This window comes from Haliotis cracherodii, unplaced genomic scaffold, assembly GCF_022045235.1.
Source record: "Haliotis cracherodii isolate W230 unplaced genomic scaffold, xgHalCrac1.p SCAF_19, whole genome shotgun sequence".
In the NCBI taxonomy this organism is placed as follows: domain Eukaryota; kingdom Metazoa; phylum Mollusca; class Gastropoda; order Lepetellida; family Haliotidae; genus Haliotis; species Haliotis cracherodii.
In genome coordinates this window covers 9,339,524-9,477,322 of record NW_027266274.1, presented here as the reverse complement: position 1 = coordinate 9,477,322, position 137,799 = coordinate 9,339,524, and the positions used below count along the sequence as shown (strand labels likewise).

The 137,799-nt window shown below is 41.6% G+C and overlaps 6 protein-coding genes across 9 annotated transcripts; 3 read left to right on the top strand and 3 right to left on the bottom strand.

The window, feature by feature from the left end:
• Positions 1–4,968: 4,968 nt before the first annotated feature.
• Positions 4,969–9,175, bottom strand: LOC139466584 (uncharacterized). The gene is made up of 2 exons (XM_071248177.1): positions 9,065–9,175; positions 4,969–5,987 (listed from the first exon to the last, which is right to left on the bottom strand). The coding sequence occupies exons 1-2, from the start codon at positions 9,173–9,175 to the stop codon at positions 5,079–5,081; spliced, it is 1,020 nt and encodes a 339-aa protein (XP_071104278.1). The 3' UTR covers positions 4,969–5,078.
• An 8,280-nt stretch (positions 9,176–17,455) lies between these two features.
• LOC139467091 (uncharacterized) lies at positions 17,456–44,013 on the bottom strand. Its single transcript, XM_071248809.1, has 12 exons — positions 43,964–44,013; positions 39,608–39,768; positions 35,252–35,435; positions 32,301–32,390; positions 31,204–31,290; positions 29,841–30,025; positions 28,135–28,237; positions 27,110–27,193; positions 25,910–26,043; positions 24,899–24,960; positions 22,004–22,135; positions 17,456–21,186 (listed from the first exon to the last, which is right to left on the bottom strand). Exons 2-12 carry the CDS (start codon positions 39,766–39,768, stop codon positions 17,483–17,485), a joined length of 4,926 nt encoding a protein of 1,641 aa, XP_071104910.1. The 5' UTR covers positions 43,964–44,013; the 3' UTR covers positions 17,456–17,482.
• Positions 44,014–44,188: 175 nt separating this feature from the next.
• On the top strand, positions 44,189–81,399 carry LOC139466738 (tyrosine-protein kinase BAZ1B-like). Its single transcript, XM_071248398.1, has 32 exons — positions 44,189–44,373; positions 45,107–45,282; positions 47,590–47,692; positions 49,540–49,591; positions 50,504–50,602; positions 52,256–52,332; positions 53,534–53,699; positions 54,357–54,935; positions 55,183–55,295; positions 55,494–55,658; positions 57,632–57,728; positions 58,503–58,671; positions 60,035–60,285; positions 61,406–61,563; positions 61,907–62,022; positions 63,744–63,924; positions 64,614–64,680; positions 65,179–65,293; positions 66,289–66,445; positions 67,730–67,894; positions 68,399–68,462; positions 69,521–69,628; positions 70,611–70,731; positions 70,976–71,127; positions 71,866–72,006; positions 73,331–73,396; positions 74,448–74,602; positions 74,858–74,940; positions 75,632–75,876; positions 76,371–76,448; positions 77,016–77,159; positions 77,619–81,399. The coding sequence occupies exons 1-32, from the start codon at positions 44,261–44,263 to the stop codon at positions 77,772–77,774; spliced, it is 4,632 nt and encodes a 1,543-aa protein (XP_071104499.1). The 5' UTR covers positions 44,189–44,260; the 3' UTR covers positions 77,775–81,399.
• A 2,797-nt stretch (positions 81,400–84,196) lies between these two features.
• On the bottom strand, positions 84,197–105,974 carry LOC139467165 (uncharacterized). Its single transcript, XM_071248887.1, has 7 exons — positions 105,107–105,974; positions 102,938–103,050; positions 89,028–89,133; positions 87,787–87,881; positions 86,585–86,695; positions 85,451–85,574; positions 84,197–84,381 (listed from the first exon to the last, which is right to left on the bottom strand). Exons 1-7 carry the CDS (start codon positions 105,972–105,974, stop codon positions 84,197–84,199), a joined length of 1,602 nt encoding a protein of 533 aa, XP_071104988.1.
• Positions 91,239–93,490, top strand: LOC139466737 (heat shock protein 70 B2-like). The gene has a single exon (XM_071248397.1). It carries the CDS (start codon positions 91,401–91,403, stop codon positions 93,306–93,308), a length of 1,908 nt encoding a protein of 635 aa, XP_071104498.1. The 5' UTR covers positions 91,239–91,400; the 3' UTR covers positions 93,309–93,490.
• Positions 105,975–109,385: 3,411 nt separating the features above from the next.
• On the top strand, positions 109,386–136,459 carry LOC139466735 (cleavage and polyadenylation specificity factor subunit 6-like). Of its 4 annotated transcripts, none has more exons than XM_071248395.1 (16): positions 109,386–109,493; positions 118,653–118,730; positions 119,204–119,296; positions 119,817–119,920; positions 120,134–120,303; positions 121,280–121,444; positions 122,096–122,202; positions 123,702–123,813; positions 127,549–127,587; positions 129,971–130,042; positions 130,727–130,863; positions 131,464–131,543; positions 132,340–132,455; positions 132,859–133,006; positions 134,274–134,502; positions 136,113–136,459. In XM_071248395.1, the coding sequence occupies exons 1-15, from the start codon at positions 109,437–109,439 to the stop codon at positions 134,482–134,484; spliced, it is 1,689 nt and encodes a 562-aa protein (XP_071104496.1). In that variant the 5' UTR covers positions 109,386–109,436; the 3' UTR covers positions 134,485–134,502; positions 136,113–136,459. The 4 variants fall into 4 exon arrangements, with proteins under 4 accessions (XP_071104496.1, XP_071104495.1, XP_071104494.1 ...); XM_071248394.1 differs by having other exon boundaries at positions 122,096–122,208; positions 134,274–134,487; XM_071248393.1 differs by having other exon boundaries at positions 122,096–122,208.
• The last annotated feature ends 1,340 nt before the right edge of the window (positions 136,460–137,799 follow it).

Below are 137,799 nucleotides of genomic sequence, written 5' to 3'. Positions count from 1 at the left end.
ACTAACGGGATCTGGTGGTCGGGCTCGCTGACTTGGTTGATGCATGTCATCATCCCAATTGCGTGGACCGATGCTCATGATATTAATTACTGGATTGTCTGGTCCAGACTCGATTATTTACAGACCGCTGTCATGTAGCTGGAATATTGCTGAGTGCGGCGGTAAACAACCAACCAACCAATCTTGTTAACCGGTCCTTACGGAAGTCATTGGTTACTCGGCACCTCAGCATGTTATGTCTGGGCCTATTTGTATGATCATATTATTGGTTAATGGGTGGCAATATTCTAGTGGTGGCCTCTTTATCGAATCTTGGATCAGGCACACGCTGTCAGGGTTCGGTGACCTGCTAGAATCCAGGTCACGGTGACCTGCTAGAATCCAGGTCACGGTGACCTGCAATAAGCCAGGATAGAAGAACTGCGACAGTTAGACCGAGGGCGAGGTCTAGCCGTCCTACCTACACCCACGCGGTCTTTCTACTCACATCAAGACCGAGTCCGAGTTCTTTAACCGCATTATAAACCGAGGAAATGAATAATTATTAACGCTAAGATGAACTAAAAAGCAAGGTTTGAAAACATCTAGCCCCTCAGTAGAAATGAACTCGGTTCACAATGATGATGCGTTTCGATAAAGATATTACAGATAAAGAGTTACATCGCTGCAGGAGAAAAAAAAACAGGTGCAACATAGACAAAACTAAGTCATGACATCTAAAATTGAACAACCATTCATCACCCGCCCCGATAGCCCAGTGGGAAAACAGTAGGTTATAACACAGGTTCTTTTCTTGTCTTCGACTTTAGGACAATGGACGTTTGAAACACAAAGTCCAAATTTCATCTTCCCAACCCATCCGCATCCGGCCTTTCTTCTGAAAGGTAAAATACCCGGGCGTAGCAAGTGTATTTGATTGGTTGAAATGCAGATGGGACAGGTCTTTCTGTAACTCCAAATGACCTCATATGAGGTCTCGAAGTCTCAGAAAGACTAACGTACAGGTAATGGTATTGTGTTTAACAATGGGATGACGTCATCAGAGGTTTATTTTTCCGCAGAATCCCCTCGGAGAGACAGTGAACATGTAAAAGTGATGCAAGCGCACGTAAAATATTGGTAACACCCAAGCGCCCCACTGGTCGAGTTAACGCATCATCTAGTTTCTGAAATAAACTATTTTACACCTATTTATATATATATAGGTAGTTGGATATATTTGTTTCAGGGACTGCGTGTCAGCTGGTTGTGGAAGATAAGGCCAAGTGATAGAGGTGATGCAATTGGAATATTTCTTAACATCGGCGTTTGATAGTATTCTCTCACTCGTGTCAATGTGTGTCCATCATTTCAAATGTAGTAAGGTGAAATGGAGTTTAACGTCGCGTCCGACATTATTGCACTCATATGTGTTTGTGTGTGGCTGATTGTACTAGTACGGACTGGTGCCGATTATATAGTGCTAGCCCACTGTGATACCATGCCACAGTTGAACATGAATATCCCTCTCAGACACAGTCTACTGTCTCCGAGCCGACCAGTCCGTGTTTTAGCCCATTGATGCCGCGTGTCAGGCAGGATAACAACAAGTACCATCTTTTAACGTCTTTTGGTATGACGCGACCGGGGATAAAACCCCGCACCTTCCGCTCTCCTGGCAGACGCTCTACCAGTAGACCATGGAGGCTGTCTCAAATGTAGTTGTACGACGCATAAATAACGTATAATTATGTATGCCTATTGACGTTAATATTTTACTTTTATTAACCGTTTACCTTATCACATAACCCTGCTTAAACTTGGGGGCGTTAGTCAAAGGCTTCTTGAGTAAGCAAACAATGCTTCGATGGGTTAGAGCCTAACAGTAGTTCCTGCTTGATGAACTCCATCTTCCCGAGGCAAGGGAGTTAACTGATATTAAAGTCCAGTTTCCACCCTTACCGAACTAGACTGGAATTATGGAGTTGAGGTTTTGCTGATCTAACGAGTCTGTGCATAGTCCAATCAAAACGGCGTAACGAAAACAACATCCGATTCGTAAAATGCCAGGCTTATTTCGACCGGTTGCAGGATTTGCAGAGCATGTGTGCCGTCGTCAGCTGGGCGTCAACAGATATTTTCCAAATCTTTTTATGTTTTTAATAAAGGTGCTCACGTGTTTTAATGCACTTCGCGAGGTAAGACCCATTTAAATACAATATAGATCTTGATTATCGATCAGATCCTCTCACTGGCGCCGCCATTTTGTTTGGAGCAAATGCAAGTGATATGAGCGGTGGAATCTGATCGGTCAATAAGAGGGACATAGAAGGGACATAACTCGTAATAGCCACGGGTGGTGCTACGATCGAACCCATAAATTACGGCCTAGTTCGGCAAGGGTGGAAACTGGACTTTTAGAGTCAGTTAACTCCCTTGCCTCGGGAAGATGGATGACCTCATTTGCATATTTATCGGTGAACAAAAATGGCATCTCAATTGTGACCCGGTAAATTCACCCGTGAAAACTTAGCCAGGTCACTCGACGAGATAATTAAGTTATTTGTGAAGACAATATAAATATCCTCTATGAATTAAATGTTGCTTTGACTGAACGAGCACACGAATGGAATAATGTCTTCATTATCCCTATTCCTGTCACTTTCACGTTGACAAAAATGTGGGAGACTGGCTTTCACGGGAGATATCGCTTGTGTGAGACATTCGCTACTATGACGTCACAATCAAATGACATCACTCATCTCTCTGCCTCTGAAGCTGGTTAGCTAAGCTTTTACTCTCAAGACACAGGTTATTATAATTGAAGCAGTATAACGAGGGGTATATGTGGTATTATGCGTCCCTCGTTGGGTTTTACAAGAGATTTTCTGTCCCCGCTCAGAAATCCACGTGCAGTATGTTTTCTTCATTGCGGGGTAAAAGGGATTTATTCTCCCGCTCAGAAATGTATTTACCTCCCAGGCGGATACGTAGTATTTTATCAAAACCAATCAGATCTCAACATTGTGACATGGAGGTAAGATAATAATGTTTACAAAATAAAATAGTTAGAGTAATGATTTAGGATGGTAAATACAATCTCACCGTTGTGTCTTTTGATATTAAATATATCAACACATTTTAAGCTTGTGTTGACCCGTGTTGATATAGCTGATATCAAAACACACTGAGATTATCTATGTTAATTGATGGGCAAAGAAACGCAATCCCTGTTGATTTTGTCAAATGTTTGATTTTCAATTGAATTCCATATTCTTAGATCTCAGTAAATTGAAATGATTAAACCTGCCATAGAAGGTGTTTGCAGTCTTTCAAATGGGTGTATTCCTAGGTCCGTTGACACTATTTTTATGATATGGAAATATTTCTTGCCTTGACAAAATCAAAGGCAGTCATCTGAGAGTCGCAGCAATTAATCGAGCTTCATTACCACCCACCAGTAAGGCCTATTACAGAACACAATATATCCTGCCAGTCAGTGTTAGTTATTGAGGGGTGGTGGGGTAGCCTGACGTAAAAAAAATGCACTGGTTCTTAGTCAGCCCTCAAAGATTATTTCTTTATGGTTTTATTCATAAAAAATATTATTTGATTTAACGCTTTTAAGATTTTTCAGCATAATACACAACTGCTGATGGGTATCTTAGACATCTTATATTTGAAAAAGATAAATATGCTTTTTTCGGGACAAATTTACAGCAGGTAGGAGTTATGTGGTTGCAAATTCATATCTTACCCTAGTCTCTATATCTCAACGAGGTAAGTGAGTTGACCGACTATAAAAATCCAGTTTCAACCCTTGCCAAATTGGGCTGGTTATGGAGTCATATTTTGCGAAGTAAGACCCGTTTTATCATAATATAGATTTTGATTATCAATCAGATCGTCTTGACTGGGCGCCGCCATTTTGTTTGAAGCAAATGCAAGTGATAATCGATGGGGAATCTGATTGGTCAATAGAAGGGACATAGAAGGGACATAACTCATAATAACCACTGGCGGCGCTACGCTATACCCCGGAAATTCCAGTTTAGTTCGGCAAGGGAGGAAACTGGACTTTTATAGCCAGTTAACTCCCTTGCCTCGGGAAGATGCAGTCTCTGTTGAACCACATATTTTTACACAAATTACCCAGCCACAGATTACTTTTTTACAAACTGGTGCGGGAATAAGTGGTGGATAAATAGACCTAATCAAATTTTACTACAATTCTTTCCATTTTCAATTACAAAAATAACAAAGCCGGTATATTTTCTTTTGCCCCTCCGTTTATTACACATAGATTAAATGTAGAAAAAATCACAGGGGCTTGTAACACAGAAAACAGCAGCCACAAAATACAAGTATATGGTCACATGGTCAACAACGTCCACTGTAAATACCCCTGTAAAACTATACACTCATTTCGGGGGTCATTTCAAGATGGGCATGAGCAAAGTGTTTTGTCCGATAATATTTTGACAACAGGACACATTGCTATTGACATAAACTAGCCAATCAGCACGACGTCATGATGCTCAATGGGAATTACTCACTGAAATTATTTTAAGTGTTAAATAACTTTATTTCACGTTCACTCAGCAATATATTATAATATCATGACCAATGAATGGAATCAATTCTAACCCGGAATTCTCACTGAAAGTAATTTCGTCTATTGCTGTGTTACATTATAACTAGTCTATTGAGTTGCATTGACACTCCTTCCCATATTTTGTTGGCTTAATTTACATGCAAGCCTTGTCACTCGTCATTTATTCAAAAAGAGTGAGCGAGTTTAACATAATGTTCAGTCCGATAGTGACGCTGGTCTCAGGATGAATACGGATATATGGTGACAGACCAAGGTTCACAATCAGGTGGGAATCGGTATTCGGACTCATGATCAGCGGATCCTGATACAACTAAGGCACGTAACTGCGCGAGAAATGAAGGTACAAAGTAACATACAAAAAGTGTTGTGTAAATTAACATTATTCATCTGCACGATCCTGACACAACTAAGGGGCGCAACTCTGCAAATAGAATTTTGGTGTACTATACCACTGTCTTAAACCCGAGTAAAATAAAAACTAAACTTATTTTATTTTTCGGTATGACAAATATCCCAACCTATACCAGTTATTGTTTGCCGGATAAAACTGTAATTGTGTCACAGGTTTGAAAACGTCCCTTCCGTTTTTGGAAAATAACACGTACATCACTTGTTGATCAGTATTCATCAGATTTTGATCCAGTAAATAGTGCACCGCGGTCTTATAATCCTTCTCAAGCTGGAGCAATACGTCCGGAGTTCCAACATACATCCCTCCGCCAATCCACACTTTATTATTGTAGACTATGTTGATAAAGTCGAGGTTCATTTCTGGTTCCGCTATCTCTGTGACGGCAACGAGGCTCGAGTTCAAATCAGGCGGCGCAATGAGCACAAATGGATCCTTCCGGGTGAAGACGTCACGGAAATACCCGATGTCTAACCAGCAGTAGAATTCGGTCTTAAAGAATTTGTGTTTCAAGGTATCTGCAAGGAGCTCGAATTTGGCATGCTGAGCTGAGGAGTACGCAGGCTTCACGGTGTTTGGATAATGTCGTGGGTAATTTTTTTGCTTGTATATTTGGTTTATCCTTTTCATGATGTCAAAGCTCCATAAATTATTCCTATTGACGAGAAATAACTTCGTCAGTCTGAATGTGGTTTTGCGAACATTTTTCATGTGGTTGTAAAACCGTCTGGAATCCGTGTAAATTACCATAGGATTAAACATTTGACCGTAGAAATTGGCCCACTGTTCGTAAAGCTGGCGTCGCAAGAGTCGCCTCCCCTTGACGAAGTCTCCGATGTCGAAGTAGGCAGTGACGACGGTCATATTGGCGGTGATGTTGCCGGCTTGGTAGACTCTATGGCCAGCTTTGGAGTAGATGGCGAGAGAGAGGTTTCGTGTGATCTGAATCCCGCCTCTCTGGGTGTCCTCGTCGGGGTACTGATCCTTTAAACAAACACAAAACATATTTTATTAGTGTTTGTTGTTTAGCGCCGCACTCAGCATATCCCAGCTGTATGACGGCGGTCTGGAAATACTCCGTCGGGGTACGATGACACGTTGGATGCTCATGATAACAATCACTGGATTGTCTGGTCCATACTCGATTATTTACACACCGCCGCCATATAGCATTTTAATATTGCTGAGAGCGGCGTTAAACAACAAACAAACAAACAAACAGCACAAGTCCTCGTGAGCGCTCTACTGTGTCAACTTGTGGTACAATTCAGCGGCTTGTTGACTAAATTGTTCACTTTGAGTTAAAAACACGAAATTTGGCACACAGGTTCTTCATCCCAGTGCAATCATTTATGGCTATAGGGCCATCCAAAATGGCCGCCATAAGTATCCTTTAGTGGTTCCGATATCTTTATCATATTTGGTATTATGGTACTTCTCTCTCATTTGATCCTTTTTGGATACTTGGTCACCTTAATGATTCCAATATGGACAATTTAGTTAGTTATGGCCTTGAAAAAACCAAACACGTCTTGCCATTTGTCGACTTTTACTATTGCATTTACAATGCCTAACTAAAAGTACTCACGGAAATGAAAAAAAAACTGTTTTTTCGATCTCAGATTTTAAATAAATGCAGTTAATATTCAAAATATATAAACATTCAAACAACTCAATTAGTACTAATTGGGCCTTGGCACAAATACAGCGTATCAAAGGTTTTTATGTCTTTTTACAGGTAAAAGTGTGTACAAATATGAACAAAACAGACTATTGTGAAACTGAGCATAACCAGGTGTTAGTAGATCAAGGTGAATGTCCATGACCTATGACACCTTGACGACAGGTGAAAACAGGTGCTTGAAACCCACGTGCATGTGATTTCTCAGTGGTTAGTGATTTGTGAGTGGCATTGTGGGATAGTGAATCATCGTCAAAATTACAGAACGTAAAAGTAACATATTCCCTTCTCAAACAACAACTTACATGTCATTAATATTATGTACATAAACATAGCTGTTATTTTTATTGTTATTTTGATAACTTTTTTCCAGGCTAATTTGCATAATGCCTATAGCCTGTTTCTGCCATGTCAATTTGGACTTAGTTTTATTTTTGAATGTTGAAAGTGCCTACAAATTACCTCCTGTAAAGTACATTTTGTATTGAGCACTGAGATAAAACTAGCAAATCCAGACTAGTACTTTTCCAGTTGTTTTGTTATTTCGTATTTACATGTACGTAATGCTTTGTATCGATTAATAAATCCAGCAAAACAGTTGTTTTTTTCATTTCCTTGAGTACTTTTTAGATTTGTGCAATTAACAGACATAGGGATATATTGGTGTGACAGCAAAGGTTTGTTGGTATCATCTGGAAGCTGAGACAATCCTTCTCAGTCAATAAATCAATCATTCTTTATACGGTACTGAAGTGGCCACGTGACCTATCGTACATACGATATACAATCCTTTTCTTAGCCTCGAGGTAAAAGTATGGTTATTCTGATCGGTGTTTCATGTAAATATTACATGAAGAGGCTAATCGATATGTTGGTTGTCTTCACTACGGCATGGCTGTACGATACAACATAACTTGTCTTCAAAATGTGTAGTATCTATTATTTATGTCCTTGTAAATTACAAAAGGTGAGGGTAGGGGTGCATTTACGTTCAAAACTGAGTGAATATGAATTTATTACATCAGTCTTATCAAACAAAATCACTGCGGGGACACCAATGAGGTGTCAAACTTTGACCTTGAGTGATAAACGAATCTCTTGACCACTAAGATACCCAATCCCATGACATTGATAGCGAGTAAGATCTGATGTCCCAGTCAGTGAAACTGAAATAAATTATACCATCTGAGTTGCGTTTCACGCCGCTTACCGTATTCGAAGTAATAAGCGCCCCGCTCTAATAAGCGCCCACGGCGATATTTGCTAATATATTGGCAAGTGAACAGTCCCAATTAGCATTCCTTCCGATTGATCAATATACACAAGACTTATTTATTCGTGTATAATACGCACTCGTGTGTTATATTCACCCTTAATTATGGGCAATTAAATTCTGGAAAAATATATCTCTCGTATATAAACAGTTCAGGCCGTCAGCATAAACCACACAATGTATCTTTCAACTCTGTTTTTTTCCACCAAACTAATCTTCCAATAAGAGTCCCCTATTTCTAATTTTGAGAGCGCCCTGGGCGCTAATAACGTCGAATACGGTAAGTGATATTTAAGACATATAACGATGTAGGTGGGTGCACAAGTAATGGGCTTCACGTGCACAATGTGGGAAATCTCAAGCTGACGCTTCTTGCCCTAACGCTCCCCGTGAAAATCAGGGTTAGAATTGGTCTTCAGCAACCCATGCTTGTCGTGTCAGACGACTAACGGGATGGGGCGGACAGGCTCGCTGACTTGGTTGATGCATGTTATCGTATCCCAATTGCGTGGATCGATGCTAATGATGCCAATCACTGAATTGTCTGGACCTCGTCGAGTGCGGCGTTAAACAACGAACCGGTGATTTGGTGAATCGTATTTCCAGATGTACCAGTGAAAATGTGATTATGTGTTTGTACAAGTGTCCATATTACATCTCTGTCACGTGGAAGGTCAATAATCGAGTCTGTGCCAGGCAAACCGGTGATTGATAACATGAACAACGACCCAAGCCGTCGGAGCACATCAGCAGACAATCATCCAGGTCCTCATAAGTCGGATTCTGCAAGCCTGTCGTGTTTGGATGAGTGAGTGAGTGAGTGAGTATGGTTTACAGCCGCTTTTAACAATATTCCAGCAATATCACGGCGGGGAACACCAGAAATGGGCTTCACACATTGTACCCATGTCGGGAATCGAACCCGGTTCTTCGGCGTGACGAGCGAACGCTTTAACCACTAGGCTACCCGACCGCCCCTGTCGTGTTTGCGACCTGTTTTGCCTGGAATCATGTGGGTAAATACAAAATCCGTTTTAAGGATGTTCATAGTGCATGTTATAATTGTTTGTGAAAGTTTCTTTGTCGAATATATTTATCAATATTTACCTTGAATAAGAAAAGAGGTGTGTTCATCTGGATCACGAACAACACGCACATATTTAGACATCCCATAATTCCTAGAAGCCATAGCAACCACAACTTCCGTTTCCGGGACATCAGCGTAGATGGATGTCTGCAGAGGAAGGCTCTGCCTCTCTGAGCTTGGTACTGCAGTAAACAACGAGGGTATATATATAATTGGCATCCATTAAAAAAAATTTAAAAAATGAACTCTTGATAGATTTTCCAGAAACGTTATAGATTAGCAATGGCACAAGTATGTCTTGGCTTCCTGTCGGGGGAAACTTTTATCGATCCAATGTTCTCTTTCTAATCGGCCTTTTAAAAATTGATTCGGTCAGGTGTAAGATGTTTATTTTTATTATCATATTGACAAATTTGTATCTCTGTCATGAAATTGCTTTTTCTGCATGCAACGCATTGTTTTCAAAATCAAAATGTATTTGAGTGAGTGAGTATGGTTTTACGCCGCTTTTAGCAATATTCCAGCAATATCCCGACTGGGGGTCACCAGAAATGGGCTTTACACATTGTACCCAATATTCAAGCTATGTGCAACTGTAAATAATCGAGTCTAAGCTTGTCGTTAGAGGCGACTAACGGGATCATATCGTCAAGCTCGCTGACTTGGTTGATCCATGTCATGGTATCCAAATGCGTAGATCGATGCTTATGATTTCAATCAGTGGATTATCTGGTCCAAACTCGATTATTTACAGACCGCCGTCATAAAGCTGGAATATTGCTGAGTGCGGCGTTAAACAACAAACAAACAAACAAACAAGACATCATTTTGATATCATCCATTGACAGTGACAGCATTTATTCCTCGGTGTAGTGAAGGTGTTCCACGTTTGATTGTTGTTTAATTTGGAATTATTCAATTCATTTATGAAATAGAGGAGTGGGTTACAACAAATACCCCGAGCCTCACGAGTTTTTTTCTTTGTTTTAACAAAGGTAGCTCAGTTCTTGTAAACACTGCATCGCTCGGCAGAGCCTGTTTCGTACATGCATAGTCATGCACGACGATCCATATGTCATAAAAACAGCTGATTGGTAACATACGTAAAGACCATTCTTTGTGTGCCTCTACATATTATTCAGGACAAAAGCTAAACGGCGTAACAAACTCACTTATTCAAAGACAAATGCGTCTTACCTCAGAATACGGTTACCGGAACAATAGACAACATGGAACCGCGCTGCTGACGGTCGGCTTGTGCTACTGAGCTTCCTCGACGTGAAACAGAAGCACCGAAGAGCCGTTTAGCCAGAACAATCTTCATCAATATTTACACTCGATAGTAGCTGTCAATGATCCCTTCATAACTACAAGTTTACGAATCTTCCTGAGATATGTGCTTTTGGTTTGTCCCAAAGGGCCCGACCCTTTTGAGGACTGTCCCTTTCACAAGAAACCAATACTTGAGATAGACCTACTTTAAATAGCGTTAAGACGTAAGACAAAACCAGTGTGTCTGTGTCTGTGTGTCGTTGAAGTGTTTGTTCGTGTTCGTCGATCGATTTTGCCTACAGGTATTCTTGAGCAAGCTAAACAAAGTGTATAAATGTATATTGAATAGGGATTATTGGTAAATATAGAAAAGCAAAACATCGGCCTTGACCCCGATCAATATGCAGCACTGTGCCATTACGTTGAATGAGTGGGTTTGGTTTAACGCCGCTTTTAACAGTATTCCAGTTATATTCCGCGTGTAAGCTTAATGTGGGAGGAAAGCCCGAAGTGATGCAGGTCTCAGAGGTTTACCACCTCGGTGAAACCCACGAGCACGGGTATGGTGCTGACAAACCTAGAAACATAATCGGGGCGAACCGGGATTCGAACCCACAATCATAGGTTTCTGGCGTGCTCAAGGGACGCAACTCTGCACAGTGAATCACGGCGCCTTTGACGACTGGGTCACCCGTGTCCCCGCCATTACGTTGAAGGGATGAAGAGTATAGGTGAGCACATCAAAGTTAGACCTTTTGCCAAAGCGTGACCACTTCTGTGAAATGGACTTCCGAGGCACATTCAAAGTATCTGGAACATCTAAAACAGTCCACTTTGGCAGAGCCTTTGTCCAAACTGTTGGAGACACGTGAAGATCCAGGGTAGAATAGGTCTTCAGCAACCCATGCTTGCCGTAAAAGGGGAATATGCTTGTCGTAAAAAGCGACTAATGACATCGGGTGGTCAGGCTCGCTGACTTGGTTGATGTATGTCATCGATCCCAATTGCGTGGATCGATGCTCATGATATCAATCAGACTCGATTATTTACAGACCGCCGTCATATAGCTGGAATATTGCCGAGTGCGGCGTTAAACAACAAACCAACCAACCAAATTGTTGATTATAAATATGAATTTTGTTGTTGTTACCGAAAATTGATTTCGAGGATCACAGCAACCGACACGAAAAGACGAAGGCCCTAATGTGTATGAGGGGACCAGTCCAATATTTTCACAGGGGTCATAGGTTTGGTGTATACCAGATCAAAAGGCACGTGACAAAAAAATTCAAGAAGGGGATGTATTGTAGGTACAGTATGGGTGATCTGGAATATCAATGGCATTCGTTAGTTCGACTTATTCGCTAGCGACGCAAGTGACGTTGTGGACGGTAGCATGTTGCAACAACCACGTGTGTTTACTGTGCAGGTGCGACACATGCACTTTCACATCGACCTGAGAAACTAAATGAACTTTTCCAAGTAACGGGGAACTCCTTGATGTAAAAAAGGGCGACTTCTGCGCTGGATAAACACTTTCCTGTCCATCAGCAGCAAGGATGTAGATGAGCTCAGTATATATTACTCAAAACAAGTTCAAGAAGACGGAGACAGACTTACTGTAGTCAGAAAAAATCGAATGTTCTTTAACTTTTACGTGCACAGGAGATAGGAACTCATGCACTGGAGGGCGTCGATGATGATACGCAATCATGATCATCTCGTGCTCTGCGTGCATTTCTCTGTTAACTCGAGCATGGTACGTATTGCTTCGTGTTTGAAGGTCGACATTCACCGAGATTTCAGTGTTTGCCATGAAAGCACTGAATACTTGGAATATAATACGTCAATGCCAGAGAATAACCAGTCTTTCAGGTGAGGTGAGGTGAAATGGGGTTTAACGTCGCGTCCAAGATTATTGCACTTATATAGCGACGTGCATGTACGTGTGTGTGTGTGTGTGTGTGTGTGGCTGCTTGTACTTGTCCAGACTGATGTCGATTTATAGTGCTAGCTCACTGAGATACCATGCCGCGGTTTAACATGAATACCCCACTCAGACACAGTATACTGACTCCGAGCCGATCAGTCCTTGTTTTTGCCCCTTAATGCCGAGCGCCAGACAGGGTAAAAACAAGTACCATCTTTTAACCTTTTTTGGTATGACGCGGGCGGAGAACGAAACCCCGAGTGGAGGCTCTACAACTAGACCACGGAGGCGGTCTACCAGTCATTGAAAGAGATTCCACTGGGCGTTAAAGGCAAAATAGCGGTGACAATTATATGAATAGATCAGTGAAAATCAGTGCTGACAAAACATGTCCTGCGCTACCGGTATCACCTGCCACACACGAGTTCCATAGAGAGTACACTTTTCTTGCCCGACAGCGTACAGCAGTACTGCTGTCATTCAATGGCGGCATGTAAACAAACCAGAAAGAAACTGAAAAATAAACTCACCATTTACCTAAATCCTTGTGGAGTTCCGAAAATCGTTGTGTGTCTTATTTCAGTGGGATTGCCAGTGTTGTTACAACATCCAAGACCTGACGATCATGGAAAGGCATAACCTTAACAATATGCAGATCATCTTACACTGAAGCTCAATAATTCATAGCTCATTCTGATCTTAGCGACATTTACTCTTCTTGGGATGACGAATCTTTCATAAAGGAAGATGATATCCTGTATATAGAGCTCTGCTGAAATTTCAGTGGTATCACAATAGGATGTTTATATTATCTATGGTTCTGGGGCACGGGCTGCCCAGTTGTCTAAGGCGCCGCTATTCGCTATGCAGGGTTGCGTCCCTTTGGCACGCCAGAAACCTATGATTGTGGGTTCGAATCCCGATTCGCCCCGATTATGTTTCAAGGTTTGTCTGCTCGTGGGTTTCACAGAAGTGGTTAACGTCTGAGACATGCATCACATCGCTTTCCTCCCACATTAAGCTGACACGCCGTGATATAACTGGAATACTGTTAAAAGCTGCGTTAAACCAAACTCACTATGGTTCAATTGTTGCTGGGTTCTCGGGTGTCCCGGGTGTCCAAGGTGACCCAGGACCGGCGTTTGTTGTGCAGAATTGCGTCTCTTGTGCACGCTAGAAACCTATGATCGTTGGATCGAATCTCGATTATGTTTCTAGCTTTTATCAGCACCATACCTGTGCTCGTGGGCCATGAAGCTGACAGACTCTGATATAACTGAAACAGCCACGTTAACCTGTTAATATTTTTTTTTGTCTGCCATAAAAACTACATTGTTGCACTGGGCTTTTATAAAACAAACATTTAGGCTCCTAGTTTTAAGCAGATAATATAACTGGTTTTGTCGTTGTAGCTGTGAAAATAATCTAGTCTCCATGTAAAATCCCATTCATGCATCTTCGCACACCCATATAAGAATTAACACAACACAAGGTTTGATACTCACATAAACCTTATTGCAGGGCAGGCTCGACTCAAGCAAACAAGCGACCAAGCTATCTCAAGACGCAAATCCCGCTCTACAGGCGAGAAATAAGAAGGGTTGTTTGTTTGCTTGTATGTTTTTTAACGCCGCACTCAGCAATATTCAAGATATATGACGGAGATCTGTAAATAATCGAGTCTGGACCAGACAATTCAGTGATTGACATCATAAGCATCGATCCAGTTGGGATCGGTGACAAGCATCAACCAAGTCAGCGAGTCTGACCACCCGATCCCGTTAGTCGCCTCTTACGACAAGCATAGTCGCCTTTTACGGCAAGACCTATTCTAATCCGGATCTTCACGAGGTTTTTGGAGGTGACCCCATTTCTTTTTGTCGTGAACGGATGAATCAGGGCCGGTCAGTGGGGTCATCGTGTAGACTTATCTCTTAATTTCGTGACTTTCTGTCTCCAAATCCCGCAACACTTTACAGTAGCGAGAAGCTAGACACCACTTTGGACTACTACTTCGTATGAATTTACGATCTCTTCAAATGCAATTTGACCTTATAACACTAGGCCAAAGAAAGTGTCTCTGGGGCGGTTATCAACGGGTTGTGCGTGAGATTCGAAATCACAGGAAGTGTCTCTCAACAACAAAACTCAGATATATTGACACGTAATGCATCTGAAAAATGGCAGAAAGGTGGCACGGGTGTAATGGCCACTGGTTTCAGCGGGGCAGATAGCAATGCATCCGGAAGCCGTTCCAAGGTTTAAGAATTCCATACTTGATCTGATTATTATCACCAAAAGACCTGCCTCACTGTAGCCTGTAAATAATCTGGACCAGGGAATCCAGTGATTGATATTATGAGCAGCGATCCACGTCATAGGTATACGGTGACCAAGTGCTTTCAACGGTTTTCTTTGTTTATTTGTTGTTTAACGCCACACTCAGCAATATTCCTGGTATATGACGGCGATCTGTTTGTATCACGGGATGTCAGCTTAACGTGGGAGGAAGGCCGAAGTGACCACTTGGGAAAACCCACGAGCACAGTATGGTGCTGACCAATCTAAAACATAATCGGGGCGAACCAGGTCTCGAACATACAAACATAGGTTTCTGGCATGCCCGCGGGACGAAACTCTTCACATCGGACGCCCTAGACAATTGGTGCATAAGTGAGTATGGTTTTACGCCGCATTTAGCAATATTCCAGCAATATCGCGGCGGGGGACACCAGAAAGGGGTTTCACACTTTGTACCCATGTCTGGAATTGAACCTGGGTCTTCGGCGTGACGAGCGAACGCTTTTACCACTAGGCTATCCGACCCCTCTCTGGTGCATAAAAACAGGACCAATTCTAAGCAGGAATCCCCAGGAGATCAACGCTCTAAAAGTATGTGGACTGTTAACGTGGATGCAAGGTCCGATTGCCCATCTACCAGGTGAGCTGGAGACTCATGGTGGCCTTACCAAAACATTTTCCTCATAGCTTGAACTGTCCACGGCTTTTTGCGTCATCCAGGATTGATTGGTTGGTTGGTTTGTTGTTTAAAAACCTGCCTCACTGTAGCCTGTAAATAATCTGGACCAGGGAATCCAGTGATTTATATTATGAGCAGCGATCCACGTCATAGGTAAACGGTGACCAAGTGCTTTCAACGGTTTTCTTTGTTTATTTGTTTAACGCCGCACTCAGCAATATTCCAGATATATGACGGCGGTCTGTAAATAATCGAGTCTGGACCAGACAATCTAGTGATTAATGGCATGAGCATCGATCCACGCAATTGGGATCGATGACATGCATCAACCAAGTCAGCGAGCCTGACCACCCGATCCCGTAAGTCGCCTTTTACGGCAAGCATGGGTTGCTGAAGACCTATTCTACCCCGGAATCTTCACGGGTCCATCATCCAGGAACTGATCACAATAAACCCTAACTCCACGACCTCATTTATTTCATTCTCATTACAAGCACAGAATAAAGATGTATTCTCCCCAACTGGTAAAATGGTAGGGTATAAACTACTCAAAAGAAGTTCAAAAACATCAGATTGTTTTCCTATGACTATAGTTCATCTGTCAGGGATGGTGGGCGAGAGACAACCTTCCAATTGTTGGTGTTCTGGAACTCGTTTTGAGTAGCATATATTTGACATTGGTGGGTTGGTTGGTTCGTTGTTTAACGCCGCACTCAGCAATATTCCAGCTATATGACGGCGGTCTGTAAATAATCGAGCCTGGACCAGACAATCCAGTGATTGACATCATGAGCATCAATCCACGCAATTGGGATTGATGACGTGCATCAACCAAGTCAGCGAGCCTGACCACCCGATCCCGTTAGTCGCTTTTTACGACAAGCATAGTCACCTTTTACGGCAAGCATGGGTTGCTGAAGACCTATTCTACCCCGGAATCTTCACGGGTCTATTTGACATTGAATGATTACAGATGACAATATGAGACATGCATGCGCAATCGGGTTAAAAAGTCTCACAACTTTGTTTTCTCTCGGATAAATTTAGGATTTAATATCTTTTGGACATTGTGCAGATTTCAGTTATTGTGACCATAAACTAGTTTCATTGTGTGTGCCGAGAGCCGTCTAACTTAAGAACTCCCTCACCGCCGAACTCATGGCATCCGTACGGTCATCTTGGCCAATCTTCAAAACGAACTTCGATGACCGACAAGCGTGAGACAGGGCAAGCTGATAACCATCTTAGGGAGGTGAGGTGAAATGGGGTTTAACGTGGCGTCCAAGATTATATAGCGACGTGCATGCACGTGTGTGTGGCTGCTTGTACTTGTCCGGACTGATGCCGATTTATAGTGCTAGCACACTGAGATACCATGCCAAAGTTTAACATGAATACCCCAATCAGTATACTGACTCCGAGCCGACCGGTTCTTGTTCCAGCCCCTAAATGCAGAGCGCCAGACAGGGTAATAAAGTACCATCTTTTAACGTCTTTTGGTATGACGCGGCTGGGGATTGAACCCATGTTGGTTGGTTTGTTGTTTTATTGTTTAACGCCGCACTCAGCAATATTCCAGGTATACGACAGCGGTCTGTAAATAATCGAGTCTGGACCAAACAATCCAGTGATTAATATCATGAGCATCGACCCACGCAATTGGGATTGGTGACGAGCATCAACCAAGTAAGCGAGCCTGACCACCCGATCCCGTTAGTCGCCTCTTGACAAGCATAGTCACCTTTTACAGCAAGCATTGGTTGCTGAAGGCCTATTCTACCCTGGATCTTCACGGCAAGCATGGGTTGCTGAAGACCTATTCTACCCCGGACTTAGTTTTAAGTCTCATGTTGTCATCTGATGATACCTGGTGCCAAAGGAGAATTCAAAAATTAAACCAGATTTACCTGTAATTCTCCGAGGGACCAGGGAACATCGAGATCACATGCCAGAGACTCTCCCTTAGCTGTATACATTCTTGGTCAGTCCACATTACAAATTCTTTAAAGACTGAAGCCAGATTGCACAGTCACAGTCTCATGTGATTTCACTTCTTCCCTGGTACATCGGGGAATTACAATCAAACTTCACCTTACAAGTGAGTATTGTTTAATTCAAATTGCTGTATGGCTAACATTACCGATGCAACCAATTTTTAACACCCGTAAACATTAAAAATGATAATGGCAATGACAGATCAACGATAGTCTTTGGAAAATTGGATGTTCTTTTAACTTCTTTTGAGTAGTATTTGCTTCACGTTCTCCTTAAAGGCTTTACGTTCACATCAAGTCCGAAGTTCCTTCGTGAAGACAAAGCTTTCAGGGCACTTTGAGCATCGTTGGAAAGTCTGAGTTTGAGCCTGTCAGACAGAGACACGGGACTCTCCATCATGGTTGTCTCAGCAGCTCCAGACACATCACGACTCCCAGAACACCCATTGTCTGTCTCTGTCACAAAGCTGTCCCTTTTGATCAACCCATCTACACACAAATCTCGCTGGACCATGGAACTTCCCACAGGTGAATTGACCTTACTGCTGTAGGATGATGCACCACTCAAATCGTAACCCTCAGAGCAACTCTTACTGAAACTGTCTCTGTCGTTACGGTTGTTTTCCTCTCCTGACTGAGGATGGAGCGTTGTTGAAGTTCCCACACCGCTGAAGCAATCTTTGCTAGCAAGGGACTTACCTCTGGATGGATGGCCATTATTTAATGCTGTAAACAATGGAGTTTTATCACATGGGGTTTCAGTTTCCCATTCAGGCACTGTATCACTGTCTGAGTCCTCATAGAAATTTGGGAAAGGCTGCTTTGCCGAGACTTTGACACAGCCTGATGGCTCATGCAGCATCTGTAGAAATGTTCGATCACCTTCTAGTGCCTTCGGGAACACTTTGTCAGTCGGCACGAAACACTTTGTTGGGACACACATGGGTCTACAGTCCCCCACTTCACTATCAGAATCTTCACACAAGTCAATCACAGAATCCTCTGTCGAAGATTTGACAGAGTCTGGCCATGTAGATTGTTCATCTGTATCTGACTTTCTGGACCTGTCAGTAGTAGCCATTGGTTGTTTTTGACGCTCCTCTCCTAAGTTCGGGTAAGAGTCACATGCAGAGTCACCTGGCAAAACCTCATGTTGAACCACTGGGAGACAGGACCTACTGCCCTTTCTTCTCAATGACAGCTTGGACTTGTTAGGAAGTGTTCTTTGGGAACAGGATGGGACTTGGCTTTGGAATGAAAGCGTGTCCACATTCATGATCTGTTCATCAGTCTCAATACTGGCTGTGAACTTTATGTCAGATGAAGTATCTGGTCCTGTGTCAGTGTCAGTTTTTCCCCCACACTTTTCAGAACTGTTTCCTTGGGCAACAATGTTATGTTTCTCAGAACAGTTAGTGCGTACATCGTGATCCAGAATGTCCTGATTAATGGTGTTCTTTCCTATTTCAGGCGGTGTACTGGATTCTGAACTCCCTCTTATCAGCTGGCGTCTAGATGCCACACCCTCAATTGTACTGACGTCAACTTTTGTACTAGAAGACTTGGAATCAAGTGACAACATTTGGAAGCTTGAGTCTATATCATCACTCCCATCGCATGTCGTGGACTCAACACCTCCACAGGATGGGAGACAATTTTCATTTCCCTCTATATTGAGATTGATGGGACTACCAATGGAAGGTCGTCCTTCAGGCTGGGAATCACAAACTGGAGTTCTATAACTGACAAAAGAAGATTTGATAGATGTGGAACTGGCTGTCATATTGGCCAAAGTGTCATTCAACAGCGATGCCTGCATGCTGAAGTTGCCAAACTGTAACGTTGAGTCGACAGCGGAGGTGAAGGCTGGCGATGGAGTCTGATTGAGAATAGTTTTGTTTGTGTGTGCAGGTATGTAAGTGTCAGAGATACAAGGTCTTACGAACAACGCAGGAGAGGGAGTCTGATACAAAAGAACCTTATTCTGCATGTGACCAGACGCAGGACCTGTTTCAGGGGTTAGTGGATGGAGTGGAGGTCTCTTTGCTCTTGTTAAAGGTGATGGTGTTAGGTTGAATAGACGGCTCTTAATACAGAAAGGTTTCATAGGTTTAGGGCTTACATTGGAAGGATGGGGTGACCCATTTAGTATTTGTGTACTACTGGAGGAGTTAATTTGAAAAGAGGAATGATCATGACAAGGGAAGGTATTCGTATTACTATTGTGTAGGGTGTTGTTACTTGTATAATGCAATGCTCTACCATTTAAATAGGGATGATTCATTCCAACTTTCTCAGCACTTGGCAAATCTAAGGAGTCGGGAGATGCACCACTGCTGACAGAAGCTGGTGTGCTCGGTCTGACGGTGATATCAGGAGTGTGAACTACAGTCATGCAAGCAACATGGCTGAAGTCATGCTCACCACAATATGTACCAGAAGTGAAGTCTGAAACTGCTTGAGGACCAACTGGTGATCCTTCACATGTTTCTATTTTAAATGGTGGATCTGTACCTGCTAGTGACTCTCTAAGTGGTGGAACAACTGCTGGTGGACCATCTGGTTGACGACAGGATGATCTCTTATTTGATCCCTCTAATGTTTTAACACCTGATCCGTCGTCCCGAGACAGATCAGTTAATGGTGGCCCTGTACCTGCCAGTGAATCACCATCTTGTCCTTTAACATCTGCATGTGAGTACTTACCCCTGAGTCTGCAATCTGTTGGATCAACAGATAATGGAACACACTTTGAACTATCACACATTTTGGAGATAGGACTGAAGTTGTGACGGTCACATCTGCTCTCACATAACCTACTTTCAGAAGGGGTCTGGTTTGATTTGGGATTGGTGACATAACCTGACTCCCGAGATATATGAGACAATACAGTCACATGGGAAGCCAGATCACGTGTGATGCCATTGATAGGCTGATCTTTGACACACCTGCTCAGAACAGGTTTGGACAAATCTGCGAAATCCTTCTTTTCCCTCCCCCGAAGCTGGTTCATCACTGGTTTCTTATCTGTTTCACAAGACAAAAACGGTTTCTTGAAGCAGCGGACTTCAAGAGATGCACCCTTTGAGCTCGGTTCTGTCACAACAGGTTTTTCTTGTTCACTTTTCCTTGTCCTCACAGGCCTTACTCTCTGCATTGTGTCAACACCACTCTCTGATATACACTTGGTCATGGTATGCTGTTTGAGGGCCAGACACTGTTCAAATCCCCCGGACACAGACTGACCTTTGGTGGACTGGCCAAGCTTCATCTGAAGCCTCTGAGACAAGGAGAGGAACACCTCGTCATTCTCCTCATCCGAATCTGAATGTGAATCAGAATCGGTTTTTTCTGAATTCTCATTTGATTTATACTTCTCGGAAATCTCGGAAGCATCTCGATAAATGACATATGGCACATCTCCAGCAGTACTATGTTTCGTGTTCGTGTATGGAGTACCTTTTACCTCAGATTGAATTCTAAGTGAATCCGTTTTGGATCTGCCTTTATGTAATGCAGTATTATTTCTTCTTCTTTTTGCACTTTCATCTTGTGCACCCAGTTCAGTCACATACTGAGTCTTTGAATACAACACATCTTCGTCAGGACAATCTGACACGGTATGACCTTTACGGCTCGTCTTTCGGGATGTCTTCTTTTCCTGTTTTACCCTGACATCCAGCCCATCAACACCTTTGATGTCGATAGGTTTACTTCGACTCTTTGCACTCAGACCAGGATCTCCTACAGGTCCTTGTGCTGGAGGTGCCTTCTTTAGGTGATTCCCATCTCTCCAACTGTCTGCAAGTGCAATGTGACAGGAAGCCCGCTGTGTACAGTGAGTGCTGTCCATCTGAGCGTCGTGACGAGCGTCCCCGTCACCTTGTAGCTCCAGCAGCAGCATCTGGCTGGACAGGTCGCCCAGCTCATCCTCTAGAGGTTCCTTCTTCTTGGATTTCTTTGTGCCTAAAAGATATGAAAGCGTATATATATTACCAGCAGGTTTCAAGGCCAGTTGGAGGCCGTTTGAAGGTCAAAGGTCTCTGAACAGGCAGAAGCCAATGCTCCAAATATTCATGGCTGATTACGCTGAAATACTTCCACTTTGGAAGAGAACTCTAAGGGGCCATAAATTCGCTATTAGGATGGGTCTTGTTATGTTTGTTGAAAAACATAATATGTTCCCTAAAATACTGGAAAAAATAACAAAATCATTCACTATCTATGCCTGAGTGAGTGAGTATGGTTTTGACTCCGCTTTTAGCAATATTCCAGCAATATCACAGCGGGGGACACCAGAAATGGGCTTAACACATTGTACCCATGTCAGGATTTGAACCCGGGTCTTCGGCGAGACGATCGAACACTTTTAACCTCTTTGTTACCCAACCAGCCACAACCATGCCTGCATATTCTGTTAAAACTGAAGAGATTGTGACTATCCCAAATAATACATAATCAGCAATTCTTTGCACAAAAGTTTGTGTGTCTTGAGTTAAATATTGGAAATTGTTTCTTAAAAAAAGGTTAAGGGCATTAAAAGCTCCTAAAGTCTTCATACAAGCTTCTGAAGATATCTTCACATTGAGGTCTTTTCAAAGGGGCTGTGGGGTAACCTAGTGTTTGCTCGTCATACCAAAGGCCTGGGTTCGATTCAAAATGTGGGTATAACGTGTGAGGCTCACTCATGGTTTCCTGGCCATGACATGGCTTGAAAAAAAGTTAAAAGTGGCTTCAGAAATATAGGTGATGGGGGATGCTGTAAATTAGGTGGCTGAAATACCTTTCTTTTTCTTCACCTTCTTAGCAGCCAACTCCTCTTCAAGATCGTGGACGAGGTCAGGGAAGGCTCGAGCAAAGAGGCCCTGTTCCTCCATTGTTGTGTAAAATTCACTGCTGGTGTTCACATCATCCGCTACCAAAGAGAAAATTGTGAGTTTGAGTTAACAGTGTTCCAGTAACATCACAGCATACTGGGTACCCATCCCGCTATTACCCGACCCTACCCAGGTACCCACTGTAGGTCTTAAGAGTTGGGTACAAAATGTCTGATTGGGAATAGTTTGAGTGTATCCCTGGCAAAATGTGTTTAGGTAGACATATAAAACGATCATCATGCATACACTGAAGTTGACTGAAGTTTGATTTTTATTCAAACATATAAAAGTCAGAAGGAATGGGTACATGGTCAGAAAGAAATGCTAACATTAATGACTTGTAGTGTGACCACAGAATTTTAGATGTTTTTGGTCATAAAACAATATATCACAGCTAAACACGAGTACAGGAGTGAGTGAGTGAGTGAGTATGGTTTTACGCCGCTTTTAGCAATATTCCAGCAATATCACGGCGGGGGACACCAGAAATGGGCTTCACACATTGTACCCATGTCGGGAATCGAACCCGGGTCTTTGGCGTGACGAGCTAAAGCTTTAACCACAAGGCTACCCGACCGCCCCACGAGTACAGGACGTCCTGTGGGTACCGGGTCCTGCTCAGTACCCAAACCGAGTACCCAAGTTACCCATCCCACCCCTAGTGGAAGGCAAGCCCCAAGTGATGCAGGTCTCAGACATTTACAACATTAGTGAAACCCACAGCACGGGTATGGTGCTGACAAACCTAGAAACATAGTCGTGGTGAACTGGGATTCGAACCCATGCAACTCTTCACAGCAAATAGTCCTGTCTCATAGTAGTGTATTAAAGATTGAAAACCTGTTTTCTCTCACTTACACCAGTAGGTCATTACATTTATCACTGGACAATTTAATAGTGGTACACTATTGTACCATATTTTAACAGTCTTTCATTAAGATGAAATAGTCATTTGTTTGACATGTGGAAGAAACAATGCCAAAGCAATGTTAAATAGTAACTCATTGATTTTTGCTGTAATACAGCACCAGTAACATGAGCTAGGATGTATTTCATGACTTATTAATATTACACCTGGTATCAAAATGTCACAGTTTATTCAACTGATGGCCTTGTCATGAGTAGCAGCACACCTTCTTCATCTTTATAAAAGTCCAGTTTCCACCCTTGCCGATCTAGGCTGGTATTGAGGAGTTAATTTTGGCTGGACTAACAAGTCTAAGTATATTCCAATCAAAATCGCTCACCGAAATTGAAATCCAGTTCGTAAACTGTCGTGCAGATTTCGGTCAATTGCAGGATTTGCAAAGCATGTGCACTACCAACTCGTCAGCAGATATTTTCCAAATCTTTTTATGTTTTTAATCAAGGTGCTAATGTGATTTGGTGCATTTCGCGATGTAAGACCCGTTTTTTCACTATATAGATATTGATTATCGATCAGATCGTCCTGACCGGGCGCAACCATATTGTGTGAAGCAAACGCAAGTGATACGAGAGGTGGAATCTGATCGGTCCTCAGGAGAGAAGGGACATAACTGGTAATAGCCACTGGTGGTGCTACGATCAACCCCAGAAAATACCAGCCTTGTTCGGCAAGTGTGGAAACTGGACTTTTAAAGTCAGTTAACGCTCTTGCCTCGGGAAGATGCACCTACTTATGCAGAATCAAGAAATAGTCACTGTGACTATTCCCTAACTGTGCCTGGATGTATATATGCGTCATTATAAATTAAACATGTGAAGACAATCCCAACTGCGTGGATCGAACCTCATGATGTCAATCACTGAATTGTCCAGACTTGATTATTTACATACGGATGCCATATAGCTGGAATATTGCTGAATTTTAAAAAAAATGTTTTGGCTTGATGAAATTGGTATGTAACCAAAACAGTTGTGTACCATCAACCGTGGAAAGGGAGGAAAGCCCGAAGTGATGCAGGCCAAGACGTTTACCACTTCGGTGAAACCCACGAGCACAGATATGGTGCTAACAAACCTAGAAACATAATCGGGGCGAAACAGGATTTGAACCCACAATCATAGGTTTCTGGCATGCCCAAGGGACGCAACTCTGCACAGCGAATTGCAGCGCCTTGGATGACTGGGACACCCGTGCCCCTGTACCATAAGAGAGACATGAGGGACATTTGAGGCGATAGTGACACATTTCTTGACACTTGTGAGTGCAGATACATTATTATAGGGCTGGTACACACACTGCTGCTGCTACTTTAGTCTTTTGGGATTGTAAAACTAAAACTGTGTGTTTCAATATAATTTGTTGATTATTTACTGATTTCTTTAGCTGGTTCTGTGCAAACCAATTACTGGGTTAACCTTCGTGTTTCAATTTAAAAAATCACTGTGTAACAGTAGGAGAGAAGGAGTGAGTGAGTGAGTGAGTGAGTTGGGTTTAACGCCGCTTTTAACAGTATTCCAGTTATATCAAGGCGAGTCAGCTTAATGTGGGAGGAAAGCCCGAAGTGATGCAGGTCTCGGACGTTTACCACTTCGGTGAAACCCACAAGCACAGGTATGGTGCTGACAAACCTAGAAACATAATTGGGGCCAACCGGGATTCGAACCCACAATCATAGGTTTCTGGCGTGCCCAAGGGCCGCAATTCTGCACAGCGAATCGCGGCGCCTTAGACGACTGGGCCACCCCTGCCCGAAGGAAAGAAGGAAGGACACTGGACAGAAAAAGACCTTAAAGTTCTTTACCAAATGACAGTAAAACAATTTTTGAATTTTGAGCCTACAGAAGGTGAGTGATGTAAGAGTGTTAATTCTCACCTGACTTGAACCACTCCACTTCATAGACAGGTACTCCATGTCGGACACGTGGCTTCACAACCCTGTGTGAAGAAACGCGATCATGGCACTGTGTGAGTTTAATTTAGGCTTTGAAAAGTATTACAGTTAAATAATCTCCAAAATCATGCAGGTGTTTGATTTGTTTGTCCAGCTCGCTGACTTGGTTGATGCATGTCATTGTATCCCAATTACGTAGATCGATGCTCATGATGTCAATCACTGGTTTATCTGGTCCAGACTTGATTTTTTACAGACTGCCGTCATAGAGCTGGAATATTGTTCAGTGCAGCGTTAAAAAACAAACAAACAAAAGAGTAGATCTAGATAAGCCCATCATATATCACTCCATCATCCCAAGTCATGCTTTGGAAAAACTTTATCCTCCTTTTTTTTCAAACATGCAAGGAATTAACAAACAAATGAAATATTCCAATTGTACCAGGAAGAAAACCTAACCATTGTGATTTTATGAATACTTCAAACACTTTGAGAAGATTCTGTCCTGGAAAAGGTGAGGTGAAATTGTGTTTATTATTGCACTTATATAGCAACGTGCATGCGAGTGAGTGAGTGAGTGAGTGAGTGAGTGAGTGAGAGTGAGAGTGTGTGTGTGAGAGTGTGTGTGTGAGAGTGTGTGTGAGTGTGTGAGTGTGAGAGTGTGTGTGAGAGTGTGTGTGTGAGAGTGTGAGTGTGAGTGTGTGTGTGAGTGAGTGGCTGCTTGTACTAGTCCAGACCGATGCCGATTCATAGTGCTAGCTCACTGAGATACCATGCTGCAGTTTAACATGAATACCCCACTCAGACACAGCATACTGACTCCGAGGCGACCATTCCTTGTTTTCGCCCCTTAATCCGAGCACCAGACAGGGTAACAACAAGTACCATCTTTTAATGTCTTTTGGTATGACTTTCCGGGCGGACGCTCTACCACTAGACCACGAAGGCGGTCTCTGTCCTGGAATAGAATTCACTTGCCACATATTTCCATACCTATTAGGTTTAAGGTAGGGCAAGTTTTTCAACGTGGTGTCCGCCATGTGCACAAGGTCCCACAGAGTCACCAGGGGCAGGACCTTCTCGGTGGTGTAGTCGGGCGGCCATTCCATCTTCGTCTCCGCATACTCCTGGGACGTTGAACAAAGGATTATCTTTAACTGGTGAGTGAATGTTGTTTAATTCATAAAGAATGTTAACACTAAGTTTCAGTGTGGTTTTACACACAAGTCTCATTGGAAAGGGACAGATGTGAGATCAATGGGTAGTACTGTCACAAGCATAGCAGTGTTTGAAATAATTTTCAACCCAACAAGACAGTCAGGTAGGTGATAGGGCTGCAACGATACACCTAGGTCACGATACCATACGTATCTCGATACTTACATCACGATTCCTTATGTATTGCTATACGCTACGATACAGAGTGACAAGAGAAGACAAGTGATAAATGAATTAAACTTGATTTATTAAAATGAAAAATTAAATTAAATAAAATAAATATATATTGTAATGAGTTTTTTAACTTAATGAATCATCTGCCATTTCCATGTAATGGTTAGCAAACACAAAAGTAACAGTCCTCCAGTAAGTACCCAATGGTTTCTCTAGCAAAGGACGAGCGTCTGCTTTTTCCGACATGTTAGAGACCACTCAGCCAATCAGAAAGCTTGAACTGCTACTGATATATACAAAGCTAGCATAGCCACTATATTTTCGAAGACGTACATGTGTGTTGCGAAAATTATATTGTCCCAACGTTTTTATCACTCAGTTCGAATTTAAAATTCATTTAAAACAATTTAATAAAACTTTGTTAAAAAAAACACTTATGAAAAATCGAGATACAGCACCTCACAAATCGCGCACCGTATCATATGGAGTGAATCGCGAAGCATCGATATCGTTTCAGCCCTACAAGGTGACCCGGAAATGTTGCCCGCCCATCTTCAAAGTTACCTGCCCGCATTCAGACATTATAAATAATGAAAATCTAAAAAAATAAGACACAAATTGTGTCTTGATTCAGTTGAATTAATGTGAACAATCATTTGAGAATCTACAAGGAGTAATAATAAAACTGAATATCTTAAAATGACCTGCCAGACAGTCAGACACGGGCAGGCAGTTATTTCTCCCACTGGCGTATTGCCAAATATTCGAGTCCCACAACTAGCTGACACATCCAAAACTGACCTGTGTTTTAGCGATGTGAGGACGTCTCCATGTAAATGCCTTCTTTGGAGTGGTTTCTTGTTTGCTTAGAAACTCTTCAATAACCTGGAACAGAGATGTTGTTGAGGTTAATGTGATTAGATATCTCTGATTGACCAATCAGAAAATCCAGTGATTGATATTATGAGTAAATATCTATGCTGTCGGACTACGATGACAGGCAATGACCCAAGTCACCGAGACGTATCATTATATCTTCTTACAACCAGCCTAGTTGAATGACCGCACTCAGCAGTAATCCAGCTGTATCATGTAGACCATAAATCTGTATAATTGAGTCTGGAGCAGGAAAATTAGTGTTTGTTTGTTTGTTGTTTTACACCACACTCAGCAATATTCCAGCTATATGACAGCGGTCTGTAAATAATCGAGTCTGGACCAGACAGTCCAGTGATTGATATCATGAGCATCGATCCACGCAATTGAGATACGATGACATGCACCAACCAAGTCAACGAACCTGACCACCCGATCCCGTTAGTCATCTCTTACGACAAGCATATTCGCCATTTACGGCAAGCATGGGTTGCTGAAGACCTATTCTTCCCGGTATCTTCCCGGGTCGGAAATTAGTGCTATAAATCATAGCAACAATCCACATATTATCTTCTAAAAGTCCAGTTTCCACCCTTTCCGAACTAGGATTGAATTTCTGGGCTCGATCGTAGCGACACTTGTGGATAGTACGATTAATGTCCCTTCCTTGCCCTTCCTATTGATCAATGAGATGCCGCCTCTCATATCACTTGCATTTGCATGTTGATTTCGTTAAGCGATTTTGATTGGACTAAGCATGGACTCATTAGTCCAGTCAAAATATAATTCCAGCCTAATATCGGCAAGGGTGGAAACTGTACTTTTAGTCAGTAACTCCCTTGCATGGGGAAGATGTCCACAATTTGATAGATATTTCCCTGCACCTGTACATTGTTTGCAATGAACAAACACACTGTTTACTGATGAAGATGATTGATCTTCAAGCTGACCTGTGCTTGGGGGAAGTCTGGTGTTGCCAGAGACTTCTGTCGAATGAAAATCTCAATCTTGCTGACACACTGACTAGCCGTCATCTGTTCCCACTGCCGAAACCTGAGTGGACACAAAATAGCATCACGCATTAGCAGTGCTCTGCCGAGACTCTGAACAAGCAGGGACAAGGACCCATTCAGCATACAAACATGGGGTCATTTTCAAAACTTATGGGGCTACACAATAATGTAAGTTGTGGTCAGCGATTCTGTGATACCGAGTTCATTCGAGGCAATAACATCTTTAGCATTATCAGAACTATGACTACTATATTTGCAAAAATTTGTAAGCTTGATTCTGATTGGACAATTTGTTACTTTTAGCCAATGAATGGCACTGATAGTAAATTGAGACGACTGAGGCGATGATGATGTTTACATTCAATCATAGAAGCAGCTGTCGACATGAATGCGCCCCATATTTCGAGAATCAGGCAAGACTGCTGCCTCGGTAGAACACTGCACAATAGTAACAGGTATCTGTCTGACTTTTGTATTGCAACAAGTTCCAACAATAATTCATGTGTTCGATACATAAAATATACTGCATGCGTTCTTTCATCTCTAATTTCTTACGAAGCTGAATATATATAAATCAAATGACTTGTCCTTAAACAGACTTTTCCTCCATAATGTAGTTGTCCACCATTTTGTTGGATGTGCTGAGGCATGCGTAACAGGCACATAAAATACAGCAAGCTGGTCGTGAATAGTTTCGCTTTTTCAATCACAGGAATCAGTTGCTAATTTCTGAATTCATTATTTACATTCCACTTGTCACTTATGTAAACTTTGCTAACAAGAACTACTGTATTCGACGTAATAAGCACCCTGGGCGCTCTCAAAATTAGAAATAGTGGGCTCTTATTAGAACATTATTTTGGTGAAAGATAAATTTTTTGGTTTATGCTGACAGCCTGAAATGTTTATGTACGACAGATATATTTTCCATAATTTAATTCCACATAATTAAACACATGACTGCGTATTATATGTGAATAAATAAGTCTTGTGTACATTTATCAATCGGAAGGGGTGCTAATTGGGATTGTTCACTTGCGAATATATTAGCAAATATCGCTGTGGGCGCTTATTACGTCGAATACGGTATATATGCGTACTATGCATATTATGACACAAATTCATTATTTCAAATTGTGGTTTGTTTGTTTGTTTTCTTTTTGTTTAACACCACACTCAGCAATATTCCAGCTATATGACAGCGGTCTGTGAATAATCGAGTCTGGACCTGAAATTCCAGTGATTCATATCACAAGCAATTATCCACGCAAAATTCATGCATCAACTAAGTCAGCAAGCCTGACCATCCGATCCTGTTAGTCAGCTCTTACGACCAGCATAGTCGCCTTATGACAAGCATAGTCGCTGTTTACGCCATCATGGGTTGCTGAAGACCTATTCTACCCCAGATCTTCACGAGTATCAAATCATGGTATACCAGTAATACGGTGCACCTCTATTACACACAATCCTTCAAGGCCGATTAGGCCTCATATATAGTCTGGCGATTCTGAATACATTTAATTTTAAAATAGGATAGAAAGGGTAGGGTATATATTTGATATCAAATGAGACTCAGGTGAGATTCTCTGTTTGCTGTAATTGCACTCCCAGATAAATATTGATGCCTGACACAATCTAACCTTTTGAGTATATCCACACCTTTGAGGGACTGGAGATACTTGACGACTCGGTCAACCCCTACCCCCGGGACCCCCCCTGGCAGGTAGTCACACCCCAGGAGTAGTGCCACGCCCACCAGCGACTCCCGGGATACCCCCAGGTCCTGCTCAATGGCTGCCATGCTGAAACTCTCAACATGAGGGTCCTGAACAAAGCAGATCAGAAAGGAGTGAAAACATGTCTTTAACATTCATCAGAAAATACAAAAAATATATAAAAATGACCTAGTGAGAGAGAGTGAGTGAGTGAGTGAGTGAGTGAGTGAGTGAGTATAGTTTTACGCCGCTTTTAGCAATATTCCAGCAATATCACGGCGGGGGACACCAGAAATGGGCTTCACACACTATACCCATGTCGGGAATCGAACCCGCATCTTCGGCTTGACGAGCGAACATTTTAACCACTGGGCTACCTGACCACCCCTCGAGTGAGTGAGTGGGGTGAGTGAATGAGTGAGTGAGTTAGGTTTTAGCCGCTTTTAGCAATATTTCAGCAATATCACGGCGGGGGACAGCAGAAATGGGCTTCACACATTATACCCATGTCGGAAATTGAACCCGGGTCTTCGGCGTGACGAGCCGAGCGAACACTTTGAACCACTGGGCTACTTGACCGCCCCTCTAGTGAGTGAGTGAGTGATCGATCGATCGAGTAGCAATATTCCAGCAATATCATGGCTGGAGACACCAGAAATGAGCTTCACACATTGTACCCATTTAGAACACATACTGCAAGAAGTCTTGAACAAACCATTAACTAAAGATCATCTAATTAAAGTATGTTTCTTTGTTGTTTAACTCTGAAGCATTATGTAAATAATCAAATCTGGACCAGACAATCCAGTGATTGATATCAGGGGCATCAATGTTCGCAATTGGGATCAACCGAGTAACTGAGCCTGACCGCCCGATCCCAATAATTTCTTTTTACAACAAGCAAATGATGCTGAAATCATTTCTAACCCGGATTTTCTTGGGTCTTGAATCAAAATGGTGATTTTAATGCAAAATAGCAAGTTCAGCACAAAGCCATCTTTTCTTATGATACCTTAACTTTTGGATAGCTTGGAAAGGCTTCAGTATTCAGAATACTTTACTTCATTTTCAGAATGGCACCATTTGTATATCAAAAAATATTATAAAACAAGGTTTTCACACCAGTGTTTCAATATCATTTATAAACGGAGATGCAGGATGCATCATAAAAAAAAAAAATATTTGGACATATTTATCTAACAGTGGAGATAACAATGGTTGCCAAATTCAAAGCCGTTTGTAAAAAAAGATGCGAACACTTTAATAAAACCATTCTACCACACTTCACCTTGTTGTTCATGGTGAAGTTCTTGTAGACGGTGCGAGCTCCGTACAGGAACACGTCCCCATCGTCCGTGATGCACGCATCCACAAGCTGAAACAGAACGGGATATCAGAGGGCTTCACACATTGTACTCAGGTGCGAATCGAGTGAGTGAGTTTTGTTTTACGCTGCTTTTAGCAATAGTCTAGTAATATCACGGCGGGGGACACCAGAAATGGGCTTCACACATTGTACCCATGTGGGGATTCGAACCCAGGTCTTCAGCGTGACGAGCGAATGCTTTAACCACTAGGCTACCCGACCACCCCTTGTGGGAATCGAGCCCTGGTCTTCAGCTTGAGACGTGGATGTTTTAACCACAAGCTTCCCGACTGCCCAGGACTCTTTATCATAAAGGTGGAAAATCATATGGTTACGATTGTTTTATTTCATATTATTTGAGACCGACTCCGTAGTCTAGTGGTAGAGCGTTCGCCCGGAGAGCTGAAGGTCCGGGGTTCGATCCCCGACCTCGTCATACAAAATGACATTAAAAGAGGGTACTTGTTGTTACCCTGTCTGGCGCTCGGCATTATGGGTCTAAAACAAGGACTGGTCGGCTCAGAGTCAGTATACTGTGTCTGAGTGGGGTATTCATGTTAAACTGCGGCATGGTATCTCAGTGAGCTAGCACTATAAATCGGCATCAGTCTGGACTAGTACAAGCAGCCACACAAACACACACACGTACATGCACGTCGATATATAAGTGCAATAATCTTGGACGCGACGTTTAACCCCATTTCACCTCACCTCATATCATTCAAACTGTATCACATACTAGAAATATGTTATCAAGGGGAGGTAAGGCATAAGAAAGATATTCATTAAAGGAAAAACAAGAAAAAGTCCCCCTTTGACGGTTAGGAGCACCTGCGCCTACCCCACCCCACCCCTACCCTGCAGCATCAAGGGCAGCACACATGGCCTCGGCCCCTCTGTAAGGAGCACCTGCCCCTGAGCCCTATTTGACTCACCCCTGCAGCATCAAGGGCAGCACACATGGCCTCTGCCCCTCTGTAAGGAGCACCTACCCCTTCCCCAACCCCTATCCGACTCACCCCTGCAGCATCAAGGGCAGCACACATGGCCTCGGCCTCCCCGCGACTGTGAATATAAGGGATTCCAAGCAGGTCCAGAAGCTGGCAGCACTGAAATATGAATTATAAATGACTGAATCTCAAATAACTTATCAATATAACCTCACAAACCATAACTTGTTTTATTAACTGACGACCCTTTTTCTGCCAGTTAATAACAGTCATCCTCTGTATTGCCTTCAAAGACTAATTTGTCCCTTTTCACACATTCTGGGTCAGAATAGGGCCACAGTTCTTGTGCTTGTCAAAAGAGCAGATTAAAATAAGGATCCAGAAATAAGGCTTTGACATTGCTGACTGTCATCATTACCGGATAGCATGTTCGTTTTTTGTTCTTTAACGCCACACTTAGCAAAAGTACAGTTTATACGACAGCAGTCTGTAAATAATTGAGTCTGGACCAGACAATCCAGTGATTGACGTTATGAGCATCGATCCACGCAATTGGGATACGATGACAACCAAGTCAGCAAGCCTGTGATCGGTACTTGTATCATGAAGTGAGAAATCAGGATCCACCAAAGCATCAGTGTATCATCCCACCAGCAGTGTATATACAACTAGCAATCTCATTAAAATCAGACCTCAGTTCTCGCTACTGCTAACAAAGATCTGAGGACATCCCATTAGGGGTCACGTCAGAACGACCTTTCATCCGACCAATCAGAGCATCGCTTACCAGATTATGAAAGTGACAGTCGGAATGTGATTTCTGATCATGCAGCCTCAAAAACTTTAACTCGGAACGATAGTTATAGGTTTAACGACTGTATCCATACAATCTAGACCATCTATTAGCCATTCCAGAATGTTCTTTTGTTCAGGTTTCAAATTTGTAATCAAGAATTTGTCAAAATATGTTTCGAAGCATAGTCGCCAATTTGAATTTGGTGCCGTAAAGCACAAGAAAGCTGCCTTCTTATTGGTCATTCATTGGTCGGTCAAAGTTCGCACAAGGTCGGTCTGACTAAGATCTGATTTTAATGAGATTGATGCAATAAGTTCCCTGTCTGCACCTGCACAGATGATCGATAAATGACTTGTTATAATATCAGGAATCAGAGTATTCCCCTCATTTATATACTTTTCCTGACAACAGTATGCTGGATCTCAAACAAACCCCGAGAGCCTAAAGGTGTAGTTTACAAAATGGACTGCAACTGTGGCCAATCTTACATAGGTGAAACATCCCGCCCCACAGCGGTAGAAACTAACTGTTTTAGTCCACTAGTCCTTGTAATGATAACATATAGCAAAGTCCTTATGAATGGCAAGTTTCTACTAGTCCTTACGATACCTTAATATTGGGCAGTTTGGCAAGGACTATGGTGAGGTGAGGTGAGGTGAGGTGAGGTGAGGTGAGGTGAGGTGAGGTGAAATGGGGTTTAATGTCGCGATTAATTTAATGTAAAGATTATTGCACTTATATAGCGACGTGCATGTACGTGTGTGTGTTTGTGTGGCTGCTTGTACTAGTCCGGACTGATGCCGATTTATAGTGCTAGCTCACGGAGATATCATGCCGCAGTTTAACATGAATATGCCACTCAGACACAGTATACTAACTCCGAGCCGACCAGTCCTTGTTTTAGCCCCTTAATGCCGAGCCCCAGACAGGGTAACAACAAGTGCCATCTTTAAACGTCTTTAGGTATGACGCGGCTGGGGAGCGAACCCCGGACCTTCCGCTCTCCGGGAAGACGCTCTACCACTAGACCACGGAGGCGGTCATGCAAGGACTATAGGACTAGTGCCAATTTCTAATGCTGCCCATCAACACCAGAATCAAAGAGCACAAAACCTCCATCATCAAATCAGACAGTAAATCAGCCATCTTGGACCACATCAGCAACTGTCCTAATCACAACATCAACTGGGACAACATTCAAATCCTCTCCAACAACCTCCATGACTTCACGAAAAGAAAACTAACAGCAGCAGTCCACATTCTCCGCCACAAGCCATCAATCAACAGAGATCAAGGCTATTTCATCCCATCCTCCTACTATGAACTAAATAATCACTTGTTTAATTGGCTTCATGTCCCATTGGCTTCCATCTATGTGTTCTCTGTCCATCGTGTTGTGACGGTATTATCCCACTCATGTATACAATGATTGTTACTGTTAATCCTCCACCTACTACATATGTTCTGTACAATGTCCCTCATTCAGTCTTGCTTGACAACGGTATAAGGATCTATACCGAAACATGGCTTTTTACAGTATCATAGAAGTTGTAATCCATAAAATTGTGTCTACCTTGTGAACAGTATGCCAGAGCTCCAGATAACTTTTTGAGCCATTAAGTTTTTACTCTGCGGTTTCTATTTTAATTGGGTTATTACATTTTCCATTGGGTAACCAATATTTTTTCACTCATACATTCATCACTCTATTGGGTTTTTCCAAAAATTAATGAATGTTTTAAGATTTACAAAAGACGGAACAATGTTTTTGATGTATATAACTGTTCTAAATGTATAGGCTTGACTCGGAAAGTAAATTATCTCGTAATTGTGTTTCAGAAATTAGCGCCATTGTACACATGCTGAAAAAGCTTCATTGAGTATTTACGCATGCTGTTTTTATACATTTGAGTTTTTCATTTAATGCATGTGTTTCTGTACGCAAGTTAATTGAAAGTAATTGTTTAAATATTTTTGGGGTACTTTACGCACATATGGTGCGTATCTGTAGCTCTGGTATGCTACATTCCTTCTTGCTTTGATCATGTAACAGTGTAGAACAATGATGTTGTGGAAGGATAAGTTCATCAGAGACATTGTATGACAAATCGATATTTTAAGACAATGAGAAATTAATGTATGGCTCTCATTGGTCAGAGTAGTCTCGCTGTAAAATGATTTGTGGTTACTTCCCAGATACATGAAAGCTGAGATGTATAGCTACCTCTCGGAGTCTGGCGTTGAAGTTGGAGCGTCCCCCTCCACCTGCACGCCCCCCCCTGCCCCGCCCGAGAGCCTGCTGGCGCCTCCTCATCTCCTGCCACTTGAGCTGTGGTGCCGCGCCCTCGATCACAAACACCAGTTTCACCCCCAGCTGGGTCAGGTAGCTGACTCGGAAAAACAGGTTCCTGAGGAAAAACGAGTGTGAGTGAGTGAGTGAGTGAGTGAGTTGGGTTTAACATCAATTTGCACAATATTCCAGTTATTTCACAATATTCCAGTGTCCCCATTTATGCTGTAGTATATGTCGCATAAAAGTCAGTAAGGAGCATTTAATGCCGCCTTGGTTGTTTGTTGTTTAATGCCTCACTCAGCAATATTCCAGCTATATGACGGTGGTCTGTAAATAATCGAGTCTGGACCAGACAATCCAGTGATTGACATCATGAGCATCCATGCAATTGGGACCGATGACATGCATCAACCAAGTCAGCGAGTCTGACAACTCGATCCCGTTAGTTGCCTTTTACGACAAGCATGGGTTGCTGAAGACCTATTCTCTCCCGGATCTTCACGGGCCCGAAATGTATTCCATTTATATCACAGCGTATATTGACCAGTATGGTGAAAACCACAAGCACAGTAAGGATGCTGACAAACCTAGAAACATACACTGGGATTCAAATCCATGATCATTGGATTCTGGTGAGCCCAAGGGACGCAACTCTGCACAGCAATTAGGGGAGAGTTAGACGCCCTTCTCGTAAGGCCTTGTTTCTGTATCTGACCTGAGGTCAGGGCCACCTTATCAAAGTATGTCACTGGGTCATATCAGGGCAAGTGGGTCACGGTGACCATATCTTAAACAGTTAAACACTCATGCTTTATCAGAAACATAGGTGTCTGCTGTAAATATAATAGTTTCGTTGAGCTACAGATAAGCAGCATATTTGCATAAAATACCCCCACAAAATATTCAAAACCCAATTACCTTCAATTAACTTGCGTACAGAAACGCATGCATTAAATGAAAAGCTCAAATGTATAAAAACAGCTCACATAAATACCCAAAGAAGCTTTTTCAGCATGCGTACAAAGGACCTAATTTCCAAAACACAATTACGAGATAATTTACTTTCCGAGTTAAGCCTATATATTAAGAACAGTTATATACATCTTTAACATTATTTCATTTTTTGAAAATCTTAAAATGTTCAATAATTTTGAGAAAAAAGCAATTATAGAGTGATGAATAGATGAGTGAAAAAATATTGGTTACCCAATGAAAAATGTAATAACCCAATTAAAATAGAAACCCTAGAGTTTAAAACTCATTGCTCGAAATTATCTGGAGCTCTGGTTTAGATAACAAAAAGGACATACCTAGAACAGTGTTCACCAGTAAGCATAAAAATACAGGGGTCTCATAATCCTAATGTTGAATGTTAAAGATTTAACAGAGCTCCAGATAAGCTTTTGGTGTTGTGGGTATTTTACCCATGCATTTTAAAATCAGTAATTCTATCTGGGTATTCAAATTTCTGTTACCCACTAGTTTTTACACATGTGGGTATTTAAGTTAAATATTTAAAAACACTATTCATCTAGTCCCTGCAAACTGGTGTTGTGTGGGTTCGAGAGCTTTACAGGACTCAAAAATACCACGATACTTCCACAAGAAAGTGTGATGGCAAATGATCATGATGTAACTGTCATCGTGGAGTTTGGCAAGGTTGACGGAATGCCTGTTTATAATTTCAAAATAAGTTGCTGATTTGCTAAACAAATACGCAGGGTTACTTAACAATATTTTGATGATACGCACAAGTTTTATTTTTGTAGCGTAGCTGTAATGTTCGTTGCGTATTTGATACGCTTGGATTTTATTTTACTGCATATTTGTGCATTTCTGATGCGTATTTTACGCAGATACGCAGCTTATCTGGAGCTCTGTTTAAGGGATCCCAGATTCAAATAAAAAACAAGCAGATATCGAGGGCCTTAGGACCACCATTAAAACTTACTAACATATCCTTGAACCTGACCAGGTTCCCCATTTTAGTTGACTCTGATGAATAGACTGAGGTACTGCGGACCTCTTCAATCTCAGTGCTATACTTATGACTTAACATATGAACCCTTGATTTGTCTGTTTGTTTGTTTAATTCTGCACTCAGCAATATTCCCGCTATATGACGGCGGTCTGTAAATAATCAAGTCTGGACCAAACAATCCAGTGGTTGATGTGTCATGAGCATCGATCCACACAATTGGGATACAATGAATTGTCCAATCAGAGCGTCGCTTACCAGATCATGAAAGTGACAGTCGGAATCTGTTTTCTAATCATGCAACCACGAAATATTTAACACGGGGTATTCCGAACGACAGTTACAGGTTTTATGATTATATCCATACAATCTAGGCCATCTATAAGCCATTCCAGAGTGTTCTTCTTATCAGTTTTAATTTTTTTAATCGAGAATACGTCAAAATATGTTTCGAAGCGTAGTCGCCAGTTTGAAACTCGTGTCGTACAGCTCAAGAAAACTGCCTTCTGATTGGCTCATGTAGATTTCTTGTCAGTCATTTCATTGGTCAGTCAAAATACGAGAAAGGTCGCTCAGACGTGACCCGTAATGGGATGTCCTCAGATCTTTGTTTAGCGGTAGCAAGAAATAAGATCTGATTTTAATGAGATTTAAGTTTTCTATATTTACATTTTCTGTCAGTTTTTTTCTTTTATAATTTGTAGAAAAATTTAAGCAATGGGAGTTGGTTAAGAAATATAGCCCTCAAATGCTGCCATAATGACAACCATCATTGGATTGTTACTTGTCCTCAGCAAAATTTAGTTGTCTCGGGCTAATGGACTACCATGAATTTCGAAGGCTTCAAGATGACAGGCAGGCCTGAGGTTAGGGTTGAAAGGATACAGCAAGGTCACGCTACAATACATATCTCGATACATAGGTCAGGATACAATATATATCTTGATACATAGGTCACGATACATATATCACGATACAATACATATCTCGATACAGACATCTGCATAATGCTACCCCTGCGTCACAGGGCCATATGACACAGTTGAACCAAATTTGCATGACAGTTTACGAACCGGATTTCAATTTCAGAGCGCGATTTTGATTGGACTATGACTATGACTAAGTCTAGTTAGTCCAGCCAAAATGTAACTCCATAATACCAGCCTAGTTCGGCAAGGGTGGAAACTGGACTTTCGTAGTCGGTTACCTCCCTTGCCTCGGGAAGATGGTTCTAGTGGCCACGAAAAACGAATTCAATTCAAGAATGGATACGGTTCAATTCACCAAATACGCAAATGAATTGTTACAGCCCTACTGTAAACACATGTTCATAGCAGCTATTGTCAGTACTTAGTAGGGAACATGGAATGGTAATTACAACACACTTTGCAATATCGGACTGACAAAATTGCTGGGCAGGGCAAATTTCTACTAGTCCTTATAATACCTTAACTATTGGGCAGTTTGGCAAGGACTTCGTGACAAGTGCTAATTTCTACTGCTTGGCAAGGGTGGAAACTGGACTTCTACAGTCAGTAAACACCCCTGCCTCAGGAAGATGGTGAAACTCACACGCACAAACTCTGTATATAGTTGTCTGGATGATGTACCAAACTCAGCGGCCTTATTGGCTGCCTACACGACAAACCTCTGGTCTGTTTGACCTCAATAATTTGCATAGTATACAACCATGTTTGATGACGGCTAAAGTGAAACAAACAAGAGTGAGTGAGTTGAGTTTAACGCTGCTTGTAACATTATTCCAGTTATATCACAGCGTGTCAGCTTAATGTGGGAGGAAAACCTGAAGTGATGCAGGTCTCGGACGTTTACCACCTCGGTGAAACCTACGAGCACGGGTATGGTGCTGACAAACCTAGAACCATAATCAGGGCGAACTGGGATTCGAACCATGATCTTTGGTTTCTGGTGTGCCCAAGGGACAAAACTCTACACAGCGAACTGCGGCACCTTAGATGACTGGGCCCCCGGGTCCCTGATGTATATCTACCCCCTTGGTGAAACCCACTTGTTCTGGCATCGTGCTTAAAAGCAAAGATAATCAAATACAAGAACAAAGAATTATCCCCCTTGAAGACCTGGATCCGAATTGGTCTTCTGCACGACGTTTGTCGTAAGGTATTCATCAAAAAAGACGAGGAATAAGTAGCAAGAGTATTATCTTGTATCGATACCGAAAAAAACATATTGTGTATCGCATCGTCGCATGAAAGCTTGCAATGCACCGGTGCACCAATATATATCGTTTTACCCCTACCCAAGGTTCTGGGGTCACAAGCACTGCCCACCTGAGATACGGCCTGGCTACAACTCCCTGCATGGACTTGACACACTGGTTCTCACACACCCAGATGCTGAGGTCCACGGCGATGGTCTGACCTCGGAGTGAGGCCAGCGGCGTGTGCTGCTTGACCGGAGCCAGAATAGTCCACAGGTTCGTCACCCCCATCTGAAAATACCGTCGCAATCGGCATTAGGCCTCGAGTTTACTCCACATTGATCACAATTACAGGTATAACGTTATATCAGTTTGTTGGCATAACGATGGATGAATGCTAAAGGTGATGTAGATCTAATTGAGTGAATTACCGTATTCGACGTAATAAGCGTCCCGCTCTAATCAGCGCCAACAGCGATATTTGCAAATATATTGGCTTGTGAACAATACCAACTAGAAAGTGTTTTTACTAGTAAAAACATATGTCTCCCCCCACTCCACTAACCCCCATTCATTCGTTTACTTCACGTTAAACCCCATCTCTTCATTCCCACCCTCCATTACTAAATAACAGAGACAAAAATAGAACTCCTAGCAATTTCAAACAACTAAAGGGCACCACTTCAGTGCTGGGTTAATGTGTATACAAAGTTTCGCCAAAAAATATTAAACGGTTTCCGAGTTATGGTCAGGAAACAAAGCTTACCCCCATTCAGAGCCTATGTTCAACTTATCTCCATGGAAACAAGAAAAAATAAAAATGTCAAAAATCTCTTAATAGCAAAAGGCACCACTTCAGTGCTGGGTTAATGTGTATACAAAGTTTCACGAAAAAATATTAAACGGTTTCTGAGTTATGGTCAGGAAACAAAGCTTACCCCCATTCAGAGCCTATGTTCAACTTATCTCCATGGAAACAAGAAAAAATAAAAATGTCAAAAATCTCGAAATAGCAAAAGGCACCACTTCAGTGCTGGGTTAATGTGTATACAAAGTTTCGCGAAAAAATATTAAACGGTTTCCGAGTTATGGTCCGGAAACGGTGGGAACGCCGACGCCGACGCCGACGGGAACCGTGCCAAAAACAATATGTCTCCCTCCATTCTGCGGGAGACATAATAAGCACCCCTTCCGATTGATCAATGTACACAACACTTATCTATTCGCGTTTAATACGTACTCGTGGGAAAAATGGAAAAATGTACCTCTCGTATATAAAAATTTCATGCTGTCAGCATAAACCACAAAATTCATCTTTCAACTCTGTCTTTTTCACGAATATAATATTCTAATAAGTGCCCCCTATTTCTAATTTTGAAAGCGCTCTGGGTGCTTATTACGTCAAATACAGTACTTTCAACAGTATTCCAGTTATATCACAGCGTGTCAGTTTAATATGGGAGGAAAGACCGAAGTGATGCAGGTCTCAGACGCTTACCACTACGGTGAAACTCACAAGCACAGGCATGGTGCTGACAAACCTAGAAACATAATCGGGGCGAACCAATAATCATTGGTTTCTTGTATGTGAAAGGGACGCAACTCTGCCCTGCACGGCAAATTGCGGCGCCTTAGACAACTGGGCCACCCATGACTCCGATGTAGATGAGTGACATCTACCACCTTAGTGAAACCCACTGGTACTGGCACGGTGCTTGAAAGCAAGGATAATCAAATCCAAGAACGAACAATTATCCCCAGTGAAGATCTGGATGAGAACTGGTCTTCAGCAAGAAATTTGTCGTAAGTGGAGACTAAAGGGACTGAGTAGTCTTTCTCTCCAACTTGGATGATTTATTACATTATGTCCTAATTGTGTAGATCGATGCTCATGATGTCAATCACTGGATTGTCTGGGCCAGAATTGATTATTTACAGACCGCCGTCGTATAGCTGGAATATTGCTGAGTGCGGCGTTAAACAACAAACAAAGAAATAAGGGAAGCAACCCTGCACAACTAACTTACTACACCTTAGACAACTAGAGTACCTGTGACCTCAAATCTGATATTGAAGACATGGTAAAACAATTCTCATCAGAAGCATATTTCTTATTTGACCAGGTCACTAGGCTTCTTTTCTCAAGTAGAAGGGGCACAGGTGGCCCAGTCGTCTAAGGCGCCACGATTCGCTGGGCAGAGTTGCGTCCCTTGGGCACGCCAGAAACCTATGACTGTGGGTTCGAATCCCTGTTCGCCCCAGTTATGTTTCTAGGTTTGTCAGCACCATACCCATGCTCGTGGGTTTCACCGAAGTCGTAAATGTCTGAGACCTGCATCACTTCGGGCTGTCCTCCCACATTAAGCTGACACGCCGCGATATAACTGGAATACTGTTAAAAGCGCCGTAAAACCCAACTCACTCACTCACTCTCAAGTAGAAAGAAACTCATCAGAAAAGCATGGCAGGACAGCTTAGGCAGGTTCCAGTAATGTTTCGAGCCATTGAGTATTTACTCTCATCTTATCATTCACATTGGGTATTTATACTTTTCTTTGGGTATTCAATATGTTTTTATTTTCTTGGGACCAGGCCATTATGTTAAGTAAACCGATAAGTCAACATTTTTTTTAACTAGTTCAACTTCTATGCTGTTTCAGGTAACGTCTAATAAGCATATGTTCATTAGCGGTGCGCAGTTTTACGAGTATTACCTGTAACAATTGTTCATGCAGTGTGATTTAAATGACAAGCAGGGTCAAGTGAACAATGTTTCTTTTCTGTTCCCTGCCTTGAGAATGAGAAATGTTTGAAACTAATTTTGTTTTGATTTTGGTTGTTGTTTACACAACTGGCGCCTATAAACAATTGAATCTGATTGACATTATGAGCATCAATCCACACAACTGGTATACCTCTAATAAGAGCCCCCTATTTCTAATTTTGAGAGTGCCCTAGGCGCTTATTACGTCGAATACGGTACTCAGAATACCCCCAGGTTGTTTCAAAGTAAAGAGGTTCAACATGTTCAAGAAGGGGGGGGGGGGGGGGGGGGGGTGTTTCAATCACAGTGTCAGTAAACATGGTATATAACTGACAGCTCTTCAGCACCAACCAATATGGCGTTTATAGTGCTGACATTGATTTTTCCAGGATTCCACGCATAGTTCCCTTGGCAATCTTGGTAAACAAATTGTTATTTTGCTTGAATTGGTCAGTGCCTCTACAAAGTCATAACATTAATTATTGAGGTTGGAAATATGGAATTCCACTGTGGATTTTTTTTACTTTTACTGACATTTGCTGCAGACTACGGCTCAAATATTGGCCACGGAGCAGATCTGGATAAATCCCTAAACTATTACCGCAACTCTCCTTTATTCATTAATACACTAACACTAAAATCTACTGAAAATAAGGAAAAGATACGAGTGAAAGAGAGGAAAGTCAAAGACTGCGGACGTACAAGGGAACGACACGGCATGTACAGATTCAACAACAAACAAACTTGTTGATCTAATGCAATTAAACATTTAGATCTGTTAACACTGCTTCTTTCAGTGGCATTTAGAAGTTGGAGTGATGAAGTAAGACGAGTTCTATGGATGAACAACTTCTTTATTACAATTAGTGAGACGTTTCGGTGTAGATCCTAACACCTTTATCAAGCAATATCAGCAATTGTTCATCCATAGAACTCGTCTTACTGTTAACACTGGTTCAGTATGAATTATCGATGCAGGGGAGAATGACAACGATTGGGCATGGGTGTGCAGATAGGGATGTTGCTAGTTAGACGGAGTGACCCCACATGATACAGTGGACAGTGAGTGAGGTTTTACGCCCGCTTTTAGCAATATTCAAGCAATATCACGGTGGGGGAGACCAGAAATGGCCTTCACACATTGTACCCATGTCGGAAATCGAACTGGGGTCTTGGGCGTGACGAGCTAACGCTTTTACCACTAGCTATAGGGTACCCAACCGCCCCTACAGTGGACAGTCTGAAGGACATTTCCCCTTGGTATATAAGAGAAGTACCTTGATCCAGAACGACTCTACAAGCAGAATTGCCGAGTCTTATCAACTATAGACCTCACTTCATATACAAGGCCTAAAACAGATTGAAATGGCTTAAAACCTCATCAACTCATCAACTCGGTGGGTAGGAATTAACTGGAGATGTCCTTTTAATATTCGCGCAGTATCAAGGAACAACCAAGAATGTGCTTCACACAGCGTATCCAAGTAAGTGATAGCACTTTGTTGTTGAGCGTGACAATCAAACGCTTTAACAACAAGGCTACCCTATTTTGACAGCTGATAGATTTGCTATAATTTGGGCAAAAGTTTCTAAAAGAGGACTGTGTAAAACTGCTTGTATGAAATATGAAAACAATAAGCCATATTCTTGTTGGCATTATGTTTAAAGAAATGATGCATCAAATGTGATAGCTGAGCATGTGGCTACCGCCTTCTCCTTTACCTCTTTGTCCCACCCAGCTGATTGTTTCACCTGTCCTCTTCAAATTCCCGCCATATTTATCACTCTCGTTAGCACGATATTGATTAATACCACCATATTTTTTTAATGGTGTGATTATTTTGAAAATCACGATTCAATACATTACAAAAAATGTTGTTGTATTATAAAAACATTTCAAAATAATCAATATTTTGTCACGTGACTTTACATTGGAGTGCGGGAAAGAGTACTCTGCCGGTGCGCGCCAGATTTTAAACACCTGTGAAATATAGAAGAATTTCATGGATTTTACTAATTATGCCTCTCCTAGGTAAAAAGGTTTTTAACTGTCTGAAGCCCTTAAATGACATTAAGGCTGAGGAGGCCGTTTTTACCATCCCACACACCAAGGAACAGTTCCGATCTAAAGCGTATCCTTTTGTCAAGTGACCATCTGCAGCATCCAATATGGCGGCGCGCATGGATTTCATTGTAGAAATAGTAAATTTATCATATTTTCTACATTAGTGTTGCGATCTTCATGAAAGTTTGCATGCAGGCTGGAATTCAGGACCCAGAACGGTGAGTCAAATTTCGTTACAATCGGGCAGCATTTGACCAAAATATCTCAAATAATAATTTCTGCCGAAAACAGCGTGGAGTGATTGTTTACATCTCTATGGTGATCACGTGGTATTAAAATATTAAATTTTAACCATTTAACTGTTATTTGGTCATATTTATATGTGAGCATTGTTATCAGATTGACCACAATAACGCGCAGTTCTAAAACACCCTTCCGCGATCCGCCATTTTGTGTTTGCACGATTCTGCAAAAATCGCGTCGTCTGCTGCTGTCAAAACACGATTCTGATTTATTCACCACTGTTACATTCAATAAATACTTAATACTGAAGCTTGACTTTACACTTACGATGAAACAAACTTATATTGTGTTGATGTTTGGCCTTAATTTGTTATAAACTCATTTAAGTTTTGAAAATTCATCGAAGCAAAATGAAGGAAATGAGTGTAAACACGATATACTTCGACATTTTGCCGATTTCGTATGTACTTTACTGAATACGTGTAAACATGACAAAAATTGTCAATAACTTTTAGAATAGATGTACTTAATTACTGATTGTTCCTTAACCAAGTGAGTGAATTTGAAAAACGGAAAGATCTATATGGGGAAAGGATATGGACCTGTCAGTGTACTGGACACATTAACCTGACGCATGAAGAAGCATGGAATTCAGAGAAGGCTGTGCAGAAAACTCTGAAAAATCAGTTTGCTGCATGTTATGAGAAATCTGTTCTTGAAATTGTTCACCACAGTAAGTATTTGTTGATACTTGTCATTTTATTACACATTTCAACCTTTTTTCTCATAGAGCATGAAGAGTAGATCGTTTTCAAACTAGTGCCAAGTTTTCCCACCAGGGGGAGTTGTTTGCATGGTTGGTTTTCCTTGTGCAACAACATTTTTTTGTTTCCCTTCTTCAACCTTACTTTGAATATGCTCATAGAGTTATTATTTTGAATGCTGTGACATGTGTAATGTGTCCAGGTGATAACTAAGGTATGAACATGATGAAGAAAAAGGTCTTGTATATATTTTAGGAATAATTATTATATTACTGTGGATGTTAGCTGGCTTCACATTCCTCTTTGAAGTCAAGCATGATATAAATTTATGTACATTGTCAGATACATCAGCACATTTTTTACTGTGCATGTTTAATCAATGCAAAACTTTTAATGTAATATTGAAGATAAAATTTATTTTACTGTTTTCTTGGAGACAAATGTTTAGAAAATGATTAACTACATAAGGAAAATAATTTATTACAATTTTCTATTTGCTTGAAGTTGAATATACACTTTTCTAGAAACATGAGTTATTGACCATTTGAAAATGTTCACTTTAGTTGCTATTATTATTTAGATTACGAGTAAACAAGGTTATTTTTCCTCCATCACAATAAGCCAATAGTTACACAACATTACTATTAATTTCTATTATTTCAGGTTTGACAATGTTGATATAATAACATGGCTAAGCTCTGAAATTAAGATCATCATTCAGATATTTCTGTCTTTGCAAGTTTTAATCTGTACTTTTCAATTATGTAAGACGTAATGAGAAAACACATGTTGATTAGTTATCATTGGTCATTGTTTGGGGTCAACAGTCACATGACTACTGTCATGACTATTGCTGCACTATATAATGCATCATTTTTTTTCAAAATGAAACAATGTCAGTCATGTGCCATGCAGTCTGGTTTCTCTGATTCTTCGTAAGTCTTTGCATGGCGCTAATATCGATACAATAATGGTGGATCCATCTTATCAGAAAAGGCACAAGGAAACGCAAGGTTATTTTGATCTTCATGGCTAGCATGAAGGACTTGACCCATGAAGATCCGGGGTAGAATAGGTCTTCAGCAACCCATGCTTGTCGCAAGAGGCTACTAACGGATCGGGTGGTCAGGCTCGCTGACTTGGTTGATACATGTCATCGTATCTCAATTGCGTGGATCAATGCGCATGATGTCAATCACTGGATTGTCTGTTCCAGACTCGATTATTTACAGACCGCCGTCATACGGCTTGAATATTGCTGAGTGCAGCGTTAAACAACAAACATTAAGGACTTTGTAACATGGTCGTTTGTGAAGCTGCTTTGTGGCAACCTATTATATACATATTTGTGGCACTTTTTGGCGGTTAACCTTAAATTGGATACAGACTAATGTAAAAAACGAGATACCTCCAAACAATACATTGATATTTAAATATGGAAAACTGGAAAACATGAAGTATGTTCATGAAGTGATGTTTATTTTGTGGTACAAGATATTTATAGACATGCCCAGGGGCCAATATTCAGCCCCAAATCTGCAAGAAATGTCAGTAAAAGTTCCCAAATTGGATGAAGAATTTCCCAATTTATGTTATACAGTCATATAACTTACTCTATTGCTTTGTAGTGGTGACTTCTATTTCACTGATCAATAAGGGCAAGAGGCTTTAATGCGTAATGTTTCATTGTTGTAATGTTAAAATACCATATTCGACGTATAAGCACCCAGGGAGCTCTCAAAATTAGAAAGAGGGGGCTCTTATTAGGATAGTATTTTGGTGAAAAAAAAACAGAGTTGAAAGATAAATTCCGTGGTTTATGCTGACAGCCTGAAATGTTTATATAGACAGATATATTTTTCAAGAATTTAATTGCCCATAATTATGGGTGCATATAACACAAGAGTGTGTATTGTACGCGAATAATTAAGTCTTGTGTACATTGATCAATCAGAAAGGGTGCTAATTGGGATTGTTCACAACAAAAAATCCCAAATTTGAACCAAATAACGTTTTCCCCATATTTCCTGCATTTAGTTTGGAATCATTGATAAATCCCTCTGATTACTGTCAAATGCTTTTAGAATTATTTGTGTTATGTAATGTTTTCAAACAGAGTTGTCTCCCCTTAACTAACTGCAGTCAAAACATTAATATCAGATATTTGCCGGAGGCAGGTACACTGATTGTATTTAAATGATTTGATTTTTATTACAGTAGGACTAAAATTTCCAATCAATGACATCTCTATGTAAACTTAAACTCTTATGTTCCAGGTACCCTCTCATTGGACACGTTAGTGGACCAAGCATGGCTGAAGCTGCAGCAGGTGCTCTGTGTGACCGAAAAGATCAACCTGCGCATCAAGAGTACAGGAAAGTAAGTAGAGCAACACTTTACAGCATTCACATCTTAGCATATCAGACAGCATCTTCCCAAGGCAAGGGAGTTAACTGACTAAAAAAAGTCTAGTTTCCACCCTTGCCGAACGAGGCTGGTATTATGGAGTTACATTTTGGCTGGACTAACGAGTCTATGCATAGTCCAATCAAAATCGTGCATCGAAATCGAAATCCGGTTCATAAACTTTCCTGAAGATTTCGGTCGATTGCAGGTTTTGCAAAGCATGTGCACCGCCATCTAGTTGTCAACAGATATTTTCCAAATGTTTTCATGTTTTTAATCAAGGTGCTCACATATTGCATGATGTAAGACCTGTTTTATCACAACATAAACCTGGATTATCGATCAGATCGTCTTGACTGGGCGCCACTGTTTTGTTTCAAGCAAATGCAAGTGATACGAGAGGTGGAATCTGATAGGTCTAAAGGAGAGGCTCAGAAGGGACATAACTTGTAATAGCCACTGGTGGCACTACGATAGAGCCTAGGAATACCAACCTAGTTAGGCAAGGGTGGAAACTGGACTTTTAAAGTCAGTTAACTCTCTTGCCTTGGGAAGATGATCAGACAGTTAATACCTGTGGAGAGGTCTTCAGCAACCATGGCTTGCCGGAAAAGGCAACTAACAGGATGAGTGTTTCTTCTTGGTATTTATTGTTAGATTCACCATGGTTTGTTTAAAATTGACAGGTCATAGTATTCGGTTCCGAGTTAATCTCAAAGCCAGGGTTCGTTGAATATTTCTACTTTATGGGGGCTTTGATTTCATTGTCAGGAACATTCTGTGTATCGTTACTCCTGGTCGTCCATTTTGCCGCTTGTCCGAATCTGGAGTCTAGTAGAATTCTGTTCACTCGAATGAGCTCAGAAACATTAGTCGATATAATAACAATAAAATGGATTGAGAATTGTGCCAAGAGTCAAGTTCGGACTTGTAGCCTAAAAAGTTTTTGACACAGATTGTTTTGGTGACAAAAAAAAAATTAAAACAGTTATTTCTCCAAACTTTTCTGTCTGTCAGTGTCTGTTCCCGGATTTTCCTTTTTCACCATGGCTTATTAGTTGCAGTAAAGAACCAATAAATAAAGTCCATGTGACTATTTTTGTTTTTGCATAAATTTTATAGCTGAATTTTGATTGGACCATTTGGGACTTTCATCCAATGAAAATCCCTGATAGTAAAGTAGGCGAGGTGAGGCAATGAAACATAAGGACTTTACATTCTATAATAGAAATAACTGTGCGAGTGATATGAAATATTTTTGAGATGGTAAGTGACCCCATAATTATATATAAAAAAATCTAGCTACAAATTTTGAATGCGCCCAATGACCAACTGACAATAGGTTTTATACGTCAATCAATAATTTATTGTGGGCAGGCCGTTCCCGCAGCAGAACACTGCGACTTCTTTCATTCAGAATTTGTTTTAACATTTTTCGGCCAGCCCATATCAGATTTTCTTCTCGCTCTTTCAGTAAGCTGTCTTTTATAACGTTATGGTTTCAATGACCTTTTAACTTTAATTCTTTGTTTTGAACACTATTTCATTTAGTAAATGGTAATCCAGTCATCAATACAGCAAGTATTTGTTCCATGTAAATGTGACCAGAACACAAATACTCCAGGTTTGACAACTCACAGTTACCTACGATTCGTATTAAAACTTCTCGTTATTACATACGTTGCACTCTATACTGTTTGCACCTGAATTGTAATTGTACAACCAGGCCTGTAGCCTAGAAATGCTGAATAAATTTTGTTGATTTGAAATTGCGGCTAGTGAACAAATTAATCTTAAATTTTTTATTATTATTTTTTCAGTGCAAAGGGGTTTTCTGGAACTGTTGTCAGCATTGACACAAGTGGTGTTCAGGTGAGTTTGCACTGGTCAAGTGAAATCTAAAACATTGGTGCTTTTTGGAGAAACATCTCCCGTGAAACAGCTATGATGTTTCAAGTTTTATCCATATTGTTTTGCCGTCCATCATTTTGAGGTGAGGTGAAGATGATCCAGCTGAACAAGTCTTGGCTGTCACTATTGGCCAAGCATCATGTCGTTTGTTCCAAGGAAGTGGCTGTCTTTGTTTCTTTCATTTAAGGGGGGTTCGGGTAGCCTTGTGGTTAAAGTGTTTGCTCGTCATGCTGAAAATTGGGTTCGATTCCCGACATGGGTACAATGTGTGAAGCCCTTTTCTGGTGCCCCCTGCCGTGATATTGCTGGAATATTGCTAAAAGCGGCGTTAAACCATACTCACTCACTCACTCACTCACTCACTCACTCACTCACTCACTCACTCACTCACTCACTCACTCACTCACTCACTCACTCTTAAAAAATGACCCCACTTTTTTGTCACAGGAAGGCCCAAGGGTCCTTTTGCCATTTTTTCATTTAAAATTTGACCCTACGTACTTGTCAAAGGAAGGACCAAGGATCCTTTTGCCATTTCAGCGACGAAAATAACTCTTAAATGTTGCTGCAATGTAAACATAGTATTGCTATGATTTTACTGAGGTGTTATTATGGTGTTCAGGGTTCATTGTAGGTATTTTCTAACATGGGGCCCCATATCTGAAAATTTCAAATATTTCAGAGGTAACCCACACTTGCCCATACAGCACAATGTTAAAATGCTCCATTGCGTTTGAAAATGTGGGCCTTTTTACAAATTTAGAGGCTAAAAGCGCAAGGCCCATCCATACCTTGAATTATCCCTGGCTGTTGCTATGTTACTATTGTGTTGCTATGGTGTTAGTGTTACCATGACAATACTCTGTCCTGCAGGCCAACCCCACCAGCAACTGTAGCTCACCTTCCAGTGATAAAGAAAACAGTTCCGGAGAAGGGAAGGAGTCCTCACCTAAGAAGTGGGTGCCCCCAAAGGTAGGGAGTGAACATTATTGTGGTATATCCCTATGGAATGGGTTCTCGGACACTTATGAAACGTTCATAGTTTTCTCCCTAATCACATGAACAACTGGGGGCGGTCGGGTAGTCTAGTGGTTAAAGCGTTCGCTCATCACGCCGAACACCCGGGTTCGATTCCCAACATGGGTACAATGTGTGAAGCCCATTTCTGGTTTACCCCGCTGTGATATTGCTGGAATATTGCTAAAACTGGCGTAAAATCAAACTCACTCACTCACTCACTCACTCACTCATGAACAACTGTAAAACATCCCATTCACTTATAAAATACAACTTTCTCTTAAAAACAGGCCATCATCTGAGTATTCACAATGTCTGTGTGATGCTACATTCTCGGTTAAAGCATGCATAATCACAATAAATGTGGCCGTCTGAAAATAAATGATCCCTTAAAACCTATGATCCTTTATTGTGGTATACAACATATTTCAAAATGGTTAGTCCGACAGGAATAAAAGTCCACAGGGGAAAGTTTTCTCTGAAAATCAAGTTATTTTTCAAAAAATTAATTTGTACTAGCCCGCTGGATTTTGTACAAGCCCCGGGCTAGCAGGCTAGTATCAAGTTCTAATCTACTACAAATTATCTCTGGACTAGTTTGATGACCAATGGAGTCCCTTCTGCCAAGGGTGTGGAAGTAGTTAAATACATTGTTGACCTGCCTTGTAGTGGTGTAGTGATACAGTATTGTATTCTGATACAAGGCCTACTTTACCATACAATATATCATTAACAACCCTGGTTCGAAATACATACAATACATTATATTACAAATAATATTGGTGTAAAAACCTGAATAATAACAGACATGACAGATTAACTATAGTAATATGAAAGAATCAGGTGTTCTTTAACATCTTTTGAGTAGTATATATTCTTTCAATGATGTCCCACTTGTATGTTAGTTGTAAAAACAATTGCTTGAATACTTTGCCAGTAAGCTTGATAAGTCCGATATTGATACTCTGCAACCCATGCTTGTTGTAAGAGGTGACTAACAGGATCAAGTGGTCAAGTTCGCTGACTTGTTGATGCATGTCAATAAGAGTCAATTATTTACCATCTTCCCGAGGCAAGGGAGATAACTGACTATAAAAGTCCAGTTTTCATCCTTGACAAACTAGGCTGGAATTTCTGGGCTCGATCGTAGCGCTACTAGTGGCTATTACGAGTTATGTCCCTTCTATGTTCCTCCTATTGACCAATCAGATTCCATCTCACATATCACAAACGGGATACTAGTCAAGAGTATCTGATCTATATTGTAATAAAACAGGTCTTACCCCGTGAAGTGCGTCAAATCATGTGCACTCCTTGATTAAAACTAAAAGCATGAAAGAATTTACAAAATACAAGGATGTCTGGTTCGTTATACGATTTTGATTGGACTATGCATTGACACGTTAGTCCAGCTAAAATGTAACTCAATAATACCAGCCTAGTTCGGCAAGGGTGGAAACTGGACTTTATTGTCAGTTAACTCCCTTGCCTCGGGAAGATGATTATTTACAGTCAGCCATCATATAGCTGGAATGTTGCTAATGGAGGCGTTAAACAAGAACAACAAACACAAGTGTTTGTGTTATCTTCCATTGATCATTGTTTCAGCTGCTGCCTTACAAGTATAGCATCAAGCTTGATGGGGAAGACAAAATCATCAGTGGTATTCCTGCCTGCGACCTTGTGTAAGACATTCACATTCACAATTTCAACCTTTGATGTTTACCAGGGCTCCAGATAATATCTTGAGCCGTTGTGTATTTACTCAAAAATTATTGCTGTTGTGAGTATGTGTTACACACTTGTGAGAGCACACAAACAGATACAAATTCGAAGTCACTAGAAACAGCATTTTAAGTGGAATTATTCTTTAAAAAAGTCCACTGATTGTTTTTTCTGCTTGAAAATCAAGATCTATATTGTAATAATTAAATTTTTGTTGTGTTCATTGAAATTCCTGCATTCTGATTAGCTGAATTGGTCACGTGTTATTGCATTCTTTTTCCGTGGCGGACTACTTTTATTACTGCGGAATGTCGGGGAAACCCAATATTACAGTCAAGGGAATTCCCTTTCTTCTCACGTGTATCGTCATGCACTGGGCATTTAGCGGCTATCATGCATATTCATTGTCCAAACTACCCTTTGAAATCGAAGGCCGAGAATGAATGAAAGCAAACGTGCAGGCTCGCTCGCCTGTTTTTTTCGGTTGAACCTTCATGTTTTGGGTTTCATATATAACTAGCATTATTCCAATTGTGTTTTATTGTAATCAGGGAAGTAATGTTTGAATCTGGAGGTAACTGACCATGTTATTTGAAACAGCCGTCTTCTCTTGGACATATTTCTTTCGGTTCGTTACAGTCTGACTGTTGCAGATCTTTTTCGCCTCATGCCTTAATTGACAGATCCAATGAACATTGTTTTGATCCTACTCTCCGTTGATTGGCTACTGACTGTGTAGGCGTGTCAAATTATGTGCATAAATTAAACAATCACCTGATTCATGCCACACCATAGTATATATTCCTACACCTGGAATGTTTAACAATCGCATCATTTTTGTCTGTTTTGATATGTAAAACTGTTTTTGGTTAAACAATTGTAGATAAAACATGTTTTACGTTGTCAAATTTAATTATAAGCATTGACTGTGTATTTCTTTTTGCTTCATTGAGGTATGAAAAGATTCCCAGGACCTCATTTTTGTCGGAAGAGCTAACTAAAATTGGGATTGTTGGCAGGCCATATGACTTGGCTGGGTGTTGATTGTTGTTCATGCGTGGGTTAGTCCGACCCAGACTTGTTTATATTTCAACAGCTGTGGTAAAGCAGGAATATTGTATACAGTGACATTTTATATTTTTTCATGTTTTTTCTTTCCAGACGAGTAGATCGACCCCCGTCCAAAGAATTGCTTCGGCTCTTCATACGAGCCAGTGCCCTCCGCGTTGGCACCACGTCCACCAGTCCCTGGGTCGTCAACGATGCACTGGTCAATAAATACTCCTTACCCAGCAAATTTGCCGACTTCCTTGTTTCACCAGCTAAGGTGAGCAGTTGTTTCAGTTAGAGAGGGTCCAGGGGTCCTAGAGGATCCTGCTGTTTGATTCCAGGGACCCCCTAAGTCTTTAACGTTTACATTAAGATTATGACAAGGACCCTGGACTACCTGCTTAATGTCCAACATACTCCATGGGGATGCTGGGTTAGAATAGGGCTTCAGCAACCCATGCTGGTCGTAAGAGTCGACAAACAGGATCAGGTGGTCAGGCTTGCTGACTTGGTTGAAGCATGCCATCATATCACAATTATCGATGCTCATGATGTCAATCACCGGATTGTCTGGTCCAGACTTGATTATTCACAGACCAGCATCATATAGCTGGAACATTGCTGAGTACGGCGTTAAACAACAAACAAACCTATGCTGGTCATTAGAGTCCAAATAATGGATCAGGAGGTCAAGCTCAGTGACATGGTTCATGGTCATTGTACCCCAACAGGGTGATATTGGTCACTGGATTGGATTGTCCAAACTTAGTTATTAACAGGTCACCGTCATGTAACTGGAATATTGCTCAGTGCATTGAACAACAACAACCAAATACTCGTAATTATGCATACTACTGATAAGAATCCCTGGAAATAATTGACATACTCGTTTTATGATGTCTACATATTTATTTAGACGCATCTGTTGTTGCAGATGGCCGAAGCAGCAAAACGAGCAGAAGAGGAAGGTGTCCGTAAACGAAAACATCATCAGCAGCATAAACAACCAATGTCTGCTAAAAAACTGAAAATTACAAAGTCCTCCAAAATGTCTGATAGCAAAAGAGGGAACTCAAGTGTAAAGAAGAGGATAAAGAAAAAAGACAAGGACAAATCTCCCGTTAAGAAGAAGAAAGTTAGCGATGAAATAGTAATTGAGAGTGAAAGCTCGGACGATGAAGTGCTCGCGAATCTGAAAAATTCCAATGATTCTGATTCGGACACACCATTGGTCAGTTTGAAAAGTCAGCTGACGCCGAAAAAGAAAAAGAAGAAAGAATCAGAAGATTCCGATTCAGATACCCCTCTCAGTAAACTGACACCCAAGAAGAAGAAATTGAAATTAGATTCTGGTTCTCAAAAGTCAAGGTCACCCAAGAAATCGCACACGAAAACAGCCTCTAAGCCTGGAAAGAAATTGAGCGCAGCTACTGGTGCGAAGAAGAGGGGCAGACCCAGAAAGGATGCTCCAGCAACGCCAAGCAAGAAAGCCAAGAGAACGCCCACGAAAAAGGTACGTCATTGGGTTCTTACCATTTATTCTTATCAAAATTGGGGCTAAAGGGGGCTGTTCTTAGTCCAGTCGTAGCAGTGGCTTCATCGACAGTGATTCCACCCAATCTAACATCATCGAAGTCGCTATTGATAGTTGCATTGTATCTGTTGTGCATGCCCCAAACCTATGATTGTGGGTTGGAATCTCGGAACATAGTTTGCTTTACTTTATACAACCCAAGATTATTCCCACGCCGCTGTTGCAGGGAATGAAGCAGATGACGCTGCTGGACATTGCTGGCAAGAAGGGAAGTCCAAGAACTCCAAGCAAGTCGGTCAGGAAATCTGCCCCACCTCCTACCCCCAAAATCGTAAGGAAGTAAGTAAATAAGTGTCGTCCTCACCTTATAACCTAGACTTGATTATTTCATAGGCCACTGTTTTGTAGCTTGAATATTGCTGACTTGGGCATTAATATAACTTTTGAAGAAATTGTTTTTGATATTAAGCTTTTCGAAGTTAACAGTTAACAAGTAAATTAAGCAGTATTGTGTAACGTATGGCTTCTTTGTTTCAGAATACTGAAGTTGACCTCTGAGAGTGACCACAATCGTGTGAAGTATGCCTTCTTGGTGAAACAAGCAGCCTTGACACTTACCTCACAACAGAAGTCCAACCTCCCTGCCCCCATCAAGGACATCATTCTAAAGAAGTGTGAACAGCTCAATGAAAAGAGGCTCATGTACGTGTTTCCCTTCGTATGATGAACTTGAGGGCCAACAGTCTGCCCAAAACTATTGCGACTAAGCATGGCTCTTATCATCTTTTTCAGTAGATTTTAGTGTTATTGTATGTACTATTGTAAGCTGAGCTTACTAGCCCAAACAGAATTTTACTTGACTTGGGGGGCGGTCGGGAAGACTAGTGGTTAAAGCGTTCGCTCTTCACGCCGAAGACCCGGGTTCGATTCCTGACATGGGTACAATGTGTTAAGCCCATTTCTGGTGTCCCCCGCCGTGATATTGCTGGAATATTGCTCAAAGAGGCGTAAAACCATACTCACTCACTCACTTGACTTGGGCTTTGTGTTGATGTCTCACAGTTTTACCTTGCCTTATATTACCGTTTTTCTTCCAGTGGAAAATTCTTTTGGAATATTTGAGATGCTGTCTGTCTCTTGGACCGACATGAATGCCGGTGAAATAAGTATATTCACAGCATACAACATAGGGGTGTTGTCCTAACATTGTGCCATGTTATATAATAGCAGTAGCACAATGTTCAGTCTGCCACCTCAGCCACTTGTCTGAAGCCCAGGTCTTGTAAAGTTGTGTTCAGTTTAGCTTGCTCCTTTTATAAGAGTCTACATAATAACACAGAATTCTACGGAAAATGGTGCCAGGATCCTAGTTCAGACCAGTTGTCAGACACGTTTTTTGAGCTGTTAGTTGTCTTTTCTTCACAAAACGTTCCATAACCTGTTTGACTTTGTCCAGAATAGAAATGTCTTTGTCATTGGTTAATATCCTAACAGTCGTTTTTGTCTTCAGAAGCTATGAGGTTTTGTTGCATGTTTGTGTGCAAAATGAGTATGGTTTTACACCATATTGTTTGGACTGCCAAAAGTTTATAAGTGTTTGTGTTTGTAAGACAAATTAAAAGCTACCAATTTGAACTGTCAATAGTCAAAAATGGTATTGATGACAACAAAAAGGAATTTAACATAAATGTACTGTGATCAACCCTCAGATAACTGCACAGTGACGCTCCTTGAGTGATCATTACGCCCTATTTATAAGGAGACCTGATGTTATCACCCAATATGATGAGACCTGATGTTCTTATTGTCCTATGTAATGAGACCCGATGTTATCGCCCTCTATAATGAGACCCGATGTTATCGCCCTCTATAATGAGACCCGATGTTATCACCCTGTATAATGAGACCCGATGTTATCGCCCTGTATAATGAGACCCGATGTTATCACCCTATGTAATGAAACCCAATGTTATCGCCTTATGTAATGAGACCCGATGTTATTGCATTATGTAATGAGACCCGATGTTATCGCCCTGTATAATGAGACCCGATGTTATCGCCCTGTATAATGAGACCCGATGTTATCACCCTATGTAATGAAACCCAATGTTATCGCATTATGTAATGAGACGCAATGTTATCGCATTATGTAATGAGACCCAATGTTATCGCCCTCTATAATAAGACCCGATGTTATCACCCTATGTAATGAGACCCGATGTTATCGCCCTCTATAATGAGACCTGATGTTATCGCCCTCTATAATGAGACCCGATGTTATCACCCTGTATAATGAGACCCGATGTTATCGCCCTGTATGAGACCCGATGTTATCACCCTATGTAATGAAACCCAATGTTATCGTCTTATGTAATGAGACCCGATGTTATCGCATTATGTAATTGAGACCCAATGATATCCCTGTATAATGAGATCCGATGTTATCGCCCTGTATAATGAGACCCGATGTTATCACCCTATGTAATGAAACCCAATGTGATTGCATTATGTAATGAGACGCAATGTTATCGCATTATGTAATGAGACCCGATGTTATCGCATTATGTAATGAGACCCGATGTTATCGCATTATGTAATGAGACCCGATGTTATCGCCCTCTATAATGAGACCCGATGTTATTGCCCTCTATAATGAGACACTATGTTGTGAGCAGGGAGAAGATGACGCCAGAAGAGCGAAATGCCTACGTGAGGGTAAAGAAGCAGAAGGTCAAGGCCGTGAGGCAGCAAGAACGGAAGGAGCAGAATAAGGTAGGTGGCGTTGTCATGGTTTCAGATGTAAATATCAGGTTCAAAGTATAATGCATATCATCATTGCTGTTGGTCAAGACCTAGTCGTTTTAATAAACCTTCGTCTGGACTGTAAGACAAGAAATTAAACAAACGGAAAACATTGAAAAAGATGTACTTCCCAAACAAGAGTGATAATTGCTTTTGCTATGTGGGTCAGAAATACTTCCATTTTTTCATGCTGAAGTGAAATATTTCATGAAGATTATTTGTTTGTGTTAATGATTCTGTTCCCAAGAAACTACGAGTTACAACTCAGGGGAGATAATTCTGACTGATACTCAGTGGCGTTCGAGCAGCTGCCCTCAGTTTGGTGGTGTATTCAGAATGCCTAAAGAACATGGACAACGCTATTCCCCAGAATAGTTCCTATGGTTCAATATATTTTCTGTGTGGTCACATCCCTGATTATGTCCTGTGTAAGTTGTTTTAAGACCTGTGAAGTTCCGGGGTAGAATAAGTCTTCAGCAACCTTTGTTTGCCGTAACAGGCGACTATGCTTGTCGTAAGAGGCGACTAACAGATGGGGTGGTCAGACTCGCTGACTTGGTTGATGCATGTTATCGTATCCCAATTGCGTGGATCAATGCTCATGATATCAATCACTGAATTGTCTGGTCCAGACTCGATTATTTACAGACTGTTGTCATATAGCTGGAATATTGCTGATTGCAGTGTTAAACAACAACAAAAACAAAACAATAGATGTTCAAAATGAGAATAAAATTGTTGCAGAAATATGAAGACCTTGACCTGCAGTCAACTCCATTGCCTACACCGAAACCTGTTCCCACACCAGATGGCTTTCCTAATGAATGTTTTGGTGATGTTGCCATGGTTACTCAGTTCCTGAGCAGTTATTGGGGACTGCTAATGCCAGATGATGAATATCCTATATATTCAGGTAATATTCTCAGGAGATATTTTTTTGGAAAAAATATTGCTATCTTTAAGAATATCTCCTGATCTTCAGTATGAATTTGTTCATTTTTTAATTTACATATTGCCAGCATTGGTAGAAATAAAATTTGGATTCATGTATCGGTCATGACTGTTTCAGGTAAGTATACAGGTTAAAAAAAACAATGCTTGTCTCAAGAGAAACCAAATGGTTCGGGTGACTTTCGTGGTTGAATGTCATCATATCCAAATTGTGTAGATTGATGCTCAGGACTCGATGAATTGCATATGGGTGGAATGTTGCGTTAAGCCGCAAACAGTAATTTCTGTAAGCTCATGGTGCTTCTAAATAATCGACCCGTGAAGACCCAGGGTAGAATAGGTCTTCAGCAACCCATGCTTGTCATAAAAGGTGACTATGCTTGTAAGAGGCGACTAACTGGATCGGGTGGTCAGGCTCACTGACTTGGTTGATGCATGTCATCGTATCCCAATTGCGTGGATCGATGCTCATGTGTCAATCACTGTATTGTCTGGTCCAGACTCTATTATTTACAGACCGCCGTCACATAGCTGGGATATTGCTGAGTGCGGCGTTAAACAACAAACCAACCAATTATAAATAATGAAGTCCCGTTAATCCGACATGGTTGGTTGCATATGATTATGTCGGATAAACAAAATTAAGTTGTATCAGCGTTGGCGAACAAAAATCGGACAACTTCACGATAGGTATTGTCATGTTACATTGTTTGCGGAAAATGCTTTCTAATCATGCAAACACTAAAGCTGAACACAAAACTCGGTTTTGTGCTGTATTCCTAATTCAAAATATTTTAAAAAGCATAGTCTGAATGAAAGTCGCCAATATGAAACTAATGCTGCGAAGCTCAAGAAAGCTCCTTTCTTAGTTGTCAAAGTTCACGAAAGGTCATTCTGATGTGACCTGTAATGGGATGTCCTCAGCGGTAGTGTGAACTTGTATCTCATTTTAATTATTTTGAGATAATCTAAGCATATGGATTAATCTTGTTTTGTTCATTTAAAGCATTAATTGTTTATTGTTAAGCAACTTTATATCTGCAGCCGTTGTAATATGCAGCTATCAGCCGACTCGTCTCGCATCAAAACACAGGCTGTGTGCTCGCGGGCAGATGACCGGTGGAGTACGCTGATCACTGTGTCAGATTAACGAGACTGATTAATGAGTGATTTAGATAATTCGTTGCAAATAAGGTGTGTCAGAGTGCGGGTGCGGATTAACGGGTCTAAATAGCACTGATTAAATCGGTTCCCATCATTAGTGTCCGATAAAGCCAATTGTCGGATTAACGAGACTGTATGTTGCCTGTTGCCTCTTGTTGCAGACGACTTGATGACAGCTCTGGCATCTGGACTGAAAGGCTCCACGTACGTGGCCCGTGTCCTGGTCGTCCTGCTCCAGACATTGTTGCAGGATGAAATCGCTGAAGATTACAAGGAGCTGCGTGTGAAGCTGGGGGACGTTCCCATCAACCCGTACACTGCCTCAGAGCTGGTCAGGTTGTGTCTACGGCGGAATGACACCGGTGTCGGCCACACTGAGGACTCCTTTGAAGATGATAACGACAGTGAAGTGGTACGTCGGACTGTTTAACTCCACATTCTTCTTGCCTTGTTTTCAATCTGCACGTCTAACATGGTGACATGATGACACGTTCCTAATGCATAATACTCTTGACTTATTTTCACTTGGTTTTGATTGTGTAGGAGTTTGGGGGTGTTTTAGAAAATCTGCCACATTCTTACCCATTGTTCAGTCTTACTTGACAACAGTGTAAGGTCTACTTTGTCATCCATCCACTTCTGAGAAATACCTATAAAACGATTAATTTAATTCAGGGTTAACCTGCTGAATGTCCAGTAGCTTGATAACCTTAATTGTTATAGCACATCTGTAAGCTGCTCTGCTTCAGATAGATAGAGTTCCTTTTATTAACATCAGAAAATAAAGTAGAAGAATGACCATTTGTGAGAAGTATTGGTCCTGACCTATATTTGTTATTACTCGCAGACACAGACAGACAGACAGACAGTTTATTCAGTATGCAAGGCCATATGGCCCATTGTACAGTTCAGTTTTAACAGATACATAAAAATCAACGTGATCTTGAACATAGCATAATATGTTCACCTGAGTCTAAATACATGTGTCAAATACATTGCTAAAGAGTTGATAACATCTACATTGGTCAAATTCAACAAACTTATTATTAATTGATTGTCTTTGTGTGTAATATCTAAATTAGATAGAAACTTTAATCTCAAGGTTTTATGTTTTTCTCATCTAAAAAGAACGTGAAACTCGTCTTCAATCTCCTGGTTGGTACAGATAGAACATATACAATTAACAAAATCACTTTCCTTGGTTCTACGATATTTATTGACAAGGAAGTTATGGAGAGATATTCTAAATTTACAAAGAGCTCTCAATAGAGTTTTATCTTACGGGAGATGTGTGATGTATGTTTGCGTCAGTGAGTGAGATGTGTGATGTATGTTTGCGTCAGTGAGTGAGATGTGTGATGTATGTTTGCGTCAGTGAGTGAGATGTGTGATGTATGTTTGCGTCAGTGAGTGAGATGTGTGATGTATGTTTGCGTCAGTGAGTGAGATGTGTGATGTATGTTTGCGTCAGTGAGTGAGATGTGTGATGTATGTTTGCGTCAGTGAGTGAGATGTGTGATGTATGTTTGCAGCCGGACCAGATCATTCAGCAGCTAGAGACGCAGGAGTTCCACGAGCTGGAGGCGGAGTCCAAGCTGAAGGTGCTCTCCGGGCTGTGTCTCCGCCTTCTCGGAACCTACTCCATACAGGACTACATGGAGAACAAGCAGCAGGAGGCCAGCCAACTCTCGTAAGTCAGCCCTAGGAGACTCTGTCACGCCTCGAGGGACGGGCTCGATCCCCGTCAGCATCATACTAAAAGATGGTATTTGCCTATCGCTCAGCAATAGGGGCTAAACCCAGGACTAGTCAGCTCGGGGTCAGTGTACTGTGTCTGAGTGGGGTATTCATGTTAACTGCGGCATGGTATCTCAGTGGGCTAGCACTGTAAATCGGCATTAGTCCGGACTAGTACTAATGACAAACACATTTGCTTTGTTGCAATCAGATTCCACATTTTTAGCAAGATATTGATCCAGTTTGTTATGACTGCCTGCCTGAATGAGTGACTTAATAGTGTGTCCGTGTTTTAGTCGTCAGAAGTATGCCGAGCTGAAGGAGAAGAACGTGAAACTTAAGGAAGAGAAACAGAAGAGGAAGGATGAGGGGAAGGGCAAGGCAGAGGATCAGCCTGAGGAGAAACCAGCAGGTTGGTGGAGATGGGAGACGTTTTACTACTGCCGTAGTTTGTCAAGAACATTATCCTGCAATGTCGACCCCTTTCATTATTTCGGGGCGGTCGGGTAGCCTAGTGGTTAAAGCATTCGCTCGTCACGCCGAAGGCACGGTTCAATTCCCGACATGGGTACAATGTGTGAAGCCCATTTCTGGTGTCCCCCGCCGTGATATTGCTGGAATATTGCTAAAAGCGGCGAAAACCAATTTTACTCACTCACTCCCTTTCATTATTTCAGTGTTCAGTAAAACCTAGGCACATCCTCAAAATCCTCTGATTATTGTCTGATCAGGGATTTACCAAGACCTGCTTAGAGACTGATATTCGGCACCAAGTCTGCAGTCAATTTCAGTACAAATTCCCACTTTGGAATTACAGACGTACAAATTTGTGTAGATAAAGTTATAACCTACCAATGATTACTGATGTAATGGCTTGCTGGACGTTACCTGTATCCTACTGACCATCAGACCAATCTACCTAAAATACCTACTTATGTGGGGAATGAGAACTTTAACAAACAATTACCAGTTTTGAAGAAGATGATAGCTTTCCCCAATTTTCCCCAAGTCACTTAGTTTGGAACCCCCTTTAATTCCATGCTGACATATTTTTATGAAGGTTTTCTAAATGGATTTTCCCATATCTCTACAAGGACGTGACATGTACATGAAAACAGATTGAAAAATTAATGATAGTACCGTTTTCATTTGACTACATTTTTCAATAATGTATAAGGTTAACTTGGCATCAATTTTAACTGTTGATATTTATATTTACCATTGCTATGACTCTGGGCAATGACAATAGCAGTGCATTGTTAAGTCAGTGGTAATCTAGATCATTATTTTTGCGATCAAATATTTGATCTCCCTGGCATGTAATGCGAGGAATTCTGTTCATAGAGATGTTTTACCTGACATAGTAATACAAAGTCCCAAATCCCACTTCCATGGTATTATGAAGATCCAGGGTATAGAAAAGGTCTTCTGCAACCCATGCTTGCCGTAAAGGGCGAATATGCTTGTAAGAGACAACTAACGGGATCAGGTGGTCAGGTTCGCTGACTTGGTTGATACATGTCATCAGATCACAATTACATGAATCGATGCTGATGATGTCAATCACTGGATTTTCTGGTCCAGACTCGATTATTTACACACCGCCGTCATACAGCTTGAATATTGCCGAGTGCGGGGTTAAACAAGAAACAAACAAACAAACAAACAAACCATGGTATTGTTTTGTTGTTTTGATAGCTCGGTACACTACTCTTGTATCCGTACATATAGATTTGATAGAAATTCTCTCATCAAGTTGGACTTAAAAGTAACAGTCAGATTATTTGTTCTTTCGAATTTGAGGGTGCTGGGGGGATATTGTCATCTTCTGATGACTTTTGTCTTATCTTCACCCAACAATATCCAGGGGGCTAGTAATGATAATGACACTAAACATTGGGAGAAGGCAGCGTCGGGATCAAGGACAGATAACTCCTGTTTAGTAACCAAGGGCAGGGGCACCGTGGAGGTGGAAGAGGCACGTTTTGGGTTCTCTGTTATTGGATCAAAGTTCAGAAGCAAATTGCAGGGTGTTGTGTGAGGATAAGTATACGGACATGAATAACCAAATGTAGAATTGTTAAAATACTTGTTGTACACTGAGGATTCCTAAAGTTTGGTGTGGGTCACCAGGTGCGACGTTGAACTACTTCTATGGCAAGAAGGAGGGTGAGACTGACAGTGGGTCAGCTGCTGGTGACTCCATGGATGACGTGGAGGGAGACGACCTCATCTCCGTTGTAAAGAGGCGGCGACTAATGACTGCCAAGCAATCGGCAGAGAGAGAGAAGAAGGAGAAAGAGAGGAAAGAGCAGTAAGTGGACAGGTGTCGAGCTCATTGAGGGTTATGGAGATGAACTCTGTGGGTAGCCTAGTGGTCAGTTTGCTTGTTACGATGAAGGCTTCGGTTCTATTTATCGTGTGAAGGCCATTTTTGGTGTCCCCAGCTGTGATAATGCTGAAAGCAGCGTAAAACCATACTCTCTCTACTGTGATAGGGGCGTGGGTGGACCAGTCGTCTAAGGCTCCATGATTTGCTGTGCAGAGTTGCGTCCCTTGGGCACGCCAGAAACCTATGATTATGTTTCTAGACCCCTGATTATGTTTCTGGTTTGTCAGGACCATAACCGTGCTCGTTGGTTTCACTGAAGTGTTGAACGTCTGAAACCTTCATCACTTCTGGCTTTCCTCTCACGTTAAGCTGACACGCCGTGATATAACTGGAACACTGTTAAAAGCTGCGTTAAACCCAAACAAACTCACTCCACTGTGAGTTGCATCCCTTTTCCATGCCAGGATCCGCTGATCTCTTGCTCGTAGATTCTCTCTGAAGTTCTTGTTGTTCATAAGATGTGACTTGACTGATAGAATGATATTGAACCCACCTGTGGGAATCGCTGGTGCTGTCTTGGACTGGATCAGTAACATGTCACTGACATAGCTGGAATATTCCTTGAATACAATTATGCTTATTTTATACAAATATTATCTTGTGTTTTTCAGGAAGGAAAGGGAATACCAAGAATATCGTAAACAGCTAGAGAGGGAAAAGTTTGCGAAAACATTCAAAGTAAGTATCACTGCTCTTTCCAATTTCACAATAGAAATTAATTGATTTATTGTATTCAAACTAACATTAGAATCAGGTGGACAGGCTAAGTGACTTGGGTGTTTCATCTCACTGTCCCCTGATAATGTGAATGTTGCACATGATGTCCATCCCTGCGACTTAGTCACTTCAGGCCAGCGTGAAACTAACGGGGTCAGGTGGTCAGACTCGCTGGCTTGGTTGATGCATTTCATCATATCCCAATTGCATAGATCGGTGCTTATGATGTCAATCACTGAATTGTCAGGTCTGGACACAACTATTTACAGACCGCCTCATATAGCTGGAATATTGCTGAGTGCAGCGTTAAATGGAAAACAAGCAAGCAAAACACTTTGAAGCCGTATTATTTTAACACACTTGAATATTTCCATTTATGATGTCCCTGAACGTTCCCAGATACAGCAGTGCAGTGATGTTGATCAGCTGTTACAGTGATGTTGATGACTTGTGTTTCAGGATGGGATGACTCTCGCCCGTAACGTGCTACGACAGACCCCAATAGGCACAGACAGGAACCACTGTCGGTACTGGCTGTTCAACAGTACGATACCCGGGCTGTATATAGAGAAAGGTGATGCTTGTTCCTATTCTTTGGCAATGTTATTACCTATACATTCCTGGACTGTTTTAGACTTGACTTCAGAATCGGTTTGTTGATGTAACATTAGCCTAGTCTTCCTCCCCTAGGCCTCTTATTATTCCCCTACCATGAAGTTGGAGGGGGATCTAGGAATGGGTACCGTTTGTCCATGAGTCTGTGCGTCACGCCATATTTTGTTACAAAACTTTCATATGTATCAAATACATGCTGAACAGGTGCCTTTCGGTGTTTTGGTATTTCTACAAAAATATTTTTGGTGTTTCCATGACAATAAACTGGACTTAGACTCAAATACATGTAGCATTTGTTTTTAGAGCATAACTCGGGAACTGTTTCGAATTTTATTCTGAACTTTGCATATGTATCAAACACACGCTGAACTGGTGCCATTTCATGTTTCGTTCTTTCTGAACAAAACATTTTTTTTTTTGGTCTTATTTTTTTACGTTGTTAGCCTCCCTTTCTCCATGCGTTAGATATTGAGCATCCTCTTTGCAGTGCATGATTTTACATAATCAGCATTGAGGTAAATACCTTGAATTCTTAAAGTCTAAAGTGACCCTTGACGGGGGGGTAGTGCTAACTCTGTGTTCTTGTTATTTATGTTATTTATTTGCAAAAGAATTGGTCTAAAATTCCATGTTGGTGCTCAGGTGGAACTTCCAGATAAGTACAACTTACGAATGAAAATAAAAAAACAAGTTTTAACATGGCATGATACTGAAACATAATTTATTATTAAAAAATTATTCACCTTGTTTGAAAAACTGACTTGGTTGATGCATGTCATCGTATCCAAATAGTGTGGATCAATGCTCATGATATCAATCACTGGAATGTCTAGTCCAGACTCGATTATTTGGGGATCGTTGCTGAAATATTGCTGAGTGCGGCGTTTAACAACAAACAAAACAATAAATCCCAAGATGTGATATTAAGATTGTATTTCCATTTCTTATCATCAGGTTGGGTGAATGCAGCTATAGACTACAACTGTCAGGGATTGGGTGACAGAGCATCGAGTGCTCCGAACACACCCAAGAAGGCAGACAGTGTGACATCAGGGTCCCAGCCAAACACACCTTCTAAGTTAAAAAAGAAGAAGTCAGAGACTGAGTCTACGTAAGCATGTAACCTTTTGTCAACGGGCCCAATTAGTAGGCAGTGTCCAACAAGACCTTCACTTCTGTTGTTATTGCTTCAAGTGTTTCAGAGGTCGCCTTCTGCCTAACAACTTCGGCTGACCTGTCCCTCTTTGGGACTCGGGGGACAGGTCAGCCTCCCTCTTTGGGACTCGCTATGCTTGTCGTAAAAGGCGACTAACGGGATTGGGTGGTCAGGCTCGCTGACTTGGTTGATGCATGTCATCGATCCCACTTGCGTGGATTAATGCTCATGATGTATATCACTGGATTGTCTGGTCCAGACTCGATTTTTTACAGACCGCCGTTATATAGCTGAAATATTGCTGAGTGCGACGTTAAATAAACCAACCAACCAACCAAATCTTTTGGACTCGTGTGTGAGTAGGGAATTGTGAGATTTAGTATTCATAAAATTTCTGTTTTTGTATTGATATGATTTAATTTTTATCTTTGGCCGCTTATATGTTAATTTCACTTCTAAGAAAGTGTTATCCCAAATACTGGAAGGTTTTGCGAGCGGGAAATTACTGCGAAAATTGCGCACACTTTCAATAGTTTCATGGCGCAGTTATTTTTTAAGTCCAACAACAAACAAAATTTGTAAGGGGTCAAAATTACTTTAATTCACTTCCACACGCTGTCCAACCAGCCAGTACATGATTAAACAACCAATTCCTCGCTTCCTGTGTTTCCCTGATCTCACATTGTCACAAGACCGGTGCTGATCCGGGGTAGAATAGGTCTTCAGCAACTCATGCTTGCCGTAAAAGGCGACTATGCTTGTCGTAAGAGGCAACTAATGACATCGGGTGGTCAGGCCGCTGACTTGGTTGATGCATGTCATCAATCCCAATTGCGGGGATCGATGCTCATAATATTAATCACTGGATTATCTGGTCCTGATTCGATTATTTACAGACCGCCATCATATAGCTGGAATAGTGCTGAGATCGGCGTAAAACAACAAACAAACTTAGTGTCGACAGTGTAATTAGTATGAATTCACTAACCTGCCACATCTTATCAAGTTGCCGACATAACACTGGGTAGTCAAGACACACGCCAGGCAGTCTGTTCTGTCAGACTTTACAGACCAACGTGCTGTGATGGATTTTAAGTTAGATTAGGCCCCAGTAAAATATATGCTGGTCGTAAGGCTATGTGACTTAGTAAATTGTGTGTCATCATACCAAGAAAGGTGCTCCTAATCAGTGGCATTAAACAACAAACAAAGAACGAACTCTCCCAATGCTTGTTTCAGGACTCCCCATCCTGGTCAGAACCTGTGGTTCACCTGTGACTCAGTCGAGGACCTGGACACCCTGCTGAAGGCTCTTCAGCCCAGGGGCATCCGGGAGAGCAATCTCAAGTCCGAGATACAGAAGAAGTATGATGACCTATCTAAAGCCATGACTGGCACAAAGACGTGAGGCACATTTATTTAGAGAAATAGATATAAAATATTTGCAAAGTGAAACCCTGCAAAGATAAGATTCCTTTTGTTTTCATGTACAGCGATAGAAACTAACAGTTTTAGTCCACTAGTCCTTTTATGATAACATATAGCAAACCCCTTAAAAATGGAAAATTTCTGCTGGTCCTTCAATACCTTCACTATTGGGCAATTCGGCAAAGACTACAGGACAAGTGCCAGTTTCTAACTCTGATGTATCAGTTCCTGCCCTTTGTATAGTGTCGGCGGACAATGTTAATCCTTGTTTTATCGGTGAGCTGGGTAAAAAATTGCAGAAGTAGAAGACAAAATCTTTTATACTCACTGTTTCATCCATATTATTTATGATATAACTATCCTATTTTTGTTTGTTATGTTGGCCCTAATGACAGCAAGAAGTGAATCTATATCTGAATGTAAAGTGTATCAAGCAACATGTTTGTATGGTCAACATTGAAGTATTTCCTTCTGTATCAGGCAAGACAAGGAGGTTCTTGACAGCGAAATCACTGAAGACGACCTCGTGAATGGGTTTAGAAAGGTCAGTTAAGAAACATGTGTTTGCATTCCTATTTCTCTTCACAAACTCTGTGTGGGTGACCCCGTCCTCTCAGGGGTCTGCTCTTTGCAGAGTTCATCCCTCAGGTGTGGGTGGCCCCGTCCTGAAGGTGGCGCTCTTTGCTTTGCAGAGTTCATCCCCGTGGTGTGGGTGACCCCGTCCTCTCAGGGGTCTGCTCTTTGCTTTGCAGAGTTCATCCCTCAGGTGTGGGTGGCCCCGTCCTGAAGGTGGCGCTCTTTGCTTTGCAGAGTTCATCCCCTTGGTGTGGGTGGCCCCGTCCTGATGGTGGCGCTCTTTGCTTTGCAGAGTTCATCCCTAAGGTGTGGGTGGCCCCGTCCTGAAGGTGGCGCTCTTTGCTTTGCAGAGTTCATCCCTTAGGTTTGGGTGGCCCTGTCATCAATGATGCCTCATTGCATCAGTATTAGAGATCTTGGCCAGCCATCTAATAGCGAGCATTTTGGTGACCAAATGCGGCTTAAATCTATGATTAGTGACCTAAATTTATCTGCTTGCCACTTGGATACCTAGAAGTAAACATAACTGGTGACAATATCTGTTGGCTCCTAAACACTTAGGTTTGCTCCTCAATTAGACATGTTAGCAGCAGCTTGGCTACCTAACAAGAAATGGAACTAAGAGGGTTGTTGACTGAATATTTCTGACATACAGTACTGTAGTGGAGTTAAACCAGCTGCATACCCGTGAAGTACCAGGGTAGAATAGATCTTCAGCAACCCATGCTTGCTGTGAAAGGCGACATGCTTGTCGTAAGATGCGACTAACGGGATTGGGTGGTCAGACTGGGTTGATGCATGTCCATCTTATCTCATTTGCATGGATTGATGCTCATGAAGTCAATCACTGGATTGTCTGGGCCAGACTCGATTAATTACAGACCACGCGCACCACCCCACCACCCCACCACCCCACCCCCCACCACCTGATTTAATTATGAATTATATTTCCCCCTTTCTGAAAAGATCTTAGATTTGGTGATTGTATTTTTACATACCAATAATTTGTGTTTCTATTGTATGCAGGAATTGATTGATGCGGAGTTGCGCTTGAGAAATGGCGGCCTTGGCGGCATCCCAATGTTTGATGAGTGGGAGGCCAAGGTCAGCTCAGCAACAGATATCAAGGATCTGGTGAGTCGTTCATGTCCTGTCTGTGACTCTAGCCACTCGTCCAAACTCCATGTCATGTCAAAATTGCTGTCTAGCCACTAGTTCGAACACCATGTCATGTCAAAATAACTGTCTAGCCACTAGTTCGAACACCATCAGTTATTCATTTCTGTCTTGTGAGCTCAAGGTAATAAAAGCCCATATCCAGTATTCGACGTAATAAGCGCCCCGCTCTAATAAGTGCCTACTGCAATATTTGCTAATATATTGGCTAGTGAACAATCCCAATTAGCACCCCTTCCGATTGATCAATGTACACAAGAGTTATTTATTGGTGTATAATATGCACTCGTGTGTTACATGCACCCTTAATTATGGGCAATTAAAATTCTGGAAAAATATATAATACGCACAGCCTTTTTTTGTATCATTTCAGGCTGTCAGCAAAAACCAAGAAATTTACAATCTTTCAAACTCTGTTTTTTCTCTCACCAAACTTATGTTCTAATAAGATCGCCCTATTTCTAATTTTGAGAGCACCCTGGATGCTTATTACGTCGAATACGGTATATGTCAGTATTAAAAACTGGTGAGGGTCTGTAATGGCAGAGTAACTGTGGTAATATTACAGATTCAGTGTTCTTGGGACCCCCCAAATATTTAACTTGTAACATTAGGGTTATGACAAACAGCCATTGTTGTTCCTGTGTGATAAGGACTACTTGTTTTATACTTGATGTCAACTAACAACAGAACAAGTTTGGGCTGATAGATCTGAATGTTTTTAGCACAGACTGATTTACATGTTAGTGATCAGGTCTGCCTTGCAGTTTGCTGAATGTTTTATGAGCTACATTTTCTTAAAGAATTCAAATTATTCATGAAATTGTTGTGTAAAAATGATGCTAGCCCATGGACTTACAAACACATTGCAGTGTGTACCTGACCATCCCAAACTGTATGTTGGTTTTTATGAAAGCTAATATCCAGGTTTTCATTTCAGGGTGCATGTTTGAAGGAAGTTCAGAAAAATGTAGCGGAGAAGTTTTTTAAAGGTTTCATGAAGCCTAGATACTACATGTACCTCACGCAAGTCAAAGAAATAAAGGAAGAAGAGGACAAAGGTCAGTGTTTGCATTTACAACAGCCCATGTGCAAAAATACACAGTGAAAATTTCTGGCAAAAATACAAACCAACATGCGTCCCCGAGGAGCGTTAGAAATTCTGTTTCAATTTAATTAATGTTTACTTCACACTTAACTTATTTTTGTTGTGCAATATCCAGCAATATGTATCAAAATGCAGACCAAGTATTGCAATATACAGCCTAAATTGAGAGAGGAATTGAATGTGTCCTGTTATTTCAGCGGAAGATGAGGATGATGAAGATGTGATTGCCTCCAAGGCTGTTGTAGAATGGTTTGATGCCCTGGAGACCTGCCCCACGTTCTCCAGGCTGCACGTGTTGCTTGGCATGCTCGACTCGTGCATCAGGTGGGAGAAGTCTGCGGAAAATGCTGTAAGTCGGAACAAAGTCCCCTGAAAATCAATCTCATTAAAATCAGATCCTAGTTCTTAGTACCGCTAAACAAAGATCTGAGGACATCCCATTACGGGTCACGTCGGACCGACCTTGCGCGAACTTTGACCGACCAATGGAATGACCAATCAGAAGGCAGCTTTCTCGTGCTTTACGGCCCAAATTTCAAATTGGCGATTACGCTTCAAAGCCTTTTTAGACAAATTCTCTATTACAAATTTGAAACCTGAACAAAAAAACATTCTGGAATGACTAATAGATGGTCTAGACTGTAAGGATACAGTCATTAAACCCGTAACTATCGTTCGGAATACCCCATGTTAAAGTTTTCGAGATTGCATGATTAGAAATCACATTCCGACTGTCACTTTCATAATCTGGTAAGCGACGCACTGATTGGTGGGATGAAAGGTCGTTCCCTAATGGGATGTCCTCAGATCTTTGTTTAGCGGTAGCGAGAACTAAGATCTGATTTTAATGAGATTGCCTGAAAATCAAGTGCACACTAATCTATAAACCTGGTAATAATTCTCTGCGCTTTGAGTGTGGTGTGTGGTATCTATCCAGCATGCAAAAACGCCATGCAAATAACTTTTACTTTTCTTAGATATGCATATTTATTTATTTTTCTTTATTGTTGTTATTTATAAGCACCAAATATTATTGCTTCTTGAATCACATCAGTCATGAGTTTTCCTTTCGTGTGATTTCCCCCAGAAATGCAAGATCTGTCGTAAGAAGGGTAACGATGAGGCCGTCCTGCTGTGTGATGAGTGCAACCAGGCCTTCCACATGTACTGCCTGCGTCCCGCGCTCGTCTACATCCCCAAGGGAGACTGGTTCTGCCCGGCCTGTATAGTGAGTATACAAATTCCACCTTAAACTTTCGCTGGCGAGGACAACACTTTTCAGTCTGGTGCCTCTTACTAGACGAAGACTTTGTGAAACTGAGACTTCGTCTTTGTGTGATCATCTTCCCGAGGCAATGGTGATAATTGACTATAAAAGTCCAGTTTCTAGCAGATGTTGCTTGATTTTTATTGGACTATGCATAGACTCAATAGTCGAGCCAAAATGTAATTCAAGAATTCCAGCCTCGTTCAGCAAGGGTGAAAACTGGACTTTTATAGCCAGTTAATGCCCTTGCGTCAGGAAGATGGTGTGTGATAGGCAAAACATTAAGTGGTAGAATGATATGCACCATCCAGTTGAACTGTCAGAAAAGAGATGGTTGATGGATTTTGATTAAATTTGGTAGGACTGCCGATTGCCCAGAGTGTAGTCCCCTGTTTAAGGCTGTGTGCCGTTATAAGTGAGAGACCCATTAAAGACACATTTTCAGTTAAGCTTCAGGTTATTTTGGTACCCATGGGTTTGATTCTGATTGGGTATTCAAAAAAATTGACGTTTTGGTATATATCATAATTTTGTTTAGATGCGTCTCACGGAAGCCACTGTGTGGTCATTGGATGCCATTTTTCGAAGCACCCATTAGCGACTGTTTTAGATACATTGACAGAGCTCCAGATAACTTTTTGAGCAATTGAGTTTTTACTCCAGGGTTTCTATTTTAATTGGGTTATTACATATTTCATTGGGTAACCAATATTTTTTCACTCATCTATTTATCACTCTGTTTGGTTTGTCCCAAAATTAGTGAACATTTTAAGATTTTAAAATCCTTTGTACACATGCTGGAAAAGCTTTATTGGGTATTTACACATGCTGTTCTTATACATTTGAGTTTTTCATTTGATGCATGCGTTTCTGTAAGCAAGTAAATTGAAAGTAATTGGTTTTTGAATTTTTTGTGGGGGTATTTGACGCAAATACGCTGCTTATCTGTAGCTCTGCATTGAATCTATTGGTTCTTGAGTGGATTTTTTTGTCTAGTTTTACTGAATGTAACTCTGTAAATGAATTTCGCAAGGTGATATGCAATAGTTCAATCTAAAATTTGTTAAATACGCATTGGTAATACTTTGTCACACTGAAGACCCAGCAGGTTCAATTCCCTACATGGGTACAATGTGTGAAGCCCATTTCTGGTGTCCCCCGCCGTGATGGCTGAAATATTGCTAAAAGCAGCATAAAACCATACTCACTCACTCACTCACTCACTCACTCAATTACTTATAGACAGATATGCACAGTATTGTGAACTTATATATTGTGTCCCCAGCCACAGTCCAAGAGAAGACATAGTCGAGAGGTCAAGCGGTATAATGAAGATGCTAATTCAGATGATGTGAGTATACTTTTACATTGGAAAATATTTTGCTAGTTTGTTTTTTGGAAAACTGGATTATCGTAACAAGACCCAGATATGTCCATTTGTTTGAATCCACACCATATTGTCTTGTTGTGGGGGTTTGACTGTAGTCAGCTGGAAGGCAACAAGAAGGATAACAAGACCTTATCCTGACTCAAACTTAATGCTACTCAGTTGACGCGACAATGAGAGAGTGGCAAGTTACCGACCTGGTCACATGCTTCCAGTGCGTGTGCTCAGCTCAGGGGTGCATTTGGGTGAGATGTTTTTCTGTTGTCCGGGAACACAGCAGAGAAAGTTTTCACTCCCTTTCTGAAGTGAAAGGAGATAAGCAATTAGTATGAGTCAGGATAAGTATGAATGACATTTTTACTCTTTACTCTATATTTCTGTCACTACAATTTTTTTCTCTACAACGTAATGTCTCGGGACATCTGCCGTGTGTAGTGAACAATTTCAAATCATTTGCATCAAATTATTTTGGAAAGTTTTTTTAAGCTTGGTAATGGTAGCGATGAAATTAGGTGCTGTTGATGAAGCGGGTTGTTGTTGCTGGTGATGGTCGGCTGTTGATGAAGCGGGTTGTTGTTGCTGGTGATGGTCGGCTGTTGATGAAGTGGGATGTTGTTGCTGGTGTTGGTCGGCTGTTGATGAAGTGGGGTGTTGTTGCTGGTGTTGGTCGGCTGTTGATGAAGCGGGGTGTTGCTGTTGATGAAGCGGGATGTTATTACTGGTGATGGTTGGCTGTTGATGAAGCAGGGTGTTGTTGCTGATGATGAAGCAGGGTGTTGTTGCTGGTCAGCTGTTGATGAAGCGGGGTGTTGTTGCTGGTGATGGTCGGCTGTTGATGAAGCGGGGTGTTGTTGCTGGTGTTGGTCGGCTGTTGATGAAGCGGGGTGTTGCTGTTGATGAAGCGGGATGTTATTACTGGTGATGGTTGGCTGTTGATGAAGCAGGGTGTTGTTGCTGGTGATGAAGCAGGGTGTTGTTGCTGGTCAGCTGTTCATGAAGCGGGGTGTTGTTGCAGGACCTAAGCGACAACGTTGATGAGAGGGAGCCCATCGAGCATGACCAGGAGTGCTATGAGTGCGCAGAAGAAGGAGGAGACCTTGTGGAATGTGGAGATTGTCCTTCTGTCTACCATTTGGACTGCCACAACCCACCCCTCCGACATCTACCTAGGTACGTGTCACGCTTGTTGGAAGCAGTAGGCAGTTCAAATATGTGGTAGTTTGACTAATCAAAACTCCTGTCAAGAGACCTGCATCACTACGGGCTTTCCTCCCACATTAAGCTGACAAGCCGTGATATAAATGGAATACTGTTAAAAGCGGCATAAACCCAACTCGCTCACTCACTCTAAGAAACAGTACACATATTTTCTTCAATGCATATGATTTTGAGTTCTAGGTCTTTATCATGGGTTTCCACTTTCAGAGGGTACTGGGAGTGTGGGAACTGTAAAAACGGAGGCAGAAGTCGAAGGGGCAGAGGAAAATCTGCGCGGAAAAAAACTAGAGGTAAGACAAACCAAACGCTTCATACCAAAGGGGGCGGTCGGGTAGCCTAGTGGTTAAAGCATTTGCTCGTCACGCCGAAGACCCGGGTTCGATTCCTGACATGGGCACAATGTGTGAAGCCCATTTCTGGTGTCCCCCGCGAGGACATTGTTGGAATATTGCTATAAGCCGCGTAAAACCGCTCAGTCATACCAAAAAGGTAGTACTTGTTTCCCTTACTGGTGCTCGGCATTAAGGGAATAAAACATGGACAGTTATAGCTTTGTCGATATGGACCCGTGAAGATTCCTGGGTAGAATAGGTCTTCAGCAACCCATACTTGCTGTAAAAGGCGACTATGCTTGTAAAAGGCGACTAACGGGATTGGGTGGTCAGGCTCGATGACTTGGTTGATACATGTCATCGATCCCCATTGCGTAGATCAATGCTCATGATGTCAATCACTGGATTGTCTGGTCCGGACTCGATTATTAACAGACCGCCATCACATAGCAGGAATATTGCTGAGTGCGGCGTTAAACAAACAACAAACCAATGAACCAACCACCATATGATTTGAACTCGTTACCTCTTGCTTTTATGTATGTTTATGTTATGGCCCACTGTAATAGTCAGTACTTGCCAATGACCAATGCATGTGTATTTGGTTTGATGTTGAGTTACCACTGCTGTAAACATATGATCTTCCCAGCATCAAATGCAAAAGTGAAGTACAATCAGTCTTCGGAGGAAGAGGAGGAAGACGAGGAGGAGGAGGAGGAATCTGATGCTGATGCTGAAACTCCACGCAAGGCCAAGTCCAGTCGGAGAACGGCCTCGGCAAAGAAAGAAACCACGTCATCGGGTACACGGTCATCGTCACGGAAACGGGAACCTGTCCGTGAAACGCTAGACCAAAAGCCAATTTATTCTCGAAGACCACCATCTGAACTCTCTGTGAGTGTTCAAGTCTCGTCACACTTTGATAATCAGGGGGCATAGGTGGCTGTGCAGTGTTGCCTCCCTTGGCCACGCCAGAAACCTTTAGTCGTGGGTTCAAATCCCGGTTTGCTCAAATTATATTTCTAGGTTTGTCAGCACCATACCCGTGCTCGTGGGTTTCACCGAAGTGGTAAACATTTGACACCTGCATCGCTTCAGGCTCTCCTCCCACATTGAGCTGACACACTGTGATTTTACTGGATAACTGTTAATATAGGGTTATTGAGCTGGCTTACTCTGTGTTTTGATTAATTTAATAGATATTTTGTCAAAAGAACAGGAATGTTGACTGCAATGTTCTGAAGTTCAGTTCTGTTAACTCGGGTTTCAAGGGCAATTTTACTGGACAGGGGCAGTATTCAAACTCTTGCTTGGTCTTATCTTGGCTTCAATATTTCTGAATATGGTGCAAACCTGGTTTCTCCAACAGCTTGGTGTCTTTGTTTTAGATATGTGAGGAGATTCTAGACAAGGTGATGAAGCACAAGTCCTCATGGCCATTCCTGGAAGCTGTGGACAAGAAAGAGGTATGTCACAGCCTCACTTCATTCCCAAGTCATCAGTCCAATATAGTTCTTCAGCAATCCATGCTTGTCGTTGGAGGCGACTTAAGGGATCGGGTGGTCAGGCTCGCTGACTTGGTTAATGTATTCGTATCCCAATTGCGTGGATCGTTGCTCATGATGTCAATCACTGGATTGTCTGGTCCAGACTGGATTATTTACAGACCGCCGTCATATAGCTGAAATATTGCTGAGTGCGGCAAAAACAACAAACAAATAAACAAACAGACTTATGAAACCAGTTGGCTCCAATGGTTTTTTCACTTAGGACCCAAATGGCTCCCAGGGGAAATAGTTACGCAAGATGGCTGTGGACACTGCAGCCTAAAGTTATTGTGCATTATCATCCATCTTCCAGAGGCAAGGGCGTTAACTGACTATAAAAGTCCAGTTACCACCATTGCCGAACTAGGCTGGAATTTCCAGGCTCGATTGTAGCGCCACCTCGATTATTTATAGTCAGGCGTTAAACAACTGACACTCACTCACTTACAATGCCAGCTTGTGACTTTACATGCGTCCACCCGACAGGTTCCAGACTACTATGTGATAGTGAAGCACCCCATGGACTTCCACACAATGAAGAACAAACTGGCTCGCCTCAGCTACTCGTCCCCCGAGGAAGTCATCAAGGAGACGGCCCTCGTCTTCAGGAATGCTGCTCAGTACAACAAGGTAGGAAACTCACTCACTCACTCACTCACTCACTCACTCACTGCTTGTCTTCGTAGCCCAGGGGCGTGGATGGCCCAGTCGTCTAAGGCGCCGCAATTCGCTATGCAGAGTTGCATCCCTTGGACACGCCAGAAACCTATGACTGTGGGTTGGTCAGCACCATACCTGTGCTAATAGGTTTCACCGAAGTGGTAAATATCTGAGACTTTTACCACTTTGGGCTTTCCTCACACATTAAGCTGACACGCCCTGTTATATAACTGGAATAATGTTAAAAGTGGCGTTAAACCCAATTCACTCACGCTCATAGTATCCCAATTGTGTGGATCGATGCTCATCACATCAATCACTGGATTGTCTGGTCCAGACCCGTTTATTTACAGACAGCTGGAATATTGCTGAGTGTGGCATTAAACAACAAACACTCACTCACTCTCACTCAGTCACTCTGTGTTGCAGGAGGACAGCGAGGTGTACCAGTGTATGCTGGAAGTGGAGAAGGTGTTCGTGGAAATACTCAGCAAAAAGTTGCCTTTCTATCACTACAGTCGTGACCCTGTTGCCAATGGTTACGATGACCATGGCTACAGCAATCGGAAACGCTCTCGACGATGAAGAGACGTCATCACACATGTACATCTTTCCCATCCTGGCTTCTCGTCAAGTAGTTATCTGTACATTGGGTGTAAATTAGCAAATTGTCATTTCAAAGTTGTTCAGTAATTAAGTTAACTTCATTGTTGTTTTTCTCATCTCAAAATGCTGACGAAAGAAAAATTATGTGAATATTTAGTTCTGTTGAAGAGAGTGTACATATCTTTTAATGCAGAAATTTACCTATGTAGTAATAGTATACATGTTCAGTGTATTCATGTGGTAAACTTGAATTTAATTTGAATTTATTCTTCACTATTTGACTTTAATGAAATCAGCTGATGAAGATTATCAACCAAAATCATCTCTTACTTTTAATCTTTCCCAAGGTTGTTGAAATGGGACACTGAGCTAAATTATTATTTTTTTCTTCAGGAAACAGGGCATGTATCTATTTGCATCAAAAAACACAAATTCATTTGGAAACAAAATTCCATTGTAAATACTCTATTTTAGTCATGAGATAGTGTTTTCATGTTGTATTTGTAAACTGTACAGTGTTGAGTCGGAGACTGTCAAGTCCTATATTATTTTATGTAAAGTGTATAAATGTAGTCGTGATCACGATTTCAACCCCATCACTCTAAAGGCCATGCAGATGTGTGAGAAGGAATTTTAGGCATTTTACTCCAGACAGAATTATCCCATATTTTAGTTGTCAAATGCATGCGTTTCTTCAAACACCAGTCCCATCTTTAGTTTAAGATATGAATGGATGATTACAACATGGTTAACTGTGAATCATGACATTGTGTTTTATTGTTAGTTAAATACGAGGGTACTGTCATAGTAAAATCAGTGATAATTGGAGTAGATGCTGATCTCATAATAATAAGATCTTCGTGCTCGCTGCTACTACACAAGGATCTGAGGACACGGGATGATCCCATTGCAGCTCACGTCAGAACGACCTTTTCCAAACTTTGACGGACCAATGAAATAACTATCAAGAATTCCACACTAGCCAATCAGAAAGCAACTCTCGCAAGCCTTAGGGTACGAGTTTCAAACCGGCAACTTTCACATTGATTCAAAATTTGAAAGCCAAACAAAAGAAAATGCTTAATTGTTTAGATGTCTGAGATCGTATGACAATATTTACCACAGTTTAGGAAAATCTCTCCTCCATTTCAAGTGTTTATCCCATTGAAAAGAGAGATAGATAGTTTTGCCGGAATCAGTCATACAACCCCCTGTCCTTCAGAATACCCTGTGCTAACCTTTTCACGGTTAACATGGTTAAGAAACAAGATCTGATTTTACTAAGATTGAGTAGATACAAAAAGACCAGATGTTACTTTAGTAACTTATTCAACCAGGAAACATGTTGACATTGCTTTGTTAATCTTTGAGAAAGATTTGACCCAGGTAACTGGTGTTTAAATCTTGGTCTCCTGAGCCCCGTTCCACAAAGCGATCTTAGTGTTAAGTTGGTCGTAACTCCCATACTTTATCATAGGCTTACGATCAACGTAGCACTAAGATCGCTTTGTGGAACGGGGCCCTGTTCCATATGACAGTGAGGCGTTCCCTGTAAACCAAGTACCTGTATGAGTGTCTTTTATAACTTGAAGGCTAATTGGAATTAGATGACAGGTTCTCTGGCATTTTCCTGCTGACAGATGTTTATAGCCTTACACCCATGGATTTGAATTATTTTGTTGAATGTATTGAAATGTCTGCCAGAGAAAGTCACCACTGACCTTTGTATGTGATCTCTTGTTATGTGACTTGTGTTTTATTAAATTGCAAAAAGCATGAATTTAATTAATATCATTTAAATAAGTCATATACCCAAGGCTGGTTATATATAATTAACAGTAAATGGATTTTATATCAATATCAAAGTTTACTTGTTTGAAAGTGTGGTGGTTCCGTTAGAAATTTGTCTTTTGACATTAATATTTAAAGAGTAAGAATGTTTGTCATTCTGTTGCATTCATCTAAGAGTATTATCTAGTTTCACAGTATTGACTATCCATGACATATGCCTCAGGATGTTTCTGAAAATGTGCTGTGTTAGATTGTAACCAAACTTGACAGGTTGCGAGGAAATCACTGAAAGTGTCCTCATCTTTTGTCACTGACGTATGTTGGGATTGATACAGATATTTGACTTCAAGATTTTCAATAATTGAATTATTATAGAATTAATTTCAGGTTATTACAACAATAACTTTCTATAACTTACGAAAAATAAATTGAAGGAATTGAGGACTTTCAAAACATTCCCATTTTGGACAACCTAATAATGACCGTTCTCATGAACTTCTAAGAAACAAGAAAAATGATTAGATATAAGTAATGCTCAGACTGGCTGACTTGGTTGATGCATGTCATGCTATCAGTGAATAGATTGATGTTCATGTCAATCAATGAGTTACCGGGTCCTGACTTGATTATTTAGAGACTGGAATATTGCTGAGTGTGGAGTTAAACTACAAGCAAACAATAAAATCTAATCATTATAGACATTGTTTCTCAACAACTGAACCAAGCTGGTTTATGTGGCACCACTTCATAATATCAACCACTGGTTGTCTGTCCAGAGTCGTTATTTACAGACCACTGTGATGTAGCTGGAATGTTGCTGATGGCAGTGTCCCACAACTATTGAATCAGGCAGCATGGAGAAGCAAGGCTCTTACTGACCTTTGCTTGTCATACAGAAAAGAATGGTCAGCATAGCTTAATGTGACTACTGCTTGGACTGATGATAGCGTAGGATTCAACAATGATACATCTTAATCAAGACCAATAAATTTTATGATTTAGCTGGGTGTCCCTTGATCTTTTTTACTTTTAACTAATGAAAGGACACAAATTGATGGAATATTAGCACAGACGAAGACTCCATGAAATAGTTTGATTGTCTTCAGAAATGGGGCAGCACCTTGGTAAGTTATCAGTAGGTGCTAAGAAACTGACACCTGGGCCCACTTGCACAAAACGATCTTAGCGCTAAGACTATCCTAAGCCTATGATAATGTATAGGAGTTAAGATGATCTTAGCGCTAAGATCGCTTTGTGCATGTGGGCCCTGATGGGAGACTTGGCCCCCAGCAACATATGCTGGTGGCAAGAGGGGACTTAATGGATCTGGTGGTCAGACTTGGGTGACTTGGTTGATGGCCTGTCAACGTACCCTACAGTATAGATTGTTTCTCTCAGTTTCAATCTCTGATGGTCTAGTTCAGACTTGATTATTTACAGGGTGCAGTCATATAGATGGAATAGTGCTGAGTGCAGCGTTAAACAACAAACACGCACAAAGAAACTGAGACCTCAATACGTTAACCAGTTACAGACTAGTCTTTCTGTGAATGTTATGAAAGGGGCATCGTATTGTAACCTAAACAGTCCTTTAGGGAAATACCCACATGCTTGAATGAGATTTTGTTGCATACACAAACTACAGCAGTAACATATAGGAATGTTTTAGTCTGTTTAGTGGTTCATTAGAAAATGTATCTTATTTAATATCTAGGGTATGTACTTAAAAGTTGCAGAGCAGCTGATCAGAGTGTCTGACGAAGAGTAATTTATAACATGTCATCCTTTAAATTAAAGCTTAACTTGACATTGAGTTGTGTTGTGTTCTTTGTGTCAGCTGCCATGGAGATTCTATGGTGCCACACAGGACCCGTTCCACAAAGCGATCCCAGCGCTACGACTACCGTAAGACGATGTTGAAGTATGTCAGTTACGATCATCTCAGCACGCTTTGTGGAACGAGGCCTTGGGCAATTTCAGATGAAATGCATCTAAGACGGGGAATTGGGTGTCCAGATCCGGAACAAATTCATCATTCAGCTGAGTTGGTCTCAAGAGTGGCTCATCAGCTCAAAACTCATTTGAGTTTATTAAACACTTCAGACAAACTTTAGTGACTGCTCTTCCCTTATGAACCTTGGATTGTCCTCATGATGAACCAAGCACAATCTTGATCATGTAGACATGAGATTCTGCGCTGAGAAAAATCTCATCGGAATTGGACCCACTGCTTGTAAAATGTGGATTGTGTAATTCTAAAATGGCTGTTGAGTATATCACCTGTGATAACCATCTCTGCGAAGATGTCCTTGACAGCACAGCCCGTTGTTCACATCACCAGCTTGAGTGCATTTACCAGACTGCTGTGATGAGAATCAGATTGCGCAGTCACATGAGATTTCAGACTTTTTGCCATCGTCTTAGTTAACGTCGTACTTCACCAAATGTCAAGAACAAACGCTAATCGGGGGTCGTTTGTACAGATACCCTAATAGTCATGGCCTGTCTATGCCAATTGGGTTGATGGATGTGCATGATGTCAATAACTGGATTGTCTGGCCCATACTCAATTATTAACAGACCTTCATGTCGGTGGAATATTGCTGAGTGCAGCGTTAAACGACAAACAGCAATGACTGTAGGCTCCTCGTGCTTCTCAGTGAGTGCTTTTGGCAATATCAAGACAGGGGACACCAGAAATGGTCTTCACACATTGTACCCATGTCGAATCGAACCTCGGCGTGACGAGCGAACGCTTTAACCACTAGGCTACCCGACCGCCCACATGGTGCTTATTCAACCACTGTGCTGCATTACAGGTGCACCTTCTCAGAGCCCAGCATTGAAGTAACCATTGAGGCGGCGAGATAGCATAGTGGTTAATTGTTCGCTCCTCAGGGGCATTAAACAACAAACAAAAATCTGGACAGTTCGGACACGTTTAGTCGATTTGATATAGTTGAACTATTTGGTCCAAAATATAGGACAGATTTATTTCACCCAAGAGATGATCATGGCCAAAGAATGGGTCGACTGCAACAATGTCTGGTCAATGGTATGTTAATGCATGCAACGAGCCATCACATAGTTTGTCCTTTTAAAGTTTAACTGTCAAGAAACTTTCCCCATGCACGATATGCTGAGGACGAATAGAGACAACACACTGTATTTAAGCCCGGGGACAACCTGTTCTCTCCGGGGAACTGTGGTCAGCCACATTCAGTAGGTCGCCAAAGCAGGTAAGGACAACAATTATCAGTCTATTGGGTTTTGGTTTGTTTGTTTAATGCCGCACTCGGCAATATTCCAACTATCTGTACATAATCGAGTATTGACCAGACAATACAGTGATTGACATCATGAGCTTCGATCTACGCAATTAGGATACGATGACATGTATCAAAGTCAGCGGGCCTGACCATGTGCACCCAATCCCGTTAGTCGCCTCTCACAAGCATAGTCGCCTTTAACGACAAGCATGGGTTGCTGAAGACCTATTTAATCAGTTAACAAAAATACAAAGATGCTGTTGGGGGTTGATAAAAATCAGTAGGTACCTTCATACAGTAAACGAAAGCAACACACGAATACCAGGTAACAGTTTAATCCACACGGTGCAAACAGTTTAAACAGATTAAATGCTGGCGTGCGCCATGTGTTATACTTCGCGGAAATGGATTCGCGTGCACATTGGCCCTGGCCTGGCAGAGCCTTTAACAACAATACACACTGGAACAGAGACACAGTGTAAACACGTCAAACATCAAACGAGGCGACACGTATTGGTATGACTGACGTATACTCAGCGTCATTATTGAAGGTCACCTCGGTATGCAGGATGTCGAACATGAACACATGCCAACAGGCGTCCATAGGTCTGAGTATGTTGACAATGTGATTAACAGTCGAAGAACATGACATTATGCCTATGCCTATGTCACACTGAGTGGGTGCTTTTATGAAACTGAAAAATGGGCGACAGTTAAAACAATGAAAAGTGCAAGATTGTAGGGGATGGAAACGCTACCCAAACACACCCCTGAACGCAACCAGTGGTTTAGCCCGTGCATGTGCCGTACATGACAAGTAACAGTCAATGGGGGAGTTAAATAGTTCATTCCAGATGCAACTGAACTGCACTTTTGGAAGTTGAAAATGCGACGTTTGTTGAATGCGTTTATTTCTTATTATCTGCGTGACCGTCAATAAATAATGACACTGGGTATAATACCAAAACAAAAGATTACCTGAATTCACCAATGTTTTGAGGACCATTCGAAAAAGATACACCAAAATCCTGCATTACAAGAATCGCAACAGGCGAGGACTTCCATCGCCTCTATAACGATGGGATGGCGATCTGGTAGCGACCGCACTCGGAAAAGTTCGCCCCTTTCCGTAACCACAAAAGAGACAATTTCAGCAGAAACGGTCGATCGTGTTCAGAGGCAGCGACGGAGCCTTACAAGACCGCGATTGGGGCCGACGTATTCCGTCGAGTTTTCTACAGAAGCGTCTCTTGGCTTGCACCTAAGGGACGATTGTTAAAGGACAATCAGTTGGTACTGGCGATGAGGTGTAAGCACCTGGCTCGGGTAGACACGCCACAGTTACACCGACGTTTCCTCAAACCGGAAGTTCCTGCTTCCGGGCCCTGTCTCTGTTAACTCCTTCAGAATGGCGTGGTCATACTCAGCCAATTCCTGCGGCGTGTCCCATCTGTCGCCCTTCAGGGAGTACAGTCTGGATCCATCGAACACGTGTTCGTTGTCATGGCGAAGATTTGCGTGAGTCCCTGAAACAAGGATGCCTCCTTTAATCACAGGTGTCAGTCAGTGGAATACCATATTTCCTCGATTAAACACCCGGGCGTTTATTTCTTTCAGACGCTCTTTACCCCAAGCGTTTAATCGCAAATATAATAATTGGGAGAATAAAAACCACCCGGCATTTATTCGAGTCCTGGCATTTATTCGAGACCCGGCGTTTATTCGAGACCTGGCTTTATTCGATATCCGTCGTTTAATCGAGGAACTACAGTTGTTTACGCTTGCAGTACATGTATGATGAGAGTACCAGTGAATGAGTGAGTGAGTGTGGTTTTACGCCGCTTTTAACAATATTCCAGTTTTATCACAGCGGGGGACTACAGATGTAGGCTTCACACATTGTACCCATGTGGGGAATCAAACCCGGTCCTCCGGCGCGACGAGCGAATGCTGTAACCACTAGGTTACCCGACCGCCCCGATGAAAGTATCAGACGTGGGTTTCTTATAGTGAGTGAGTGAGTATGGTTTTACGCCGCTTTTAGCAATATTCAAGCAATATCGCAGCGTGGGCACCAGAAATGGGCTTCATACATTGTACCAATGTCGTGAATCGAACCCGGGTCTTCGGCTTGACGAGCGAACGTTTTAACCACTAGGCTACCCGACCGCCCCGGGTTTGTCAAATACGTTCTTAGCCCTGTGTAGTGAGGGACTGCACACGTACACGTTTATGTTAATCAAGACGGGGATATTATAAGGTTGGCTTGATATTCTGAACTTCTGAAAATTGAACAAATTTTGTTCACGATTTCGAACATAACTACGGGTTTTGTCTTCGTTGGAATAATTATGCTTCTTAACTTAAAATTATATTAACAAGCAATAATTGTAGGAATTATGGCAAGATCGGAGCGACCATTTGCTATTCAAGATTGCCTCGGGTAACCAGTTGTTGGTCGTACGTGGATGCTCTACACAGGGGGATTCAGGGAGGGGTGCTAGAGGTGGGGTGAAAGAGAAAAAAAATGTTTCTGGATTACTAAAAGGTTCTTTCTTTCGAGTTCACAGGCGGCAGGTTCTGGGACATGCGCACCTCCAATCCTGTAGGTCTGCAGGGTGGCGAACTCGGGGTTGGTGGAGCAGTTGGGCATGAACAGGGTGTGGTCGCAGTACAGGACGTCTGCCAGACAGGACGCGTTACAGTCCCGGGACGACATCTGCAACATAAAGCGCTAATTACAGTCGGAGTATAGAAGCAGTAGCAGGAGTAGAAGTAGAAATGGGGGAAGTAGCAGTTTGAATCAGTAGTAGTTGCAGAGGTAGTCGTGGCAGTTTGTTATTTAACGCCGCAATCAGCAATAATCCAGCTGTATAACGACGGTCTGTAATTAATTGAGTCTGGACCAGACAATCCATTGATTGACATCATGAGCATCGATCCACATAATTGGGATACGATGACATGCATGAACCAAGTCAGCGAGCCTGACCACCCGATCCATTTAGTCCCTCTAACGACAAGCACAGTCGCCTTTCACGGCAAGCTATTCTATTGAAGATCTATTCTGACCCGGGTCTTCACGGGTCTGTTAGTTTGTACCACTGTAGGGGGTCTGGTATCAGTAGGTCGGTACACCAAACCCCATGTTGTTCTTCCATCACCACGGAGGTCAACTGGAGCCAGAGCAGAGCAAAACATAATCTTTTGGTTATTTTGGTATTTCACTCAGGGGTTTGATAGTTTTTTGTACCCACCTGTTTCTTGACATTTGGGTATTTAACTTAAAATCTGTTTCGTAACAAGCCCTGTTAATCATTTAAAACTATGTGTACAGTATACCCAAGGTTAGAAATTGGCACTAGTCCTATAGTCCTTGCCAAACTGCCCAATAGTAAAGCTATCCTAAGGACTAGTAGGATTTTGACATTTTTAAAGGTTCTGCTATATGCTATCATTATAAGGACAATTGGACTGAAACTGTTAGTTTCTACCGCTGTAAATAATACCTGCGTATTTATTTTATTTCAATAGCGTATTTTTAGTTTTTGTTGCGTATTTGATACGCTAGGATCTGATTTGTCCGTATTTCAGTATTTACGCAAATACGCAGCTTATCTCGAGTTCTGCAGGGGTTCAACCAGCCATAAGTACGATTCAATGGATCAGCCGGTAACGAAGAGAGACACTCTCCAATACTCCGGGATCCACTCGACGAGATCCTTCTACCTGGGCATGTCCCGTCACCTGCTTCAGTTCCCACGCGAGTTGTCTGTTCCTCTCTTCAACCTCCGCCAGGTGGAGCTGTTGCCGACAGATCAGCAGGTGGAGCTCGTTAATCTGGAATGTTATTTCATTCGTCACTGAAATGCCTTCACCAGTCGTAAAATATGTAAAATGAAGACCTACTTAGATGGGCCAGTGTTAAACCAGTTTTGAAATCGTTCGTCCATATAAGGCTTGCCAGAAACCCATCACAGTTGTGGGTTTGAATCCCGATTCGCCCATCTTCCCGAGGCAAGAGAGTTAACTAACTTTAAAAGTCCAGTTTCACCCTTGTCGAACTAGGCTGGAATTCCTAGGCTCGATCGTAGCGCCACCAGTGGCTATTATGAGTTATGTCCCTTCTAAGCCTCTCCTTTGGACCAATCAAATTCTACCTTTCGTTTCAGTTGCATTTGCTTTAAACAAATGGGGGCGGCCAGTCAGGACGATCGATTATCAAGCTCAATATTATGAGAAAACGGGTCTTACATCGCGAAATGCATCAAATCACGTGAGCACCGTGATTATAGACATGAAAAGATTTTGAAAATATCTGATGACAACGAGTTGGCGGTGCACATGCTTTGCAAATCCTGCAATCGACCGAAATCTGCATTACAGTTTACGAAACGGATTTCGATTTCGTTGCGCGATTTTGATTGGACTATGCACAGACTCGTTAGTCCAGCCAAAATGCAACTCCAAAATGCCAACCTAGTTCGGCAAAAAACTGGTCTTTTATAGTCAGTTAACTCTTTTGCCTCGAGAAGATGATCCAGTGATGGACAGCATGAGCATCGATCTATGCAGCTAGACTACTAGCTGTGTGTGTGTGTGTGTGTGTGTGTGTGTGTGTGTGTGTGTGTGTGTGTGTGTGTGTGCTTGCTTGTACTTGTCCTGACTAACAACGATTTGATAGTGCTCGCCGACTGAGATACCATGCGGCGGTTTAACATGATTACCCCTCTCAGACACAGTACACTAACTCTTAGCCGACCAGCCCTTGTTTTAACCCCTTTATGCCGAGAGCCTGGCAGGGTAACAACAAGTACCATATTTAAACTCTTTTGGTATGACGCGGCCGGGGATTTAACCACCGATCTCCCGTTTGCCAGGCACATGCGCATTGACGTACCTATAATATGCAGTCTGAATGAGCTGATTACCTTGTTCTGTTTGGCGGAATCCATGGCAATTGCTTTCTCTCGGTCGAACTGCACGTGCAACAGGGAGTCGAGAACTCTCCACAGAGCCCCCGTGTCTGAAATTGTGACACACGTCAATCAATCTGGGACCACATTTCAAAGTCTTCTCAAACAACCGGTGACTGTTTTACTAATGCGCTAGGGATCAACCTTCTGATATTCTGGCAATTTCATTAACATCAGATCTTATAGTTCTCGCCACCGCTTTTGTTTAAGATCTGATTTTAATGAGATTGATATTCTGGGGCAGGGACTGGGGTTTTGTATCGAGATTAGATAATTTTTTAGCTGCTGTACCAAAACCAGATATTTGTTTCATTCACAATTACGAACCTGATTTTTTTTTAATTTTGTATCGAGATTAGATATTTCTTCAGCTACCGCACCAAAACCAGATAGTTTTTATTTAAAACTACGAACCTGATTTCTTTGTAAAGAGAAACACTTTGTAACAATGTAATTTTTGTGGCAGGCAATTTCCTTTTTTTCAAGTCTGAAGCATAATTATTTTTTTAAAGAATTTTGGGGGACAATTTATTTTTTTCGATACAATCTCTATCCCCGACCCTCAGAATATCAACTCGTCGGTCCCTTACAAAATTCGCTCAAGGAGTGGAGAGGCAGTTTCTTTGATATGGAAAAAACAGTATCAAGTAAACTTAAATAAAAATCAGCAAATTGCGTCCTGTAGCCGCCTCGGGATCCGCTGGTCGTGGGTTTGAATCCTAGATTCACCTTGGACATATAACCTTTAACAGTATTCCAGTTATATCACGGCGTGTCAGCTTAATGTGGGAGGAAAGCCCGAAGTGATGCAGGCCTCGGACGTTTTCCACTTCGGTGAAACCCACGAGCACGGGTATGGTGCTGACAAACCTAGAAACATAATCGGGGCGAACCGGAATTCGAACCCACAATCATAGGTTTCTGGCGTGCCCAAGGGACGCAACTCTGCACAGCGAATCGCGGCGCCTTAGACGACTGGGCCACCCGTGCCCCCTGAGATACGATGACATGCAACCAAGTCAGCGAGCCTGACCACCCTATCCCGTTAGTCGCCTCTTATGACAGGCATGGGTTACTGAAGACCAATTCTCACTCGGGTCTTCACGGGGGTTGCGGGGTCCTCTCAAGGGGATTACAGTAACAATATTGGACAACACGGGTTCGTTGCGTTTCTTTTTTTCCCTCAGTATGTTTACCTCTGGACTGCTCCGCTTCTCTCAAAACGTTCTTGAGGTAGTTGGAGTCGGCCCTGATGCTCTTCTTGACCGTCATCCATTCAAACTCCCTGTCCTCCAGGCACAGCTGTGGACAAACAGAGGACATGAGGACCAGGGCCCACTTGCACAAAGCGATCTTAGTGCTAAGATGATCCTAAGATGAGGGTGCCGTTTCACGAAGCCTCTTAGCGCTACGAGACGGTTTGCTACCTTCCTAATAAAGGGTCGTCTTACAATCATTTTTTAAGCCTCTTAACAACGTCGTCAAGTCAATCTTAAACTAGGATGTCGCAAGAGTTCACGGCGTCGTATTTTACAAGCAACGGGACCCGAAAGTGAAAGGGCACCTGACAATGTGTTCAGGGGCCCGTTCCACAAACTTAACCATAAGGTCGCTTTGTGGAACGGCGCCCAGCTGATGATCAATAGGCGTCGTTTTACCGCCAAAACAGTTCCCGATTAGGGCTGGGACGGGTAACTCGGGTACCCGGGTCCTACTCAGTACCCACCCGACCTGGGACTACCCGGACCCGTGATTAGTCACGTGATATATTGTGTAATGACTAAATTTATCTCGAAATCTATGGTTACACTATAAGTCATTAATGTTTGTTTTTCTTTCTGACTGTGCACCCATTCCTTCTGATTTTTCACATGGTTGAATAAAGATATAACTTAAGTCAACTTCGGTGTGTGCATGACCAGATTGTTTAAAACATGTATCTAAATACGTTTTGCCAGGGCTATGCTAAAAAAGTTCCCCATCGGACATTTTGAGACATCTGATGCCTACAGTGGGTACCCGGGTAGAGTAGGGTAATAGGGGGTAGTAAATTTGGACTCGTCCCAGCCCTATTACCGATCCATAAAATTACAAGTTAAGCCTGGGCGGAAATCAATATAATATTCAGTTCTGTTATCGTGAAATGGCACCCTGGTGGGTGGGGTCAATGGGGACGAGCTTACAATCAACCTTTGACACTTACAGTCAACCGCGCTGTTCATTCAACCATCCATACAACCAGCATGCGTGTGTGAAAATACGAGCGCCAGGCAAGGTAACAACAAGTACCATCCTTATCGTCTTTTGGTATGACGCGGCCTGGTATCGAACCCCGGACCTTCTCTTTCCGGGCGGACGCTCTATCACTAGACCACGGAGGCGGTCGTCTGTGTAAGTCAGTGCTGATGTGTCCCATGTGATTTATAGTTACTGTGGGAGTTTCATTTTGTTATGGGTGAAAACAAATACGTATGTGTGTAAAAGGATTATTTATATCCTACACATGTACCAACCTCTATGATTTCTCATTGCGGTTATATCATATCATTCTTGCATATTTCCCACTGGACTCAAGTAAAGAAATATAGAACAGAAGTGAATCGAGTACGGTCCAGACAATAATGTGTTTGACATCATGAGCATCGATCTGCAAAAATGGGATACGATGACATGCATCAACCAAGTCAGCGATCCAGTTAGTCGCCTCTTAAAAGCATACTTGTAGTCGCCTCTTACGATAAGCATGGGTTCCTGAAGACCTACTCAACCGGATCTTCATATATGATTCACGCAAGCTTGCGGTTATACATCGGTTGATTAGCTGCACATAATACTGTACGATCGAGTATGATTATATTTTAAGGCTGCTTCCGACAATTTACGTGTGTGTCTGTTTGTGAAAAGGGAATCCCCAATGCTACAGTCACAATTCTTATATTAACAACCCGCTACTTCACAAATTACATATCATTGAATCAAATATGCACTCATTAAAACACACTGTCGAGAGAACGATCAAGCCTTTTACGCAAACACATAAGCCCTAACCTAAACAGATGTATGTGATTTTGTACCCAAACAATTTTCAATATGTGTTTCGAAGTAGTCCATTTCTCATTTTTTAAATATATATTAAGGGGATATATAACTATTTTCTCAGTTCCTAAGTCGCACAAGGTAAGTGACACCATGACATCATTCATGGAATAAACTATATGTATGTTGAGTTGCCTAGAGCGGTGACGAAAACTCGAGAAACTTCGAAGAGTTACCTCCCCTACAGGGATTCCCTCGTAAGCTGTGACGTCACATTCCAGAGGTTTCCGGAAGAGACGAAACAGTTGTACACAAATCCACGCTGGTGTGGAAGTATGGAGAAGGTAAGGGGACTGGTATATATACAGGCGGTCTGTCAGACCACAGCCATACACCAAGCTGGAAGCGTACACTACTGTATACTACCGATACACAGCGAAGCAGAGAGGGAGACCACGCACTTTCCATCTGTCAGATACACTGAAGTGACTTAGTTCAAGAAGCGATTGTTGAAGTTTGTTGTTTTGAAGAGAATGGCGCCTAAAGGAAAAGCTCCCGCCATCGGCATAGACCTGGGAACCACTTATTCTTGTGTTGGGGTGTTCCAGAATGGAAAGGTGGAGATTATCGCCAACGACCAGGGCAACAGAACGACCCCCAGCTACGTGGCCTTCACTGACACAGAGCGTCTGCTCGGGGATGCCGCTAAAAACCAGGTGGCGCTAAACCCACAGAACACTGTGTTTGACGCCAAGAGACTGATCGGCAGACAATTTGAGGACAGCACTGTCCAAAACGACATGAAACACTGGCCGTTCCGCGTTGTCAACAGTTCAGGCAGTAAGCCCAAACTACAGGTGGAGTACAAGGGAGAAAAGAAGACGTTTGCACCCGAGGAAATCAGCTCCATGGTGCTGAGCAAGATGAAGGAGACAGCTGAGGCGTACCTTGGACAGCAGGTGACTGATGCAGTGATAACAGTGCCTGCATACTTCAACGACTCTCAGAGACAGGCGACCAAGGATGCGGGGGCCATTGCAGGGCTGAAAGTATTGAGAATCATCAACGAGCCTACTGCAGCTGCCCTGGCTTATGGTCTGGACAAGAACTTGAAGGGGGAGAGGAATGTGCTCATATTTGATTTGGGAGGTGGCACATTTGACGTGTCTGTGCTGACCATAGACGAGGGCTCCATGTTTGAGGTGAGGTCAACTGCGGGGGACACCCATCTGGGAGGGGAGGACTTTGACAACCGAATGGTGGACCATTTCCTCCAGGAGTTCAAGAGGAAGTTCAGGAAGGACATCACCAACAACGCGCGTGCCATGAGACGTCTGCGCACTGCATGTGAACGTGCCAAGAGAACTCTGTCCAGCAGCACAGAGGCCGGTATAGAAATTGACTCCCTGCATGAGGGAGTGGACTTTTACTCCAAAATCAGCAGGGCACGATTTGAGGAGCTGTGTTCCGATCTGTTCCGCTCAACTTTGGAACCAGTGGAGAAAGCTCTGAGAGATGCTAAACTGGACAAGTCTTGCATCCACGATGTGGTGTTGGTGGGAGGCTCCACACGAATCCCCAAGATTCAGAAGCTGCTGCAGAATTTCATGAATGGCAAAGATCTGAACAAGTCCATCAACCCTGATGAAGCTGTGGCTTACGGAGCTGCAGTGCAGGCCGCTGTGCTGAGTGGGGACACGAGCGACGCCATCAAGGATGTTCTGCTGGTGGACGTTGCTCCGCTGTCCTTGGGTATCGAGACTGCTGGAGGTGTGATGACCAAGTTGATTGACAGAAACACAAGAATTCCCACCAAGGCAAACCAAACCTTCACAACCTACTCCGACAACCAGCCAGGTGTCAGCATCCAGGTGTTTGAAGGGGAGAGGGCTCTCACAAAAGACAACAACATTCTGGGCAAGTTTGAGCTCACAGGTATTCCCCCAGCCCCCAGAGGTGTGCCTCAGATTGAAGTGACATTTGACATTGATGCTAATGGCATCCTGAATGTGTCCGCAGTTGACAAAAGCACTGGCAAGTCCAACAACGTCACCATCAGTAATGACAAAGGTCGTCTGAGCAAGGCCGACATTGATAGAATGGTGTCTGAAGCAGAGAAGTACAAGGAAGAGGATGAGAAACACAAGGAGAGAATCGCTGCCAGGAACCGCCTGGAGAACTACGTGTTCAGTGTAAGGGCCAGTGTGGACAAGATGGGCAGCAAGATGGAGGATGTGGACAAACAGACAATAAGCAAAGCTTGTGAGGAGACGCTGCGGTGGCTGGACAACAACTCCCTGGCGGAGAAGGAGGAGTTTGAGCAGCAGTACAAGCAGCTGGAGAAACTCTGCTCCCCGGTCATGTCTAAACTCCACAGTCAGGGACGTCCGCAGCAGCAGGGCGGGGCCGGCAGGGGGCCCAGTGTGGAGGAGATGGACTAGGCACATTCATTCAGGACTGACCTCAACAGTATTAGAATAAGACGTGTGTAATGTATGAATGAATGTTGGTGGATAAATGTTACAGATCTGTTTATATTGATTCAGCACACTCTTCATGCTGATCATGACACAGTATGATGTTTATATTTTTCAAACTGTTTTGAAATAAATAATGAAAAGCATTTGATTGTGTTTTTTTATGTTTCAACATGCAACCTGTAAGTTGTTTGGACTATCAGTTGTTTACTGTCATTTTGCTGTTTGTCATGAAAAGGAAAGAGATTTATCAACTTCTTGGAAAGGCTTCTGTCAACTGGTTGATATATTTGCAACTGAGGATGAATTAAGCTCTGTTAAGTTCATGTTTATCAGTCAAACATGTTTCCAGGTACAGAGTTGCATCCCTTAGTTGTGCTAGGATGGTGGGTTCAATTATGATCCTTGGTTTGTCAGCACTGCATCTATGCCATTGGGTTTCACCAGAGCGATGGGGGCCCGGGTGGCCCAGTCGTCTAAGGCGCCGCGATTCGCTGTGCTGAGTTGCGTCCCTTGGGCATGCCAGAAACCTATGATTGTGGGTTCAAATCCTGGTTCGCCCCGATTATGTTTCTAGGTTTGTCAGCACCATACCTGTGCTCGTGGGTTTCAATGAAGTGGTAAACGTCTACGATCTGCATCACTTCAGGCTTTCCTCCCACATTAAGCTGACACGCCGCGATATAACTCGAATACTGTTAAAAGCGGCGTTAAACCCAACTCACTCACCAGAGTGATTATCATGTGACCTGTTGTCATTTATGGTTTCCTGTCCTCTCAGAAGGCATGGTGTGACACAACCAATATATATTGTTCAAAGCAGCATTTAAGAACACACCTTCCTAGTGAGTAAGTCTAGTTTTACATCGCTATTATTAGTATTCCATCAATATCATGGTGGGGTACACCAGAAATGGGCTTCAAGCGTTGTACCCTATGGGAAATGGAACCCAGGCAACGAGGTTTAATCGCTTTAATCACGAGACTACCCCACCAGCCGCTCACCTTCCTAGAATGTGTGAGGAAGTATGGTTCTACACCAATTTTAGGGTTCTACACCAATTTTAGCATTATTCCAGACATATTGCACATTCCTCTTCATACATTGCACCAGTGCGGGGAATCAAACATGGGTGATCAGCTTGAGAAGCAAACTGTTTGACCTCTAGGCTGTCCCACCCCTTGTACGTATCCTCTAGGCTGTCCCACCCCTTATACGTATCCTCTAGGCTGTCCCACCCCTTGTACGTATCCTCTAGGCTGTCCCACCCCTTGTACGTATCCTCTAGGCTGTCCCACCCCTTGTACATATCCTCTAGGCTGTCCCACCCCTTGTACGTATCCTCTAAGCTGCCCCACACCTCGTACATATCCTCTAGGCTGTCCCATCCCTTGTACATATCCTCTAGGCTGTCCCATCCCTTGTACATATCCTCTAGGCTGTCCCACCCCTTGTACGTATCCTCTAGACTGCCCCACCCCTTGTACGTAACCTCTAGACTGTCCCACCCCTTGTACGTATCCTCTAGACTGCCCCACCCCTAGTACGTATCCTCTTGCCTGCCCCACCCCTTGTACGTATCATCTAGACTGCCCCACCCCTTGTACGTATCCTCTAGGCTGTCCCACCCCTTGTACGTATCCTCTAGACTGCCCCACCCCTTGTACGTATCCTCTAGGCTGCCCCACACCTCGTACGTATCCTCTAGGCTGTTTCACCCTTGAACTTAACTTCTAGACTGTCCCACCCCTTGTACGCACCTCTAGGCTGTCCCACCCCTTGTACATATCCTATAGGCTGTCCCACCCCTTGTATGTATCCTCTTGGCTGTCCCACCCCTTGTACGTATCCTCTTGGCTGTCCCACCCCTTGTATGTATCCTCTTGGCTGTCCCACCCCTTGTACGCACCTCTAGGCTGTCCCACCCCTTGTACATATCCTCTAGGCTGTCCCACCCCTTGTATGTATCCTCTTGGCTGTCCCACCCCTTGTACGTATCCTCTTGGCTGTCCCACCCCTTGTACGTATCCTCTAGACTGTCCCACCCCTTGTACATATCCTCTAGACTGTCCAACCCCTTGTACATATCCTCTAGACTGTCCCACCCCTTGTACATATCCTCTAGGCTGTCCCACCCCTTGTATGTATCCTCTTGGCTGTCCCACCCCTTGTACGTATCCTCTAGACTGTCCCACCCCTTGTACGTATCCTCTAGACTGTCCCACCCCTTGTACATATCCTATAGGCTGTCCCACCCCTTGTATGTATCCTCTTGGCTGTCCCACCCCTTGTACGTATCCTCTTGGCTGTCCCACCCCTTGTATGTATCCTCTTGGCTGTCCCACCCCTTGTACGTATCCTCTTGGCTGTCCCACCCCTTGTATGTATCGTCTAGGCTGTCCCACCCCTTGTACGTATCCTCTTGGCTGTCCCACCCCTTGTACGCACCTCTAGGCTGTCCCACCCCTTGTACATGTCCTCTAGGCTGTCCCACCCCTTGTACATATCCTCTAGGCTGTCCCACCCCTTGTACATATCCTCTTGGCTGTCCCACCCCTTGTACGTATCCTCTAGACTGTCCCACCCCTTGTACATATCCTATAGGCTGTCCCACCCCTTGTATGTATCCTCTTGGCTGTCCCACCCCTTGTACGTATCCTCTTGGCTGTCCCACCCCTTGTACATATCCTCTAGACTGTCCCACCCCTTGTACATATCCTCTAGACTGCCCCACCCCTAGTACGTATCCTCTTGCCTGCCCCACCCCTTGTACGTATCATCTAGACTGCCCCACCCCTTGTACGTATCCTCTAGGCTGTCCCACCCCTTGTACGTATCCTCTAGACTGCCCCACCCCTTGTACGTATCCTCTAGGCTGCCCCACACCTCGTACGTATCCTCTAGGCTGTTTCACCCTTGAACTTATCTTCTAGACTGTCCCACCCCTTGTACGCACCTCTAGGCTGTCCCACCCCTTGTACATATCCTATAGGCTGTCCCACCCCTTGTATGTATCCTCTTGGCTGTCCCACCCCTTGTACGTATCCTCTTGGCTGTCCCACCCCTTGTACGCACCTCTAGGCTGTCCCACCCCTTGTACATGTCCTCTAGGCTGTCCCACCCCTTGTACATATCCTCTAGGCTGTCCCACCCCTTGTACGTATCCTCTAGACTGTCCCACCCCTTGTACGTATCCTCTAGACTGTCCCACCCCTTGTACATATCCTATAGGCTGTCCCACCCCTTGTATGTATCCTCTTGGCTGTCCCACCCCTTGTACGTATCCTCTTGGCTGTCCCACCCCTTGTACATATCCTCTAGACTGTCCCACCCCTTGTACATATCCTCTAGACTGTCCCACCCCTTGTACATATCCTCTAGACTGTCCCACCCCTTGTACATATCCTCTAGGCTGTCCCACCCCTTGTATGTATCCTCTTGGCTGTCCCACCCCTTGTACGTATCCTCTAGACTGTCCCACCCCTTGTACGTATCCTCTAGACTGTCCCACCCCTTGTACGTATCCTCTAGACTGTCCCACCCCTTGTATGTATCCTCTTGGCTGTCCCACCCCTTGTACGTATCCTCTTGGCTGTCCCACCCCTTGTATGTATCCTCTTGGCTGTCCCACCCCTTGTACGCACCTCTAGGCTGTCCCACCCCTTGTACGCACCTCTAGGCTGTCCCACCCCTTGTACATATCGGGTAGGCTGTCCCACACCTTGTATGTATCCTATTGGCTGTCCCACCCCTTGTACGTGTCCTCTAGGCTGTCCCACACCTTGTATGTATCCTATTGGCTGTCCCACCCCTTGTACGTGTCCTCTAGGCTGTCCCACACCTTGTATGTATCCTCTAGGCTGTCCCACCCCTTGTACATATCCTCTAGGCTGTCCCACCCCTTGTACATATCCTCTAGGCTGTCCCACCCCTTGTACGTGTCCTCTAGTCTGCCCCACCCCTTGTACGTATCCTCTAGACTGCCCCACCCCTTGTACGTATCCTCTAGGCTGCCCCACACCTCGTACGTATCCTCTAGGCTGTTTCACCCTTGAACTTATCTTCTAGGCTGTCCCACCCCTTGTACGCACCTCTAGGCTGTCCCACCCCTTGTACATATCCTATACTATAGGCTGCCCCACCCCTTGTACGTATCCTCTAGGCTGCCCCACACCTCGTACGTATCCTCTAGGCTGTTTCACCCTTGAACTTATCTTCTAGGCCGTCCCACCCCTTGTACGCACCTCTAGGCTGTCCCACCCCTTGTACATATCCTCTAGGCTGTCCCACCCCTTGTATGTATCCTCTTGGCTGTCCCACCCCTTGTATGTATCCTCTTGGCTGTCCCACCCCTTGTACATATCCTCTAGGCTGTCCGACCCCTTGTACATATCTTCTAGACTTCCCACCCCTTGTACATATCTTCTAGACTTCCCACCCCTTGTACATATCCTCCAGACTGTCCCACCCCTTGTACGTAGCCTATAGGCTGCCCCACCCCTTGTACGTATCCTCTTGGCTGTCCCACCCCTTGTACGTATCCTCTAGACTGTCCCACCCCTTGTACGTATCCTCTAGACTGCCCCACCCCTTTTACGTATCCTCTAGGCTGTCCCACCCCTTGTACATATCCTCTAGGCTGTCCCATCCCTTGTACATATCCTCTAGGCTGTCCCGCCCCTTGTGTGTATCCTCTAGGCTGCCCAACCCCTTGTACGTATCCTCTAGGCTGCCCTATCCCTTGTACGTATCCTCTAGGCTGTCCCATCCCTTGTACGCACCTCTAGGCTGTCCAACCCCTTGTACGTGTCCTCTAGGCTGTCCCACCCCTTGTGTGTATCCTCTAGGCTGTCCGACCCCTTGTACGTGTCCTCTAGGCTGCCCTATCCCTTGTACGTGTCATCTAGGCTGTCCCGCCCCTTGTACGTATCCTCTTGGCTGTACCACCCCTTGTACGTGTCCTCTAGGCTGCCCTATCCCTTGTATGTGTCATCTAGACTGCCCCACCCCTTGTATGTATCCTCTAGGCTGTCCCACACTTTGTACGTGTCCTCTAGACTGTCCCACCCCTTGAACGTATCCTCTAGGCTGTCCCACCCCTTGAACGTGTCCTCAAGGCTGTCCCACACCTTGTACGTGTCCTCTAGGCTGTCCCACCCCTTGAATGTGTCCTCTAGGCTGTTCCACCCCTTGAACGTGTCCTCTAGGCTGTCCCACACCTTGTACATGTCCTCTAGGCTGTCCCACACCTTGTATGTATCCTCTAGGCTGTCCCACCCCTTGTACATGTCCTCTAGGCTGTCCCACCCCTTGTACATATCCTCTAGGCTGTCCCACCCCTTGTACGTGTCCTCTAGTCTGCCCCACCCCTTGTACGTATCCTCTAGACTGCCCCACCCCTTGTACGTATCCTCTAGGCTGCCCCACACCTCGTACGTATCCTCTAGGCTGTTTCACCCTTGAACTTATCTTCTAGGCTGTCCCACCCCTTGTACGCACCTCTAGGCTGTCCCACCCCTTGTACATATCCTATACTATAGACTGCCCCACCCCTTGTACGTATCCTCTAGGCTGCCCCACACCTCGTACGTATCCTCTAGGCTGTTTCACCCTTGAACTTATCTTCTAGGCCGTCCCACCCCTTGTACGCACCTCTAGGCTGTCCCACCCCTTGTACATATCCTCTAGGCTGTCCCACCCTTTGTATGTATCCTCTTGGCTGTCCCACCCCTTGTATGTATCCTCTTGGCTGTCCCACCCCTTGTACATATCCTCTAGGCTGTCCGACCCCTTGTACATATCTTCTAGACTTCCCACCCCTTGTACATATCTTCTAGACTTCCCACCCCTTGTACATATCCTCCAGACTGTCCCACCCCTTGTACGTAGCCTATAGGCTGCCCCACCCCTTGTACGTATCCTCTTGGCTGTCCCACCCCTTGTACGTATCCTCTAGACTGTCCCACCCCTTGTACGTATCCTCTAGACTGCCCCACCCCTTTTACGTATCCTCTAGGCTGTCCCACCCCTTGTACATATCCTCTAGGCTGTCCCATCCCTTGTACATATCCTCTAGGCTGTCCCGCCCCTTGTGTGTATCCTCTAGGCTGCCCAACCCCTTGTACGTATCCTCTAGGCCGCCCTATCCCTTGTACGTATCCTCTAGGCTGTCCCATCCCTTGTACGCACCTCTAGGCTGTCCAACCCCTTGTACGTGTCCTCTAGGCTGTCCCACCCCTTGTGTGTATCCTCTAGGCTGTCCGACCCCTTGTACGTGTCCTCTAGGCTGCCCTATCCCTTGTACGTGTCATCTAGGCTGTCCCGCCCCTTGTACGTATCCTCTTGGCTGTACCACCCCTTGTACGTGTCCTCTAGGCTGCCCTATCCCTTGTATGTGTCATCTAGACTGCCCCACCCCTTGTATGTATCCTCTAGGCTGTCCCACACTTTGTACGTGTCCTCTAGACTGTCCCACCCCTTGAACGTATCCTCTAGGCTGTCCCACCCCTTGAACGTGTCCTCAAGGCTGTCCCACACCTTGTACGTGTCCTCTAGGCTGTCCCACCCCTTGAATGTGTCCTCTAGGCTGTTCCACCCCTTGAACGTGTCCTCTAGGCTGTCCCACACCTTGTACATGTCCTCTAGGCTGTCCCACCCCTTGTACGTGTCCTCTAGGCTGTCCCACCCCTTGAACGTGTCCTCTAGGCTGTCCCACACCTTGTACATGTCCTCTAGGCTGTCCCACCCCTTGAACGTGTCCTCTAGGCTGTCCCACCCCTTGTACATGTCCTCTAGGCTGTCCCACACCTTGTACATGTCCTCTAGGCTGTCCCACCCCTTGTACGTATCCTCTAGGCTGTCCCACACCTTGTACGTGTCCTCTAGGCTGTCCCACCCCTTGTGTGTATCCTCTAGGCTGTCCCACCCCTTGTACGTATCCTCTAGGCTGTCCAACCCCTTGTACGTGTCCTCTAGGCTGTCCCACCCCTTGTGTGTATCCTCTAGGCTGTCCCACACCTTGTACGTATCCTCTAGGCTGTCCCACCCCTTGTACGTATCCTCTAGGCTGTCCCACCCCTTGTACGTATCCTCTAGGCTGTCTCACCCCTTGTGTGTATCCTCTAGGCTGTCCCACACCTTGTACGTGTCCTCTTGGCTGTCCCACCCCTTGTGTGTATCCTCTAGGCTGTCCCACCCCTTGTACATGTCCTCTAGGCTGTCCCATCCCTTGTGTGTATCCTCTAGACTGCCCCACCCCTTGTACGTGTCCTCTAGGCTGTCCCACACCTTGTACATGTCCTCTAGACTGCCCCACCCCTTGTACATATCCTATAGGCTGTCCCACCCCTTGTACGTATCCTCTTGGCTGTCCCACCCCCATGTACGTATCCTCTAGGCTGTCCCACCCCCATGTACGTATCCTCTTGGCTGTCCCACACCTTGTACATGTCCTCTAGACTGCCCCACCTCTTGTACGTATATCTTCTAGACTGTCCCACCCCTTGTACCTATCCTCTAGGCTGTCCCACCCCTTGTACGTATCCTCTTGACTGTCCCACCCCTTGTACGTATCCGCTAGACTGCCCCACCCCTTGTACGTATCCTCTAGACTGTCCCACCCCTTGTACGTATCCGCTAGACTGTCCCACCCCTTGTACCTATCCTCTAGGCTGTCCCACCCCTTGTACGTATCCTCTTGACTGTCCCACCCCTTGTACGTATCCTCTAGACAGTCCCACCCCTTGTACGTATCCTCTAGACTGTCCCACCCCTTGTACGTATCCTCTAGACTGTCCCACCCATTGTAGTATGCTGTAAGAGGTGAGCTAGAATCAAGGGGGACCAGGTTGCTGCTGAAAATAGAGTGCTCAAATGTCGGACTGCTGATGTGCCCTGGCTGGTTAATTCATACTTTCAGGCTGGTGAGATCTTGTCATTTGCCTATAAACTGTGGCAACATTTTCTACAAACTAAATCTAAGAAACATTGACTTTTGATTGATTACTGCAAGGGGCAAACATCTAAGAATGGCAACAAACCTGTGAGAGAAGTAGATACTGAAAGGTTTCTTCAGAAACAGGAATACCCAGTAATAAGAACAATCAGCAGTCATCTTTTCTATTGCCACTAACGTGGCTATATCCCCCGCCCCTGTTGCAGAATTTATGACATAATTAAATCTAAACAAACCCTCACCTTTTTTAACCGAGCCGGAACTTGTCATGGAAATTGTAAAAAAAAAGAAGAGTTTGGAACCTAAGTCCATCTTGCTGCCATGGAAATGTAAAAAAAAAAAAATTCTAAAATTTCTAAAAAGCAAAAGGCACCAGTTCAGAATGTACCTGACAGACCTGCAAAGTTTCATGAACAAATATTGAACGGTTTATGAGTTATGCTCCTGAAACGAAACGGGACGGACGGACGAAGCCCGTTTCTATATCCCCCGCCAACTTGGGCGGGGGATAATTACCAAAGAAACATGAAACATTTTCATTTCGACCTCAGCTAATTTGATAGCAGAAATAGTAGAGCAACCAGGGAAAACAGTCCGGCCTTAATGCAGTCTGCCAGCAAATGTATGGTAAAGTGAAATACAAAAGTTCTGTGCTGGTGTGGTCCAAGGGAGATAATCCACAAGGTAATGCGCTGGGGAAGGTTTGTAACTTTGTCACGTCATTCATGTCCCGCCCATAAACAACACGAAGTCAACACGAAGTCAACACTACGATAAATAGGCCTCACTTTCTATCGTAAAACTCTCTGCCCAAATAGGGGTGGAGAATTGAGACCATACTTTTCACGTCAGGCTCATTTTTGTTGTCCTTTTTGCTCAAAAATGCCCCCTAACGGATTTCGGCGCGCTTACATATAAGCAAAGCTGCCGAAAGCAATAAGGGAACCGCCGAAGTGGGGACCCAAATATTGCAGTTGACCCTAATCGGGAAAAGGCGAAGCAGCAGCTCTTCTTATTTCCAATATCCCGAATTGCATGGATCTTTGGAAATATCTACGTAAGGCATCGATATCCCTATGATGAATGTCTAAGAGTGAGTAAGTGAAAATTACAATCACTGATGTCCAAAATGCGGCTGATTCTGGGTCGCATCGTATATGATGCAAAGATCGAAGCAGAAGAATCAATGATGGGATACAGTCACATCCCTATCGCCTCGTGATTATAACAACACATGTAATGAGATACCCCATATCAGCTTCTGTATACCATGTGTTTGTCACTTTGCACTTGATACGAATTTTTGAATAGCCGTTTTAAATGGAAATATACAGCAGACTTTACTTTTTGTCCAGGTGTAAAGATATATTTTGCCGAGGATCGAGCAGGTTGTTAAACGTGTCGAGCCAACGCACTAAGAGATAAGACCCGGGATAGAATAGCTCTCCAGCAATCTATGCTTGTTGTAGGAGGCGACCCTGTTGCCCTGGGTGCCGTGATACGAAATAACCTTAGCTGTACGACTGCCGTAAGTCTATGTTAAGGTGTGGGAGCTACGACCAACTTAGCGCTAAGATCTCTTCGTACAACGGCATCCTGGTTCGCTTTCCAACTGCACGTGACAAGCACGTGACTCACCTCCAGGGCACGCCGCTCGTGCTTCAGTTTCAGGATGAGGTCCTTCTGCTGCTTGGCGCGCTTCCCAGTGATAACATGGTCTTCCTCTCGCCTTTCGGCTTCATTCAGCAACTCTGGATATATATAGAAATGGAGTAAGTGAGTTGGTTTAACGCCGCCACTTCGAGCAGTGTTTCATTTTTACGAAGGGATGTCGGTTTGGATGTTTTGAGTAGAAGAAAACCCTATGTGACCCCAGTCGGCGTTTATCGCATTTTTATGACACCTGGCAAACCAAGGATTACTACGCGGCAGGGTCTATCTCCGGATCGAACCACAAACATAAATTGGTCCTGTATGATGGGCATAGCCAATTTAAGCCTGATCGTTATGATGGGGTCACTCGTACCTTAATCTTACGTAGACTTTTATAAGATAGCGACGCGATAAATCGCAAAGAACAATGAAGAACGAAGTGTGGTTTAGTTCACGATAAGACATTGTTCTAACACGACGTCATTTCTGGAGATTCGAACATGCGCTCGCAACTTGATGACGTCGTAAATTGGACGTCTTTTAAAGAGGGAAGTGTCTAGTGAGTTGTTCCTCATAGATGTAGCTGGGCAACGTAGATAAACTCAGTGGCCGAACGTTCGCACCCAAAAGTGGGAGAGATGTGACAATCGGTCCTTGGAGGTAAGGTACAGAAAAGAAAAGACCAAATTTAATCCCCCTGTTCATAAATTAGACTTGTATGACATTGTTGCGGTCGGATTTTATTCAGCAGCGTTAGAAAGTGGCACTAGTCCTGTAGTCCTTGCCAAACTGCCCAATAGTTAAGTATCATAAGGACTAGTAGAAATTTGCCCTTTAGAGTGAGTGAGTTGGGTTTAACGCCGCTTTTAACAGTGGGAGGAAAACCCGAAGTGATGCAGGTCTCAGACGTTTACCACTTCGGTGAAATCCACGAGCACGGGTATGGTGCTGACAAACCTAGAAACATAATCGGGGAGAACCGGGATTCGAACCCAAAATCATAGGTTTCTGGCGTGCCCAAGGGACGCAACTCGCGGCGCCTTAGACGACTGGGCCACCCGTGCCCCCTTGCCCTTTAGAAGGCTTTTGCTACCTGTTATCATTATAAGGACTAGTGGACTTAAAATGTTAGTTTCCTCACCTGTTCAGAAAGTCATAATTCCCTAAATACGGGTACTTTTTACTAAAATCCTTAAAGGGTCTGTACATAATGTTGATATCTAATATAAGAAATTAACGACTCGTGGTCGTTTATTTTGTAAATATAGACCCTACGCGTAAAGACCTTAAACGATGGTATTAATCGTTTCGAAGGTGTGTTAGTTAACCGTGTTATAGTCAGCTACGCGGATTCATAAAGTTTCCACATCGGTTTTTTTTATTCATACCTCAATGAACCGAATAAAATAGTCACTCCTAAAATGATTTATTTAGAGCTAACAAAACGTCAAGTGTGTTATTCGCCACAGTGGAATAGGTACAGTTGTGTGGAGACCATTTGAGGTGCCTCTCGACCTGATTTGGCTGGAGTATTGCCGAAAGCGGCATAAAAATCCTCATTCACTCACTTTAACCGATTATCTTATATATAGATATAAACCAACACCATTAAGGAACGGTAGGGTGTCTATATAAGACTCGTTGGATACTGGTAGAGCGAATACTTTGCTGGCCCTTATTTAAGAACTACTAAAGAAATTTCATTCGGTTCAATCATTCCTACTTGATACACAACACGCTGTATGACAGGCATCTGTGAGCTGTGTTGAGAGGTTTATGGGGGTTTCCGGTAGACTGCAGTATTTGGGTCCCCACTTCGGAACGAACGTTTTTACGTGTTTACGGAAGTTGTCTTACGAAGCATGGGTTGCTGAAGACCTTTTCTAATTTCGGAATTTCACGGGTCGGATACCAAATGCAGTGAGCGGCTAAGTACGTCTCCCCTTTAACACACATCAGACTGCAATGGGACCGATCGAAGGTGGTGCCTGTGGTGGTTTTACTAATAAAAGGTCATTAATAAAACAATGATTCTCATTTTTGGTGTCTTGAACAGATGTGCTGTATTTCAGAGAAATAATAACAGCCTTCCCCACCCCACAAACCCAGAATATTGAATAATGGGTCCCCAAATGGTCTAAAACTAATTCCGACCTTCAAGGTTTTTCTTGTGAATTGTCCATTTCATATTGACGCCTTGTAGCAAGTCTAGTACATCTTGAAAGTCCTGTTCAAACTCGCTCTGCTTAACATCATCCTTCAAACTGCCCGTTTCTGGTGGGTTGTCGGAGTCTGTTTGTGTATCAGAAGTTACTGCTGCCGTCTTCAGAAGAACCGCGTCTTCAACGTGAGCAAGAACACAGTTCAGTTTGATAAGGTTCTCCTCTAGAGCCACCATATGGGCTTCGGCATCTTTTATCGGATCCGCAAGGGGGGCGGGCGAACAGGGGGAGGAATTATGGGGGGACGTGTCCCCAGGGCTCTCTGGGAAACAGCCGAGACACGTCAAACCTGTCGTCTGGTCCTCGCTAAATGACGAGCTGTCGTTTGCCTGCGGTTTGAGTGGACTCAGTGACGGACCCAAATTCCGGTTCACGTATTTCGGAGTGGTCGGGTATGTTTTCTTGTCCTGGCGTGGCACTGTGGGTGTTGCTGCGGTAAATCTTACGGTTTTCTCCGGGAGGGTACCTTCACTAACGGTGCGACGGATGGTACTGTCACACACGTCACCGTTAGAAGCAGGCTGTAAGGTATCACCTTCATCCGTAATCTCCATTATTGTGATCGTTGGAAAACGTTCTTCAGAACACTGATGCCTGGTGTGCAGGCTTGCGTCAATGTCACTGCTGGTTGGGGTGCACATCTCGTCCTGAAAATGTGGATTCGTGTTTTGGTTGCCTTCCTCGTCTTCCTGTCGGAAGGCGTCAGCAACAATTCCCGTAACCAAAGCGTCTGTCAAATCTTCGTCGTCTGAACTATATGCGTCTTCATATACATAAACGTAATGATCATCGCACGCCATCTTGTACCAAGTAATGTGCAAATGTCGTTGACGTCACGGTTATAAAAAGGTGTGATGTCACGACAGTGACGTCATAAGAGACGCACATTATTGACGTCATACACATTTTTGTTTACATTGAGCACAAGCTGTCTCACAGCCGGAGTGTGTCAGTGATAAAGGTTGATATTAGAGTGAATTTTAGGGTTACGGAAAATATTAAAATATTGTTATAAACATTGTCAGACATGTTCAGATGGTTGACAACTAGACATATTTTTTGTTTTCTCTTGCACGTTTTGTATTGGGTTTCTGGCAAGATCAATTACCGGACAAAAACCGAAGCTATGCAAGCAACTGTGCCCTGAGTATTTGTTTCAGAATTGAGATATGATACACTGGATAATCGGGAATGATACACTGGATAATCGGGGACAATATATTGGATAATCGGGAGTGATACACTAGGTAATCGGGGATAATATACTGGATAATCGGGAGTGATACACTGGATAATCGGGAGTGATACACCAGATAATCGGGGATGATATACTGGATAATCGGGAGTGATACACTAGATAATCGGAGATAATATACTGGATAATCGGGAGTGATACACTAGATAATTGGGGGTCGATACTGACTGGATAATCGGGGATGGGAAAACTGTGTACTGAAGTTAGTATTTTCCACTGGTTGTATTGAGAATAGGAAATCCAAAGTGCTAACTTTTGCAGGAATTCGCTCCGCAGATTTTTCGGTTTATCGAAAAAAGTTATAAAAAAGCCAACATTTCAAAGAAATCGCGGATTCCAAAAGTTTGCTTTTCTTGCCATTCATAACTCGATGAAAAGAGAAATAATGCCTGTCAGTCCTTTACGTACATTCAGAAATAATCATAAAAATGCGCTGAAATTATCATTGGCAGATTAGCAGGAAAAGGTAATACAGTAAACTACGGTTATAACGAACTCAAAAGGGACTACTTATTTTAGTTCGTTATAACCGTAATTCGTTATAAGCATATATACAGCATAACTACAGCAAATAGTGGGGACTAAAAAGCTAGTTCGTTATATCCGTCAGTTCGTTATAAGCGTGTTCGTTATATCCGTGAGTTCGTTATAAGCGTGTTCGTTATAACCGTAGTTTACTGTAACCCAGTTATCAAGGCTGTCAGTAAACTTTCAAACATACCTATATGTGGGAGCGACCAATTTCAAACAAAGAAGTAGCGAGCACTAAGATCTAATTTTGATGAGATTGTGTTGAGATTGCAATACGTCTCCGTGTATTACGTGTATAAACAGGGTGAATAATGGGTTTGTCTGTCTGTTTGTTTGTTGGGTTCTTTGTTTGGTTAAACCCCCGGATGCCGAGTTAATTTTCAGACGCACATTTTTATAAGTTCTGAAAATTGAACTTTATGCGAGAATTACGCTCGTGCGGCTTTGGGTCTACCTCGAACTATAAATTAAATTACGGAGGGATGTAGCATATTTAATTTTCTATCTAGTGTGTAAAATGTAACTGCAAATAATAAATTGGTTGGAAAAACAAACAGTGCTAAGTGATATCCGAGATTTTCTCATGCATAAAATGATTTTCTCATACGTAAAAAACTAGCACATTTCACCATTTTTTATCGTACACCGATAAAAGTACTGTATGTGCGACAATGTTTTTTTTAAAATATTTATTTAACATGTCTCATGGAAACTGAGCGATCAAAACACTGCCTTATGTCTTCACGACATAATGATATACTATGCAAAATAAGTAGGGGATGGTGGGAATCATCAAGTGAGTGAGTGAGTATGGTTTTACGCCGCTTTTAGCAATAATCCAGCAATTTTACGGCGGGGAACACCAGAAAATGGGCTTCACACATTGTACCCATGTCAGGAATCGAACCCGAGTCTCGGCGTGACGAGCGAACGCTTTAACCACTAGGCTGCCCCTGGGAATCATCAAGACATATCTTCTGATCTATATGGTATTGGTAAATGGCAATGATATGATCGTATCTCGCAGTAGGATCAGATCTAATGGGTTCTAATGGGTGGTGTGGTGAGGTGGTGGCGCACAAGGTCGTTACAGAGGTCGGGGGTCAAGTTCGAAATTTGCATTTGCAGCCAACGTCACCAATATCGAATAAAACCTCCTCTGTTGGCCAGACTTGCACAAATTCTTCGAGGCATTCTTTTGATGAGGAAGTAATTAGAGAAATGGGTGGGTCTAGCTTACATGTTCATTAGCCCTTAGCTTCCCATATTCACCTGAGTGTGAGTATAACTTGACTAATGTTTGCACCATTATTAATCGAGTAATAGCCATATCATCAAATGTCATAAACTGATAAAACGTTGACACCTTTTTGTTTGACGTCATGGCTTGTTTTATGTCTTTGTCGACGTCTTTGGAGATAGACGACATTGGTATATTGATTAAATATACATCTAACTTATTTTTTGTTCAAGAATTCAATTTTTGTATGAAAAATCTTGATTTGTAAAACACGTGCACTTTTCAGGCATCAATTTTATATTAATAAAACACTGCAAAATATAGTGAGTGGAGTTAGCGGTAGCGAGAACTAAGATCTGATTTTAATGAGATTGAATGTGTGAAGCCCATTTCTGGTGTCCCCCGCCGTGATATGGCTGGAATATTGCTAAAGGCGGCGTCAAACCATACTCACTCACTCACTCTGGTGTCCCCGCAGTAATATTGCCAAAAGCAGCGTAAAACCATACACGCTCACATTCCCCACACACTAGCCTTGCACAAGTCTAAGGCAATATGGGTAATTATTAGTTTAAATCATAATGCCTAGATTATATGAATAACAAGAACAAGTTGTCCCTATTAAGGATTGGCGTCCCTGTACTGTCCGCTTATGAAGACCTATTATAAGGATAGAATAACTATACACCCTTGGACTTACCATTCAGTACAGCCTTGGAGGGGGTGGGGTGGTTGGGGGTGGGAGATTCTCTGTATATGTGTGGACATGAAATAAGGCTATATAATTTTGTTTTCTGATTTGATTTCTGTTGTAAATTAACCAGTGCTCACCTAAATTTACATGTTATCTGTGAAGAACCATAATTGTGAAAAAAACAAGAAGCCATTCGAGTAATATTCGTCTACTTCCGCCGATCAGGAGTGTAAACTAGGGGTCTGTCTATAATGATTCAGAAGGCACCGGAGCGGTCGCGCATATGAACAATGACACTAGTTAGCAAGTATGTTATTTATTTGATAGAATATCAACTTTCCATTTATATCATATCGATGCATTTAATATGTTGTTATTATTTTGAGGTTCAAACAACAAAACCTTTTTGTGCAATATAAGGTGTATGCATTCGGAAGATATCGGATGTGTACGTCATTCACTTTTTTGTTCTGTTCTCCGAGATTTGAAAGCTTCGCAACGTGATTCGGAGTGTATGCGCATTGTGCAGAAAGGAAAAGAAAATGGCGGACAGTGTGGACATAGATTTGTATGCAAATATTGAAGACGACTTTAATCAGGTACGTAATTTATTACATGTTAAAGTGATATTTGATGTAGGCTACAGTGCATCATAGGTTATAAAAACACTAGTGTCGAATAGTAAAATATGTTTCTAGTCTCTGAATTGCAGGGCACAGAATGGACGAATGCTTTCGCTTTCCTATTGCACAGCGTCGTTTCGTCGTCTGCCTGATACCGGCAAGACCTTAGCGATTATGGCGGGGAATTTGCCTGGGAATACTTTTTAGACATATATTCAATTTTTCAATTAGTTGCCCAAATGGTTATACCTTTCTCTTGAAAATTATCATTGGAAAATGCGGTCGCCCCTATTGACACATGTATTGGGCGAGCGCGTTTAAAAAAAATTAATCATGTTGACTTTATCTGTTCGGACGAGTGCTGGTGAGAACATCGAGGTGCTTTCTTCTTCATGATAGCTAACAATTTGACAATCCCCCCAAAATATGGCGTTAATTGGTAAAGCATTTCAACATGCTCAAGGCCAAAGTGCTTTTGAACAGGGATTGACATGATTGAAATAGAGTCCAGTCCAGGACAAGATTGCAGTCTTATGATTGATTGGTGCATGATATTTTTTTTAATTTTCAGTATTTTCCACATTTTCGGATCAGTTCATTTTCTATAACACTGACTGATTGTCATCCAAAATGAAATTGTTTAAGAATTGATTCTGTTATTGCTTGTTGCTTCTGTCAGTGTCATTTCTTTATTGATGTGTGGGTCAGAATTGGAAGAGACATGGAAGTTGTGTACTATTTTAATATCTTTGATGCAAATCAGTAAGGAAGACTTCTTTGAAAGTTTTTCCTTGAAAACTGCTAAGATTTTGTTTCTCAATTATTCTCGTTTGTTTTTTGTTTTAGTTTAACGCCGCACTCAGCTATATAACTGAGTTTACTTGACAGAAATTAAATTTACTAGATTAAGCTTAAAGGGGCACTGATCTAACGCAATTCCCCGGGACTGGTTGTTGCCTTTGTTATTGTTTTTTCCCAGTGAGTACCCAGATGTATAGCAGAAATGTAGACTAGTTCGTGACCTCTGCTGCACAATTCGTAAGCGCATCAGTCACTTTTATGGATAGTAATAAGGGTGTATGGTCACATTGATCAACAAAATGAAATACAGTTTTCGAGATAATAAGGAAATGTAGGTATCTTTGTGGGTAGCATCGGTAATGGTGACTAAGTTTTGATAAGTCACTTGCTTGGTAGTTTTGCGATTTTCGTTTACACTATTTTGACTTGCAACACAAAGTAAATATATCACCTGAGCATTGCTTTTTTTATGGTGTGTATATTTTGTTACTGTCAAAATGTGTAACATTTTCAAATTTATTAAACATCTAAATATTCAGTTATTTTACAAAGTGACTGAAAACATTTCCATCTGTATTATTATGATAACGAATTCCAAACATTTTGATGTTTAATGTCTGAAATGACTGAAATATTTACACATTTTATAAATTGCCTGAGAGAATCACATTTTACAAGTTGACGGTAATATATACACGCTTACAAAGGAAAAGACCTGTGAAAACAACTTCTATCGCGCATTGAAGAATTTCCCAACCAAGACGTAGAGAAACAAGAACGAATCGGTTCAAATGAAGGAAAACAAAATGCAAATACCATAATTGCAACCTACCAAATTTATGTGTATAAATTTTAGGCAGCTTCCTTGTTCGAGGAATGTATCCGTGAATATCCACACAAAGGAACAATATCCCACTCGTCTGCAGCTGTACAAAGAAACTTATTCGATGTGACGTGTCTCTGTAACAATCAAATATTTTAAAAGATATATATCGTTTCGGGATATCATAACCCATGTTCGTTTCTTAACTGATCACTTGGATTGTTTCTTGTGTTTCACATAGGTGTCAAGTCTCAAGGGTCGGCTGAGAAAGCCCACGTGACAACTATAACGTTCACGGTTCCTAAAAAATCCATTGAGTGATAGATAACAATGAACAATCAATCAACGTATTATCAGTTAACCTTTTGAACAAAGTATGTTGTTTTTACATCGGCACTTCACGCCATGATATGAGTGTATTCCCTTTGTTTTAGTAAACCTAGACATGTAAACACTCATTTTTGACATATCCACTGTGCAAGATAAGAGTGATTTATCAATCAACGTATTTTCTGTTAATCCTTTGATGACTAGGAACGATCCGTTGATTTACAAAAAAAGTAAATCAACTGATCATTCACCTCTTGCTGGTCTGCCACGTGCATATTACATAACACACATTTCACCTCACTTCAAACCTAGATTTAGATTAAATAATTACCCCAGACACAATAAATGCCAAATGGGAACCTTTGTCAGGTAATCTAAGTGGTGCTACCACTAATTGTACCTGTAATATATTCATTAAAGCTCTGCACGCTAACGTCGAACCCATTCGACAGAGGTGTCCATCCCCGTGCATCTGATGTCGAACCCATTCGACAGGCGAATAGCATAACAACACCCCAAAATAAAACTCGCCATATCTATTTACCAAGAAGGCTTTGCGTAACATTTAAATTACGTATGACATGCATAAATGCTCAGCTTGCTCAATATCAAAACGTTCAGTCATTTATTTACCTCAAAAAGAAAATATCGCGAGTTAAAAAAGTTTCGGCCAAACTTCTCGGCACACATCTACCAGGAACGGCCATTGTTGACTTTTGGCACTTCACGTTGAGCGGCATGCAGTCCGATATTTTCTTTATAATTTCATCATTTTTCCTATTCGATCATAATTTTGTGTTTGCTGACGAAAGGAAAACACTCATGTTCCTTTATTTCTAAAAATTAGCAACTTTCGGTGTAATTAATTGTAAACAAAAACAATCTGAATCGTAACATCATCGATTGGATGGAACTTGTACGATCATGGCAACGGCGGTAAACAAACAACTCCACATGCATAGTTATCCCGTTAGACTATTACAATCATTTTGTTACATCTAACTTAATTTTCTAGAATTATTGACACGCATGTATAAATCTTTGTAAAAAGAATTTCATTTTTAAAGAGTTTGCAAATGATTTCGTTTGATAAACTTTCCGACACATTGCCAAGCCGACAAACGTCAGTGATACATTTGGGCGTGGCCTAACTCGCGATTTGTTGAGTCGAACAAAGTCAACAAACACTGCGAAAAACGACAAATATTGGATGATACGCAAAATCTGAACTGATATACATTCTAGGTAAACCATTCAATAGCAACATAATGCATTTTACGAGAAATAATCAAAGTACTTGCAATTTTAGCTATCATTTCTGAAACCGGAAGCACGTACAGCATGTGACACATGGAAGCAAAATATGCAAAAGTTGGTAAGCTATCATAAAGAAATTCCGAAATAGATTCAAATTCAAAAGAAAATACATAATTTACTATTTTTCGTCAACTATTTACTATTTATTGATCTGGAGAGCAGTCTTCACTCTTATTTGTTTCATATTTCTTCGTGATTGTCGCCATAAAATGTGTAAGTCTAAATCCGAAACCGTAATGGATTTCACGCTCGATGATTTTAATTTTAAAATATTTTCTATAAACGAGCGCAACGGAGAGCGATCCAACGTATTGGTATGCCATAATAATAACATAATATTGTTATTGGTCTAACATTACAAAAAGAACAATTTAAATATTAAAGATGTTGTTGAAAACTTTCTGAGAACCTCCCGTCCTCTGAACCGATAACATTTTGGTACACAACGAGGTAGTGTAAATATATAGAGATTCTAGGCTCCTATTTATATATATGTGTGATTTTGTACCCAAAACAAATTAAATTGTACCCAAAATACTTTGTGAATTTGTACCTAAGAAAATAAGACAATAGATCTATAATTATATTTATGTTTTAATGTAGATGAACAGAACACATAATAAAATATTTCATCAAGTTCCAAATATGATTATGACTGTGATCCTTGAAATTGATTGTTTAGTTTTGAGAGAAAATTGACGTCTTGTCACTGAAGGAGAGGCCAGTTAAGTTGGTTAAACCTAAGTTAGAATGAATTGTTTTGATAGGAAAGTGATATTATGTTAAGTTTAAGACACCAAATTAATGTATATCTTTGAAATAATTCTAGGTAGATCTACAAAATCACATACCCATTTGGGTAACAAATTACTAGAAATTTTGGGTGCCAAAGTCACCACTGTACATTTCAACTGATTTTCGTGAATCAATGGGATAAAAAAAATTCGTCTGAATGATTCCTTTTCTCATTTTTTAAGACAAGAATTTGTTTTACATAACAAAACAGGCAGATCTACACGGATCACGTTTAGTCCTAAAAATGTGAAAAATATGGACACCTCAGAAATGAGGGCTTATAAGGTTATAATTCTACCTAACTAGTCACATGGTTTGACTTAGATCTAGGTCTATCTAAGAAAAGTCCTTATGAAAATCTTTTTTTAATTTTTTTATGATACTTACATTTCTGGCACTTAGACAAAGAGTATTCAAGGAAAGACAGATATGTTTTTGAATGAAAATATGACTTTCCTTTATAATTCTTTTTTCATGATGACAGGGGAACTTTTATACACAAGCTGAGGAAGTTGTGATACTGTGATTGCATACAAAGAAAAAACAGTTTGGAAGCAGTACCTGTATGTATAAAATATACCACATAAGGTGAACAAAAGTAATGGATTGGCTGACTGGAAAAAATACATTTGGCAAGGGTAAACATGTACACAGGCATGTTTCTTTTCATTCCAACCAGAAGACTGAGATAGCATTTTCTAAGAAACCTATGGCAAACTAACCAGCTTATGTGCCACCATGGTTCTTGTGATTAAACAAACACAAATGTCATGTACTGTTACAAGTACTGTTACTGTAATTAAATTAAATTAATTCCTATTAAATTATATTTCAGAATTGTTTTATTTGGTAACAAACCACATAATGCGCAAAATTAATGTCCATATGAGTTTAGTATGTATATGTTAAGGATCTGATTTAATCATTATTCATGGAATACTAAAATTAAAATGATGACATCAGAGAGTTACTTATTCACATAGTTGATTTTCAGAGTGCAAGATAATAATTGTTGAATAAATATGTTTAAACTAAAGATAATAATTGAAGTTTGATCAGTTACACTGTGCTGATGCAAAGACTAATATTTACTGTCCCCACACACCATCATTGTGGGAAAAATAACTATTAAATATAACTTAAAATTTTAAAACCTGTAAAAAGCTGTAAATAATTAAACAATTACAAATCTATCATCAATGCGCAATCATGGTGGTCTTCATATTTTTGGAATAAATTTAGAAATCCTTCGTGAAACTGTTCTAAAATCATGCTAGAATCTATGAATGTATTCCCGAAAGGAAAACTATCCTAAATGTAATGTGGAACTAACACCGAAAATATGTACGTAGAATTTTATTGCTTATATATACCCTATCATTTTCAGCAACGCGGGGATGTTATTTTGAAACACGTTTTGTCAAGCCCATTTTCGCGCACCTGTTGTTGAGGGTGATCTTGCTGATCGACGATATCCATAGACGTATTACGTGGGATACACTTGTTGTAGTGAAACTTATCAGCATGTACATCGCAGAAATATGAATCATGTCCCATTTATATTCACAACATTGAATGGTGATTCTTAAATATCAACAGAAGTTCAAATAAAAGATACCGAGAAACTTGCATGTGGCATGTTGATTTATCGTCTACCGTTTCCGGGTCACGGGAGCATGCAAGGTCAAACGGATTAACTAATACGCGAATTATATCGTCAAAGTCACATTTTTATTTCATGTTAGTGGTGATTACTGATACTGTGTATCGACTTATATTTTTGCTCTATGTGATAGGCGAACTATTTCAAATTTTACTGTAATTGTTTTGTTTCGAAAGCTTATCAGCAGACTACCCCTGTCTGTGACATCACATCCGGTGACCTTTGCACTAATTGAAATAGTGCTGTGAGAATTCACGATCTTTATTTTCATTTCTCTCTCGTCATATTTATTGGAATATGACGAATAAAACATTCTTCGATTGAGAAGATCGTCAACTTTCGCCAAGTTATATTTATAAAGGCAATGTAAACTTTGTTGATATTAAAATAGCAATAAGTTATGCGGAGGTCGGGCGAAGCGCGCCATGTTTGATTTTAGGACGTCTGCTAGCATCATGACACGGGTTGTTTATTTTTGTATATCGTAAATATTCAACCAAAACGCTTGAAATTAGGATTAGTGAATATTTATAAGTCATTAATTGTTTCCTGCAAATTTTATAACATGACACGTCAGATTAACCCGAATATTCGTATTTCTGCAACCGACATGATGACCTCGAAAATTAAGTTATTTTTCTGTTTAACGTTTAGATAATAAATTCACTGAAACGGTTCATAATTTACCATCGCGCTGATATATGCCGATTATAAATCCCGAATTTTTACTCAATTGAAATTATGATATCGGAGATATGATTATTGAAATCAATTTGCAAAAATGTTACGATATTAGAGGGTTTCTAGCATGAAATGCAAACCACCTTCAATAACGCAATTCAGGTAAGTTCAAGAAAATTAACAAATTTTGTGTTCGCTTTGGTCTTAACCTTGGTATGATTGAAAACACCAGGATATTTTTATATAGATTTGTGTAGTTTTCTATCAGGAATAAATGTGCAAAATATTTCTTCAATTGGCCCTTGTTTAATGAGGCACCGACTGTTTGAAATCACCCACCCTCTTTAGAGCGCCTTATGCTAAAATTAATCCAGCAGGCAGGGGTAAGAAGTGTGAAAATAATTCAGCAGGCTAAAGGTTAACTGAGCATCAAGTGAATGACGACAAATACACAAGTGTAGGGTTATATGAGAAAACGTGGATGACAACAAGGGAGTAGTAATCGTATCATCTACGCAATCCGAAATCCGAAAATGCTTTCACTGCATAGATACCTTTTTAGTATTAAACTATAACCATCTGGGGTATTTCCAAATGATGACATCCGATGGGCTCCGCCGTTCTTTTTGTCTGTTTGTTTAGGCTGAAGAAATTAATTAACATGCGCCCTTTGTCGTAATCTTTATAGATCACAGTTAACCAATCAGTGTTTATGCAAAAATGCGTAAAAACAATTATTGCCTCCAGCCTCCAAGTTTATTTAGCTGTCCTTGCAGACAGTAGCCCAATCTCTGGTCACGCTCAGTTGCGTTGCGTATCATCCGGGTACTCACGAGGAAAAAAACAATAACAAAGGCAACAACCAGTCCGGGTAATTGCGTTAAATCAGTGCCCCTTTAAGACTAAAATTCACAGACTGATATGTGATACTTTCTATTTTGATCAGCAAAAATGTCCAAGTATCATAGACATGAGAATGATTGTCTGACTTTGTTAATTCATGTCATTGCTTAGATAAATGCCCTTGTCAATCACTGGATCGTCTGATCCAGATTTGATAATTTACAGACTGCCGTCATATTGCTGGCATATTGCTGATTGCAGCGTTAAACAACTTACAAACAAAACTATTATTGTGACATGTGGTGCATGAAGTAGGTCAGTGGTAGAACAATGGTGACAAATTGAATTTCAATATTTCATGTTTCGTTGAGCGTGAGTAAGCAAACTACTGAGCAGGGATCCGTTTCTGATTGGTCTGTAGAAAAACAGGCGTGTTTATAATCTATTTGCGATGTTTCGACTGACAAATTGTTTTGTATCAATGACAAATTGTGTTTCTGCTGAAAGTTTGTCTTTGGGTTCTAAGTCTAATGAGTGCAGGGACAACAATAAATAATCAAGGATCAGCAAAACTGTCATCTAGACCAGTGCAACATGCATTTTGTGAGGGTTGGCTGAAAGATTTCGATCGGAACAGCAGCTTTCGTGAAGGACAGTTATAATTTTTTGACCAGAAATTATTATAAGACATTCACAAAGTGCTAGGCATAGACACTATGGAGATGTAACTATTCTCCAAAAGGTGTCTAAAAAATCCCTGCTTAGTGCTTTTGACGCTCAGATGAAAAATGATCCAGAAATAACAAAATCTGATCTTTTATTCTTTTAATAGTCAAAATACACACTGCATACACATTTATCAAAGAGGAGTTGCCTTTTGCAAAAGTTATGCTGTCTATGCTCAATAGTTGCAGCCTAGTTTGGCAAGGGTGGAAACTGGACTTTTATGGTCAGTTAACTCCCTTGCCTCGGGAAGATGATTATCATCATAATGTAGCCCGATGACAAGGGGTGACTATTGGGGCTATTTTCACTGTTGAGTGTTGTGATAGTGGATATTGAGAAGATTGTGATTGTGTACCCCACACTATTGCAATCAGTGTTGGAAAAAAAATGATTGCAAGGCTGCCAGCAGGACCCACAGACACTTTAGAAGCTGCAGGCCTTGACTCCAATTTAAAAAACAACAACTGCAGCTTATTGTAATAAATAAATCAACACAAATTACTGCAGGCCATGAGGAACCATAAAAGTGTTTGAAACTGACCAAAAAATATCAGTGGTCCAAAAGACCAGCACATAGAAAAATCTACTGGTTCTGCTTGGCACAATGGCCCTGACCAAAAAGTGTTTCTAAAGGGTATTACTTTTTTCCACAATTAGAATGAAAAACCAACCACTGTAGTACCACGCAGGGTTGTTCAGGTTGCTTGTTTGTTTCGAGCTGAGTCGACCTATCAATGATTTAAAAAACCTGAACAAACTTAAATTACTTTGTTTGTCCCCAAATAAACACTAGACCATGGGACCAGCATCTATCTAACTTGACTGGTTCTTCAGAAAATATGCTAGACTGCGACCAGATATTTGTGAAACTACGGGCGAGATGATGTATCTTCATGCCACTATCGATTGTTGTGCATACTATCAACAATACAATTGGTGTTCCTAATGATATAGTACAATGATCTGATGAAAGGGCAAACAATTGCAACACATCAGCAGTTTCATATATCTTTACACTACTACCAATGAGATGAAAGATCATGATGATTGTTCCAGGTTTCGGTCACTTATTTTTGTTCTGTGTTAGACAGCCTTCATTCACGTCATATCAGAAAATATTTTTGACTAAATTGTTCGATTTCATGTTGTATTCCAGGATACAGATTTTGCCAACCATGGAGATGACTTATATGATGATGTTATCACAGCCGGCTCCAGTAGTGAGGGCATGGATGTGAGTATTTGCTGAGAAGATACCATCAATGACTCTTACCTTGTCAGGGATTACTGTGATATTAACTCATTAATCATGTTAATATTGATGATCCACCGCTGATGGAAATCTGATTTGACAAAATTCACATTACACAAAAAAAGTGGATTGAAATAAATGGGTTTTTGGGGTCAGTTGCTTTAGTAGGTCGAAGTATAGTAATCAAATGTGACCCCCTGAGTTTTAAACCCTAGTATTTGGATTATGGCAATGAGTTCTTGCAGTGATAGAAATGTATTTATCAAGTATGCCACAGGGCTCTCATTAAGATGTTTTAACAATCCCATTAGTCACTTCTTACGACAAGCATAGTCACCTCTTATAACAAGGATTGCTGAAGATCTGTTCGAACCCAGATCTTCACGTGTTCATTGCATATGAAATGTGTGCAGTGTATGAGAACCTTGGGATGACTGAAACATGTGTTTTTACAGAGGAATACAGATTCCAAGCAGCACACCCCCATGCTTTCCAGCACACAATATACTGGGAAGAAGTTCATGTGCTATGTAGGAAACTTAACATGGGTGAGTAATGTCTGAGAAAATGACGCTTTTTGTCTGCACTCACCCAATTGTGATGGCAGATAGCAATAATACTTTCCTCACGACCAAAGGATATTTTCAACATTTGCCAGGCTATATATATAAGTGGACTGTAAAATGGATAAAATGATTTATTTTTTTCAAATTACAGAATGTGTATTAAGATCTGGTAATAGAATGATATTTTAATGGAAATTTGAAATATTTTATCATTGTTGAACTCTTCTGAAATTGTGAGAAATGAAAAGTTGAGATATTGAAAGAATCCTTTATCTACAGTGCAAATACAATGTGCTTTTTCCTATAATATTGGTGCATGGTGCCCAAGTCTTATCAAATCACATCAGGTGGTACTTGATTAATAAAGCATGTTACCACAGCACTTTGTGTAATAGTACTAATACTGACCATGGTGATTGTGGGTCACTGAAGTGATGTGAGAAGCTAATGGTCATGCAGGAAAATATGTGTCATTTTGTAATATGTTTTCTTTGTGCATCAGTGGACGACAGATCAAGATTTGACAGATGCATTGACTTCCATAGGAGTCCATGACCTCGTGGAAATCAAGTTTTATGAAAACAGAGCAAATGGACAGTCTAAAGGGTATGTCATTTCATTATTCAGGAACCTCTTCCTGGTAGCAGCTCAACACTTTAGCATGAGGCTAAACACTTGAATGGTCATGTTGCCACATCATTTTCTTTGTTTTGGAACTGACAATATTTTAGCTGATATGTGACTATATTCTGTGAATTATGACTGCATATATGTAATTCTTCATTGTCAAATTACCTACAAATAACGACTTCATTTCAGTTTCGCCCTAGTTGTGGTGGGCTCCGAGTCCTCCTCCAGGCATATATTTGAGAAGCTGCCCAAGAAGGAGATGCATGGTCAGGTGCCCCAGGTGACTCCCTACAGTAGACAGGCACTAAGCCAGTTTGAGGCCGCAGCCAGGAAGGGCGGGGAAGGACCTCCACAGAATGGTTAGATTTTGCAGTTTTGTAGTTAGGGCTTGGTCACTAAAATCAAAATGGGAAAAGACCTTTGATCAGAACATGCCTTTGCAACATAGGCTTCAAGTTTTCAAAACACACATATGAAACTTGTGTTGTTAGAATGGAATTGCATATTATTACTTTTATCCACAAACACAAACACATGATTCACACAATAATGATATTGATTTCTTGATCATTTCTTGTAGTTGATCCATATGTTTTTTAGGATGATACATGCATGTTGTTTAGCATGTTAAGCAGCTTTAGAAACTAACAGTTTCCGTCCACTAGTCCTTATAATGATAACATATAGCAAAACCCTTTAAAATGGCAATTTTCTACTAGTCCTTATGATACCTTTAACATTGGGCAGTTTGTCAAGGACTTTAGGACTAGTGCCAATTTCTAACCCTGTTTAGAGGAAAATGTTCAGAAAGTATGCAGCTTTAGCCTCTAGACAGGGTGCTGAGGTAGCCAGGTGGTTAAAGCAGGGTTAGAATTTGGCACTAGTCCTGTAGTCCTACCCAAACTGCCCAATAGTAAAGGTGTCATAAGTAGAAATTTGTCATTTTTAAGGGGTTTGCTATATGTTATCATCATGAGGACTAGTGGACTGAAACTGTTAGTTTCTACCGCTGGTTAAAGTGTTCACTTGTCACTCCAAAGACCTGGGTTTGATTCTTAACATGGGTACAATGTGTGAAGCCCATTTATGGTGTTCCCTGCCGTGATATTGCAAGGCTATTGCTAAGAGGAGCGTAAAACCAAAGTCAATGGATTGTAGCTAGCCATGGTCTAGCTGAGGTTTTTAGGGCATTAGAAATAAGGACAATATCAGGCTATAAGCATGAAAAGGTAGGAATGTTTTTGCAGAGAGTGTTATATACTTATGCATATGCTTTGGAGCACCCTTGTTACATGTGATAACTCTGTTAGATGAGATTTTATCATGTGTCTCTAGGTAACAGAAATCAGAGAAGCAATCCACGCAACCAGCCTCCTCCCAGTCAGCAAGGGAAACCAGGAAACTTTCCTCCTCGTGGCATGCAGCGTCCTCCACCCCAAGTCTCACAGGGACCACCCCCACCTGGCCCCCCTCACGGTGGCCCTCCGCCCATGTATGGAGGTAGGTCCAATGCAGTAGCAGTGCAGCCAGGCTGATGGTGGGGCTCACTCTTGGAACAATTTGTTGCCCTGTTACAAGTGTTCGAAATTAAGCATGAAAGTCAAAGGTCCTTCTTATAACCATCATGTTAAAAGTTAAAACGTTTTGGGTGCCTAGATGCAAATACCCTAGAAGACCTGAAAGATTCCAGGACCCCCCTTTATTTCGAACACTGATTGCTATTTTTTGAGATGGCAAATATCATACTGGAAAAGATGAACTGATGATCAACATTCCTGAATAGTGACAGTGCTGGGCACGGCTCGATTAAGCTATATAAAGCATGCACCAGTGCATCCTGCTATTGAAAAGGCTTAAAAACTTTAAAAAAATTAAAATAGTTGGTTCTCAAGCAACAATGGCTTTTAAAAATATGGCATGGGCAGGAGGGTGGGTGTTATTTTTGTTGTTTTGTTTTTTTGTTCAAACTAGTATTTTTTTTGTTCAACATGCACTTGGTGCAAGATAAATCAAGTTCCTTAAATTGAGCCCTACAAGTGTTTTGAAAACTAATATATTCCCGCAGGTATTCGGATATGAATTCTGTGCATAGTTGCACAAACTATGATACAATGAAATACCTAAACTTGTTATTGACTGCTGTAATTTCAGGACCACCCCGACTTGGTCCTCCGCCACAACTTCCTCCTCCTGGAGGGCTCCCTCCCCCTGGCGGACCACCCCTCAGACCTCCACAGGGACCTCCTCCCCCAGGAATGGTAGAGGTTAGTTTATAGCAAGGTTTCTCATTCTTCCTGACTGAGTCAGTTTCTTTAATATTCAAAGTATAGGGAGGATTTCTGGCATATCAGGATGTGCTGAAAAACAATTGAGCCTGGTACTTGCTGGCTGTTTTCACTCCTTGGAGGTGTATGATCATATTTGCTTTGATGTCTAGCTTAGAGGAGTTAGGGACACTATCCATAAGAAATAGGGGAAAATCTCTTGTGAGCAATGGGACCCACAAAGATTCCGGGGTAGAATAGGTTTTCAGCAACCCATGCTTGCCTTAAAAGGTGACTATGCTTGTCGTAAAAGGCGAATTAACAGGATCGGGTGGTCAGGCTCGCTGACTTTGTTGATGCATGTCATCAATCCCAATTGCGTGGATCGATGCTCTTGATATTAATCACTGGATTGTCTGGCCCAGACTCGGATTATTTACAGACCGCCTTCATATAGCTGGAATATTGCTGAGTGCGGCATTAAACAACAAATCAACCAACTTGTGAGCAATGGGTGAAAATATTGTTCCCAGTGCATTTCGCCTCTTTCTTTGGATGTAGACTGAAAGATGACAAATTGTATTATGCTATTTGGATCCTTCAATATAATGTGACCTTGAAGTTGCTGCACCCATTAGGCGTTCATGGCAGGATAGGTCTCCAGAACGTTTGGGAGAGACATTTTGGGTTGAGGTTGCTGCAAAGAGTACAAATATTGTGCACATCTCCTGGAAAGGTTGATTTTTATCTGTGTCCTGGCTGTTAGTGGCTCTGCTATCTCTGTATGGTTCTCTGGACAGCCAGTTTAAGGTTTACAGATCAAGGGCAGCCATGATTCAGCACAGATATGACAGTGCTCTGCGGTGTAAGACCCTGTTCACACAATTGCTCCCATGATGCCTGCAACTGAGTATAGAACATATGCCATGCTCATTCAGGGGGAAATGTGTTTTTTTTAGCCAACTTTAATAACAAATTGATAGTTTTGTAGACAATGTGTTAACCATGTTTAATTGATGTTATTCCATGTGACTATGACTAATGAAATTAATGTACAGTCAACTTCTCATATTATGAATTCAGATATCACTAAAAACATGTATTTAGTCCCCGTGTTAACCCTATTCCTATATTTATCTATGTTTGACTAGGTGTTCAATGTGATGTCTGAAGATGATGTTGCATGATGAATAAGTTACTATTATGATTACTGATATCCAGCTTGAACGTTTCTTATAAAAATGTGATTTAATATGTAGACTGATAGTAAGCTGAGTTACTACCTTGACATTAGTGGTTAAAAATATGTTGTTAAAACATCAGAGACCAGGTTTTGATACGTTATAATATTTTGATATTCAAACCTAACATAAATTTTCTAGTTTCAAATAATAAACACTGTTGTGTGATGAGTGTCAAATTTTGGATGTAACAAATTGAATCTGAAGGCCCCTTAGAGTTCGTTGTATCCGAAGTTGACTGTAATTTTGCAGCCTCCAAGAATGGGCCCAGGACCCCCTCCGCATCTCCGTGGTCCCCCAGGTCCTGGTCCTGACCCCAGGGGTCCTCCCCCACCTATTAGGCCAGAGTGGGATAGACCTCCAGGTAGGTTGTTACTAAATGAATCAGTAATACAAGACGAGAATGAAGACTTGACTAAAACTAGAGGTGGGGTTTCAGCTGGGAAGACCCAGAGCTCCAGATAAGCTTTTGGTGTTGTGGGTATTTTACCCATGCATTTTAAAATCATTGGGTATCAGTAATTCTACCTGCGTATTCAAATTTCTGTTACCCACTAGTTTTTACACATGTGGGTATTTAAGTTAAATATTTAAAAACACTATTCATCTAGTCCCTGCAAACTGGTGTTGTGTGGGTTCGAGAGCTTTATAGGACTCAAAAATACCACGATACTTCCACAAGAAAGTGTGATGGCAAATGATCATGATGTAATTGTCATCGTGGAGTTTGGCAAGGTTGACGGAATGCCCCTTTATAATTTCAAAATAAGTTGCTGATTTGCTAATCGAATACGCAGGGTTACTTCACAATATTTTGACGATACGCACAAGTTTTATTTTTGTAGCGTATCTGTAATGTTCGTTGCGTATTTGATACGCTTGGATTATATTTTACTGTGTATATCTGCATTTCTTATGCGTATTTCACGCAGATACGCAGCTTATCTGGAGCTCTGAGACCCTTAACATATTTGCACATGTTTTCAAAACAGTTTTTTGAACTTTTAATGTTGATTAGATGCACAATAAGCCACAATGTTTGTCAACGATGACGTCTCACTTTGTATCAGTACACACAGTTTTCCCTTGAACTACAAAACTAAGGGTCCAAAGAACCTCCAATTACTAATTTCTGGGGTCCTGTGAAATAGTGTTGTGTACTGTACTGTACCATTGAATAATTACTTTTATAACAGAAGGTATATACTTCTTATTAAGAATTTGGTACAATTAATATTATTGTGCATCCCTAAGATGCGATATATAATTTTGTCTGCATCCATTCTATACATCTGTGTGCACTGTATGCACATTTCTGTTGTGTATGAAATCCTGAGAACATGATGTTTTACAGATTGTTTCAATTATCTGCACATCACTGCACTATTGATGGCTGGTGAAGTGGTACTGATGAACATGTTGGATCATGTGGCATGAACTTACATTAGTTATTGATTTACGGTTTCATGCAAATTTCAAAAGAAATGATTTTGGAGAAAAAGAAGTGTGCTTTCCTTACTTCTTAATTCCAGAAATCCAGAAAAGTGTATGAAACATGAATACGGTACTTGACCATGAATACCCTGTACCCAACAAAATCTGAATTTTGTTTAATTTAAGACCCATGATGGATGAAGTTTTTTAAGAAACTGTCATGTAATTTTGTATAGAAATGTGTACATGACACATAGGGGTACAAACCGTGGAAGGAACAGCGCAAGCACGGTCTGCACTTGCTACACAGTGACCGTGTTCATTCAATGACAAGATGCGCTACTCAGCAGATGTTAAATGTGTATGATTTCTTTAGAAGTGAAGCAGAAAGAGCAAAGCCTTTTTATGCAATTAATAAATTCTTGAAACAAGCTTCAAAAGCTCTTGGTATGTCCCCTCAGAAACTTAAAAATGTTCTTAGTCGACGAGATACAAATAGTCAGGCCAAGGAGGTAGGGAACATGTCAAAACCCCGCAAGGTTGATAAATTAGACAGTTTTCAGAGGGATCAAGTCAGACGTGCAATTGTTAAACTGCACTCAGAAAATAAGTACCTGTCCCTAAGAATTTTGAAGAAACACCTTGAAACTGACAATGATTTAGATGTTACAAAGTACAAACTATGGCAGCTGTTGCATACATTCGGTTACAAATACAAAAAGATAACTGGAGAAAATAGGGCTGTGTTGTGTGAACGGTCTGACATTGTTCATCTCCGAAATCATTACCTTCGTACCATCAAGCAGAAACGTGAAGAAGGATATGAGGTCTTCTTAGATGAGACATGAGTAAATGCGTCACACACAGCCAGCAGTCAGTGGGTACCCAGTGGTGACTGTAAGGAGTCTTGTAGAAAGTTACCAGTGGGAAAGGGTGAAAGACTCATAGTTCTCCTTGCTGGTTCTGCTAGTAAGGGTTTTCTCCCAGACTGTGACCTCGTCTTTAGAGCCAAGGCCAAAGACAACAGGGACTTCCACACAAAAATGAACGGCAATGTATTTCTGGAGTGGGTGAAAGATAAATTAGTCCCTGCTTTGCCTACCAAGTCTCTGATTGTCATGGACAATGCACCGTATCAGTGTGCATGATCCAGAAAGCAAGACTCCAACCTCTAATAACCGTAAAGGAGACATGGTTACTTGGCTGCAACGGAGGAACATTACCTTTCCTTCTCGAGCGACGAAATCATCAAAACTATGAAATCTGACCCCCGTGTATAAAGTTGACAGTTACATCAAGGGTCAGTGTCACGCTGTCTTACGACTGCCACCTTATCACTGCGACCTGAATCCAATCGAGCGAGTCAGATTGCGACTGAAATTATCATGAGAAGGCCCCTCTAATGCTCTGTCATTTCCCCTACCACAGAACGTGCAGTGCATGCGTGCTTGCGCTGTGCCTTCCAGGGTTTGTCCCCCCTACGTTTCTATACAAAATTACATGATTGTTTCTTAAAGAACTTCATCCGTCATGGGTCTTAAAATAAACAAAATTCAGATTTTGTTGGGTACAGGTTATTCATGGTCAAGTACCGTATTGATGTTTCATACACTTTTCTGGATTTCGAGTTATTTTGCAATTCATCGTTCTTATTTGGAGTCAAACGGACTGTATATTGTATCATGATACATCGCAGTACAAATCATGTCGTGACCTCAATATTTTTCGTCCCAGAAATACAAGATTGTTACAACCCCTTAGGAATTGGTCTTCAGCACCCCATGCTTGTCGTAAGAGGCAATTAACGGGATTGGGTGGTCAAGCTTGATGACTTGGTTGATGCATCTCATCATATCCAAATTGCGGGGATCAATGCTCATGATGTCAATCACTGAATTGACTGGTCCAGACTCGATTATTTACAGATTGCTGTCATATAGCTGCAATATTGCTGAGTGCAGCGGTAAACAAAAGAACAAAAGAAACAAGATAGTTAAATCTCATACTTTATCTGTCAGCTGTTGGATTATCTGAAAATACGATCATGTTGACATTCAATGTTCTAAACACATTATGTGACAAACATTTTCTTGTACAGTCTGCTAAATCTGTTGAATCTATCAGCTTCAGTTGTCCTTCCCCATCTTTTTCAATACACTGTATTCCTTTCATGTCATGTTGTGGACTTTAACCAACATTACTAGACCTTAAAAGTGGCACTGGACATGGGCTTCGGTCTTCTGGCTAAATTTGCATCCTGCTTTTGGAAGTCACTTCATACACACAAAAACCGAATGTTTTTAGGTCAACTAATTGATTTTCTTTTTAAAAATAATAATCATTTCTTAGTAAAAAATAAAAAATAATAACCAATTGATAAGATTGAATTAACACTGGTAAGCAGATTATAGTGTATATATCTTCTGTCACGTTTATTGCCAATATCAGTGTTCTTTCTGCTTTCGCTTTATAATGATCATAGTACACAAATTTGATATTTATCCCCCACTGGGTGTTCAGTTTTCTTTTGCATGTTCAATTTTATTCATCTTTGTTATACTTCTGTTCTCATAAGTGAATTTCCCCATAAATTTTTAAGACAGGGTTGGTTTTTTTTATTTATTATTACCCAACTATCCGCACCATTTTGTTATTTGCCTTTTAGAAACCATGGTTGTTACCAGTCAACCTCCACCCCCTGGGGGTAAGTTAGGGGAGATAACTCCTATTTATGTGGTATCATGGGACATCTCTTCCTGCATTTTGTTTGTAATCCTTAAAAAGAGCATGCCAATCATTTTCCCGTGTTTTACACTCAGAGTTACTATGGTTACTGAATATTTTAACTTTACAATCACTTCATGAAATTTGCTTTGGCTGGTTAGTGTGTAACTGAAAGGTAAGTTTATGTGAAATGTCATTTACATTTTTTGAAGAATTAATTTTTGAGGTAATAATTTTGTAATGGTGCTAACTGTTTTCGTTAACCTTGGTTGCCTGAGGTGAGGGCAGATAACACTTGGCTTCCTTGTTGACAAGTTGTCTCTTTCCGATGTAAGCAGATTGTAATAAAAGAGTATATCTTGTTGCATTTTCTTGTTTTTGACTTTAGTAAGTAGATAGATTTTACTTTAAGGGCTTTTCAACTCTACCCATGGTTGTGGTATTACATACTTAAACAGAATCCTTATTAGCATAAAATGGACAGAAGAGAAGCACTCTTGCTGCTAATATTCAGTTAATATTTATGTTCTAAACAAAGAAACCTGGGCATGTTGCAAATGTGTCTTCCGTAATATCTAACTGCTGAAGTATTTGACTTGAGTAATTGTCAGTCCCTGATGAGTGACATTCATGAAATAGCTCCATATATGACAGAAATTGAAGGGACATGTCAGATCAGTAAGACGTCCAAAAGTAACAATTCACATGAATATGTACAATAATCAGGTTGATCAACAATTACAGGACATGGTCGTAATGTCTCGTAAAGTTATATCCAAACTGGAGAGAACCTACATCTTTAAACTGTCCCCTTACCTATAGTAGAAAATATTAATTCTCTTCGAAATACACTAAGAGTAATGCATCGATGAGGAAATCATTGATATAGTTAAGTAATACCTACTGGGTGCTGCTATTTCTGTGTACTTTATGGTAGTAAGGATTTTGAGGTAAGTAGGAACTGGTATGTTGTGTCTCCAGCCTTTTGTCCACATGTCCAGTGATGGGTGCTCTCTCCTTACTTCTCCCCTTCCTGGTGGCTGCATATTGATTACATACATAGGCAATTGTCTTGCCATACACCATGTTCATCTTATCTAGGGAGCTAGTGAAGTTTTGATATATTTTCAGGAGAGGTCCAGCCTTGAATGAAAATATTTGTTGTATCATTTCCGAGATGAGATGTACATTTTATTTGGCAAGATACTTAGTTATATCCTCTTTATCACCTCAGTCTATGCTAAAAAAAACTGAGACTACTAGCCCAAACTTGGCACTTTGCATAATTTTCAGTAGAATTTAGTGTTACATGGATTATTTGTACTATCATTGGCTGAGTTTAAGATACCAATCAGAAGTTTACAAGAGTCAGGCTTTGGACTAGTGGCTCAAGTTGCATAATGATGATAGTCCTTGTTTTTTTAATGGAACTATGTGACAGTGCTGTGTCACTGACATTTGCTAGTAGTCCCGATTGCCTGTATATTATTGACATATTTTATCATCAAAGCAGCATCAAATGATGGCTAGTGTGGTTACCTTTTAGAAATGAAAGTCATATAGTTTCAAAACTACAATATCAGTGTGAATGTTAGCAGCATAATTTGATAGACTTTTTCCAGGCAGCAAGTGGCAACAGTGGGTTGAGGTATGGGTCGGCAGTAATTAGATGGGTAGTCACCCCAGAAAACTATTCTTGTAACCTTACTGCAATGGCAACATTTAGCAAATTGCCCAATGCTTTCAGTCATTGAGATACCTTATTCTATGCAGGCTGCCAATAATCGCTGTAATATTTTGCTGACCAGAGTATAACACCCCATTTACCCTTTGGAGGAGGACATGAACACTAAAATTTCTGCATACATTAGTCTGTTTCTTAATATGAACGTTTACTTGATTATTTTGTATGTGCTAACATGTTTAGTTTTGAGAATGCTTAACCCTTTTTCTGGATATGCTCCTTGTTTTTTAATACATGTAATCAGAAGACATCAACTCTGATTTTATTTCCGGTTTGTCCCACGGCACCTTGATTTCAATAGACACCAATCCACATTAAGAATCTCTTCGAGGTATTTTTTTGCCTCATTTCACGACACAAGTCTTCATTTCTCCTGTTCCTTTTTACCTTTAACCTTTAGAGCATGTCCACATAGTCTCAATTTGTTCAGAAATGCAACCGCTGACCTGTCCCATAGGAATGAGTTCATAGTGTATGAAGTGCGAGTCGTTTCATTTTCTTGCACAAAACTTGCATATATATGTAACATTTTACGTTGTTCTGTTTTGGTTGTCAACCAACAAGTAATTACAGGAGTCAGGATCTTGTTGAATTTAGATTGTGACCTTGATTATTTCAGCTCCGTTCCCCAACGCTGGGCCTCCGCCCCCGCAGCCGGTACCCCCTCCAGGTCTAAGACCTATGGGACCAGGTACTGCACTTTGTTATATTTGGTTTAGGAGACTAGTGTTACAACAGGGTTTGATAGTGGCCTGGCACATTAGACAAATGCCAGGGATAGAAATTTGCATTAGCCTGCTACCCTGAGCCATTTCATCCCATGTTAAAATTATTCAAAGGCAGAAGAATGTTTTTGTTATTCAGGCTGCTACAAGTCTTAGGTTAATATCAGCTGAATTGTGCCTGTAAAATTAAATCAGGACCAGAATCTTGGCATGAATGTTGTATATATATGCAAGGACCTGTATGCCATGTATTAAAGTGTACCACTGACTGATACTATGTTTCAAACCTAGCTTCTATGTGTTAGTTTAAACATGTGCAGTGGTGTGCTGTGGGCTGTTTCCTTATGATATAATCCAGTTGTGAAAACATTGAGTTTGGTTAGTAATGACACCTCCCATGCTGTGATACTTGTTCTACAAAGTGTCTGTGTTTTGGTAATCTCTAGTTTTTGACAGTACCATGAAAAAGGAACAACAATAGAAATGATTCAAGGAATTTTTGCAAGAGATATTTTCCTGTTGAACAAAAGTCATGACGGCTGACAAAATTAATTCCTATTGTGTGCTGACTTGTTTCCTGGAACCATTGTTTGTGACTGCTTGATCCTGTGTATACATGTGTTTGTTTATTGATTGATGACTGTCAACAGGATTCCCTGGTGGCCCCCCATCACAGATGCCACCTGTGCCTGGCCCTCCCCCAGGACATATGCAAGCGCCAGCCCCACATGTCAATCCAGCCTTCTTTCCACCCCCACACAGTCAGGCCCCGCCGCCAGGGCCAGCTGTAAGTACCACACTAAATGGTGTGATCATCATGTAAATTGTGCTCAATGTTCTTAGCTACGCTTCAGCATCATTGATTGAGATTTTTCATTACTGCATCCGATAATCTAATTGTCCCCTGCCATGAAGTAGGTTAGGGGATATAGGAACGGAGTTTGTAGGTCTGTCTGCTTCTCAATGGGGACAGATTTTCTCAAAAACTATTTGAGTTACAGGAATTAAATTTTACACACTTATGTTACTGTTTAATATCTCAATTGGGTTAAAAAATTGGTATCTTAGATTAATTTCTTAAGTTATGTCCCTTACTACATGTTTTTAGATTTTGTGCATCCTGTCTTTAATGGGAACAAGTTACCTGAGAAACTACTTGAAAGTTTGCATGCTTATGACATAAGAGATGCTGTTATGAATGAATACGATGATGCATAGGTTTTGGAGTGTATCTGACACTTTGATGAGTGACTTAGTGCTGCTGAATGATGCATGTAGCTTGATGTTTAAATTAGGTTCTGTATTTGCACGATAAGCTAAAGACACTTTTGTGTGAACATGTTTTTTGTTAAGATAATATGTTTTGAAGCATGGTTTTCATTTTCAGCCTGGCGATCCATATGGACGGGGTCCGCCACCCCAGTCATATCCTAATGATCCATTCTTGGGCCGACCTCCCCCTGAAAGGTACATTCCTCGACTGGCTTTATCAGCATTAGAAATTTGCACTTGTTCTATAGTCCTTGCCAAACTGTCCAATAGTTAAGGTATCCAAAGGACAAGTAGAAATATGGCCTTTCAAGTGATTTGCTATGAGTTATGAATTAGAATAAACTTAGCTGTGAGTTTCTATCACTGTGTATGGAAAGCTGCTGTCATGACCATGTTGGAAAACAGTAATGATGGCTTTTCAGTATGGTCAGGGCCACGTAAGCCAACTGCTAGAATCCAAATATCTCTGTCAAAAAGAATTAACACCAATTTGTATCATATGAATATTAGTTGCTCTCTTGAATGATATTTGATGATGAAACAGTGATCAACTGCCATTTATCATGATATTGTACCTCTGCTTTGACTTGAGAATGAACAATTTGAACCAATAAAAAAATCTGCCTTGCGTAACTAATGAGTAAAATTAAGTAATATGAAGCATTGCTTTTATCCTTAGAATATTGGACAGATGCATGTTTGTTAAAGGCTTTTTCAGATGTTCCTTGTATTTGTGGAGATGATCTGAACGTATCTACTGTTAATCCTGATGTAACAACGTCCATGAAATCTTTCCATTAACAATGACATTCTTTTTTCTTTGTATAAGAAATGCTGCACACATCAGATTCTTTTTCTGTCTTATGTCCAAGTTGACAAGTTCGCTGGAAAATTATTTCCTGTCTTGAATGTGAGGTATTATTGAGAAGTACTTGAGAAGTCTACACTTAAGGAGGAAAAGTAGTAAAATAAGTGTTTGTCTCTGTTTCAGTCGGCATGAGCCTCCCCCTCCAGCCTTGAGTGAGCAGGAATTTGAGGAGATCTTCCAGAGAAACAAGACTGTGTCCAGCAGTGCTATCAACAGAGCTGTGCAGGATGCAAGTGCAGGTACAGGCTGAGGGACATTCTCTTATGTTATGCAGACTGAGCTTTTGAGATCGGAATGCATACAAGGGATTGAAATCCTTTGCATTAGAGTGCACTCTGAGAAATTATATTTTGTTTATACAGAGTAACGTTTGAGTGCCATCGTGCCCTGGTGGTGAGGCTTGCTGCTCATTCAGTCAGTTTCTCTTTTGTCTTGACCATCGTGAGATATTTTCAAGTTGTGTTGAAACTGAAAAACTGCTGATTTGGCAGAAAACAACTCTAATAAACTACATGGGAAAGGATTCCTTGTATAAAACCTCTAAGGTCTAACTGTTGTATTGCAGTGAGTTAAAATATTGCTCTGGTTTAACAGTGGTAACAGTAAATGTGTGCTAATAATATCAACCTTATTTCTTTGCAGGTGACTTTGCTAGTGCTATTGAGACATTGGTGACAGCAATTTCTCTGATCAAGCAGTCTAAGATTGCTGCTGATGACCGGTGCAAGATCCTCATCAGCTCCCTCCAGGACACCCTCCATGGCATAGAGGAGAAATCCTATGGCTCTAAGTGAGTAACAAGATTTAGTCTTGCATCACTTAATGATACCAGTGACTTGTTTCTTCTGAGATTGATGCCATTGTTTCTTTGGCTAAGTAACCGACCGTATATCCTCTAGCATGTAATGGGTACAGTGTGTGAATGATCCCATGGGGATTCCGGGTTTGAGTTGTGCTGGTCTTAAGAAGTAACAGGGGATCGGGTGGCCAGGCTCAGAGACAATGTTGACAATATGTCATCATACCCTGATTGTTGCTCACAATATCAGTGTATGGATTGCCTGGCCAAGACATTTGCAGACTGCCTTCATCCCTGGAATATTGTCTACTGTTGTGTTAAACAACACACACAGACAACTTTAAACTTTATCAAAGTATATCGATATGTCCATTCATGTAGCAATTTAACTGTGCAAGGAGCCACTGATATTTCATCTCATGGATTATTATCCTGGTAAAAATAACTTGCGTAATGACTGACTTGAAACTAGCAATTTTTCAGCCTGAGGTTATCACATACAGAACTCTTGAACATGTCATCCTAATACTACACCCATTTTACAGCAGGGTTGTTGGGGCAGTGTTGAGTTCAGTATGTTGTCATTGTGAACACTGGTAGTATTTGTAGTGGGGACACTGAGTGTTCACACATCTCTCTGGAAACCTGTGTTTGATTCCCAGTACAGTACCAAGTACATTATTCGTGTCAGACACTGTGATAATGGTGCAGTGATACCTACATCGATGCAGTGATCCTCCAGTGATGCAGTGATACAATGATATCTACAATATGCATTGATGTCTACAATGATACCTACATTGTTGCAAGGATACATTGATGCAATGATACCTACAATGATGCAATGGTGCTTAGTGTGATGCAATAACTCTCACTTGTTCATCACTCCGTGCAATGGTTCAGACAGACACTTTGCCACAAGGCTACCTCAGTATGCATTGATATCTCCAATGATACCTACATTGATGCAATGATACCTATATTGATGCAATGGTACCTACAATGATACTTTACATTGATGAAGTGATACCTACAATGATACCTACAATATTACCTACTTTGATGCAATTATACCTACAATGATGCAATAATACCTGCAATGATGCAGTGGTGCTTAGAATGATGCAATAACTCTAACTTGTGCCGTGCAATGCTTCAGACAGACACTTTGCCCCAAGGCTACCTCTGCAACTATATTCTGTCTGATGATAGAGATATTCATATTGGGATGACAAATGTTCCAACTCTGTTGTTTCAGGAGCAGCAGCAGCAGTCGCCGATCTAGGTCAAGGGAACGTGATCGTGACCGAGACCGTGAAAAGAGGAGTCGTCACAGATCCCGCAGTCGTGACCGAGAATACCGTGAGAGGAGTAGGGATAGAGATCGCTACCACGAGGAGAGACACCGGGAGAGGGATCGGGAAAGGGAAAGAGACAGGGGAGAGCGTGATTACAGCAGGAGGCACTAACAGGTCGGTTTGTTGCAGGTAAACTATTGAGCATTTGTTTTGGCAGAAGCTAACTTGATCACTCTTGACTAAAGTTTTACTAAATAAACTATTTGTAAGTTACTTCAAGTATTACAATTCAGACTAATATTCCTTTCAAATGCATTGATTTTACTAGTTGAGCTTATTGATTTTAAGTCTTTGTTAATATGGTTATGGATCTCCAGTTTTGTCTGAAAATCTGAAACTTTCATAAATTCTGCTTTAGTTCTTAACAGATTTAATATATCTGCTAGCTTAATGTTGTAACTCTTTCAGAATGTTGATAGTTGCTCCAGGATCCAGCAGTTCTTCCGACAGATTTTTCTTTCTGGCGTTTCATTTCAGAATGGCTGTAGATAACCAGTTATTCCACCAATCCCTGTAAATGTTAAATTCAAAAACTTCAATTTGTGAAAAATAATGCTCCAGGTTTCTCCCAAATCTTGTTTGTGTTCGATAAGGAACTTCGGGCATTGTTGTTTGTCATGGTAGACTTTTTTATTTGGAATTGTTCTGATCAAGAGAGGGGTCAATTCCTTGAAAATGGGATTACTGTCAAATCTGTATCAAGTTGAGCATTCTACTTCTGTATTGTTCTGTGTGTGCATATTCTATGCATTATCCTTGATTGTGTTAAAGGGGGACTTCAATGTTTATTACATGTCTTTGTACATCAGATTTCTTTCTTCTCAGTCAGTTTTCCCAAACCATCATTGTCCTTCATACTGACTGGCAATTTATTGAAGTCCCCCTTTACATGTACACATGCTGAACATCTTATTTACATTGTCAACTACAGTTGTTTAATTCTGTTTCACATTAAACATGTGATTTTTTAAATGTTGAATTGAATATTTTTATGAATAATTTGTCATTTCATTGTGCTTGCCTTACTTGAATTCTTCATTGATGAGGGACATTGTCTTGGAGATAGCTTTAGTTTCCCAAATTCCAAAACTGGTCAATTATGTACAACCTATTCAGAGCGAAAAGGGCAGCACAGTTAGCCTAGTGGTTAATACCAAACACCTGGATTCAGTTCCCTACATGAAGATCTGAGGTAGAATAGGTCTTCAGCTTGCCGTAAAAGGCAGATATGCTTGTTGTAAGAATTGACTAACGGGATCGGGTGGTCAGGCTCGCTGACTTGGTTGATGTATGTCGATGCTCATGATGTCAATCACTGGATTGTCTGGTCCAGACTCGATTATTTACAGACTGCCGTCATATAGCTGGAATATTGCTGAATCTGGCATCAAAATTTTTTTTTTAAAATGTCTGAACCCCATTTGTCGTGTCTATCATGATGTGGCTGGACTAATGCTAAAAGTGATATCAAAAACAACTCTTTATCAACTGGTACTGACGACAGTTTTATATGAGCTAGATGGCCACTAGCTTTCCTTCACACAGTTGTAGGTAATATGAAGGATAATGCCGTTTTATAGTATAGGCTCAAAGTATATAATAAGTGTATGCCGAGGCAGATGACTAATTTCCAATTACTTTTGAAAATCTGTATTATTTGAAATTTGGGAACTAGACCCCCTCATCAATACCATTTCATGTGTTTTCTGGATGAAAATCTGTCTTTCCATTTCTTATAGGTTATACATGCTGTCCAATGTGATTTGAACCGATTGTCCCATGCTACATTGAGTGATTAGACTGTATTGTCACATGATATGTCTTGTGGAATGTACCGTAAATACTTGTTAAACGTCGTCATCACTTCATCGTATATGGATCAAGTGTTCAAGCTATGGACTACAGTGAAAAGACTCAAGTGTCACCATACTTCCTTGTTCTCAAGCCATGGAAAGGACACTCGCTACAATCATGCAGCTTTTACTGAAATCATTCATCGTCTTATCTTCTCGTAGCAAGAAGGAGGAGTTTTAACGCTTTCCAATTGCTGTTGTTTCATTTTCAGAATAAAGTTCTTAGCTCATAAGTATAGTTTTGTTATTTACAATGTTTCCTTGTCTCAAGGTTTTAGTTTGATCATGTAAAATGATTTTAGCCATCACAGATTTATAAAATTATGGTCAAAAGGTGCTTGGTTCTGCAAAGAATTGTTGTGGTTTTTCATGGATTCATGGCTTTTCAGAAACTATTCAATTTGATACATGGCGATTTGTCTTGACTATATTCAGATCTGCACCTGAGCAGGTAAGATTGGATGGATGTAAGAACCGCAGCAATTGTTTGGTTGCCTTGTAAACTTAGTGTATTTCAGATGTTATCTAGTTATGAATAAGAAATGTTCCATTTCTGCCTCAGTATCCAATGGTAAGATTAGAGTTTTGTGTCTTTTTGTGTTTGCAGATTATCACAGATAATCAGTGCATATATTATTAAAAAAGTTCACAAATATCATATCTGGTTTTGCAACCTTGTATGAGCACTGTTACTTTTTTAAAGTATTTGAAACTAAGTGGGAAAGAAAATGTCCTCAGTCAGAGTTGACTGAAACTGAATGTGAGAAGCTTGTCTTTCAGGATAATAGAATCATATACGTTTCAAATAGACATTGTAGGATTATCTGAAATTTTATGTGAACACTTAAACCATACAACTGTGCCGTCCATGTGCATTGTCCAATAATTGATGAGCTTGTGGCTGTGATTGTTTGCTGTACATAGAGATCAGTTAAAAAAAAAACGTTTGCAGTTAGCAAATTGAAAGGTAGTTTGTGTCAAACTTAGTGTTTGTGCTCAACTCGAGGTCATTTCGTGAAGACAGTTGCCACAAGTTTAAGATATTTGTGATTGACTGACTACATTTGTATTGATAAACAGATGTGCTTTCAAACTGATAATTTGCAATACTTTGAGCTTAAAATTTTGGTTGTCTGTCAAGTGTGTTGTCTGTATATGTATGGTAGTTTCAAACTGTGCAAGTGAGAAAAGATTCTGGTAAGTACTGAACTTATACCATCAATACTACAGGATGATGTCTCCATATGGGCCTGTGTTTGAATATTGGGATATCCATATTTATATGGGCTTTGCACAGCTCTTGAGTAACTAATTCTTTTTTTTGATTTTATGAACTTAACCAGTTTTAAATGGAACTACGCACAGGTTACAAATGTGTTCAGATTCTTGAATACTCAAGTTGTTGGTTGATTCTTGTTTTCAGCATTTCTTTACACTCATGCATGACTCTTTACCTACAACTGAAGTATTAGAATGTATCACCTGCTTGTGTGGCAGATGGGTGCCATTATGCTATCTGCCCTTTCTCATTGACTCGATCTCTTTCAGGGGCATAGCAATCTGTCATTACAGT

What these genes read in the sequence shown, in the direction of transcription:
- LOC139466584 (XM_071248177.1), bottom strand. Translation starts at nt 9,175, where the DNA reads ATGTCCCGGAAACGGAAGTTGTGGTTGCTATGGCTTCTAGGAATTATG. An exon ending in CACCTCTTTTCTTATTCAAG is followed by an intron (nt 5,988 to 9,064) that starts GTAAATATTGAT and finishes GTTTGTTTAAAG; the next exon opens with GATCAGTACCCCGACGAGGA.
- LOC139467091 (XM_071248809.1), bottom strand. Translation starts at nt 39,768, where the DNA reads ATGGGGGTGACGAACCTGTGGACTATTCTGGCTCCGGTCAAGCAGCAC. An exon ending in GTAGCCAGGCCGTATCTCAG is followed by an intron (nt 35,436 to 39,607) that starts GTGGGCAGTGCT and finishes GTTTTTCCTCAG; the next exon opens with GAACCTGTTTTTCCGAGTCA. An exon ending in CTCACATCGCTAAAACACAG is followed by an intron (nt 26,044 to 27,109) that starts GTCAGTTTTGGA and finishes TCAACGTCCCAG; the next exon opens with GAGTATGCGGAGACGAAGAT.
- LOC139467165 (XM_071248887.1), bottom strand. Translation starts at nt 105,974, where the DNA reads ATGGCGTGCGATGATCATTACGTTTATGTATATGAAGACGCATATAGT. An exon ending in AGAAGCGGAGCAGTCCAGAG is followed by an intron (nt 87,882 to 89,027) that starts GTAAACATACTG and finishes TCACAATTTCAG; the next exon opens with ACACGGGGGCTCTGTGGAGA. An exon ending in AGGTGACGGGACATGCCCAG is followed by an intron (nt 85,575 to 86,584) that starts GTAGAAGGATCT and finishes TTTATGTTGCAG; the next exon opens with ATGTCGTCCCGGGACTGTAA.
- LOC139466737 (XM_071248397.1), top strand. Translation starts at nt 91,401, where the DNA reads ATGGCGCCTAAAGGAAAAGCTCCCGCCATCGGCATAGACCTGGGAACC.
- LOC139466735 (XM_071248394.1), top strand. Translation starts at nt 109,437, where the DNA reads ATGGCGGACAGTGTGGACATAGATTTGTATGCAAATATTGAAGACGAC. An exon ending in TTGAAGACGACTTTAATCAG is followed by an intron (nt 109,494 to 118,652) that starts GTACGTAATTTA and finishes GTTGTATTCCAG; the next exon opens with GATACAGATTTTGCCAACCA. An exon ending in GAGAAATCCTATGGCTCTAA is followed by an intron (nt 133,007 to 134,273) that starts GTGAGTAACAAG and finishes CTGTTGTTTCAG; the next exon opens with GAGCAGCAGCAGCAGTCGCC.
- LOC139466738 (XM_071248398.1), top strand. Translation starts at nt 44,261, where the DNA reads ATGCCTCTCCTAGGTAAAAAGGTTTTTAACTGTCTGAAGCCCTTAAAT. An exon ending in CAGGAGGCCAGCCAACTCTC is followed by an intron (nt 61,564 to 61,906) that starts GTAAGTCAGCCC and finishes TCCGTGTTTTAG; the next exon opens with TCGTCAGAAGTATGCCGAGC. An exon ending in CCCCTCCGACATCTACCTAG is followed by an intron (nt 74,603 to 74,857) that starts GTACGTGTCACG and finishes TTCCACTTTCAG; the next exon opens with AGGGTACTGGGAGTGTGGGA.